This window comes from Colius striatus, chromosome 12 (assembly GCF_028858725.1).
Source record: "Colius striatus isolate bColStr4 chromosome 12, bColStr4.1.hap1, whole genome shotgun sequence".
Taxonomy (NCBI): Eukaryota; Metazoa; Chordata; class Aves; order Coliiformes; family Coliidae; genus Colius; species Colius striatus.
This window is the reverse complement of record NC_084770.1, coordinates 14507649-14651419: the sequence shown is the minus strand read 5'-3', so window position 1 is coordinate 14651419 and position 143771 is coordinate 14507649. Positions and strand designations below refer to the sequence as shown.

At 42.7% G+C, this 143771-nt stretch overlaps 4 protein-coding genes across 4 annotated transcripts; 2 read left to right on the top strand and 2 right to left on the bottom strand.

Moving 5' to 3' along the window:
• Positions 1-8743: 8743 nt before the first annotated feature.
• Positions 8744-9623, bottom strand: LOC133626475 (RING finger protein 223). Its single transcript, XM_062006048.1, has one exon. It carries the CDS (start codon positions 9578-9580, stop codon positions 8744-8746), a length of 837 nt encoding a protein of 278 aa, XP_061862032.1. The 5' UTR covers positions 9581-9623.
• A 16407-nt stretch (positions 9624-26030) lies between these two features.
• SGPP2 (sphingosine-1-phosphate phosphatase 2) lies at positions 26031-58986 on the top strand. The gene is made up of 5 exons (XM_062005855.1): positions 26031-26243; positions 36421-36579; positions 47591-47770; positions 50605-50694; positions 56871-58986. The coding sequence occupies exons 1-5, from the start codon at positions 26031-26033 to the stop codon at positions 57414-57416; spliced, it is 1188 nt and encodes a 395-aa protein (XP_061861839.1). The 3' UTR covers positions 57417-58986.
• A 4634-nt stretch (positions 58987-63620) lies between these two features.
• On the bottom strand, positions 63621-96758 carry FARSB (phenylalanyl-tRNA synthetase subunit beta). Its single transcript, XM_062005631.1, has 17 exons — positions 96657-96758; positions 95545-95600; positions 94249-94403; positions 93657-93729; positions 93067-93182; positions 92498-92648; positions 92111-92219; positions 89786-89856; positions 88403-88464; positions 88269-88320; positions 86756-86817; positions 86135-86342; positions 85642-85722; positions 82773-82865; positions 81288-81405; positions 74614-74766; positions 63621-63895 (listed from the first exon to the last, which is right to left on the bottom strand). The coding sequence occupies exons 1-17, from the start codon at positions 96712-96714 to the stop codon at positions 63744-63746; spliced, it is 1770 nt and encodes a 589-aa protein (XP_061861615.1). The 5' UTR covers positions 96715-96758; the 3' UTR covers positions 63621-63743.
• Positions 96759-97702: 944 nt separating this feature from the next.
• Positions 97703-118398, top strand: MOGAT1 (monoacylglycerol O-acyltransferase 1). The gene is made up of 6 exons (XM_010197358.2): positions 97703-97879; positions 106910-107088; positions 107504-107705; positions 110186-110360; positions 113752-113951; positions 117037-118398. The coding sequence occupies exons 1-6, from the start codon at positions 97786-97788 to the stop codon at positions 117189-117191; spliced, it is 1005 nt and encodes a 334-aa protein (XP_010195660.1). The 5' UTR covers positions 97703-97785; the 3' UTR covers positions 117192-118398.
• The last annotated feature ends 25373 nt before the right edge of the window (positions 118399-143771 follow it).

Genomic DNA, 143771 nt, shown 5'->3' with positions numbered 1-143771 from the left:
TCCTTCCAGCGGGCCACGGCGGCGGGGACGGGCCGGCCCTCACCTGCAACGACACGGGAGGAAAAGGCGCGTTACTCCTTTATTTACGTTTCTAAAGATTGCGGTCAAATTTCGGATTCATCTCGGAGAGATCATACCCCGTCAGGCTCCCCCGCGCCCACAGCAAGTCTCACCCGCGAGAGTGGAAATTCGCATCTCCCTTCCCCACCTCCCCTGTAGTTAACAGCCTCATTTCAAAAAGGAGCGTCTAATCCTCGTTAATTACTTGTAAAAACACCAGTGACGATTAATTCCAGCAGTATCACAGTGGGTTTCCACCGGGAGCTGCACTGCGGCGGAGGGGCTTCAGGGAGCCGAGGCTCGGATTGATCACATACATTTGCCTTCGGGACACGGGGTTGTCACAGCAGCGGGGAGAGACAAGGCACACGCGTGGCTCTGGATGACTCGCTCCGGGTCTGCCAACAGGTATGCGGGCAGCGGCAGACACCTAGCTCTTGATCAACGAGTATCTCCCGGGACATTCCTCCGTTCCTGCCCTCTTTCTAACACGATGGAGTGAGGAGAGAGCGGCCCTACTAGCACAGACATTGAATTCATCAGTCGATGTTTCGCCCGCAGCTGTATGATTTCACCATGTACTCTTTTAAAGATGAACTGGATTAAAATCTGGGAAAAGAGAAACCGAAAGAGAGAAAGACAGAAAAAGAGAGAAAGAATGAAATAGAGAGAAAGAGTGATCAAAATGCAAAGAAGAAAGAAAAAGAGCTAGCAAGCAGGAAGGAAGGGCAGCAAGAAAGCAAAAGAAACCAAACAAGAACACAAAAGAGAGGAGGAAAAAGGCAGAAAATAGAGACGAGCGCAGGCCAAGGCGGGCCGGCGCCGTGCTCCGTGTCTCTGCGGCCAAGGCTGCTTCCGACCGAGCCCCGGCCGCAGCGATGCCCCGCTGGGGCGGGCGGCACCGGAGAGGGGCCCGGCCGGGGCCGCGCAGGAGAGTGAACGGCGGCGGGAGGGCTTCGGCTCCATTCGCGGCTCCCTCGCGGCGGGTACCGCCGGGCCGCTCACCGCGGCCGCGATCGGGCTGGTGCCGCTGCCCTCGGCAGCCTCCTGCTCAGCCACACATCGCATGTTAAAAAGGATCCTGCTCCCCAGCCGCCGAGCACGGCTTATGTCGGTGCCAGGAACTTATTTTCAACGTCAGGTCACTGCTGGGTTAAGTAAAACATACCGTGAGCAAACACGGTGCCAGACTTGAGGGATTTTTGGCGCTTTCAACCACCAGCCCGTAGCTGCCTCCGGGACGAGCGGCTCCGGGGGAGGCCAGCTCCCCAGGCCAGGCCACATCCCAGCCGTTCCCTTCGCTGCGGCACCGGGACCTCCTGACGGCAGCGGCAGCACCGCTCCCCCGCGGCGGGGAGAGCCCGTGTCCGCGTCCAACGGGTCTGCCGTCGGCTTCCCACGGAAAAGAAAGAAATCACAGTGAGGGTTTTGGAAGAGCGGCAACATGACTCAATTACTCTCTGGAAGTACAGTCTCAGTGATCGTTACCAAAAAGAGATTCTTCCCTCCCCTTCAGAAAGCAAGCGGCATAACAACCAGACCGCTGCCTGACTTCCAGGCGATTGTGACACTGAAATACAGTGAGATCGAAATTCATTCCCAAAGAGACAAGTTTCCTACCTGACTAAAAGAAAGTGGGGTTTCTATTTTATCTTTAAGGTTTCATTTAACTTAATACAAAGTTTTCAATAATAACATATATTTTTTAAATGAAAGGATATTTTCCTATCCCCTAATAATAACCACCCAGCAGACAAGCCCTTGTAGAAATGAAGCTGTCGTTACTGCTCACCACGTTGTCTAAGTCATAAAAAGTTTAATTCTTCCCCCTTTAAAAGAAGGCACATTTTGATTTGTATCTCATGCATATTTCTCAAGTTCCAGTCATTAAAACACCCCAAACTCCAAGTGCTGCTATTGCTATTTGTTACTAATGAAAAGGTCACAAAATAATAACTGAAATGGATTTGTTAGGTTTTCTAAATGGATAAACAGCTTAGAGGTAGGATGGGGAAACGTTGCTAACATCTGGACCTGTAATGAGCCGAAGTCTAAGATTTAGATTCCCTGACAAACCACAGGCAGGTTTTGGGGAATAATAGTAATAATATTTGCTAATAATTCTAATACTATTCTGTTGCTTATTACTTACTACTGTTATAATAATAATATAATGCAAGTACTCCAAGACATTCCTCCTAAATTTCATAATCCAATGAGACAAATCAATCTCACGATATTCATTTACTGTAAAAATCTCCTTAAAGTAGCTAAAAAGTTTCTCAACTGAAACTATTTGTAAGAGACAACAATCACCTGGATCCAAAATCTCGTTGCCTGCATGACATATGAACAGTAAAGCCTGGGAGCAGCTCAGGGCCAGAGCTGCGAGGTTGGTTTCAGACCTGGGTGGATTTAGTAAGAGGAGACAGATGCCAAATGGAGGATCAGGATTGCTCCTTCCCTGTAATATAAGCTAAAGTATTTTATGCTGCATTGATTAAAGATCAACACTGTTTAATACGTCTAGCATGAATAGATGTATTCCCCACGGCATAAAATGCATTTTGTTAGTGGCATTTCTTCCAAATATCTCCATTTCTATGTATACCTGGCTGAAATGTAGAAGCAGGATAAGTCTCAGGCTTTAATAAAGGGGAGCCACCAAAACTGAGAAACATCAGAAATCACAGATGAAAGATGCATAGCTTTCTCACCCCATTTGTAACATGAAGGGAACATTTGTAAAGTTTGTGTGAAAACCTTGCACCAAAGGGCAACTGTTCGGGAACTGCCTGACTGGGTTTAAATGAGCAGAGGTTAACACAAAGTTTTCTAGCAATATAACACGCTAACAAAATTAACTAACTCCCAGAGAGATGAGGCAAATTGTCTAGGCTGGTAGAATGTGTTTGCTATAAAACACTCTTTGCCACAGGGCAAGGGACCATTAATCTCAGGAGGACTTAGGTGCATGGTCTGACAAAGTTAGAACAGTTCCCCCACACTTTTACTTTCAGTGAATATTAGGCACTTGATATCACATCCATAAACATTTCTTGCACCGTATTAATATCAAATGAACTGTTTATGCTTAAGCCTGTAGCTGACAGATGATTAATAACTATTCCTCTGAATGACGTTCACATTTGTATTTAAACATTGGCTTCTTCAGCAACTGCTAAATTTTCACTGGTACCTAAGAGCACCCTGGTACGGGAAGAGACCACAAGTGACCTGCAGCAGAACCTTCCCTCAGGAGTCACAAGTGTTCCCCAAAGTAAAGGCTTTGAGCCCCAGCTCCGAATACACAATAGTCCACCGTTCTCCAGAGGAATGTGCACACCTAAAATTCCCATTCAGTGGGGCTTTGCCTGTTTGCACAACCAGCAGCCTTAGCCAGTTGAAACAGTTGGTTCACTCCACTTGGATTGTTCACTGAAGCGGGACTTCAACTGAAAATCCACACAAAGCCTATACCACACCTGTATTCTTCAGCTGTGCTGTGTGCAGGCAACTCACTCCATCATTTGCAAAAACTATTTCATACAAAGTGTTACACACACTAAGCTACTCTGAAAGAAAACCTGAATCCCCGTGATGGTAATTTGAGCTACAAAGAAGAGCATTAAGGTAAGAGGCAACAGTATTTCCACAGACATCTGTGAGACATCTTAATAATGTATTTTACAGTGGAAGGAAAAAATAGTGGAAGTTTATTCTTTTCTGTTCTTTAAAGCACAAATACAGACAGAAACTTGCTTTTCAGGGAGAGATGGTCATTTGAGGTTCTCAGCCTCCCAATACTGTTATTGACTCTCACCTTCAAAATATGCTTCCAAAATGCTGTCTCAACAAAAATAGACTGGATCCAAAGTCATGCCACGAAATTCAGGTCCTTGCTCTATCTTGCAGGGATGTGGGACTTCTGGGGTTTGGTACCCACTGCTGATAGCTGTATTTTAATGATTTGTCTTTGTGGTACACTTCTAGTGATTGTAAACATGACAGTAACTGCCATGTTGCCTCTTGCAGGATAAAAGAATACAAAGTACCTCTGCATGCTGGCCTTTTAGCTAATGCAGCTAGATAACTGAGGTTTTTATTCTTTCCATGCATTTAAAAAATACTTGAATGTTTTCCTGTCAAATCTGCTGTTCAAAAGATGAATACCTGCCATTACATAAAGACTGCATCGTTATTTACTACTTGTGAGCTAGTGATGCAGAAAGGAATATGATTTCTTCCCTCCAGCTGCAGTGTTTACCAGGGACACTTTCAAAGCAGTGAGAAGAAATAAAAACTTACACACCCTGGCACTGAAGGTACATAGTATGTTTTAAAAACATAATGCTGCTTTAAAAAATGACTTCTTGAGCACACATTATTGAAGTGGGGCAACATGAAGGAAGTAAAGCTGTAACTTGGAAGTGATTGTCCTAATGCGTCCTCATACACTGTATGTGGTAGAAGCTCCCCACAAATAATGTATACAGGGACTCTGCCCTGGGGCTGCAGTCATCTCCAGCAAGCAGAACTTCTCTCAAGCAGAGATGGCATCCACTGGTCCCAGCCACGGTGGAAAAGAACAGCTTACAGTAGGTGACTACTGCGCTGGGTTCTGCCCTCCCATCTGCTATTTCCTTCCTCTCTTGGACTAATACCACTGATGTCTGGCAGCCTATTCCACATCACAAACTTAACACTCAATCTAACCTTCCAGTTTGGAGTGTAGTACGCTGCACTTGCGTAGAGGAACAGGAGATTACCACTATAAGAAGTTTAAGATCTTTTGGCATGACTGGAAACTGCAGATCTTTGAGTTCATGCAGCCTGTGATCCTGCAGGTCAAACAATTCCTGAGAAAGCTTCAGGCCATTGTTTACTTTCCTGGTGCTTCAATTTTATGGTTGTAGCTGTTTCTGCCTCAGACTGCATAACACAGAGAAATGCTGCACAGCAAAAACAAAGTGCAAGGGAAAAAAAAGCCAGCAGCTTGTATTTCCCATGCTTTTCCCCATGGTGCTGTGGTATACCCTGCCTCCTCTGCTTTCCCACAGCACCATTTTTTCTGTATGATGTGTGGATAGTGTAACTGAGGGACCCCCATTCAGCTGCCTATTGCTATGCATTTTCAGATAACTAGAAAACACAAGTGTTCCAACTGAAATAGTTACAATAATAACACACCACCAGCCACGTTTTTTTTCTTGTCTTTTACTTAACCTTTTTTTTTACTGAAACTTGAGCAAGTTTTGGCTTTAGACAAGCGATCTGCACACCCAAAGCTACTCAAAATACAAATATGATACTGGGATTCTACAGTAGCCAGAGATACACACAACACATGATTTTTTCTGACTGGTACTGTGATGTGGATCCAGACTAATGCTCCTGAAACCAGTGGTTTCCCCAGATTTGCGTAAGGAGAGAGGATTTGGCATACTGTCAGACTGTCCATTTTAATTTGGCTCTGAAATATTTTCAAATGTATGGGTAGGAACCTGATACGTAATACGATCGTTCCATTGTGATTAAGCCTGAAAATCCTGTTTAGGCCTGTGATCTTCAACTTTCTGTAACGTGCCAATCTCTAAACATTTTAAAGGTCACCCTCACGTAACAAATTTAAGCTTCTGATGATCGATTTGCTTTTCCTACTTACCTTTCCACAGATTCTTTAGAAGTAGTCAATGGATCCCAGTTGAAACCATTGGTTTAGTCAAAATGGCAAATACTGTTTACAGAGAAAAGGCAAGGATAAAACTAGGATGTGGAAAGAAAATGATGGACTACACACTTCTTCCCGTAATCAGTATTTCAGGGCATCGCTGCAAAACAACTTATGTTGCACCTGCAGCTCCTGTGAACGTACTGAAGGTGGTGTGAGCTCACGAGCTCTCCCAGAGTGTCAGCAGAGCGTCTCACAGCAGCCAGAAAGTAAAGGGAGAGCTCTGCAGCGAGCTCTGGCTGCCAGCATACAGAGCTAGCTTCGGCATGTCTGCAGGAAATGGAGCTACAGCAGTGTCCACTGCCCAGGCTCACCTCAGCTGTGAGCTACCAGAGCTTAGCTGTTGGAACAAAAGTGCTGACATGCATGCTGCATTTGCAGTAGAAGCACAAACAGGAAAATCATGTATCAGTGCATATGATGTACACACGTACATATCATATATATTTATTTTTCTTAGAAAACATTGCTGCTGTTTATGTCCATTAATTTACAGATATTTCTTCTTACTACAGTATCATTTATAATACTTTCACTTCTGTAGCACCTCCTCATCAAGGATCTCCAATTGCTTAAAAACTTCAATAAATAAAGCCTCACATCTTGCCTGTGAGGTAGGTCAATGCTATTATCAAACTTTACAGACACGTTAACTGAAGAACAGAGGTTAAGGCCAAAATTGTCAAATGTTTGTACCTGAAGTCAACCATCTAAATTCTCATTTAGATGCTTAAACAAAAGTCTCGTGATTTTCTTTGGTGCAGAACATCCACAACTACTGCTGAAGTCAACAGGAGCTAATGGTCAGGCCTGATTTTAGGAGGCATACACCTTTTGCACGGCTAGTGAGCAACTCCAAGTTTGAAAACACTGGTCTAAATAAACAAACCACAGTCAGAGCCATGGCTGATCCCAGTAATTTATCTCCTCAGGGCCTTTATAGTATGATACATGACTTTAAAAGGCTGGTGCGGATCTTTTTTAAACAGACCTAAGTGACACAAAAATCGGACACTGCTTCCACAATCTGTGTCCATCGTAAGACAGTCTCTATCAATACCACTTGGGTTTGGGGGTGTTTTTCGGTGTCAGGTTTAGGGTGGTTTTTTCAGATTCGTGATAGTCAAGACAATGCACCATACACATCACTTGTGCAGTCATAAAACACATCACACATCTTCACCTGCTGTCTTTATATCTCTAGATAGTGAATTCTTTTGCACTTGTGATAAATAGAAGTGGTCAAGTAACGGTCTACTAAGAAGATACTTGTCAGAATATCATGCAGACACCTTGCAAAACACACATACTAAAAGATCACTTTTAAAATTCTTAAATTGTTAAGCACAAAAATAATTACCTCATTCCATTACAGTACTGTGTAGAAACACGCAATAAGCAGCATTACCTTATTCCCAGTAGAATAGATTATAACAACTAATTAAGTTAAAAAGATTCAGGCACCAAATGAATTATCCTGCAACACACAACAGTATCTGTACAGAGTGCTCTCTTTCATATACTACAAAACCAGCTGCATGGCAAGGTTTTTCCAGTTCACGTTACTAGCATCTCGTCACCACGTAAAAGTCAATTCTGATATTCCAATCTCACAGAACAAATCCATTTTCTACTGGCCTTTATGGGAACTCATAACACAGAAGAGAAACTTGCTAAGTGGGAAACCCACCATCCTATTACAGCTACCTCAACCAAAGGTAAATGTTCAATACACAAACTATGCTACTGCATTCCACTTTTACAGCGATGCCAAAAGTCCATATGTTCACGTGGGCTTCTCTCACTGTGTAAAAACTGAAATCAATGGCCAGTGAAATATTACTCTCTACCACAGGAGTCTCTTGGCTCTATTTTAGAGCTCCACTAATTAAATCATCTTCCATAAATGGTTGTAAGTGTGCATTGTAGTGTTTCAATCTCCCACATTAAATGAGAATTTCAAAGAATTAAATAATAAAGCTTATTTTAAGCAACCAACAGAGGGCCCGATGGCCTTCTAATAAAATTATAACAAAACCATACTCAATACATCTTCGAGTAACTTTGGCTCAGTCTTTTAAAGATAACACATTTCAGTTACAGCTTCTTCTATATGTATTTCTTAACTTCATAAAGAGAAAACATAAAACGCATTGAACATCGTGATCCTGTTCTAACCACAGTAAATCTCTCCAATTATCTTCCAGGTGGGGGCAACAGTAAGCCAGTTTTCTTTAATCGAGATTGCGTCCTTCTGCATCAGTGAGCACAGAAACCAGGGTACATTCTAGACAGAGGTGGGGAGGAGTGTGTCCTCCAGCCTCGGAGCCGCAGCTCCCCAGGAAGATGTCCCTTTGAGACATCTTTGCTAGAGAGGCGTCCTGTCTTCTCTCCAGGGCGGCAGGACCCTCTGTGGCCCCTCACCTGGTTACCCTGCAAACCATCCCTGCCACCTCGGATTGCACCAGAGCCGCGGGGCTGGCCTGGCTGCAGGGCCTGCCGTGACGGGTCTAGGGCCTGTCACCGTGGTAAGGCTGTGGCCTGGGTCCTGTCACCATGTTGGGCCTAGGCCCTGCCGCCCCCGTCAAGCCCCCCGCCCGGTGCTGGCGGGCCTGTCACACCCGGGAGAGACGCTGCCTCGCCCGTATTCCCCCTCCCGCCGCCGCCCATCCGCCTCTCGGCTGCGTCAGAGCTAACACCCACTGAACGCGGAGTACCTGCAGGCAGGAGCGACGGCTGCCGGGCCGACCCGCCATCTCCCCTCACAGCGGCACATGGGATGGACGGGCCGCGCGGCCCCTCACATCCCGCTCCGCGCCTCCCGCCCAGCCCAGCTCGGCCCCTCAGCGCCCGCCGCCGCCGCCCGGCTCCGCTCCGCGTCTCCCGCCCTGCCCAGCCCAGCTCAGCCCCTCAGCGCCCGCCGCCGCCCGTCCCCGCTCCGCTCCGCCGGCGCTACGTGTCGCTCCTGCGGGCGGCCGCCGCCCGGCCCCGCGCGGTGCCGTTGGCAGTCGCCGCCGCCGCCGCCTCTGGCCGGTACTTGAGCCAGCAGATGAGCCATGTGACGACGACGGAGAAGAGGGCGAGGATGCTGGCCACCGACAGGCAGATGGGCCCCACCGGCGACGGCGAGGCCGAGGCGCCGGGCCCGGCGTCGCCGCCGTACTGGTTGACGAAGATGAGGCCGGTGAAGAGCAGCACCACCATGGAGAGGAAGGAGACGACGACGCACACGCAGCCGGCGCTCAGCGCCGCCCGCTTGCAGCTCTGGCAGCTCTCGTAGCCGCCGCCCGAGGAGCGCGGCCCAGACCGGCCGGCGTGGGCGGGAGGCGGCGGGGCGAGGGCGGCCGCCGCCTCCCGGGCACGGGGTGGGCGGCGGGGCGGCAGCGGAGGCAGGCTGTCCTGGGGCAGCGGGTCGCGGGCCCGCAGCTGCGGCGGGCAGGAGGCGGCCAGCTTGGTGTTGACGGGGAGGCCGTTGACGCGGTGGTCGGGCAGCGCCGTGCGGTGGCGGCAGAGCGGGCACGCCAGGGAGCCACCAGGAGAGCGGCTGGGCCCCGGCCCCGGCTCGGCGGCGGGAGGCTGCTGGGCGGCCCGCAGGTGCAGCTGGCTCAGGCACTCCTGGCAAAAGGTGTGCAGGCACTCCAGCAGCTTGGGCGCCCGCCGCTCCTGGTCGAAGTAGTTGTAGCAGATCTTGCACTCGTAGTCCTCATAGCTGGGGGCGGCAGCTGCCGCCGCCTCATCCTCCTGCTGCCCGCCCTGCCCTACGCCGCCCTTCTGCGCCGGCTGGGCCATAACATCTCGCCGCAGGGGGGACGGAGAGCCACGAAAAGGCGGGGAGTCCCGGCCCGCGCAGAGCCGCGCCGCGCCTGGGAGGCGGGCGGGGAGCGGGGGGAGCCGCGGCCCCGCCGCCTCCTGGCCGCGCCCGCGGGCTGCGGCGCGGCGCGGCCCGGCGGGAACGGGGGGGCGGGACGGAGGAGAGAAAGAGGGAGGGCCGGCAGACGCCCGCCCGCCGCTCTGCCGGGGGCTGCTGGCGGCTGCCGCGGGCGGGGGGGGCGGGATCGGCGCCGCCCGCCCCCGGGCCACCGGTGCCGGGCGACGGGGAGCGCGCCACGGACCGGGGGCGGCTGCAGCGGGGTCGTCGTCTTGGGCTGTCTCGCTTGGACCAGTCCCCCGCGCCCAGCACCCGTTGGAGAGACGTGCGGCTCCGGCGCAGCCGGGACGCTGCAGGGCTCAGCGGCGTGCCGCCTCTCCGCAATGGGGTGCGGCGGCCTCCAGCCCCGAGGCTCGAGGAATCATAGGTGGAAATGACGGGCAGCTATTTAGTCCTGAATTCCTGAGGTTTTTGTTTGTTTTTTTTAAAAACATTTCTGTTCACTTTAACAGTTCACGAGGATTCCCCAATGTGATTACGCATTAGGACCAGCTGTGACGCTTACAAAGGATGTTTTAGGCAGCGAACACTGCTAATCAAGGGTTAGCGTGGGAAGGCCCATAAACTGGCAGGTTAACATTTGTTTAATGCGTTGCAGCTCGCAGGCTAACCTGTGTTTTGCCTATCTTCGGGAAGAACTTCTCGTGCACTGCGATTTTCCTTCATTATGCACTGTGAAAATAAAAGATTTTATTGTTGAAGTGAGGTTGAGTGAGCTACTGATATTTACATCCTGTCATTCCTGTTAGATTGATAACTTTTGCCCTCTTTAGTGAAAATCCAAACAAAAAGTATTCATAGCTTCCAGTGTTGTATGTTGAACAATCTGATAGATGTCACTAAATGACATTCTGCTCTGTCATATCAGGGAAGTCCGAAGTAACTCCATTATCTTGGTGTAAAACAAGCCATGTTGTCATTCTGGAAATGCACTTGTGGGTTGGGATAGTTCAAGGCAGGTAAGGCCTGTGTTTCAGGGATACCACATAGTCCTGCTGTGTTGCTAAAGCTGCATCTTGGGAACGTAAGCTCTGCACGGAGAGATGGCTCAGCTCAAGACATCTCCTCATTAGTGGGACACGCACTTCACTGAAAATGCTAGGGGAAGCTTCCTCTTCTCAGTACTGGACTCTTCTGTCTATCTGTGCTAGCACTTTTTTTGTTCTTGAGCCTTGAACAGTCTTGACAAGCCAAAAACCAGAAGGAAACTATTGTTTAGAAAGACTTGTTGGAAAGATGAAAAGGCACATATTGCTAAATTGTGGTGGTAGATGTGAAGATTTTCCATGAGTCCTTGGGCAATAGAACTAGCAAAAGAGGAAACTTCCTTACAGTTTTTCAGCTTAGCATAAACCAAAACAATGGGATAAAGTCAAACTGAGAAAAGTAGGAACACTCTCTGTGCAGGGAGGCAGATCCTTTTTGTAATTTATCTTAGGAGATGATTTAGAGCCTGTTTAAAATGTAGGTTCAGTCTCTGAAAAGAAGAAATAAAATGACTTCTGCAGTCACTGTCCATAGTGACAGTTCCACACAAGCAGTCAAATATCACCCCTTTGTAAACACCCATACTGGTTAGCCACCTCACAGCTCACAACAGGGCATCCCTGAAGAATTTGGACTGTATTCATCTAACTTTTGTATCTGCCTTTTTTTTTTTTCCCTCTCATTTACCCAGATATTCCTAAATGTATGTTTCTAGTGGTTTGTGTTGTTTCCCAGTTATCCTCGTTTTCATATTTAATTAGTTCATTGTTAAAAGATATATGGCACATTATCCCAGGCACCACCCTTCCACTTAATATTATTGCCACTTTCACAACCCTAGAACTTCCAATTAGTTCTCAAAACACATGAAAGTCCTTAGATCAAGCAAATCTGCATTAATTTCTCAAGGAACATTTTGTGAAGCACTGTATCAAATGCTTTAATAAGGTCCAGATACATCAGCTGTGTTTCTAGTTCAAACTACGTTGCCCTTGTCTTTTGTGTTCTGAGTTTTCTTATCTGATGTGTATCTGCCTTGAGGTCAATTGAAACTCCACCCAATAAGAACGTAAAAGTCAGTACTGGGAAAGCTTCCTGTAATGCTGGCATGGAAGCTACGCAGGATAGATGGCAAAGTTGAGCATAACTGAAACGTAATAAGTAAAAATGTTGGATGTGAAATGAGAAAAACTGGTGTGTAATCACAGTTACTCCTGTGAACATGAGATTGGATAACTAGGTCCTGAACAAGCAAAGTTATCATAAGCCCTAGAGAGCATTATTTCATAGAACATGTAAGCCATGTGGTCTCTGTGCCTGGTGAGATGATGATTTTTCCTTTGAAAGGGTGCAACTCCTACTTACTTCTTTATGTATCTAGTGGGTTCTGTCCTTATCCTGTTGCTAGCACAGGAACTCATGTGGTGACACAGCAAATCACATCATGGAGATGATCCAACTAAAGTAATTGCTTTTCTGCTGGAACAACTCAGCAAAGCAGGTCACTGCCTAGGTGCACGAGGTCTGCAGCCAGTGCAAGGGAAAAATGCCAGTGACTCTGTGGTCAGGAGAGGAAATGAGGCTAGGACCACAGTGACAGTGATTCATATACTCCTACCTTACAATGGAGCAAAGCTATTAATGATTTCAGCCTTTTTGTCTTAACCAGCAGCCTGCCATGTATATAATGGGATATTACAGTTCAGAGCAAGGCATGAAACTGTGACCACCTGAAGAATAAACAGTATTCTTGTATCCTCCATGTAGGAGAATGTACAGCTGTAGCTCTTCAGGGGCTGGCAGATTCACCAGGAGGGAGGTGTGTCTGTGCAACACACACTCCTACTTCCCATGACGAGGTGCTGCCCTGGCTCCTTGCTCACTCGGACTGGCAGAGTGCCCGGCCTGGAGGTGAAGGTGGCTTCATGGCTGGGTTCCTCTGAAGACTCAATCCATCATTCTCCCCAAGCAGAGGACTTGGATCACGAGTAGTGGAAGACATCTTCATGTTGAATTTAAAGATTTCCTAGGCTGGGATTGAAAAGAAGAGAAATTTATTCAGATTTTTGGAAGAGTGACTGTATTTCTCAAGATCCAGTTTAGTCATTTTAATTACAATGAGTATTTGTTCTTTGCATTGTCAGCTTGTAGGGACTGTTCTTTAGTGGCAAAGATGTATTAGTTATTGTAAAGCAAAACATCTGAAATGCAACCGAGCTGATTCTGAGGCCTGACTTTTGGCTGAACCTCTATTGGAGACTTTGGATGTTATTCAGCAGAAGTGTGTTACAAATTCTGAGCAAAAGTGGCAAATCAACCCTTGGGAAATACACATTTTTCCATTTAAAGTAATCATCCTGTGGCTGGTGAGAATTGATTTTGTAGCATTTGAAATATTTGGGCTGTTTTACCCAGTGCCGTGTGCCAGTTTTATGGGGGCATAAAACCTGGTCTAAAAGGTGTAACAGTGAAAAATGAACTCACTGATGAGCCAAGCCCAGAGCCTTGTAGAAGAATCCTCCCATTTTTCACACGAGACTTGCTGTCATACATCCCTGCAGCAACAATGTCTTGTGTAGCTGATTCAGATTTCTGTGTTTCTGTCATAAGTTTAATGAAATTCAACGTCTTACTTTTTATTCACAGGTAGGAAGAAGGTTCTCTCTGATGTATGTGCAGGACAGGAATGGATCGGATGCCAACCCATTCACATCAAAAGTGTTAAAATCCTGAGGTTTATGCTTATGTTTTCTATACATTTCAGCAATGAAGCGGGTTGTTTAGGACTGATGCAAAGGTCATTGAAGTTAGACTGATAGAAAGGTCATTGAAGTTAGGCAGCTCTTCTGCTAAGTCGTTGTGGTTTAATATACTATCAGGAGGTCTGGGGGCAATATTTAATTTTTAAAATGCCATTTCTGTTTTATAAATATTTTATTAAAATATTAAAATAGTTCATTTTAATGACTTTTATGAGATTCTGCTTATTGTATGTCTTTCTAGAGTGCATGGAGTGACTAAGCCTAGAGTTCATTTGGGAAATATTTAGAAAAAGAGAACTCTCTTGCTTTTCATCATTCCACCTAAATTATTTACACAACTTTCCTTCTCCAACCCAATTTCCATTCACTTTTGAGACGTAGAAAAAGCTGTGCATTATTTTTATGCCCTATTATTGTACTGCAGAATGCTGCAGCATCATCTTCTGCTTTCTTCATGTTAACATTTATTTCATGTAATGTATTTGTGAATAATTTATAATTAAGGTGCTTTTGAACCTTTTCTGTCATGGAACTATCGTGAAAGCTATTGCATGCATGGTCTATTGCATTCAGTACAGAAAGGAATGTTAATTTTCAGTAATATTTGTGGCCCATTTCACAGAACTAGAAAAGGAGAGAACTACAATTATGAGCAGTTCTATGTCAGTTACAGCCATATATGAAACGTGTTGTTCCCTCAATGCGTGTAATAGGAAAGCTGCAGAGGCACCATATTTGACACTCTTCTCCCATGTTATTGTGTTGTAGCTGCTAAATATAGTCCTACTTCAGTTGCCTCAAGCAATGAGGAATGATGTGTGAAAGACAGTGCCTTCACTGACCAGAGGTGAATGCCTCTGCTGGTGAGGTCTCTGCTCTCTCTTTTCTTCTTGGTTAAGCTTTAAGCTCCTCTTTCTCACCCAGTGTTGATCGGCAGCCCCAAACACAGATTCATCTTCATTTGCATCTGTCTGATGTCCAATTATCAGTAATAAAAGGGCAAGGGATGTGGGCTTAAGGCTGTGGATGACTACATAATTTCTGGTGGGAATCATTTCTGCTTATTCCCATCCATTTATTTTCCATAATCCTGTGCTTTCAGCATATCCCAACCAAGTAACTGTATTACAAGCTTTGGTTAAGAAAAGATGAGGAACCATTTAAAATAATGAGGGTATGTTGCATGAGTGCAATATCCTTCTCAAATAGCCAAAGTTTAATGGCAATGAGGAGCATTATCATAGACTTACTATCCAGAGCAAACCCATCTCACAAATGTTATTTAAGCTGATGGCAGACGTGGGCTAATTCTACAGTTCAGGCAGAGGTGACTCTGGTACTGTCTGTGCAGACCTACATTTAATCTAACTAAATCAAGATCAACTGTTTGCACTTCAGAACTGTGCCCTTGGGTCCCTCAAGCTGTGTGGTACAGGGAAGCACAGCCAAAGCAGCCGCCTCTCTCTCATGTACAGCACCGTATTAACAGCTCCCTGAAGCAGGAACTGTGTTTCTGTGTTAGGGCAGATCTGCCCTGGGTGTTTGCAGGGGTTTAATTAATCTAATTCAAAGCAGTATTTAAATGGATGCAGCCATTTACATTGATTGCAGCTTTAGGAACAAATGGGTTTTTTTTAAAGTTTACCTTCCACCAAGCAAACTGTGCTCCTTCAGACCCTTTGCTGATGATACAATAGAGAAAAGAATCCAGGAATTGCATGGGTTTAACTGTGTTCTTTTCCAAAAAGGACCAAGCTGAAGAGAGAAAACCTCAGAGAGGTCCTTTGTTTGGGTCAGCGCTGTGTTTTCTGCACACCACAGCAATAGTGAAAACTGAATTTGACACTGGATGCTGATTTAGGTGTTGGTGTGGGGCTGGCAGAGCCTGTTTGGGTTGGCTTGGTGCAGCGTGCTGCTGCAGCAGCCTGCGCAAGCAGCCGGAGCTCTGCAGAGCAGGGCCTTTCGGGATGAGAGGCTGCTGTGTCTCATGTGGCACCTTGGGGCTTAATATCAAGCTAAGTGTTTTATGGCTATGCTGGCCACATTAAAGCAGCTTAGTGAAAATATAGTCAAAATTAATAATTGCTAATAACAGTGATTAGGGCAATTAGTGAATACATCATGGCTATTTGCTCTCAGGCAGTTATTTTTCTGCTACCTAAATTGTCCTTGCATTGTACTGAGGAAGAAAAGTTATGGAATCACTTTCAAAGATTATTTAGTGCTTTTGGAGCTCTGTTTAAAATACACAATCCACATTTCAGTTACAGCTTTTTCTATATATTTCTATTTAGAAAATGATATGCTTATTACAGCATATCGTTGGTAATGTTGAATTATCCCTGGAGTAAAGTCCTGATCCAGTGAAGAAAGCTGGTAAGAATTTTTTCATCAGCTTCAAAGGGAATTAATTTTTATCCTTGGTAAAGACAGAGACATTTTTTTTAAAGACAGCTTGGGATCAACTGCTGTTGCTTAGACCACAGTACTATGTTTATGTGCTTAAATCAGTTTTACTCAGAATGAGAAAAAGGTGAAAGGTTTGGGGACTTTTGCTTTCAAACTAGTGTGTATATTCAGGTATTAAAATAGGGATTTTTTTGTTTGTTTTGAGCTGAAGGGAGGATGTGGGAGTTTCTTGGGTTTTTTAGACAAATTTTGACATCTTCTCCCAAGACACAATGAATTTTAAAATCACTTAAAATGAAAAACTAAAAAAACTAAAAAACTAAAAGCTGCTGTATAGCAAGCTGAAGGCCAAGGGACTATTTCTGTCAATTTCTCTGGCCTGGAGGTTACTTTCAAATACTATTATATTCTGTTATAGGTTTGTTTCAACTTTTTGCTCAAGAAGTGCCTACATAGGGGAGAAGAAACTGTAAGCTTCACCTGGGTTAAGGGGACATAGAAGCTGGGTTGCCTCCAGAGTGGCAGGGCTGTGTGCCACCCTCACCATCTCTTGCTCTCTCCATTGCTTGGAAGCCTCTTCATTCCCTACCTGGATCTCTGCAGTCCCAGAGAGGTGCAGCCTCTGCCTTTAAGAGTTAGCAGTCAGAAAAGCAAATCAAGTGTCAGGGTAAATTGGAAACAAATGTATACTGGAACAGAAATCATCATTTTGCCACTGTATCAGTCACATACCGAGCACTGTGTGCGCTTCTGGTGCCTCTTCTCTAGGAAGGACAATGTTCAAGGAAGAGCTTCCTTATGTAGGAAACCGAATGGATCAGGACTCCACAACCTCCTGAAGAGGTGGCTTAGAGGGGATTCAATAACAGTCTAATTGACTCTGCTGAACAAGCCAAGCAACTCAGACACAGTGAATGGATCTCCAGCATTACAAGGGGATGGAGACTGCCAAAAGAGATGCTGCCAACTTCTAAACTCTCCCTGCCAAGGGTGACTGTAACTCTAGAAGGAAAGAGATATCTGATTTGTTACTTGGCATACTCCTGCTGTATAGTCTGTTCTGCTGGCCTACTCATTTTTATAGTATTGGAAAGGAAGAAGAGAAGCTTTTTCTAATGGGTTGATTAGATATTAAATGTTTTGGAACAAAACCAGCTAACAACTGGGATGTCTTTCTGATGGAGGTGAGAACCTAGAATGTTACATTTGGAGAGAAAACTCCAGTTAGCTAAAAATTCAGTTCTAGCTAAGAAAGAGATTACTTCATCCTAATTTGGAATTTAAATTGCTTTAATTGAAAAGTGTATGGTTCCTGAGTTTTATGAGTAAGAATAATTGAAAATAAATTAAATTGCCTTTTTTTTTCGGTTCACAATTGTTTTCCCCACAAAAATGTGGGCTGAATTTGTACTCCCACTAGTGAATGCCAATTTGGAAGAATTCCACTGGATTCATTGCAGTTGCCTCAGTTGTACCTTCCTTAGCCAGTACAGAATCAGGCCCTGTGTGCATAATTTTTGCACTTTTAGACCTGAGGGAATATAATTGTGAGCCAGGCAGAGGTCCCATTCCAGATCAAGTCTTTCATATGCAGATTATAAAATCAGTGAAAAACAAGCTTGGTTTGGCACTTACTTTAAAAGAGACCTTTAGAGGATTTTATCAGCAGCAGAAGAGGCAATTAATTGTTCATGCTAGAAATCATCATTTATCTCATTTTGGGAGATATGATCTATACTGACTGGCTTTTGTGTTTAGAGAAAAATACTGTATTTGGCAGAAATTTTCTTAGTGCCACTTCAGGTCTCTGGAAGCACCTCTATGTTCAAAAAACCTCATCCCATAATCTTAGAGAAATATCTTTACCTAATGTATTTAGATCAGTATTTTTGTTGATATTTATTTCTATAGTCTTTTCTCTTTGACTGAGGCTTTCAATAAGATTTCAGCAGCTCATCGAAAGTTTCTGTGTTAATTCTGCTAGAAGAATGGACGTTGAGTTATAGTCATAGTTTGGATTTGTAGATGCTAGTGCAGGAAGGCACCCAAGGAATGAAACTTCTCTCGACTCTTGCACTGCTAGAGACCTCATAAACACTAAGTTAAAGATGGTTTTCTCTTCAGCCATTACCAGGAAAGCTGCCAACCAGATGGATGATCCATGGTGGATGGTCAACGGTCACAGTTAAAAGATCTGTAGGTGCTGCTAGTGTCTTTCAAAAGAATGCATTTTCTCCAAATGAGGACAAACAGATAGAGATAACAGGATGTGTGTAGATGTCCGTGCCTGTGGATGTCCTCTCTAAAACAATCAATGGATGTCTCAGGTCTTGTTGACTTGCACAGTGTCTGCACAAGGGCCAGGGGTCAGGCTATAGCACTGTGAATGCTGCTGTAATATTCACCCTCTCAGTCAGAGGGTGTAGCAGCTCGTGGCAGGCATGACTGGTCACCTCTTGACTGACATCTGATATCCAACAATTTGATGCAGAGGAAATATTTTTTACTAAAATAGTTAAAAATGATTATTCAAGTAGCCCCATGGACGGTTGATAGATTTTGTGTTAAAGTGATATGACAAAGTATCTCTGTGTTTCTCCCAAAAAACACTGAAAATGTCTGCCATTTGGTGATATTTAAATACATCTCAACAGCAAAATGAGAGTGAGGCATGGTAGAAAATCTCTGCTATTATGAGTTAGAGGTAAATGATGAATTATGACTCCATTCTGAAGAAGTATGAAAGAGCTGCCCATCTCCTCAGTCTGCCTATGTCTGAATTCAGCAATGTCTTCAGAGAGGTGTGTAAATGCAGGGCAGCTCTACATTTCTGTATTCCTTATGGATACCTTTTCCTTCCTTCCTTCCTTCCTTCCTTCCTTCCTTCCTTCCTTCCTTCCTTCCTTCCTTCCTTCCCTCCCATGGTCTGAAGATGGTAACATGTTTAAGGCACTGCAAACTACTTCAGAAAGCAAGGGCAGGAGAGCCTGAGGCTCTGGAAATACACTGGTCACATCTGAAAGAAGTAGTAGTCTCAACTTCACTCATCCATGGATAAGAACAGCAGTACCTTTGCTTCATCAGTAGCTGAGTGTTAATTTCTAGAGTCAGGGAAAAATTCCCAGAATATAAAAGTTTCTTTCTTACTATCCTGTACAGTTCCTTTCATATCTTTCAGTGTTTGAAGTGGATGACTTGTATTATTCCCAATGAATCAAGGCAAATGCTATCAGACTTCTTAATGATTGTTTCTATCTACTACACCATAAAAAGTGTACATATGTATTGTTCTTGGTCTACTGCCAGTCAATCAAAGTTAAAACATTGACATATGGGTGTGGGATTTTTTGCTATCTTTAAAATAGGATCAATGACATTAAGGTTTGTCATGTAAATAGTAGAAATAAAGCAAAAAAACCCAAGAGCTATTTATGGTTTTAGGATGACATCTGTAATGTGGGTGGCAGTAGAATGAAAAGTAGACAATTTCAGAGCTCTTCATGGTTTAATGAATTGACTGAGCATACACTTTTTAGTGATTTCGAAAGTGTTAGATACCCAAAGTTTATGCATGCAAGCAAAACAAATCTAAAGAACTAAAGATAAAATAAATCTATGAACTGGCTGCACTAGCTTCAATCCATTTCATTTCCCCTTTTCCACTCCCACCCTTCCTTCTCTGGACTGTTAACTCCTGAGCAGACTTTTTGTGGAAACTCATAAATTACCTGGAAAAAAAACCCCATTACCATGTCAGCAGCTCCCAGAAAAAAGCCACTGTTGCCCTTCTCAGGGTGCTTTTTGTTGTCCGAGTTTATGCAGGAACTGAACAATCTTGATGGCCAGATTAACCTGCATGGGCACTGCCCGGCTCCATACCACAAGTAAACAGACTTTAGAGGAAAGAAAAATACCCTCAGTCTGTTGCATTCCTAACAAGTGTTCGACAGCAGTGACTCATGCTGTTGTAATGTAGTGATAAACATTTAGAAAATATCATGCTGCAGCTAGCTAGAACATAAGAGGTTCCAAAGAAACATAAGTAAAAAATTTTTCATTGTGAGGGTGAAGGAGCACTGGCACACGCTGCCCAGATGGGTTGTGGAGTCTCCTCTGGAGACATTCAAAACCCACCTGGCTGAGTTCCTGTGTGACCTGTTCTAGGTGGTCCTGCTCTTGCAGAGGGGTTGGACTGGATGATCTTCTGAGGTCCCTTCCAACCCTTAAGATTCTGTGATTCAGAAAAGACAGCAGGTTGTTTCATGCATGTAAAGGGACACTAAGCAGAAGATGAAGTTGCAGGATGGAGAGATATCTGACTTTCAAATCCATTCTCTGCTCTGAACAAGATGAAGAACCCTGGAAAAATGTGCAGTGCACAGAGTGCATTTGGAAGTGGTCTCTTCCAGGGCAAGGTAAAATGCTGTGCCCCAGCACTAGTATCAATTACTTCTCTTCCAAAAAGGTATGTGATTTAAGTCAGCAGCTCCTTTCCAACAGTTTTTGCCCAGTTTTTGGCACCTGAATGTGGGCTGCCCATTGGCAGCTGACCACTTAAAGACTGCGTTCAGACTTCCTTCTGAGCACATGGGCTCAGAGCAAAACAGAGCTTTCTAGAATAATAGCTTGCTTGAAAAACAAACACATTGTAAAAAGTAGAGTATTAAGCTGTATGCAACAATAATTACTCAAGAACTGTCTTAATGTTGTCTTGATGTCACTTTTTTAATGTGCTGATTAGGATTTATTCAAGAGAGCATGCCAGAGGATGTATCAGAATAAATCAAGCAATGAGAAAGGATGTTTGCTCAGCTGAGCCTTTCCATCTGTGCTCACATCTCAGTAGCAAAGCTGTACTATCAAACTGACCATTTCCAGGGGAGCTGGTTGTAACAGTCTAGGAGCTGGTCACCCTTAGCAAAGATCTTCCCAGATGCTTTTATGGGAGTGATTCATGGAGGCTGCTGAATTCCCTTGTCTTTGTGTCACCTCTTCAGTTCAGTTACTGACTGCTATAGGGAGAGATGCAGCAGACAGCAGCATGGGAACTGTCATAAGGAAAATACTAGGAACTCCTTCCATGGTTTAAAGTATATAATGGGAAAATTCAACCCAGAGAAAGGTAAGTTTTCCTTGGTTTAGGCCTGAACTGCTGTTGAGACAACCAGAGTTTTTTTCCAGAGGACTAGTATATGGCATTGGAAATAAAATCAGACAGGTCACCTCTTGTGATAATCAAGCTTTTAAAAATTCTTAGGGGTTAAGTTTGATATTAAAACACAGTGTTATTAATTTATCTTCTGCTGTTACTTCCAAAAACACTAAAACAGCCAAGGTATGATATAGCCTACAAATAACCAGAAATGTTGAGAACACCTCTAGAAATTTCACGGTAGATGTGCATGCAATTGAAGTGTCCAAGTGATATGGTGCAGAGTAATTATTTAAATGACATGCTAATCATTGCTGGAAATAAGCAATACCATTCCAAGCAATGCAAATCATAAGCAATTACATAGCATTATCTGGTTACTTACACTGCAAACAGAAAAGTTAATTATTCCTACCCAAGACAGCAGCTGCAGCTTCAGCACATTTTCTTGCAGTTTTTGGAGATGCTTTCATCTTTCCAAATTCTAAAATTCACTTTGTGCTTGTACTTATGTTCCCTGAAACTGAAAATATGGCCACATATATAATAAGGATTTTATAATGAAATGATGTGAGAATTATAAAAACATGGATCTGCAATTCCATTTTTTCCTGTGCATAAAGTTATGGGAGTTGATGAGCAGTTTGGACCCTAAAGGACTGATACATTCAGCACAGACTGTGTGCTGCAACTGTACATTTTTAAAGCCATCTGTGCAAAGACTATTGGCTACATGTCCTGTGCATTAAAAGCTGTGAAGGTATCACAGAAACATGTTCCAGTCTTGCTCTGTTGCTCAGTGTAACTAACAATCATGATATAACGATGATAGAAAAGATTTTCTCTTAGTCAGAAAAGGCACACAGAACATGCAGGCTCGAGATCCGTTACAGCTGTATGGACTCGTGTTATGCCAAATCAAGTTGGGTTTATATTGTTACAGAGATCAAATCTGGGAGAGATTCAATGGGAATTGTATGTATCCATGACTTTACATAGCAGACACAACTGTTCCTCCTGCTGCAGAGCAAAGCCTGGTGAAACTTTGGGATTATTTTTTTAATTGACCTTTGCTGCAAAAAAAAAATCTTCTGAGAAAATGTCTTCAAAATGAGTGTTATTTGAACTTTGATATGCATTGAATCAAAACAAAAGACTCTGACAGCACTGAGAAAACCATATTAGTCTCTCATGCATTGGTTTCTAAGGGCACTTTCTACAGAACTTTGCTGTCTCTTCACCATACTTCAAAATCTTTGGTTCTTCCAGCTAAGATGAGAAAGCTCCATTTTATCCCCTGTGAGGTTAGTGGGTGGTCAGTACAAAAGTCTAAGATATAAAACAGTGTGTTCAATAACATGTCAACTAAATGAAATGAAAATGCAAGAATCTTATAAAAGGAGTGCTTACAGCTTTTGCTATCAAAACATAGATTTTAAAAAAAATATGCAGTAAACAGTAAAATATGGAAATTGCCAAAAAACAGTGAAGGAAGATGAAAGAAAGAATTGGGCTCTATGTTGAGAAAATGACTGAGGATAACAAACACATACAGATGAAGCTGGGAAAGAAATTTTGTTCAAAACCTGTTTAGATACAATGTGCCACAATACTGATGAGTTGGTGGGATTTCTGTCTTCACTGCATGGTCAAAGGCTATCTGTGTCTAGCCACAAGCATCTTCAAACAGTGAAGAGGGATGGCAGAAAAACTACAATGCAAGTCTCAACCTCAGCCTCTGGCACAACCCCTATCACACTGTCAAGCTCTGTGGTCCCAGGTCCCAGCATGCTGGTGTTTGTAGCTCTACCCTGCTAAATCTTCATCAGCCCTCCAAGTATTAAAGATATTAGTAAGTCCTTTTTCCTGCTAGCAGAGATGTCTTACAATGCTGTGTCTCTGTCCCTACTCTACAGCAGTTACAGTAGAGGCTTCGGTCTATCAATGTTCATGTCATCTCAGTGGGTATTTGTTTGTAAAACTGCAGTTCTGGCATGTGTGTATATAACTAATACCCCTCACTGCCTCAAAGGGCTGTCAGCCAAAGTAACTTGAAGGATGATCTTCCACAGTGAAATGTGGTTGCTGTCTGTAGAGTAACAGTAAAAGTTATGCTCGTATTTGCTCCTCCAAACCTATTGCCTCAGCTTACGAGTCAAAACAAGACTTGTCTGGATGTCAGGATTGCAAACTCATGCTGGCATCTGAAAACTGAGTTGTGTTCTCCTAGCATCGTTATCCACCCCCAGTCATGGAATTTGTACTTCACGCTTAGCTCTGTTGATCCTGGAGGCAAAATTACTCACCGTCATGACAGTGACACTTGCTGTTGTTAAGGAAATGCCTTCAGCACCAGGCACTGTTTTCAGCTTTCTCAAAAGTTATCCTTTGTACTCCCATCCTTCACGCTTATCCTCAGCCCAGAGGTGATTTTCTTCCCTTGTGAAAACGTAGCTGAATGCTAAGCAGCTATTAGTGAAATATTTTGGCTGTAGATGAGGTAGTTGCACCAGTTAAAGCTTTAAAAACTTTTTTTTCCCCTTTTTCAGATTGACAGTTTTTCAGTAGCTTTCCTTAAACACTCTCAGAATTGTATTCATCCAGTCCTTTGCAGTGATGTTGCTTCTGCTGGTTTTACAGAAAACTGCCTTTCTAAATGTCAGAAAATCTGTATGAGCCACACAAAGGGTGGTACAGTTCCTGAATTTTGTATCTGTTTCATTTTGTTGTGGTTTTGGGTTTTTTTTAAAAGCAAATCTTTGAAGAAGTCAAATCCTGAGTATTTTTCTTGCCCACCAGAGGTAATGTGAGGAAGGTCTCAGGAAAAGGCAGTTGTTCTGTAAGAATAGAAGATGAATGATTCATACTCTTGCTTTGAGCAAGAATAAACAAGTTGTTCCATGAGCAGTGCAAATGATAACACAAGCTTCCTATAGATTTTTGTTCCACATTACCAGGCACTTTCTACTCTCCACTCCTCAAACCCTCTATCATTTTTGTGGCCCAAACACCTCCCACTGATGTGTTACAGTCCTTCCTATGATCCTCTATCCCATCCTGGAAGTATGTGTACTTTGCTCTTGCCTGTCCCCAAAACCATTCTGCTGCATCCTGCCTGCACCAGTTAGGTACCGAATAGGTGAGAGGTGGCATTGCCAGAAGCACGCTGTCCACTATTCCACTGCCGTTCCTCCCTAAAGCTGCAGGAGTGCAAGTCTGTGGAAACCTCTGCTCCAGTGATGAATGTGGGTTGAATTTGCCAGATGGTTCAAAAATTGGTTGAGGGGAGATGGTAAAGGGCAATTGATTAGCTTGATCATCATCAATGATCTTTTTGAATACTCTTTTTGTAATACAATGAAAGTAGCCATGAAGGAACTATGGATTGAACTCATCCCAAGTTAGTCTATGTAGAAGGAATTAAACAATATAAATGCAATCTTCAATTACAATTCCCCATCCATGGACGTTTCACATATCTGAGAAGCAGCAAAAAGAGCAGAAAAGCCTCCCAGGTACTTATGAGCGCACCTAATAAATTATAGAGCCATTAAAACCAAACCCAGAAGTAAACAACAAATAATTCCTGCAAGTAAACATATAACCCAGCTGGAAGGGGCAGCCTCCCTCCTCAGCCCACATGAACTGCTTCTGCCAACAAGTGAGCTGCAAGGCTGACGTCACAGCCACAGTGCGAGTGTGCACCAGCAATGAGGAAAGCGCTTGAGACGTGGTGTCCCCTGGAGATATGGTGGGGCAAACACTGAAAGGCAGAACATTACATTTTGAGAAGATAAAGGAAAAATGATTGCACAAAACAATGAGGTCTATGGAGTTTGTCCTAGAATCAGAACAGGAATGAAGACAATCCATCCCTATAGTTCCTCATGAAGGCCATGCTCTTGACAGCTGTGGAGCTGTCCTGGCCCAAGCTGTGGCTGAGGGCTGAGAGGATCCTGCCATGCTGGGTGAGCACCTCCACAGTCAGCCCAAGCAATGGCACAGGGCAAACAGACTTTCTCAAAAGCAAAGGACTGTGCCTTTAGTTTTCCAGGGCTCCAGAAAGAAAAACCCCATGTGATCCTGGATAATCTGAGGTATTTAAGAGGGGGAAAAAAAACCCCCAATTTTTCTATAAGCCTACACTGAGCAAATGGGGATTTTGCAAGCTTTGTACAAAATACACTGCTGGGTATAGAAATGGGCTGTTCTGAAAAGTAAATACACTGACAAAACTAAAGTTCCCAATATTTCAAAAGCAGGAGTCAGCAAGTGCAAGTCTTGTAGCCCTAGAGCTTGAAGGTTATCTTCCAAACGGTAACTTCTCTCTTTCTATGGGAAGCTCCGTAGCTGTATTTAAGGGAGAAAACGTTTAGAGATGTGTGCTCGTAGGTGTATGTGTACATGTGTATGTATACAGCATGTATGTGTGAACATTCAAGAGGGCTCCAGGATGGGACAAATGGGTCTGGAGCCAGCCCAGGGTACATTTTATATGCAAGAGGTGAGCTGCTGGGAGACAGCCTACGTAGCCCTTCCATGCAGAGAAGTGTTGGTGTGAGTGCTGACACAGGGAAAGGAAGAGGCCCTTCCCTGCAGCCGTGTTCTCCTGCCTTTGCGTGATGCCCATGTTTAAGTGTTTTCCAGGGAAATCTCCACCATCTCGGCAAGCTTTAGGGTGTTTCACCTTTAGGTTAAGGTCTGTGTTTGACCCGAGATGGACTAGATACACTTTTATTCCCCACTGGGGTAGGAAAACGGCAGAGACGAGAGGACGGTGCTGCGTTTCCCGCGTGCGGGACCAGGGGTATCCCGCGGCCCGGCCGGCAGGGGGCGCTCCCGGGCGAGGCCCCGCACCTGGCGGCCGGGGCGGCACCTGGCGGCCGGGGCGGGCCGGGGCGGGGCGGGGCGGGGCGGGGCGCGCGCATCTGCCGCGGCCCCTGCGCGGGCTGGGGCGGCTCGGGCCGTGCGCTGCGGAGCGCTGCGGAGGCAGCCGCCAGCATGGCCCGCCTGCTGCGCTCCCTGCGCAGCTCACAGCCCGTGGCCCGCTTCCAGCGCCGCTGCGGGCTCTTCCCCGCCGGCGACGAGGGCGGTGGCGACCCGGCGGAATGGGTCCGGGACAACGGGTCCTGCAACGCCGCGGGCGCGCCGTGCCGCTCGGCAGCCGCCGCCCGCGCGTCCCCCAACGGGGTGCGGAGCGGCCGCGGCGCGCAGGTGAGTGCGGCGGGGAGCGGCCGGGCCCGGCCGTGACTCAGCAGAGCCGGCCCCCGCGGCCGGGCGCGCCGGGACTCCCCGGGACGGTCTCCCCGCGTGCCGCCCGCCGGCGCGGGGGCGGGAGCAGCGATGGAGCGGCGGGGCCGCCGGTGCGGTGCTGTGCAGTAGCCGCCTCCATCCGGCACCGCCGGGGAGCCGTTCCGGGGATTCTCCGCCTACTCCCCCATCGCAGGTGCCCCCGAAATGAGCTGCTGGGTGCGGGATGGGGAGCAGGTATCTGCCTGCAGAGGGCTCCGGGCAGCTCCGCAGCCTCCCCCTGCACGCGCGTTTTCCCGCGGGTCTCTCCGCACCCGGGGTGCAGCTTTTGGGGTGTTCGCTGGATGTCTCCCGTGGGAGGGGGCTCGGCCCGGGGCCCGGCCGCGTCTGCTGTTGGCGGCTGCGGCTCTGCGGAGATGGGACGGGCGCTCTGCACTTCAAAGCAGGCGCTTAGTGGCAGGGTCTGTAATTCACTTGTGTATCTGAAGGGAACAGGGAAGGAAGGGCATGACGCAACCGATGTGTACAAGTTGGATGACCTGCTTTTTCTCTTACTGTAATGACTTGAATTCATTAGCAGATCACTTTGTGGTGCCTTTTGGAAAGGTGGTGTGATAATGGTCTTCCAGACTCTGCTTGCAAAATAAACAGCCATGACTGCCACAAATTTAACACTTCTCTTTATCCTTCCCTGTTCTACAATCGGTGTGTGAATTCCCACTTCAAGCACCTAAAGAAATTCATCATCTCCTGCTTGACTCATTCTCAATTACAAGATAAGGAAAACTGGGGTAGTCCTTCAGTTTTCTTCCAAGCTACAGCAAAGTCTGTTTTTGGTGAATTATGCAGACAATTTACTAAAAGATCTGCTTTCACTACGTGCCTCTGAGCAGTGAGGTACTTACTATAACAGTGTTGATACTGAAGTCCTGCCTAAGTTAATGCTCCATCAACTGAGCCGTTCACCTGGAACGATTGTTTTGGGTTTCACAAAATAAGGCATGACTGCCTGTATGTGAATGGTGAGTATGTCCTAGGTGAGACCTCATGAGACCTGGAGATAGAAGCAGAAGGGTTTGTTTCCATATGATTAGGACTCTTGCTTCTGGAACATGTGCAAGTTGGGTTCAAACCCAAAGAAAACAGAGATGGGTGTAATAGCTTGAAGGGTGTGTCAATAAAGGGCTAGAATCATGAAGACAGATTCACTCTGCTCTTGTGAAAATCCACCTTTAGGAAGAGGGTCTTCTGCAACCTGCCAGAAGATGCAAAAAGGGAATTCTGGTCTTCCTTATGTCAAAAAGCAGACTTACTGCTCTGCTAAGGGGATTTTGCCCTGATCTATCTGCAAATCACTGGGTTTACGAGCCTAATACACATAGAAAAGGCCTTGGCCATAAACTCTCGATGGACTGTGGTATTTTCTTGTTCTCAGCTGCAGATGTTTGCAGAAAGATGCTTAAGCGTTGCTACTGCATCTCAGTCCTGGTGACCTTGGGTGGCTCTGTGTTCAGCTTGAGCATCCCTTCCTGAAGCCTGGCAGTTCCAAAGTCTGTATTAGCAGCACAGAAGCTTTCTGTGAGGTAGTAACTGTCCTATTACTGTGTTGTTTGGTTTGTTTTTTTTTTTTTACTGCCACAATGCAATAGTCTTAAAGGTTTGCAGGTTCTCCTACGTGGGTGTTGGACAATCGGTAGGTTACATGTGTGAAAAAAAGAGTATGTTACATGTGTGAGTGAAAATGTGAATGGTTGGCCAGATGCTGGGGTGCTGTAGCTCCATCTCTGCAGGACATTCCCCCTTTCTTCTGTGCCAGGTCTCAGGCTCCTACATATGACGTGGGTTGGACCTTGTGTCAGGGTGGCTCAGCTGGAGGCACCTTGGGGAAAGGATGCTGAGGGCTAGCAGCTGGAGGTGGTTTTGGAGGGAATGGGCACACCTGATAGGGATAGATGCCATACTGGATGGAGAGAATGGAGGGACCCCTCAGAAGGCTAATAAGACAGGACAATTCATCTGGGAGGAGGCCTTTAATTACATGCATGCGTTTGTTGTCAGCAGTGTTGCTTATGATGCATCAGCATTGTCTTTTATGTATAACCTGCTGATTATATGTATTTTTTAAAAGAAAAAGAGTCATCAAGGCCTCACTACAATGGTCTGCAGCACAACGAGGAGCTGGATTTCTGAATCTTTGTAATTTAGTCCCATCTGCTCCACAGAAGCTGTCTTGAGATGACAAAGAGTGAAATGCTTAGGTGTGACAGTGAGGGCTACATGTGTTTCTTACATATGGAATCAGTTACCTAGCCCATGGTCCTGATGTTCCATTGGATACTAGATTAGTTAGAAACACTTCTTAATACCTCAAGTGAAAACTCAGGTATCTGGTGATGAGTAACTTCTCATAATTATCTTGTTTCTAGCTAATAGTTATTTGTTTTCTGTCCTGCTTTCTAACATCAGTTATTTCTGAAAATGCTTGAAAGTTATCTTTTCCTGATGCTCTGTATGAAGTCCTTGAGTTGCACACTTAAAAATACTGACTAACCTTCTGAAGACTTCTCCAGTGTTTCAGTGAGCAGCCATATATTTAAAACATCGAGCTTTGCTTATCTTCAATTTCCCAATGGACTCATTAAATTGGGAGCCTGAATTAAAGGAATAAAGAAAAAAAAATGTACTCAGTGTTCTGTTTTTCTCCACTCTTCCTCTTTGCAGATCCTTTATCATTTATTGAGATCTATCTTTCTGCCTTTGAAAGAGTACAGTTCATATTTATTCTGTAGTTATACCTTAACTGTAAGAACTGCTCTGAACTGGTGCAATGTTTACAAACCACCTGGTCATGTTTAGTGATTGTGTTATTCTTAACCCTCCTCACTTAAGGCATGAGCAATAACCAGGGTAACAGCAAGGTGATGGTGACAGAAACAGAAAAGGCAGGTAAAAGCTGCACATCTGTCTTGAATACATGACAATCCCCAAAAATGTAGTTGATTACTGGCAAGACACAGATGACAGCACTGCTTTTGCTGTGATGGGATGTCTTGTAATTTGATGTAGACTTGCTCTAGAGTTTGAGTCATGGTCTCTCTCTTCTGTGGTGTCCCCTTGCAATGGATTTTTGAATCAGAGTCTTGCTTTTCCTTTTTAAATCATATTACCAGTGTACTTGGGTTTTATGTTGTTTCCTATTCCATACAGCAGTAAGTTGGCAGTAGCTGAGGCAGGTTCAGCAGGTGAGAGAAATCCTTGTGAGAAAAGCCCACAAGCACCATAGAGAGAGCTGTCAGCAAGACATTCCTGCTCAAGTGCTAGTGCTTTGTCCTCCTAGAGAATACAGCTGAACTTTTGGAAGTCCCCCAGTTTGGAGCTGCAGCTGGAGAAACATGAGATCCAGTTTCTTGTTTCGATGGGCTGAGCACAAGGCTCACATTCCTCAGCATCGCTCCTGCTGTGCTGGTACCTGGTGTTCGGCTCTCCCCACCTGGTGTGGCTGCTGAGGGAGTTTGCCTGTCTTGGATGTGTCCAGTTTTTGTTTTAAGGTTCCCATGGAAGGCAACTGGTAAGGGACGTTGTTAGTCTGTTTCATCATATGATTTTGGCCAGCCCTATGAATGATGACACTTTGGAAGATGACAGTACAGTTGCATCCAAGATTCAAGTAGCGTATGGCAGCCCTCTGTAGATGTGTTAGTGCTGAGTTTGCTGCTGCTCAGCAAGGAGAGTAGGCAGCAAAGCTAGACACATGCATTTCTTACCAGTGTCTAATCATCTTCTAGATTGTGCTGCAAAAACACTTGATACTGACAAAAGTTTGTGAAACTTGGCTTGCTCATGGTAGTAGTCATCCCACATGGATGTGCAGTGGCTGCTGGTGAGGTGGGTGGCCATGCAGGGGATGGCTGAGGGGCCACGCTGGCAGCTCAACTCCTTACCCCAAGGGTTCGGTGCTTCGTGACTCAGTGCTTCCCTGCTCACAGCCTGAGTCATCTTTTTGGAGGCCACTAGACCTTGTAACAAGGAGCTGTCAGGATCCTAGGATTAATTCCAGTACTTGGAGGTGAGCCACTTGCTGTTTTATAATTCTGCTGAATGTCTTACGCTATTAGTTCAGATATCAACCAGAAGAATAAAAGCCCATCTGCTGTCATTTTTCTCCTTTGTGTCTCTGGAGAACAGAGGTAAGTTTAATGGGTGAGGAGCCAGAGAAAATCTGTTCTTCCTGGAAAATTCCTTTGAACAGACAGCTCTTTTACTTTCCCTACAGAGCATATACAGAAGAGAATATTTTTTTTTTGTCCTCTGGACAATGAGAGGTGACTAATGACTGCTATGGCAAGTAAGTCTGAGGTATTGATGTCTAAACCACGAGATTTGTAGGTAAAATGGCTATTCAAGTTCCTGCTTTATGCTGAACTCACATGAAGCTCTATAGTTAGCACTTGTAACTTATTTTTTCAAAGTAAATTGCTATTGATCTAGGTTTAGAGGTACATTAATGTTTTAATATAGAGTTACATTGCCAATGTATTATTCTGTTGGTTAATATTCATTTCTAGATGGAGAGAAAAAGTATGTTTAATCCCTTCTTTTGAAGACAACTGGCTATTGCAAATTGCTGTTAATAGAGGTCCCTGAGCCTGCTGGTACTGGTACAGAGGAAGCTGCGAGGTCATTCTGTGACAGCAGAACAGGTCATTGTTATCCCTTTTGTAGCTAGCTCGACTTGACTACTTACTTATGCTAACCAGTTTAATTAGGTGTATTGCTTTCAATGTTTCTCACTGCCATTTCCCTGTGCAAAGTACTGAGGTACTTTATAGAAGATGGTGTCAGGTGCCTCAGTGAATCTTTGCATGGGAAAGGGCTCAGAAACGTTAGCAGCGAGGAACCTGTTCCCTGATGAATAGAACGCAATAGACCAGGGCCTAGAACACAAAGTAGAGGACAGAAGAAGCAAAAGACTCTAAGAGGGATCTAGTGAGGAGAAGAGGGGGTGTACAGCCGGGTGGTTGTGATGCCAATGTCACCTGTATCTGCGAGGTGCCAGGGTGAACAGCAAGCTGGCACAGACTGAGCTATTGGTGTAGGAGATCCTGCCTTTGAAGTAGCAGGAGAGATCCCTGAAACAGCACTTGCTGGCAACATCAGATTACATGTTGGTCTCCTTATGTGCTTCCCCATCGGAAACTGAGCTGATGTTGGCAAGGCCTGTACTAATTGCAACTAATAATGAGGCAGCAAGTGAATTGAGAACATCTTGCCAACAGCTCTTGTCCCCAGGAGCTGGCTGGGTGTTGAGGTGTCGTCCAACACGCCTCGCTAGAGTCACAGCTGCAATTTGAGCATCGTGTCCCATCCTGTTGACAGTGGGCTCTGCCTTCTGGGAGCTCATCTGCCTGGGCCTCACATGTTTACAGTGATGCTTAACCTGAAACCTTATTCAGCGCTACCTTAGAAAACTCCTCCTTGACTTGAATCCTGGAACTATCTGCTGAGGAAACAGTCACTTCTCCTTCTGTGAGTGCCTGATGATAACATAAAAAACACTAATTTAGCCATCTGAAAATGGCATGGTGTTAATCTGCCCATTTATCTTCCAGAAGCCTTTCTGCTCTGTGCCTTTCGGAGTAGATCGCTACCATGGAACTGACCTTTGTTCAAAAGCAAGCTGACTGGATTCATTGTGCTGTTGGGTAGAAGTACACAAATAATCTAAGGTGTCAAATTTCCAGGCTATAGTTAATTTCTAAAACCAAATCTTAAGATGAGAACAAGCTCTTATTTTTTTTTCTTTTCTCTGAAAAGAACCATAACAGTGAAGTTGTGGCTCTCTACAGTCGTTTGCCCATTCTTACATGCTCCTGTTGGGTTAGGTTATGCATCTGTTCAAGAGCCTTCATTAGCTGGGAGCTCCTCAAACCTGTTGTGTTGGGAGAAAAGTGATTTGAGGGTCTTCCCAGTCCTCCTCCTCTGGAACTCTGGAGAGCAGCCTGGGTATGTAGCAGCCAGGCAGGTTCTTAGAATGCTCTGACTCGTGTTTTGTCAGGAAGTGAAAAACAAAAGGTGGTGGTGTGTGGCTGAGTGATGCTGTGCAGTTTGAACACTGGTGTGATGCATCCTTCTTCTATCCAGAAACACTTTTACTAATGTACAACCTTTGCAGATATAGAATAGTATTGAGCTGCAGAGGAACTGGATCTTCAAAATGAAGCTGGAATCTCTGTCCTCTGAATGTGTATAATTTACTTGTTCTAAACTCAAGTTTTTCCATCCCATTTCAGCTACCTAACAATTAAAATGATTTCCTCAGAAACAAAGGTGTTGCCTTTGTGGTGCACCTCACAAAATGGCAATCCAATTCTCACAAATTAAAATGCAATCAAACAAACCTGTTCTTCCACTGTAAAACAGGGAGGAAGGAAGCCTCTTCCCTCTGCCCTTCCCTCTCCTGCTTCTGTCTTGCATTTATTGCACAAATCAGCCAGCTCTTCCTGGAGCGTAGGAGGATGCTGAAGTGCATGGGGAGCTTACCCACTGCTTTTGTTGGGACAGTTGAAAGTCATGTCCACGCTGCCTAAGCTCTGCTTGGTGATGCAAGGCTGAGAGGGTGAAGGTGAGCTGCTTTCATAGTGCTCAACAAGATGGAGATGCACACAGCACTACTTATGCTGGTGTTGTGCAGCTTTCTTGGCAGGAAACTGCTGTTGACACACAGCAAGGATTAAAACCGAAAGTGTTAAGAACTGGGTGTCTGAGGAGTTACTCAGGCACTGGCAATGGCTGTGAAAAGGGAAACTTTCCATGAAGTGCATGCGAGGAAATAAAGACAAAGGTGTTACCCTCTGTGTCAGGGATGTGTTTATAGGTGTTTGCTCAAGAGTCTGAAGACATAGGTTCCTCTGAATTATATTGTTGGAAATGTAATTCTAATACCATGAGACCACTGTGTGAAGAACATGAGACAATCTTGCCTTTTTACTAGAAACTAGCAAAAGCTCCAAAGCATATGATCTGCTAGGCTTGGAGGTTGGACTGGGTGACCTTTATAGGTTTCTTCCAACTCAAACTGTTCTATGATTCTATGAATCAGATACCAACTCTCCAGACATCTGCTAACAAAGGAGTATATGTAGTTGAATGGCATATGAATTTGAGTGCCATGAAAAGCACTTTTTGAAAGCAATGAGTAGAGACGCCCTACGGGGATTTAAAGGAGTGGTATCTTCATACAGCTTTCTTCAGGTAAGTAGTTAATTTATGGCAACTCACACAATCATGTAACATTCATGAGTCTTGTTACTTGAGCAGTCAAGTTATTTTCAAAATACATACTGTACACTTGATGAGAAGGGTCATTTGTGTGAGATTCTCATTCTTCTGTGTCTGCAAATGTACTGGCTTATTGCACCTTGCTTCAGAAATGTTCTACAAATTCTGACTTTCTCTACAGCCTTATTTACTGCCCATGAAAACCTCTTTGATCAGAGTGAATAGTAACGGAGATGGATGGAAGGGCTGACTCACTCAGAGTGCTTCAGAGATTGTGGAAGGCATCAGCATGCTTCAGTATGTTAAGAATAACCAGAGTTATTTAAAAGTAGAAATTGAATAAACTTGTGAGAGTGTTAGAAGATGCTTAAACATCCACACAAATAATCATAGTGAATTTTGCCTGCACTGGGGGTTGGAATGAGAATAAAAAAGGAAGACACTTAGCAAAGCAGTCTTTGCACTGTTTCTGCAGGAAGGATATAAATAGCAAACGTGATCTAACTGCTGGGCTCCAGCACTGTGGCAACTGAATGTGGACCTCTCATGGGCTGGGGTGCAAGGTACATGGAGTGAACTATCCATCCTTGCACTGCTTTAGGATCACAGCGATTGAAAACATTGCTCTTTTTGTTACTGTACACTACCTAAAATGAAGTGGAGGGATTGTGTGATAGCTGGCATGCCTGACGTGTGGCTGCTGCTGTCATGTGTCAGCTGGGATCTGTTTGTCCTCTGCCTTCTTGCCTGGTGGGCTCTCCACAGCTGCTGATATAATGCTTAAAAAGCCCCAAACCAACTGTGAAGCCAAACGCCTCAAGCAAGTCAGGGGTGATTTCTGATGGAAAAGGAGAAAAAGAAAGGTTTTAAAAACAAGATGGAAGGACTTGGCCCTGCTTGCTGCCTGGAAATACTTAACTCTAGAGTTCTTAAACAGGAAAAGTTGAGGATTTTTTTCCCTCACAAAACAGATTACTGGAATTAAAAAGTTCTATCCCTCATCCCATGAGTTTCCAAGTATAAACCTTAGGCATACGTCTGGCTGCCTTTGATCTAAAGCACATAGGCACATAATTCCCAATACATGGGAGACTTTTAAATGGAGGCACTAGCAGTGCCAGCAGAAGGCTTTCTCTGGGGCCAGGCTAGGTGTGACCAAATAGGGTTTCAGGATCTGGGGAGCATCAGAGTTGCAAATTGCACTGGGGTTGCTTTCTAAGTGAGGAAAGAGACTCCACTGCTTTGACTGCTTGCCCTGTGTTCTGCCAGTCAGAGCATGCTGCTGCACTGGCTTAGAGGAATGCCAGCAAGTGCTCTTAGACCTTTAGCACTAATATATGGGGGAACACTCCTGTGACCCCAGCAAAAGTGTTGACTCATCATTTCTGTTTATTGATGTGCAAATCAACTCAAGTTGCAGGATTTTTCTCTGACAGGTGAATGGATGCAGCTTCTTTCCATTTTGCTTTTTGTTGGTTTCATGCAGTTTGCCTCACCTCTGTATTGAAGGCAGATAAAGGGACTGGAGCTTCTAATGGCTTTTACAGTGAGTCACAATGGCCTGTCTAGACTCCTTTAGAGAATTTGTGTATTTTCTCGGTAGCATTCAGGAGACTTTCTCTCTGGTAGATGAGTTACACAGTCAACTCCAAGCATAATTGTTTTCCTCTTAGAAGAGTTGTAGGAGCTTATGTCAAAGCTATCTTTTAACTTAGCGTGTCTATGCTGAAACCTTCATGACCTCGTCTCAGCTCTAATCTTTAGGAAGTTCTTTCATTTCTCATTTTACATCAGCAACTTCCATATTTTGTTTTCTCTTTTTTTGGAGATGGAGAGAGACTAGACTGGCTCTCTTGCTCCCAAATCAAAAATCCTCTTCGTCTATATAAATAACTGTCTCATTTTTTTTCCTGAAGTACACAGCTGTTTATATAAAACATGATCCCCTAGCATGTTGCTTTTGCTGACAGGGTGAGAGGTTTCTTAGTGATGTGCTGATGGCATCAACAGCAAACCTTTCCACAGGAGACCAAAGTCATGACCCTAACAGTAGAGGCTGTTGTGTGGCTTCCCAGTGCTGGTGGCCTTTAGAAGAGAGAAAACAAGCATGTGAGGTGGGGTGCATCTAGTGAAATCATCTAGCTGCCAAACCCAGAGAGAAGTGAAATCTATAGCTTAATAAAGTGAATAATCTCCTAAACAGTGTCACCTGATACTGTTTGCAATGTTTAAAGGGACAACCTGGTTGGTGTTACTTAAAGATATTTGAGTCAAAACTTGGTGGTGACAGGGGCAGCTCTTTGTCCATTCACAGCTTTGTTTTCCTCAGACAGGCTTGTGCAGCTGTGATTGCTGAGCCAACCCTCCCATGGGGACTGTGGTGTGCAGCTGCAGCATCTTCGCTGCAGCACAGGGGATGCTGTTGGCAAATGCCAAGGACTAGCAGGGTCAACTTTGCCTGCTGTAATGAGGCAAAGTTTAAATGAAATGGCTCAGTAATAGCCATTTACTTTTTTTTTCAGATCTCAAAACACATTTCCAGTGGAAGTAATGGTGGCTCTCTGTATCTACAGATGTGGAAACTTCAGAATTACCACATCAGTACCCTTTTATGAAATGAGGAAAGACTTGATCTGATCTCTTGAAAACCTTTGTCAGTGTGACCGCTACTCTTAATTAGTTTTAATTAGTTAAGCTACTATTATAGTCTTCATTTTAGTATAAGAATTGAACTTCATTTCTCAACACTTATTCCAACAAATTATTCGGTTTAAGGGCTTGGAACTGTAACAGATGAAGGATCTTAAATGCTTGCTGTAATTTGCTAATTCACTAAAACTCCCTAAAATCCTCTCATTTCCAGGGTTATGTGCAGAAGTATGTTGTGAAGAACTACTTCTACTACTACTTGTTCAAGTTTTCAGCTGCTTTGGGTGAAGAGATTTTTTATATCACTTTCCTTCCGTTTACCTACTGGAACATAGATCACTCTGCATCTAGAAGGATGATAATTATTTGGTCTGTAAGTATTTCTATGACTTATTTTAACACGTGGTTGTTAATTCTGTAACTTTAGCAAATGAATATTTCCGAAGAACCCTTCAAACAAACAGCCCCAAATTATCTGTGTAACTGGTGTGTTTGGGAAGCAGAGACACTGTGACAAAGAGAGGAGGCAAGAGATACTAGCTGACTCAGCATCTCTGTTACATCTTGGGCTGATTTATTTTTTCAGCCCAATAACTGATGAGCTGCTTTTCAATAAGGTTTTCACAGAACAGTTGGGAAAACACCTTCCTTTTTGATGTATCATGGTATTTTAAGGATCAATTTGCATCACTGTAGGAAATCTTAGCCCAATTTCTTCTGCATAACCTCTTTGTATAGTTCTAGCTTGGTTGAATGCTAGTATAAACCTAATAGGAAGGAGATAGGCAGGCTACAGTGGAATAAACAGAGTGCTACTGCAGTCAAGGGGCAAAAATAACCCAGATTCTTTGTTGAAGGAGAAGACTTCAAAGCATTGATTTGGGGTTTTTTGTTACTACAAGAGCCTTCTCAAAGTAATGGGCTTCAGCCTTCACAAATGTGATCTGGAGTATCCAGAATAACGTGTTTCCATTCTGGCACTGAAAGCCAGTAGATAACCAGGCACTTCAGTCTGGGACTGGCTGTTGTTTTATCACTGCCACTGCTCATCTTGGTATCGATCAGACTTTTGCTGCCCTAATAAGATTGATTTAGAGCAAAGAAGGGTGGTAGGGAGCATTTCTGGCAGATGGCAGACCCTGGAGGTTTAGCTGTCAATCTACACTGACTTAAGAAATCGAAGCTTGATGGAAACTTGGATGTGATATATACCTCTGCATCTTTATAGTGAGTCTTTTCCTTGGCTTAGTCATTTCTGGTTAATAATATTCTGTCTTTGTCCAAGTAATATGATGAGAAATAATGAAAATAATCAGAAGTTGGTCATACACTTCAAATGCCCTGGGTCTTGGACAGAAGGCATCAGTTGTTCTGTGCCAGTAACCCTAGCCAATACATTTTATAAAGAGAACATGAAAAATAACTTGCAGATGAAATTTAGAAGTAGGTGGACACTGTATAATTAGAGCTGGGTTTTGGCCAGGAATACGCCCACTGCCTCTGGAAACGTGCCACAGAAGGTGATAATTGGTAGTCACTGCCTTCTGGGTTTGCATATTGCTCAAAAAACGACTCTTTAGAGCTCCTTGCATGTCTTTCTGCAGACTTGCCTTGCCTTTACCTTGCAAGGACTCGATCTGAATCTGGCCAGATCTCATCTGGTTTAGAGTATGCAAGCATAGGATATTATGATTATGTGTATTATTTTTTCCAGTTACTGAGGAAGGTTTATGCTGAAAAGGGGAGAAGCTGTTTTAAATACACACACTTGTGGCAATCTGTAGTTTTAAAGACACTTTAATTGTATGTAATTGTCAAATGGCTCAAAATATCTATGCAGGCTATAGGCTAAAGTTATGGCAAGCTCAGCTGGATGAGTGACTTGCTGGTGAGTAGACTGAGAGCAGGAATCAGCATTCATGGTGCTGTCAGTGGCGTTGCTCTATCTTCAATGCCTCTGTCACCTACACAATGGCCAAACTGTCTCAGCTGCATGGGGAATGCCAAGGTGTTCTACGTGACAAAGTTGTGCTTTTCACTTCCTGAGAGGATGGTGCCACGGCGGTGAGCAGGAGTGCAGATCTGCTGGCTACCTGCAGTGCAGTTTTAAAGAAATGCTGCTGAATGGATGATGGTGTGGGGCAGAGAACAGCAGTGTTAGGTAAAAATCCAGGTAGCCCATTAGTCTGTGACACTGGGTTCCAGTGGAAGGCTGGGAGGAGCACAAAGGCCAGTGCAGCACACAGGCACAATCTGCACAAAGCTCTTATCCAGCTGAAAAAAGGGTAATATCGAGGAGACAGCCCTAAGGAGAAGGTAACAGCAGTTCCCTCTTGGCACTGTTTGGGATGAGGAGAGGTTGTTAGTGAAGCGCCTCAGCAGGGAGAGAAATGGTGGACCAGCAATGACTTTTTGGGGAGCCTAAGTACTTTGGGAACACAGTCTGGTAAAAGATGGTCAGTGGGGATGGCCATGATGAAGGGGGTTAGATCACCATCTGGGAGAAGTGGGACGTGGGAAAACAGAAGTGGTATTGAGCATGGTACTTTTTGTTGTGCTGTTGGGGACTTAAACCTGTGAGTTTCTGCTGCAAGTTGGAAATGACAGTCAGTGTCCCAGGGTGACTCAGGAGAGCTTCTTACCTTAAAAATTAAAGCAGTATTAATGCTGTTTACAAGGCCTTTCTGCTGTCTTCTCTGTAATATTTTATGCAGAGCCAGTCACCCACATTGGAGAGAGATAAATTTGAACTGGAGCAGAGCCAGGGCTGATTAGGGAACAGACTGTTTTCTGAGCAGGGACTGAAAGCTTAGATAAGTCCCTAACAAAATGAAGCTGGAGAGAGAATGGGACTGGCTGTAAACACCAGGGGAAGGAAGGAGCTTCTTAAAAGTACAGTCACAAGAAAAGATGTGCGTAAGGCAGTTGTAGATAGTCAAAATTGAAGCCAAAAGTGGTGAAATCACTCTGGAAGGGTGAAGGGCAGTAAGAAAAATTATGATGTGAGTTTTTCTCAGCGTCAGCAGAGAAGTAGACTTGGTGCCCTGGGATGTCTTCTCTGGTCCTGGGTCTCCAAAATTGTGTGCTTGTGCTTTTCTGTTTAGCTGGATGGTTCTGGAAAACTTTGACTTCAATTTCAACCAGATGATTTGGAAGCTTAAAGCAATATGTTGTGCTTTTACAGTGCATTTTCTTTGGGGATTGACAGCATATACATAGGCTTTACCTTTCCTTTAAAGATAGACAAGGGAAATAACTGTCTGAAACCTCTGAACAAGATGTTGGGTCAATGCTGAAGGATACTCTGGTCTCTTTGCTTCGCTTTTTCAGCAATTTGAAGTAAATGCTCTTGAATCTGCACAAATGAGGCTTTGATGCCTGTGACTCTTGCTGCTTCAACCAGGAAGTGCAGAGATGAAAAAAAACTTGACACGAGCCAGCCTCCAAATGTACTTTACATTTACTGCACATCTAGACTTGAGAGGTAAAAGGTCAGTTTGGCTTTTCTTCAATCCCTGCACCCCTTCAGGGTTGAAAGCTTTATTTTGGTGTGACGTTTCAGAGGTAAGGTAGAGATCTGGAAAAAACAGTTTCAGTTTCTGCTTGCTGTTCAGCATGCTTGGAAAATATTATTCCTGGTTATTTTTTTCAGGATATGTGGATGTAAAATGTGTCCACACCTCTTTTCATCCTGTAACACTTCAGTTTGTACGATATGAATAAGAGCTGACCAGCGTGAACTTTGTCAGGGCAAAGGCTGTGGGCATTTAGTCACTCAGGAGTGATGAGCTCTGGCTCTCAGGATAGCCAACAGAAATTTACCTGCTGTGATAATGCTACTGATGTTACTGCCTGGTGACTGAAACCCTGGATGCTGCTTGGAAAACTCATTTTGTTGGCAAACTTTGGACTTAACAATTCTTATGTGTTTGTGAGGTTTTTGTGCTTTTGCAACATTTTGCCAAAACAAGCTTGGAACAGCTGATAGACACAGTCACTTGAAAGTCAAGCTCTTTTAAGTGCCATATGTTAAATACACTGCATGAGAGCAGGTAAGACTGTGTTCAGACATGTAACTAACTACAATATTTAAGAATACAAAAATAAATGGTCTGTAAAAGAAAATGCTGTGTGCAAGATGATCAAGTGTTGATTGGAAGAGAATTTTGTACGTGGTGGTAGCCATACTCTGCCCTTGAAGAAAGAAGTGCCAGTGAGACTTTCACAACTGAGACCATCTGGGAATAGTTTCAGGTCAAATTTAAAATATATTTGGTATTTCACTAGAACTGTTAGGTGTAACAGTTTCGCAGTTTCAGGTGTTAGATGACAAACCAGATCAGTGTGATGACAGATTTTTCCTCCTACCAGGAGACTGGGCCCCAATTTCTCTTATTTAAACCGATCATAAGCTAGTGTTGACTTTACAGTTTTTGTCTGAAGGCTTATTTTAAAGACAGAGGGCCTGTCCTAGGATGGTGTTTAGCTGTACTTGTTGAGAGCACAAGGCTCTTTGATCTTGTTTTGGTTTTATGTTTCTGAAATCTGACTTTAGAGTGCCAAAATCCTCCCTCCTATGTTATACCTATTTTTAAGAAGGTATCTGTGCTGTCTCTTCTCTCCTCCTGTCCTCTGCTGCCCTGTGCCATGCTGGGCATACTGCATGGCTACTCACACTGTGGCGGGGACAACTCAGGTGTTGGAGTATCCCACCAGCTTAGTGCCACCTTGAATGTCCCAATGCACCTGACCAAATCCTTGGCAAACATATCAAGTTCCTGCACTGCTAACACAAGATGGGTGGATTTTCTGGAATGCAATCACCCCCAGGAGCTGGCAGACCCTCGAGCTCTCCCAGCCAGCTGCTCTCTCCTGTGGGTGTGTGTACCTCACTGAGCTGCCCAGCCTTGGGGCTGCCGATGGCATCTCTGCGTGTGGGGAGCAGCTGGGTGGCTCAGGGAGGTGATGGGGAGCAGGATGTGGTCGGGGGTGACTTAGAGCCCCGCAGGGTGGCCTCTCCTCTGCTCTGTGGGGCTTCCTCCCACCTGGGCTACTGCCAGGGTGAAAAGCAGAGGTGCTGCTCAGTGACTTTCATGGTGTTTTTTGCTGAAGCCAGACCTTAGTAGTTGGCATTGGCTTGGGGGTAGGAGGAGTATCTCCATGAGAACGTGCTCTTCCTTGTCTTGCTCCTCTTTGACTGTGAACCAAATGATGCTCCAGGGGCGCAGTCACAGCTGTTATGTGTTGCAGTGTTTATCTACTCACTTAAGCCTTAGTTGGGGGATGCTGAGAATAGAAGCTGTGAACAGTGCAGACTGGATGCGTGGTTTAATTTCTGTATGGTGAATCAAAGTCATGCCTGCCTTGACAACCACAAATACAGTCTTTGCTTCTGCTTGACTAATCTCCTGCAAATGCCAGTTTTAATATTAATAGTGTATCCTTATTTTTGCCCCCTCTTTCCAGTGTTCCCGATGAGCTCTGTCACTCCTATCAGCATACAGTGGTTATGATAAGCCTAAAAGCAACATCATTTTCAAACTGTAAATTTCCTTTCTGGGAAGAAGACAAATGCTATTGTAGGATGGGGTTTCTGGAGCCAGGTTATAGAGTTTCTACTTTTGAGCTAAAACAGCAGATTCAAAGTCGGTCTGCCACACTGTGAGTCTCAGGGAAAAAGTTGCCAGTGCTATTTGACCTCATGTTTTCTCTAGAATTGCATCTTGTCCTTTTGATAAATCAATTGTGCAGATAGGAGAGCTGCAAAATCAGAAGTTGAAAACAAATATGTTCCAGCTCACCTTTTGTTGGCCAAAATATTACAAAGTACAAAAAGAATTGCTCCTTCTGTCCTTCAGCTGCCTGTGGGATGGTCAGGTGCATCTGTCCCTATGGGGAGGTCGTGGTGGCAGAGGGGCAGTGGAGGACGTGTCCCATGCAGCACCCCTGCAGCACTGGGCCTGCTTCCTGCCTCCCAGGAGACTCAAGGGTCCAAGCAGCTGCCATGTAGATGTTACAAAGGGGAGATTGCACCCTGAGGCACCAGTCCCAGGCCTCTGCATACGGAGCTGGCTTGGCCATGGTTATCTGTCAGCCTTCACATGTGTCTGCTGTCACAGCGACTGCAAGAGTAGTGAGGGCCAATCACTGAACATGTTAGGCAACACCCATGGGTGAGCAAAACACTCTTAGGTTATTAAAGCAATGCCAGAGTTCTGTGAATGTCAAGGAACCAGGTCACTCTATGGGACCATGATGCTCCTGGAGAGGGGGACAGTCCCTCACTCCAGAAGGAGCTCCCTCAGCTGTTGGAACAAATGTGTTGGCATCTGGAGCTATGTGGCTGCTAACGCCTCAAGTTTGGTTTATCATTGTTCACTAAAGCAACAACTGTTAAAACACAAAGAGTTTTGTCGTGTTTTGCCCAGGTGAGTATGTATTTTTGGAGATGGGCTGTATATATATATATATATATATATATATATATGACTCAGACAAAGCCCTCAGAAGAAGGCTACAGAGGCTGTCATGCTGCTATAGCAACTGCTAATTGCATTTGTGTACTAAAATGTAATGCAGTTCACTTGAAGTGGCAACAAAGCTTTGCCTTTGCTTTGGCTGATGCCTTGGCTGTAAAGGATTGCTATTCTCCTCACACAGCCCAGGCCACCCCAGCAGTACTGGTAGGTGACAGAGTTTGAAGAAAGTCTTGTTTTTGAGTTGCTTACAGCATTACAGCAAAACCCTTTGAGAGGGGAACAAATAAGAGGTCTTTACCCAAGTATTTTGGGTTTTTTTCATGCTTCTTGTATTTGTGGTACGGATTTAATTCAGGAGACTTCAGAGGCACTTTCCTAGTGCTGGAGGACTGCTGATGTGTGCCAGAGAGCAGCCTTGTATAAGGGAATTCAGAAAATACAAAACAATGTCCAGGGGCTTGAGGTTAGAAAAGTGTGCTTACATGTCTGGCTTGCTGCCTTGGCCCATGTTTTCAGCCTGTGTGGTTGCCAGTGCAGGACCCTGGGAGGGATGTATGCTTGGCAGTGTGTGCCACATTGCACTCCCAGCACCGCTGCAGGTCCCAGCAGACTGGGACAACTTTGAACAGATTAGGGTAGCTGTTCCCTAGATGTCAAGCATGGCTCAGTAAGCCAGGCAGAATGATGCAGGTAATCTCTTCCTTTGCAGCACAGAGCAGGAGCCCTTGGGAAGAAGAGTCTGCTTTGCCCACTCCTGGGCTCTAGGATTCAGCTGTGTAATGAAGTGCCCGCTTTGTGCCTCACCAGTGCAGAGCAGTGTCAGGGATGCAGGGACTGTGCAGCCAGGAGCTCCTGGGATGGGAGGAGTGGTGGGGGATTTGGAAGGAGCGGCTGGGAAGATGTGATTTATTTCTCACATCTCCCGCTGGTGCTGCTGTGTCGCTGTCAATAAATGCTGCAAATATTAGGGAGCTGACATAACTTCCTAAGGGTCCCCACTGCAGCAGCTGTAGGTGAGCAGCTCCTCCTCGGTGTGTGTGCATGTGCATAGCTCAGTACAGAAGGGAAAGTGGCCTTGCCTTACATTATCGTGCACGCAGCTGTTGCCAGGGTCCCTTCCACCACACCTCTTCTCCTATGCCACAGCTTACCTCACTTTTTGGCATTATCAGTTTAGTGAGGACTCATGTTGTGGCATTTGTCACAGCCATAACTTGAAGGACTTGCAAATACAGAGGTATAGCAGAGTCCCTGAGCCTCCCCTAGCAGGGCCCTCTGTGGGAAAGCATGGTGGGAGTCTTGGGACAAGGGATCCCTCTATGGACCTGTCTGATACCCAAGAGCATTACTTTGCTTCTGCTCAGGTTTGGGCCTCATTTGTGGCTGTCCAGTGACCTGGGAAAGCTGTGGCACTGACTTGTGGTGCTTTTCTCTTTCCCATCCTTGAGCTCGTTTGCCAACACATCTTTGCAGCTTGGGTGTGAAACAGTTAAGTTTAATTTTGGAAAGTTTCAGCAGCCTGAGATACAGGGTAGCTAGAGCTGCTGCATCAGCTTTCAGAGTAAAGGGAATTAGCTATGCCTGGCCCTTTGTGAAGTCTCAACTAAATTCCCACGAATTTTTGTGTAGTTATCTTCTCCAGCTGTGTCCTACACAATCCATCATGGCTTTGACTTTGCTCCTTCAGTAATGGAAAAGTCTCCAGGTTCAGGCAAATTCACCATGCAGAGACAGAGGTACTTATTAATGTGCAAATTAAAATTACTGATGCTGAAGATGCCTGCAAACCATTTTCCACCAGAGCTGTAGAAAATGTGGTTGATCTATGTCACTCAGAGGGGAAGAGAGCCTCTGCTAGAAATAAACACGGGAGAGTGGCATTGAGAGCCATAGTGTAGCATTCTAGGTAGGAAAAAATGACATTAACATAAGGAAGAAGCAAACAGAACAGTAAAACGTGAAAAGATTATTTGCTTTGAGGTTTCTCTCCTTTGCAGTGTCCCCAAGACAGCAAATGATGTCTGCTCACTCAGTGTTTGAGAGCCTGTTGTTGCTGCTCCTTTCCAGCATTCAGCTTTGGGCTTGGAGATGCCTTGGGTAGAGAGGTACATGGCCATGCAGAGAATTTTGGAATGGGTTTTATTTAAATGTTAATTGAACAAGGCTTGAGCCTGGCCCATCCTTCCTACCTAAGTCTTCCTAGCCCATGTGAAGAAAGGGGAGCTGGTGGAGCCAAGCACTGCAGGCTGGAGGGGTCACCCTGCTTTAGACTTTGAAAGGTATGAACTTGCTGCTCATCAGCCCACAACAAGATGCTCCTGGGTCAGGCCTTAACTTGCCCTCCGCTGTTTGTCTCTGCAAAGCCATTGTAGATGCTGCTTGGTTCCCAGGGGGAGGCTGGAGAGCACCATGCAGTTACCCAGGCCTGGGGACCTAAGCGGTCCTCAGTATATGTTGGTCTGGCCTTGGGTTAACTTATGCCCATGCTAAATTTATTCCAGGGCCATCAAAGATTTTTGATGTTGCACAAAAAGATAGGTCAAGTCAAGTGTAGGTGAAAGTTAGCTCTGTGTTGATCTGTGCTTAGCTCTCCATCTCCCTTCTCGTTTCCAGTGCTTCAGTGGTTACACTTCATGATGGTTATTACAGGGGTTTTCTCATCAGATGGGCTAAAAAAAACCTGATAACAGGACAAATCTTTCAGACTGTTTGCTTTCTTTCCTTGCTTTTCTTTTCCTTCTTCGGAGAGCAGATCCAAAATGATAAGAGAAATAAGGTCAAGAAATAGTGAAATGTGATTTGAGAGAATATACCACTTAACCAAGGCAGAAAAATTGCCATCCTCAGATAAGTGCTGCAGTAGAGTGCAGTTCAGATATATCCTGCAATGAAATTTAATGCTGTGTGTTTCTGCAAAATACTTGTCAGAGGGTTCCCCCCTTGCCCACCCCAGATCTGGCAGGAGATGTGGCCCGCTTGCCTTGCTGTGGGCTGAGCTGCAGAGCCTGTGCAGAGAGGCAGGGGATGGCTGGCTCTTGTAATGATGCTCTTTTAATCTCTCATCTCCTTGGGGAAGCCTGGCAGTTCAGCTACCACACCCAAAACTGCTGCTTCTGCCAAATAATCCAGGATGTTGTGTGTGAAATCACGTGCACAGCACCCAGATAAGCTAAAGGCAAAGGTCTGGCCGTTTAGAGATCAGTGCTTGGTCTGAGCATACTGTGGACTCCACCTCTCATTACTGGATGTGTCTATACAATATGTGTTTTTAAAAAATGGGAGTCAGAATTGAGTCTGGAATGCCAGGAGGGAAAGATGTAGTGTGGATGCCTGGTATTTTTGCTTACCCATACCACTCCAGCACTCAGCCTGTTCTTCACCATCAGAGAAGCCCTAGCACAGCCTTCATTTTGAAGATGACTAATTTCCTTCTCTGTAATACTCTTGTGTACTAGTGCTAATAACACTTCTACAAATGGAAGTCATTATATTTATTACAGAGCACTGCTGATAAACTGACTCATCCTACCTTGCCTCTCACATGGTATCACAAATGGCAGCCTCAATGTTTTATGTTCTGTTGGAGAGAGCAATTTTGCTTTAAATCCTGGAATTTCATTCACTTCCAAAGATGTGCCAGCATCCATTTGGAAACTACTGGCATTAACCAAATAAATCCATGCAGTGGTTTCTTTAAACCACTTACTCCTTGAGCCTTTGTTTACTGTGAGCAGCCCTGGGCGAGGTATTTGCTGTCTGCCCTATGCCCTGTGTGTTGGGGCGAGGCTGGAACAGCAAGGTATGCTGCAACTGGTGCTGATAATCTGGCAGGAATGGGGTTCATATGATGAGAGGTTAGGGATGCATAGGCACCAGCAGTTACTTTTCCAGGCTCTGGTACTGGCTGTAAGCAGCATGTGCTTTGCTGTAGAGAGGGGGATGAAGGAACGTGATGTTTTGGTGTTTTCCCAGTCCTGATTTGTGAATCCTGACGTCTGTCTTTTAAAATGAAGCCATTTTTCAAATGACTGGTGGGAGACGGAGGGATGCAATGTGACAGCAGATGACTGCGTTGCTGTTCTGGCACATGGCTAACACCAGCATGGGAAGGATGTTATTTTAAGAGTCCTCCTTTGCTAGTGGAAGCGTGAGAAGCAGAACAGCGAGCCACCTCACACAGCAACTGAACTTTTGTGGCAGATGTCAGTTTGACTTTTGCGTTAAAAAGTAAAAAGGTTTGCTTTGTTTTTTGGAGCTTGCTTTGCACACCTCTGCCTGCGCTATCCAAAGGGAGGAGAGTGGCTATAGAAAGCAAAAACCTCCTCCAGGGACAGCCTGGGTGACTTTTGTTCATGTCCTTGCTCTGGGTGCTGAGAGCTGCTGGGCAGAACGTGTTGAGAAGCAGAGCAGAGGTTGACACAGCAGGTGCCCTGGGTTCTGCTGGATGGGCTGCACCTTTGCTTTGCTTCTTGCCCCTGCTTTCCATTGATACTGCTTTCAGTGACCTGAGAATGCAACATTTCCCCAAAAAATCCATGTTGAAGTGCTCAGCGCCCTTCAGTACCAGAGCCCTTCCTTAAACCTGCGGTGTCCCTGGCAGTGGGCGGAGGCAGGTTGCTGCTTGGCAGTGAGGCAGGACATCTGCTGCTTCATGTTGCTGGTCCCATGTTCTCTCTGCTGCCTCCCGGAGGATACCTGGATTTTTATTTACCCCCTATGCCTGTAAATGCTGCTTCCTTCACTGACTGGCGTAATGGAAACCCCTTTAATATCTGAAGGGATAAATTCTGCATTTGGGGTGATGGATTTTGCAGGAAAAAGCAAAGAGATGGAGGTGATTCCTCAGTGTGCTGAGTGGAGCTTGCCTCTGATGGCTGATAGCCCTGTGATCTTTCCTCTCCCCAGATAGTGATGTACATAGGCCAGGTCTCCAAGGACATCCTGAAGTGGCCTCGGCCCCTCTCTCCACCCGTTGTCAAGCTGGAAATGAGGACGAATGCAGAGTATGGGATGCCTTCCACCCACGCCATGGCAGCTACTGCCATCTCCTTCTCCTTTCTCATTGCAACCGTCAACCAGTACAAGGTAGGAGGTACAAAAAGAAGAAAAAAAAGAAAAGCATGTCATAGAATGGTAGGGGTTGGAAGGAACCTCTAGAGATCATCCAGTCCAACCTCCTTTCTAAAGCAGGTTCCCCTCGATCAGGTCACACAGGAATGTGTCCAGGCGGGTTTGGAAACCTCCAGAGGAGATTCCACGAGGAGACTCCACACCCTCCCTGGGCAGCCTGTGCCAGGGCTCCCTCACCTCAACACCAAAGAAGTTTTTCCTTGTGTTTAAGTGGAACTTTTTGTGCCCCAGGTTACGTCCATTACCCCCTGTCCTATCGCTAAGTGTTTCTGCTTCCAGCAAGCTGCAGAAAACTGGTAAATCCAAAGCTGTTGCCACTTCCAGAGGAGCTCTGTATTTGATTCCACAGACATGTATTTTTCCCAGTGATTACCTGTAGCTGGGTGATAACAGATGCAAAAAGAAGTGGAGCAGAAATCTCCTTTCTTGAGCTGCTCAGGGCTGTGGGTGAGCTGTGCTGACTGCCCTGCTGTGTTTCCATGTGGAGGGAACCATGGTGCTGTCATGGGAGATGCCCAGTGTCAGCGTCTGGTGCTCATCTCGTGCCCAGCAAAGCCAACGCTGCACATTGGGAAACGCCAGCTCCTAGGGAAATCCAAGGAGCTCTGTATTGGCTGTGTGATGCAGGAAAAGCATCCTTGGAAATCCCCTGGCTCTAACCTGTGTCAGACTAATAGCACACAATGTGATTTGAGAGCCTGTTTGTCACAGAAGTAACAGTAGTTTCGCTGTGCTGAAGTGTTGGGTTGCTTGGGGAGATCCCATAATTATTTTCCCTAAACCTTCAGCCTTTTATATGTCTAAAAGGTTTACTTCCCAGAGACTTGTTTCTTCATTATGATTGCTTTTGTTTCTTTTTATGAATCCAAATGTGTTTCCCATTCTCTAGCAATAACAACTTCTGGCTGCATCGTTCTTAATCATGTTTCTTGGTTGTCTCAAGTGCATTTCAAAGATAAACCCATGTAACTGTGAGGATTTGCAGTGTAGCCAGGGAGTCTGGCTGTGGCAGTGTCCCTGGGTGTCCTTCCTGCCGTGCCAGTGGGTGTGCAGGGACAAAAGGTGGCCACCCGTTTGATGAAAGGTGCTCTGTCCTGGGCTGTAACTTGTAACAACAGAGATCTCTGAATTAATTTAACTTCCAGACTCATCCCAGCTGTGAAGCATTTATCTTTGCTCCTGCCTACAATGCAGGGATGAGTGAGCAGGTCAGTGCTGCCTTAAAGCTGTGCTGTGAGCCTCCTGCTCCTGGGGAATTCAATAGTAACTGGTGGGAGCAGCTTGGCGGTGTGATGGGGATGGGGAGGAGGACCCATCAAATAGGGTATTTGTCAGCCCTGGAAGGGCAGATCCATCCCACGTGTCAAAGCTGCCCAAAAGATGTTACCAGCAGTGCTTTCTCCTCCTCCTCAATCAACAAGCTACCAGTGGGACACACAGCCCTTCACAGGCTGTCTTGTACTTCTTGGAAACTGCCATGAAACAATAAAGCTGCTGTAAAATAATTAAGTGATATAATTGCTTCTATTAAGAAGGAAAAATCTACCAGTACATTGTGCTGCTATATCCTCAAGCTGCCCTAGTCATCAAGTAGCAATCTGGACTAGCTCCCAGGCTGCCTGCTGAGGGGAGAATAAAGTGGGAGCAAATCCTCCAAAGGCTTAGAGAAGGCTTAGGGGAGTGAGGAAAAAGATAGTGGTTTAGGAACTGGGAGTGACATCTGCAGCCAAGCCTGAGCTCTCTGTTCCAGGGACCAGAGTATGCCGATGGAAAGGGTCACAAGTGAGTTGTTATGCTTAAAATTTCCACGGAAGCATTTTTGCAGTGACCTGTGGCCACCCTGGTCAGTCATCAGCCTGCTGGCAGGAGATGGAGGCTTTGTGTCGAGTCGGGTGAATTCGTTTGGTTTATTTATATTTGGGGTTTGGTTTATTTATTTGTTTTTCTCAGAAGAGTCTCCTTTAAGGACTGGAAGGAGCCCACCAGCCTGCTTGGTTTCAGGATCTGAATGAGTGGATTAAGGGCTGATATGTTAAGATTATTCTTTGCCATATGCAAGGGGTTTGGGGTTTTTTTCCTTTTTAAAAGTTGATTTATTTTCAACACTTCTTTCTGTGTTCATAGGCAACTCAGAAAGGGAATTTAGCAAAACCAGCTCCATAAGAAGACAATTAAACATTAAGTGTCCTAGGGAAGAGCGGTCCTGACTGCTGTGATAGCTAGGTTGTGGTTTCAGCCCAGACATTGATTTTCCCCTCCCAGCTGCCCGAGGACTATCGATCCCACTTCTGGCCAGGGTCTGCGGCTATCACCTTCCCCTCAGCTCATCTGAAGCTGCAGTTCAACCCTGGGCACAGGTTGAGCAGCACAACACACTGTGCCTTTTCACCTTAAGATCTTTAGCAGTAACTTGGATTCTGCAGGTAAATTTTGCAGGGAACACTGCAAATGCCATCTGTTTCCAAGACTTTCCCACACTAAGACTAGCCCTTTCCAAAAGTGGGCACCATGGTAATGAAACAGCTTTCCAGCAGGGTGTCTCTCCAGCAAGGTGGCACATTGGCCAGTGTGAGGCCTCTGTCTCAGGTTGACAGTGAAAGTACAGCTCAGGGGCTGCTTCCCAGTGCCAAATCCTTACATCAGTCTGCCTGTTTGGATGCTTTATTCTGCAGGGGGTTTGGACTAGATGATCTCTAAAGGTCCCTTCCAACCCTACCACTCTATGATTCTATGACATTGAAGTGGATAATGATGTAATGGGTGTATTTATTCTTTTTCCCTTTTGACAGTATCCATTCGAGCTAGGCCTAGTGGCAGCGTTCGTGTTTTCAGCGCTGGTGTGTCTCAGCAGGCTCTACACAGGGATGCACACAGTGCTGGTAAGGATGCCCTGCGCCATGCTGCCTGTGCCTCCGGCTCTGCTTATCTCCAGCCATCCCCATCTCCTGCTCTCCAAGCCATGTATGACCTGCTTTGGCCGTGCCACTGCAGGAACGTAGGAAACATGCCACTCAGTTTCAGGCTGTGCATTCAAAGACAGCTGTGGGGAAACCCTCGGGCTCTTGCCCTTGGAGTTATCCCATTAGGGAAGGTGATGTGCATGGGTTGAGCAGCCGGGTGAGGTCGGGGTGGCATCAGACTCTAACTTCTGTTTTGAAATTTTAATTGCAAGGAATGCACTTGGGCAACTGATGCTGCTCCTTAGCTAAGCCTTTTGTGTAATAGTATCACTGTTGTCAGTGAGAAATATTCCTGGCTGGTTTAGCCTGGGAGTGTCAGGGAAGGAATAGCAGGTTGGTGAGTCACGCTGGCGACCAGAGAGTGGAGGAGGGGGTAAAATGTGGCAAGTGAGCTGCCCTTGGGAAGACTGGGGCACAGCATATCTCCCTGTTACCTTACAGGAATGTGGCACTTGTAGAGAAGCTTCTCATTTTCAGCTGGAAGGAAATTGATTTGTAAAGGACTGAGCTGCACAAAACTTTATCTAAAAATAATCATAAAATACCTATGGCTTTTCATGACCTATTTGTTGGGCACAGTTGTTTAAAGATGTCAGTGCTGCTTTAAGAACAGATTTCCATGTAACTTTGATTATGCAGTAGCTGGTTCCCTCCTGACGAGAAGAATGATTGTTGATGTGTTATATACAGTGGTCAGCGGGGTGGCCCAGCTTCCCAAGTGTGCCTAAAAACTCCTGGCTACTTCCCCATTGGAGTCTGATACACATTGTTGGTTGCATATGCACAAATAAGTGCATTTTTAAACTAAGTTTATGTTTATGATAAGGAGACTTGATGAGGACAAGAAAGGGAGCCCCTATGAGATAAAGGTTATCAATGAAATAAAACTTGACTTTCCCTTCCAGGCCTAGTGGATCAAAACACTTATCTAAAATTGAAGCCAGAGATGCCCTTTCTTGGCTAGTGATCTTAAGTCATTCGGTACAAATTCTTTGTATGCTTCCCTTGCTGGTCCATCTTAAGGAAAGTCTCCTCTAAATTTAGATGTATTTTAGAGTAAAGAAGAAAAAGTCCTTTGTGCCTTTGACGTGATAAAAAAGGGCTTTAAAATAAAATATTTAAACCCCCTTCTTAGTTGAAGTGTGAGTAATGCTGCCTTTCACTGGGACTCCTCATCCTGTGCTTGCCATGGTGGGCATAGAGCTGGGGATGTGCCTGATGATCACAGCTGCCCAAATGCAGCTCCTCCCTCTGTGGCATCATCCCACCTGCAATGACAGGTTCTTTTGGGGAAGAACTGTAGCTCAGATCCATTTTCCACACTGAGGGATGGCTCCCTCCTGAGCTGCTCCAGAGGCCATGGGGCTGAGCCACAGCAGCTGCTCAGCCAAGCCACCAGCTGAAACAGCCTCATCTAAGGGATTTTTAACTGAGGTCTTAATAGACAATGAGTACTGACAGGATATAATTATGAATTAAGTGATCATAATATTTCAGTAAAGCAAATGAATGGGTAACATATACCCACCAACTTAGTGTGACCAAATTTTTCCTATTTAAGGAACCAGAGGAGGAGTGGAGAGGTGGTTGCACCATGCTTGCAACAGCCATAGCTGAAGCTCTGGTATGGAGGCTCATCTTCTGTACTCTCAGCTCAACAAATCAGTCTGTACTTCAGCACTGCTGCTTTTGAATCGGGAGCAGCCTTAAAAAGCAGAGTCATGTCAGTAGATGTTACCATTAAAGACCCTCTGGAGAGGCAGGAAGCTGATATGAGAGCTATCTAGAGCATTATAGCAGCTTCAGAATGAATACTATGCTGAGGGAAAAGGGAATGAATCCCAGTTACCTGGGCTGTCACCAGGAGAGTATTACACAGCTGGAGAATGGAGGTGGAGGAAAGGCACATGCACTGCTGAGAGACAGTTAGGTGACAACAGCCCACCTTCACCACCCTGAGAATAGCCCATGCCTGTGGGGAAGTAGGGGAAAGGCAGGCTTCTTCCCTTGAAATCTGAAAGGATGGAGTCTGAAGAGCTGGGAAGGAGGGAATCTGAAGTTATCTGCAAACAGCAAAGCAAAAACGTGCACACATTCTGAAGCAGCAAATCTGCAACTTTTCAGGGGTTATTTTCAAGGAACAAAAAGCAATTGGGGACAATAGGACTGGGTTGGGGGGGTTCTGTTGTTTGGTTTTTCCTCCTGGAGAACTAGGCTTTAGAAAATATCCCTTTACTTTCCATCTTAAAACTTTGGCCCAATTTTTGATCCCTCCCTTCCCTCACCTGTGAGGTGAACAAATTTTCCAGTCTCCCCACTGCTGGGGCACTGCTGAGTCGTCTCATGTTGGAGCGATGGTGTTCGTCACACAGTGTTCCAAAAAGATGTGAGCCAGAGCATTGCAAATCCTATTGGGAAGAGTTCTGCTCCTTCACTGTGATGTCTCTCAGGTTTTGTTAACACCACCATTAATCCTGAAGCTATCTTAAATATCTCAAACCTGATAAACAAACCACCTCTGGGTGTTCAGAAAAGAGCAGCTCTGCCTGTGTGTACCAGAATGAAAGGGAGTCACTGCTGACAGCTGTGGCTGGGGATGTCCCATGCTCTCCAGCAGCATCTGGTGAGGAGCCTCCAAAATGAGAAGCCCATATATTGGTTGATAGGAGGGGAAAAAGCAGAATAAACCACAACTTTTTTGATAAGTACAAAACATTTTGTACATGTATCCTCCATGTATGTATATTTATTTGTGAATTACGATAAAGCAAACAACGTATCGGCATCATTTGACGTGTTATGGCAGTGCAGTCCTTATGGAGTGGAACACATTAGGAGTGGAAAGCAAGTAGAGCCTCACACTATGAAGGGAAGCATGAAGGGAATTCAGGCAATATGTGACCTTATACAAGACAGGATAAGCAAAGTGCCATTTTGGCTTTGATTAGCAAGGTCAGGGCAGATGCCGGAGTGCTGCTGTTTTTGGGAGGCTGCTTGGATGTTCTGGGCACGTTTTGGGAGCATTTGTAATTCCGACCGTAGTTTAAATGGGAAGAGCATAGAAATCTCTTGCCTTCAGGAAGCTTCTGCAATCCTAAACCAAATTGTGCCCTAAGACCTTGTGAAACAAAACAACCATCCCAGTGCAAGAGCAGCAGCAGTGCCAGTACCCGTGGATGGTGCCAATGTGGCCATGCTCCCTCGGTGATGGGCAGAAGGCATTTTGAGGTGCCCCAGTCCTGCTTCCCAGACATCAATTGCAACTCTTGTTGTTTTTTCTTTACATACCTGTAGCACAGGAAAATAACTTGAGCAACTTGCAGTGTTAGAAACCTGATACTGGGCTGTTCTTCAGATAACAAAGCAAAATGCCAACTCTCTAATTAAAATCAATAGGAGCAAGGCGTCGCTTGTGTGGAACCTGGGCAGATGCTGGAGGCAGGGGGTGCTGTGTGCCAGTGGGGAGACTTTTTTTAGAGAGTTGGAGCATGGAGAAGACTCTTTAGTGCTGAGGGTGCTGGAGCATCTCAGCAGGGAAACAGGAGGTTTTAAGCTTTTCCAGTAGTGCTGCACCTTGAGCAAAATTGTTGCCTGCCCTCATTTAAAAATTCCTTTCTAATTGTGGGCTTGGTGAGAGGCTGCTCTGTTTACACAGGCAGATGCAAGAGTGTGCTTCCTGGGAATGCTAACAGCAGCTCCATCACCAGCAAAAGCTCAGGTCCCTCTCCTGGGTGCACAGGAGGAGACTCCAGAAAAGCAGTTTTTCTCATAGAAATAAGAGCCATCCCGCCTCTACCCATCTTCTCCTTAGTCTAACAGACAGGGGAAGGACATCACTAATTCTGCACTGCCAAATGGCTTCATAAAGTGTTGATCTTAAACTCAGCCACCACTTCTGGGTGTTCAGAAAATCAAAGCTCTGCCTGTGTGTACCAGAACCAAGGAGAGTCACTGCTGACAGCCCTGGCTGGGGATGTCCCACACTTTCCAGCAGTGTCTAGTAAGGAGCCTCCAAAATGAGAAGCTCATATATTGGTGAGTAGGAGGGAAAAAGCCAGAATAAACCATAGGTCTCCAAACTTTTTTGATCAGTACACAAAATTTTGCATGTGCACCTTCCCTACATGTATATTTATTTACCAGTTATATGCATGTACTACTGTACTGATATGTACATTGTAAAGCAAACACAAAAATATCAGTTAGGATTAAATAAGCACTACTTAAAAAATATCTATGTTATTTTTTTATACTTAAGTGGTGCAAAAAGTATTTTCTTCCCAAAGCCCAATGAGTTGTGTTGCACACTCACTCTGGAGACCACTGATATAAGCCACTGGTTGGGACCAGAGCTGGTTATCTGCTTGAAAACTACAGGAGTCATGTTACTGTACTGGGGCTGAACAGGGAGATAATAAACTTCAGAAAACTTTAATCAGGTCTGTAAATGGAAGCTGTCTGTGCCCTGGTCTGGAGTTGCAGAGCCAGATGGGTAAATCTGAACAAAGCTTTTGTTAGGGGGACGTTAATGTTTAGTTAAGTCGTCTTTAATTGGAATAGAAAGCACAAAAATAGCTTTTGAGTTTCATTCTATGGTCACATGTGGAGGGGCTACTGAGTTGTCAGGAGTTTTTCTTTTAATACAAGGTGGACAAAGAGTGGGGTGGAAGGGGAGGTGCACAGTGGTGGTGGGATTTCAGAGCGTCACTGCTGAGAGCAACACCCAGCTTTTTCATGTTGATGCAGTTAGTGTTGGGCCAAAACACACCTTTGTGTGTGAAGTTATCATCTAAAAATTGGTGTCAAATGATGGGTTATTGTGAAATATTGACACCTAATGATGTTTCACGGATGTTTCACGTATATGTTTCATCTGTGAACAACTTTGTGTATGTCTGTGGATATCCTCACGTTGTGGGTGAGGGAATAAATGTAAGTGGAAATTTGTATTAGTAATATGCAAAATGGCTCTAGGGGCTGCTTAAAACCGAAGGTGCTGTCAGTCTATTGCCCAGAAGTTGTAAACAGCTGAAGTTCAGCCATTCTGGATTAATGCATTTACTAGAAAGTCATTAAATATTTCTGTTGTGAAAAAGTCGCCTCACTCCTGCCTAACTACAAGTGAGGGTCTCATAAATAATTCCTTCTAGACTGTGACCAGGGGTAGCAGTCAACTGTCATGACTCAATGAAAAAGATACAGAATCGACAAGAGGGCGTTTCTGTCTGTGGTTAGTCCTTGCAGTGCATTTCATGGTCAAACTGCTGCCTCCTGAGTGATGCTGGGGGAGCAGCACAGGCAAAGCATGTGATAGTGTGTTTGGTCTGGCTGCTGGCACACAGACATCATTTGTAAGGGGTTACCTCTTGTCTCCTTTCCCAGCCTTGCAGTTCGCAGCAATCAAGTTCTCAAAACACCTGATTTGCCTCTGTTAATAAATTAGGTTTTAACCTCCGTGCTCGCCTTGGGCGCTTTACTGCAAGCTGGGTTTCAGAGGCTTGGGCAACAAGTTTCTTGTTGCTGAATTCCTGCCTCTCAGCGGGGCTGACAGGTGTCATGGCACAGGCACCCTGGGCCACAGCTCTGCGTGGCTCTTCCCTGGGGGCTGTGTTCTAGGGCTGGGTGCTCATCTCTGATAAAGACAGCATCTTCCTATTTATGCAAAGCATGCAAGGAGTAATCCTACTGATGTGATGAAATTACTTGTAGGATTATTGGAGGGGAAGGGTTTGTGTGAAGGCAGCTTACCTGTGGTATCTTCCCTGAGATGGAGCTGTGTGTGTGCCTTTTCCATTGAGGTCATAGGTGGAGAGTGCCCTTAAAACACGATAGCAGAATTACACTCGTTCAGGGGAAAAATAGGGGTGAATAGATGCATTCACATGGACAAGGGCTAAGGTTGGGCTCACAGATTGTTGTGTTTTGTTAGCACAGGCTTTGGGTTGTGACTGTGTGTGGATGGTGCCGTTGCTGTGGATTCAAGCCATTCCTCCACTGCTGTGCACCCACGAGTGCAGATTGGTCTTTTATCATCAGCTGAGAACATTTGTTTTACCTTCCAGGTCTCTCAAAGCTTTTAAACAATTTCTTTGCAGGACGTGATCGGTGGAGCGCTGATTTCGGCCGTGCTGCTCGTGCTCTTGTATCCTGCGTGGGACACGATAGATAACTTGCTGTTGACCAGTCCCTTCTGTCCGCTGTTTTCCATAGTCGTCCCTCTTGTCCTATGTTACAACTACCCCAAACTAGACTACTACAGCCCTACCAGAGGAGACACCACCACTATCTTAGGAGCAGGAGCTGGCGCAACGGTGGGATTTTGGTTAAATAACCGGTACGCTGCGCCAGCCTCCACCAGCAAATATTTTCAGCTTGGATTTCCTCAGCTGACCAGTCAAATAGTGGCGGTCATGCTAGCCAGGTTCCTCGTAGGGATCTTTGTCATCCTACTGACACGCCAGCTCATGAAGAGCGTGGTCCTTGGGCTGCTGGGCTATCGGTACAAGTTCCCCCTGGGTGACCTGGAAGCCCGGAGACGGCTGGAAGTGGAAGTGCCGTATAAGTTTATAACGTACTCCTCAGTCGGCCTCAGCGCCACGGTGCTGGTGCCAGTGCTGCACGAGCTCCTAGGCCTCATGTGAGCGCAGTGCCTGCTGTGCAGGGGAGTGGATTGGCAGCACCATTGCCGACATGGGATGTGTTGACTGAGGCTGGTAACTTGACCAAAAAAGTGTTTTGTGCCTTGTTGCACTGGTGTGCTGGGTTGGCCCTGGCTGGAGGCCAGGGGCCCACCAAAGCTGCTCTATCTCTCCCCTCCTCAACTGGACAGAGGAGAGAAAATTGAACGAAAGGTTTGTGGGTTGATGTAAGGACAGAGAGAGATCACTCACCAATTACTGACATGGGCAAAACAGACTCAATTTGGGGTAAAAATAATTTATTACCAATCAAATCAGAGTCGGATAATGAGAAATAAACCCAAATCTTAAAAGCACCTCCCCCCATCCCTCCCTTCTACCCAAGCTTAACTTCACTCCTGATTTTCTCTACCTCCTCCTTGCCCAGAAGTACAGGGAATGGGGGTTATGGTCAGTTCATCACAGGTTGTCTCTGCTGCTCCTTACTCCTCAAGAGGACTCCTCACACTCTTCCCTTGCTCAGGTGTAGGGTCTGTCCCACAGGAGATGGTCTTCATGGACTTCTCTAACATGAATCCTTCCCATGGGTTGCAGCTCTTCACGAACTGCTCCAGCGTGGGTTCCTTCCATGAGGTTACAGGCTTCTTCAGGCATCCTTGTGCTCTGGTGTGGGGACTACAGCGTGTGGCAATGATAAGATGCCATCATTTTCTGGAGCTGCACGGTGTTACAGTTGGTCTTCCATGCATCTTGTAATTCTGTGTATATGCTTGTAGAATAGCAGTTGAAGAGTGGTCACAGGGGGGTCAGCACCATAAAGCAGGCTTCTTATTTAAAAAAACCCCACATATATCAGCTGTTGGACCAAGGAGCTGTTGAGAAATACAGCAATGAACGTGGTCTGCTTGGCTAGAAAAATGACACATGCTCTGATTGTGGAGCTTCAAGCATGGCCCCTGTGCCTTTCCTGGCAGAATGTCCTGTGCAAGCCAGCTTTGGAACCATGTACACTCGCTGTCTTGGCTGCAGGAGAAAGTAACCTGAAGAATATAAAGGAGGTGCTTTGCCATCAGCTGACTGCTTGGATAAATATAATCACCTTTGAAAAACCTGGCTGGGAGTTGTGTTTGAGGAGTGGGAGGCATTCACTTGAAAGTAGTCTCCAAAAGAAATGGAGGCAGACATTTTAACCCTTTCTAGATTTGCCCAGGCTGTGGATAAACCATTTTAAGTCAGGCTGTGTGAACTTCACATGTGCACGCAAACAGCTTCCATGCGTCTTTCAGCAGGGCACCTCCTGTTAGGAGTGCTTTATGGTGTACAGCTGCCTGGCAGAGCTGGAGCCCTGTGAAAGTGTCACATCACAGTGGATGGGACAACCAAAACTGGGAAAAAACTTGACAGCAAGCTGAGTGTTGAAGCTGTGGGGTGGAATGAGTCCCAAGAAAGGCATGGTTTGACAGGGACATTCATGCAGGTTTATGTGCAGAGGTTCTGTTCTGAATCACAGCTATTTTATGCTATGAAGACTTTTTAATTTATACAGAAATGCTTGGATTTATAAAGTATGCACACAGGTATTTTTATCTTTTATAGTATTCACCTGCATGTGATTCATGCAATACATGCAAACTGTATTTGATTCAGGTTTTAAAATATACCTATTTTTCAAAATGTGGTGTTTCTCTGTTCATTTTTTGTACTCTTGTTACTTGTAAATGATTCATCTAAAGGGAATGAGTCACAGTTTAAAAAGCATCCCAAATGCAACCACCCACTTCTTTTCCCAAGCTGTCCTGCTTGTACCCCCTCCTCTCCTGCTCAGTCTACCTGTGAGCTTTGGCTCCTCTGGGCTCAGCAGCAACATCCTGCTTTTTTAAAATATGAAGAAGAAAAGAGTGCTAATCTAGTCACAACTGTTTGTTATATCCTTTGCAAATGGAAATGCATGAGCTGCTGTGTCAGTAGTGAGGAGGAACACTTGGGCACTGGGAATCTCCTTCTGCAACATCTACTTCTAATAGAGTTAACAGTTAATTGGAAGACAAATTTGATGTAAAATTAATATATGCAATTGTGACATCCCATAAGCTGCAGAATCTTTAGTGTTCATTGAGGAGCCTAGGCAGGGTTTTATTGTCATGGATATGTATTTGAAATCAGGTAGGGCCATGTCCTCCCCTCAGCATCGTGTCCTGCCTGGAAGTGGTGTGCCCACAGACCCTCAAGTGCCCACAGCTGACTGTGGTGAGCCCTGATTGTTGCAGCATCCCCGAGCCACTGGGACCAGATAAGGCTTTCAGCTGGGCTCTGTGCTAAGGCTCTGCTTGTGTGATCCTCACAGGACTGCAGCCATTTCTGCAGGGTCAGGCTTGCAGAGGGAAGTCCTTTGGCAAGGTAAGACACATCACCTTTTCTGTACTGCATGAGCCTGAAGCATCAGATAGGAGATAAGTTGCATATACAGAGCATCAGCTGACTTCTCAGTACTGTCCTGTATGTCCTGACCCAGTGCTGCAGTTCTCCATCCCATGGCTGCCGTCAGCTTGAGGGGTGGTGCCGAGACAGTCTTTTTCTGAATTCCCTCTGTTATGCTGTCAAGAGGGATGCAGCAGACATCTCACCCTTAACTTAGTCCCCTCTGTCCTGTCTCGAGGCTGCCTCCTCCTGACGTGCTTGCTTTGCAAACTGCCCCCTGGGGGTGTGGTGCTGATCCAGGTGCCCTCGTGTTGTGAGGCATCTCTGGGCTCTGGTCCCCTGACACAGAACCAGCTGCTCTGACTCCAGCCAAGTGTTACTGCACCCCTTGCCAGGGATTAAAAACCAACGCAGCAAGCACTCAATTTGCCTGGTTTAATTTTCCAACAATGACTTTGTCACGACCTCAGTCTCCTAATCCAGGTTTCTATACAAAACTGCAGGTAATCTTACACCTTGCTTTTCTGGGTACAGGTGATTTAATTTAGAGGTTGGAAGGCCAGGAAACAGTCTCAATATTAACTGTATTAACTCATACTAAATGGTCTCAGTATTAACCCTTGCAATGCATGCTGCAGGGAGAAATGAGGGGCCGTGGGCACATCTCTGAGCAGCGTGGGAGCCCAGCCCAGCAGCAGCTGGGACGTTGCACATCTGCTAAGGCACGCGTGGAGCTCCTGGCCCTCGGGAGCGTGTGGCTCCACGGCCTCGGTGTAGGACTGTGCCAGGTTGGCTGTGGAACTACTTGTCCTACTGGCCTGTGGCCACAACTTGCCCTCCCCTGCCAGGCTCGGTTTCAAGGTTGTTGGGCGGTCAGAGGTGTCGTATGTGCCCGGGGCCATGATCCCTGTGGCACCTCCTTCCTTTTGCTCACCCTATTCCAGACTCACCTGCCAACCCGAGAATGATTTAAATTGCAAGCAAGCGTTCAGCCAGCGTGGGTATGGAAACAGTCCCAAGGGCTGCCTTGGCACAAACACCCTCGTCCAATAGCAGCAGCAACCTGCAAGTGCAGAGACCTGTGGCTGGGAGCTGCAGCCAGGCTGTCTTGGGCCTTCTGCTGTTTGGAAAAACATCTTTGCAGCACCAAAGCAAAGACAAACCCAGAAGTCAGTATTTGTGTGCAGCTGAATGGAACCCATCAGTCACCCCAAAAGATGTTAACGTGGGCTCTGACCTCTCTGCCACCGGCTCTCCTGCCATTGGTGCTTGTTTCCTTATCCTGAGTGGTGACCCAGTACCCCCAGCCAGCAGGAACAGGCTAAAAGTAATTCATAACTGGAGACCACTGGTGAAAAATCCAACTTCCAAATATTCCTTAAAAAATATATATCAAAGCTTAAAAGATTTTTAAACATTCCTTGAAAGTGTCCCCCCCACCCCCCCATCAGCAGTCAACGTTTCTCTTGCCAGAGACCACAGCTACAGCAAAGGGCAAAAGCAAAACTCCAATGGTCAAGGTATCTCATGCACAAAACTGTGTCAGACACCTTGATATGGAATGCTGCTATGAGCAAGCTGTAAATATCAGATAATTGGTTTGGGGCTACAAAAGACAACCCTCTGCAATAAATACGCTGGGCTTCTACCAGGTGTCTCACTCATCAGGATTCACAGCTAATCCCGAGCACAGCACTACAGCAAAGCTTGGATTGCAAAGCTCCAGCTGCCTCTGCAAGGCTGTTGGCACCACAGCAAGCTGGGAGAGCGGTCGCTGGCTCTACAGAGGCTTTTGAATATTTATCTCAATCCTCTACTTCTAGCAAGTAATGCCCCTTCCCTGGGCCAGAGCTCATGTCCTGCTCGGGAAGCACTGAGCTACCGACACATGGGCAAGTGGTACGGAAAGAGAGCAAGCAATCCCCAGACGCCTCGCAACACATACCACTGCAACTCAAGCCCTTAGTCCCAGCCTAATCTGGTCTTTACACTCCACGGACAGTAAATTCACGGGAGAATTGGGACACCCAAAGAGTCAGAAAATCTTGCGTAGAGAAATATATTTAGTGCATGCAAATATGCCTGTACTCTGCTGAAATGCAAATCTGCCTCATTGTCGTCCTAATCCCCATGCATGACACACTAATAAACAGGGGGGGGTTAATACTTACCATATGTGTTACAGATTGCTTCCCACACTGGGAGCTTGCTTGGTTACAGTTGTGTAGGCATCACGGAGAGATATATCCTGCAAAGGACAAGCTGGCTAATCCCTTGGGAGGCTTTAAAATGTGAGCTGCAGTTTTCTCACTCTCCGTGGGCACTGGAGCCAGCCGTGCAACGTTTGACAAGAGCGAGACTCTCATTTCATGTCTGTCGTGCAGAGAGAATTAAAATCTACACTTCCATCTGAGGGGAACCCTAGGCTTTCCAGATGGGTAACTGTAGTGCATTTTTCATACTGGATTAACACTTGCCCCAAAAAGCCTTGTCTGTTGCCCTCCCACCTGTTGAGATTACTGATGGGGCTACCACTGAACAGCCGTGGTGGGTCCAGTGGTAGGAGTCTGTGCAGACGTGCTGCAACTATGAGCTTACCTCACCCTTCCCATTGCACATCTCCCTTCTTGAGGTGACAGCCATTGTAACACTCTTCTCCAGCATCACCCAGATGTCCACTCCTGGACAGTCCTCTCCTGGGATCAGAGGCTGTCTGGCCCTCGCAACAGAAGTGAGCCACAGCGTATTGGCCTAATGCAAAAGGCTGGCTGTTGTTTGCCTGCAACATTAGCAATGGTTATAATATTGCAGATGAAGGACAGCCAGTTTCATTAGCAAGCCAGTAAAGAGCCTGCTTCAGAGTCCTCAGCTGGCCACCCACTCGGTGACATCACACCAGCAAGGCCATATTGGCCATCACTGTGCTGGATGGAGAGAGGCACAACGCACCAGGCTGTCATAACCACTGCCAGAATGCCACTCAGAAGGAAAATCTGACATGTGAGAGGTTCTTGCATATTGTCAGGGGCAAAACTGCAAGAGAAGTAAAAACCCTCTGAAAGCTGCGTGGTCCCTGCAGTGCAGCTGGGGCCCAGAAAGGCCCCGGTGGGGCCGTGCGAGGGCCGCAGGACCACGCGAACAAACAGGCAGACAAACGCCAGCCTCAGTCAGGCAAAGGCTTTGATATTTTTGAGCTCCTCATGCACAAGCCCACTGGCATATGCTCTTAAATGCATTTCCCCAATTTGGTTTGGAGCTTCAAAAACCATGAAAAAAATCCAATTCCACCCCCTCCCTGAATTTAGAATGATAAAAGATCGACAGTTATGTCTGGAGTAGAGAAGCAGATATTACACACATCTTGCTTACAAAATAGCTCTGGTTTTCATGAAACAAGTTTATTTTCCTCCCCCAGCCACTGACGAGCACATGACAACCGTACAGAATAAAAGCTCAACTCCTTAGTTCTGCTCACATTCACTCAGCATTTGCTCTAATCAATTATCTTATTTCATGCAATAAGAAAAGAATGAGATTCCTGTTATGCAGCCATAATCAGTTACAGTATGAAACTGTGTCTGTGGAACATTTCTGATTTTGAAAACCAATCATGTGCTCTGCCATTACATTTCTCTTGTAAAACACTGGGCTCTTACCCAACTCGTTTCTTCCACCCTCCCCCCTCTTAAAAACATCGAGGGCATGGTCTAGGCCGAGATGGCACATTCTTACCCTTCAGAAGCCAGCCAAACTGCATGCTAAGGAACATATTTACCCAGGGAGCCAGGCTCTGTTTTCTTAGTTTATTGGAATATAAAAGCATGTTCCATAAAAGCCCTGCCGAGGAAGACAAAAGAGCAGACGGTGCTGCATGTGCCCGTGGGTGGCTGGAGGAGGATAAAAGTCCCATCTTCACACGAAGGGCCCAATATTGATCTCCAGGGCAGAGCACGGCATGGTGAGCTCAAACTTGGTGATAACATCAGGGTGTAGGACTCCGAGTTTCCCAATGCTCTGACCTTTGGCAAAGATCTCGGCACAGCGACCAGGAAAGAAAGCGGAGCCTGTAAAGAAAGTGAGAGCAAAATCAATACTTCTGCGGGCCAAAGGAGTCAATAAGCATTTAACATGGAGAACAAAGCTCTCAGTATTAAACCATCCTCTGTGTTGAGATGCTAAGAAGGGGCTCTCACTTTCTGGCATTAATAGTTGTCATGATGGGTAGGGAATGAGGAAACACTTTGAGTTAAAAATAAAAGGCGAAGCCCAAAGTGTGGGCATGTTTCACACTGCAGTTGTTTTGACTAAGTTACTCCTGTAACAGAAATTAGCACAGACAAGCCAGAGGGCTACTGGAATGAAGAACTTTTGCAGGCTTTAGGCTATTGAACACCTGAACGTTTCTCACCTTACTCTGTTTAAGGAAATAAAGCTGGCTGTTGTCTAAGGGGTAAGGAGGCGCGTCACGCTTGATTGCATGTCACATAATTAGAAACAACCTACATTCCTCATCTGGAGAAGAGCTTTTAAGCAGTTTCATATACCCTGTAAAACTGTGGAACAATGGATAAATCAAAGGAAGTCAAAGATCATCTTCCACTTTCCTCAAACCAAGCCCCAGATTTGTTATTTGGGAGACCCAAAAAAAAAGAAAAGAAGTTAAAAAAAAGTCATTGACTTGTGCAAAGAGAACTTGGAGGAGCCGTTCAGACCTTGTCATGGGAAACCTTTCCTACCTGGGAACTCAGCACTGCACGTTGGCTATACCAGCACTACATTCAAGTTTGTCTATAACAGCTGTGCTCGTGTTTCTTCTGTCTCTGTCCTGAGGTGAGTGGCATTTTGACTTGACCACCCTTCCAAGGACAAAAGAGAACCAAACTGGGAAGCTGCTCCTTCTGAAGCCACCTCGTCCCTAACATGGCACCCAGCCCTTCAACATCCTGAAAAAGGGTTCCAAGAGTTTCTGAATGGCAACTCACTCTTTGGTTGCTCAAAATGCTACTTAAAGTTCAGGGTTAGCCCGGAAATTACAAGGAGCTATTTGAAAAAGCCAGTAAAGGGCCAAATTAACCTCAAACCTCGGGAACATTTTCATGACACTCTGGTCACTAGTGGTCAAGCCCAATGATATGTTCTTTGTTAGCTCCCCAATGGAATTAGTTCATTTAAGAAGTGTCTCCTACAAGGTTTGAAGGCATCATTTGCAGCTACAAGAACAGCAATTAGGTGTTTTTCTTGTGCAACTTGCCAAGTGCAGATGAACTGAAACATGTGCTTCAATTTTGGCAGTGAAATCTGGCAGCAGTAGTACCTGATCACAGTAACATCACCTAAAGGCTGTTTTAAAACATATTCAGAACCAGCATCTTTTAAATCATCCAGTTCCATTCTCAAATGTGAGCTCAAACCAACTACTTCCACTCGACGTACAAGTGACATTCTGTAGCCCCTGGATGTTACTGGCACGTGGCTCCAGCCAAACAGACACTTGTCACTGCCACGCTGCACGATTCAAAACCAGGGTTAAAATGAAACTTGACAAAACATATTTAGAAGAGAAACAAACGCCACACATATAGATCACTCTGCAGATTGTGGGTGAAAACATAACCTAAAAATACTCTTATAGTTTGTGGCTAAGGCTTTCCTGTTTGTGAATAAAGCTGGTATTGTACCAAGGATGTCAGCAGCACAAAGTGATGTTGTTTTAGAAACTTGACTGTAAGCTTCAACTGGCACAAAAGCAAGAACCAAACAGAAGTGAATAATGTTGGCAGGGTATCTCACTATGAAATTCCACAAAAAAATAGCTCTGACAATATGGTCAGTTAAAAATCTTGGAGTCTGACTCGTCTGTTCCTCTGAGCTGCCTTGTGTGTAGCCTTGGGAAAGTCACTTTATCTTCTTGCACATCTAGACCCAATTATATCATGAGACTTAACTGGTTTTAAACTTCTCATAAACATCTGGATAGGGTCACAAATATTACTGCACTCAGTCAATCTAGCAAAGGCTGTTTCCAAGCCCTGTGAGGCTTCCCATTGCGCGAAACAATGTTATGTTTTCAGACACAAGAAGTGCTCTGCTATCTGGGTATCACCACTTGCTGATCTCCCAGTCAGAAGTTAGGCAGAAGACAGGCAGTGGGAGGACTTGCAGGCTTCCTGACCCTCACACCCACCACTACTGACCTTCCCTAAAGAGGTAACTTCAGAAGTTTCCCTGCATCTAACAACACATTTGTGATACATTTTGAAAACTGATGGCAATTCATGACATGGTATTGGAAACCATGAGGTGGCTTTAATGATTATGATACAAAGTGAAGCGTTATGTTAGCTAGACTGATCAAACACACCCCTTCTCACCATGAACTCCACAACACAAGTGACCCGAATCAGTGCATCACCACTGCCAGAAGGGAGGGGGTGCCTCTCCACCTGGACAGGGGAGGAGTGGAGTAAGCTGGTCATTTGGCTAAAACCTTTACCATGAAACCACACATTCAGTGTGCTCTGATTATGCTGCTTCAGGCTATGAGTTAGGCATTTAGCCCTATTTTCTGTCTCCTATGCAGCAACCAGTGCTGGACCATGATGTTATTTTACTTTGTGCTTCCTTGCAGTGAAGAGATAAATACATAATTAATATCAAAGGAGAACATTCAGCTCCACAATGTGCAGGAGGCAGGACCTTCAGATTGCCTCTCCATCTCTAGTTAAGCTAGCCCTGAAATGCTGGTTACTTCATAGTGCAGTCACTGGAAGATAATCATGTGACTAGAAGAGATCAGAAAATAAACAAATAAAAAAGAAAGAACCTGTTAAATGCTTTAGTGTTGCCATCTGTCCAGCTAACACTTGGCTCTTGCACCAAAGAAACATGAGCTGAGGAATAGGTTTACAGGGAGTTTATGAACTCTGGTTAATAATGAAACTATTATTATGATAATTGGCTGCAACACAGAATGCTTCAAAGTATGTTCCTGCCTGCCAAAAGGGCTTCCAGACTTTATCCCACAGATGGGGGATCGAAGGTCTTCCTCATCTTAGTGACTTTTGCTTTGACTACAGATGTGGTAAGGGAAGGAGGTTGGCTCACACATGACTGGGTGTTGTCAGTCCATGTTATCTCTGCCAAGGCACCAGTATTTGGAGCAAGTGTAAATTTCAGATCAAAAAGCTCAGACATTGAAAAGGAAGCACATAAATAAATTTTAAAACTCCAAAGAAGCAGGAAAAATCTGAGCAGGTAGGTAGGGAAAAAAGAATGGAGCCTTTTGCAGCTGGGGGGAGTGCTTTGACTGAGGGACCAACCACGACTAGAAAAGGAGACCTGAGGCTGAAGGACCTTGCTGTGTTAAAGACAAGCCATGGGTTGCAGGAAGACATGAGCAACCCACAGAGCTGAACAGCAAACCAGAGGGTTGATGAAAATAATCAGGACACAAAGGTAAGGAATTCTTTGTGTGTCTGATTTGTGTGCTTCTTGTGTCATCAAGTAAATAGCAGTGATGGTTTTGATTGCTAGCAAAGTTTGTGTTATTGACTGGACTATTATGTCAGCTCTTCAAGTAAAGTTTAAAACTTTAGAGCCAAGGCTGTACGAAAGACATGTGCTTATGCTATTTGCACATATAAGGAATCAGCAACAAATGCACACCTGGTATCTTGTTTGAGTTAATCACATTGTAAGCTCAAGCCCAGTACTGCTAAGCTTCAACAAAGCCTTGATGCTGAAAGGAGTCCAGAGGGTGCATCCCCAGAAAAGTTAGCAGCAGTGACCTGCAGCTTTCGAGTAGGAGCTCAAAGCAGACAGTAGAGTTTGCCCTGCTTCTGTATATAATATCATCAAGACTGGTATAGGTGTAAAGGCCATGGTCTCTCTGAAGCAAGCTTTTGCTAGTCAAGCAGTCACCAAAGTGTCCCAGGAGGCATCCTTAGCAGTAGCTGTGCTAGGAAGGGGCTGCATGTGCTGCAATTGCAGAGAAAAGCTGCTGTTGTAGGTCTAGTTGGTTGTACTATCAACTACAGAGAGCCAAAATTCTCTTAAAAACTACTATACTATCCATTTGAAGGCCAGCAGATTTATCACTCTTGATCTAGTTAAATCTTTTCTGCTCTGCACATAAGTAGTGTTTCATAAACTTCACCTTGAAATCTACTCAGATTGTGTTGGCCTTGCTAGCAGAGACCTACACAATGCTAGAGGAAGCCAGAAGGTCTGGCAATGGAAATGCACCTCTTAATATGTCAAAACTATAATTGGTAGTTATGAGAAGGGGTGGGGTGAAATACAATATGTGCTCCTAAAGAAGAGATACCAAAGCCAGCCATGTCTTAGGCTGACATATTACACACAAGAGAAAGACAAAAACTACTTCTCGTGGCTGCAAGTAAGGATTTAATTTCCAGTGTTCAGTGATGTAGAAGTAATACAGTTAATTAAAGCTTCTGTAGCATGTCCTAAAAAATCTGTAATTGCCTCCCTGTATTCAGGCAGCAGGGCCACTTCGATTGCTTTGGGGTAATTCTTTGGCCAATAATCCAATAGAGCATGTAGTCTTTAGCACATTTTCTGGCTAATTGACCCTCAAAGAGCTCTGAGTTCCCTGCGCTCTTTGTTGTCAAACACCTTGCACAGTTTCTTCTCTCTGCCTTACTCTTCCCCCCTTTTCAAAAAGAAAGAGATTAAAGTAGTATTATAGGCCTACAGTTGCACTAAGCCTTCAATCCCACTCGTTTGTTCCTATAATTTGAAGGAACGTCGGAAGCTGAAGCTTAAGAAGGTAATAGAGCACAGCTCATCTGGCCTCCAAAGGCTTTCATCTTAATTCTCTGTCCCCTTAGACACTCCAGCTGCCCTTTTGCTACCTCATCCTGACTCGCCTCGTGAAGTATTTTACCTCTGCTACGTTGGATGGAATTTAGTCCTGTTGAGGCTAGAGGTTGTTTTTCCTTTTAGGATCAGGTTCTTCACATTTTTGATTAATACCTTCTTTTGGCTGATACACTCAATGCAAAGTCACAGGACACTATCAGTCACTATTTTAAAAGGCAACTACCTTTTCTTGCCCCCACACCCAGTGCAGCCAGGCTCCTCATGCGAAACAACAGCAACCTCAAAATCATATGTTGTCATGGGATGATTTATCTTCATCCAATTTTTAAAATCACAGCTATCTCAAATCTTGCCTGGGTTTTGGAACACACTGACTGATGAATGGCTCCTTAAAGTTGTATATAGCAGCTTTTCCCTCATATACTCAGAGAAAAACAACCCCTCTTTAAATATCTAAAGGAATAATCTGTCTGTGCAAACATCAGGATCTATCAGAAACTAGGCAACAATAAACCATATTCTTTATGGCAGGGGGTATAACGCACTTTGCATATGCACAGTAAGGCAGCAGATTTTAGCTTTTGGGCTCTGCTTTCATTCAAGCATTAGAGAGTAATGAAAGCTAGCACTAAGTCAATCTGCAAATCTACTTGATTATGTCATATATAGTTTGCATGTTGTTTGTTCATGGCCAACACCAAGCCATTCTTCCCTCCCAATGACTTGCTGAGACAAAGAACAGCCACCTGATGTTACGCTTTCCCAGCTACCACATTTCATGCCTTTCAGAAAATGACTTGACAAAATAGCATGCAATAGCACATAATTAAATGATGAATCTCAGCAGTCACTGGAACTGCTCATCAGTTTGGGCAAGATTCCTGTAGCAAAGCAAGGCCTTCTGGCTGAAGCATGTGGCCGCACCAGTAGGAACAGAAAGGTTTGAACTGGCTGAGCAGGATTATGGTGCAAATATCCTGCCTGCTGCTGGTAACTTATGGTAACAATACTTGGAATTCTGTAGTACTATAAAAAAAATGCTACTGTAGTGCCAGTATTCCAAGGTGGATCATCTAGATTGATCTCAGGTGAGAAATACATTACTTGGGAATTGGCAAATGTGAAATTTAGAGGACTGAATACAGTCAATTAACAGCTGATACTTTTTATTGAAAACAGATGTTGTCAAACAAATTTGAATACAGTACTTCAAATTACAAGTTTGGTAGATAAATACAAGGATGCAATAGTATCTATAAAGTATCTAGTTTTGAATGCCAATTGCATGTTTCAAGAGTAGACTGCTGTCTCCAATGATATTTGGAGGCTTCACAGTAAAGTTGGCACATTTCCTTTAGTTATCTGTGAGTAAATACACAATTATTGACATTCATGAACAATGCAATGGCTGACAAGACGGGCAATTGAAAGGCCAGGATTGCCATTAACAGCAGCTGAGCTACTTGAGCAATTGAGTTCCTTAAAATAAACTAGGTATTAATAATGCCAAATTCAACACTGTTAGTAAACATCTGTGTATATTAGTCTCTTAAAGCAAACTCATCACCAGAGATAGATGCCAGGGTTCAATTCTAGACATGTCTTGTGAATTGAGTTTACAGTCTATATCCTCTTTTATTGTACAGTTATTATTATTATAAAAGCAAATGTTTATTGATTTCTTAGTTATGGAGATAACTATTACACCTCTAATTTCACAGCTAAACCTTACTAAATGAGGACACATTGCTATGATTTACTGTGGAATGACAATTTTCTACACTACCACACCTTTCCTTTAATTAAATAAGGGCAATAAAAAGAAGGGAGTGCATTTATTTAGTTATTTAAAAGACAACTCTGAATTACTGAAGGAAGCAAGACTTCGTTATGCATTTATTAAGTACACATTGATGCTGAACACAAACGGGCTGATTTCCCAGCTTTACTAAGCTGTTGATTACCCTAAAAGAACAAATGTCACGAACAGCTACTTAAATAATCCAAGAGTTAGTTGACATTCCCAAGAATTAATAATATACAAAAAAGTAGCTCACGTTACAGCTCCCACTCTTCAGGGATTGGTTGTTTTTACGTGAATGAATGCTGTTTCATCAAATATCAGCTTTGTCAAAGAAAGCAGCAGGGCAGAGAGTGAGGCACAGATTTAACATTAACATTTTCTGTGAACCTGTCAAATTGCTTCATTTTCATAACATACACATATTATTTTCCCTTTTCAAACAGCTTGTGCCCAATTAACTTCCATCTGCAAAGTACAGAGACTCTACAAAACTAGGGTTTCTTTCCTTAAATACGAGCCAGTCAGTTTAAATGTTACAATGCCAGTGAGGATAATTACACCCTTCACTTCACGCTAAACCTTTGAAGACTGATATCAAATCCACTGCTCTTCTTTACTGAGCCCTTTTTTAGTCTTTTTAGCCTAAGACTTTACTATGGATGCAGATCTCATGATTTATGTCACCTCTTGTGATTGTGGTTCTGATTTCTGGAAGAGAATAGTTATCTCAGATGGTCATCTTTTGCTTCTGAATGACCAAGATGTTGCAGAAGACATTACCTGTCCCTGCAGAGATTAAAACTTGAAATTAAGAATACCTTCCAATATAAGTATCAGATTGCCTCTGCTTTGCAGTTCAAGGGAACTGAAACCAAACTAATAAAATAACAGTATTCAATTACCTGACAATGTACAACCAAATTTCTTGGCTCTAGCTGCTAATATTTTTTTATTGTTTAAAAAGATTGATTTTATTTTCTCTCCTAATCATACACACCCTTATGTATCTTCAAATTTTATTAGTGCTTTGCAAGTAGATCAAATTTTAAGAGTTGTATGCAAAAAAACATATTACTGACCACATGCAGATTTGAGGATTGATGCAATAATCATACTCTTTCCAATAAATTTTTTATTATTGATGTCTATGCTATAAACAAAGAAAAAACCAAAATGCTTTCCCAGGTCAGTAACTGTAGGATTCACTCATGTGTCAAGAAGTCCATTCTGTTTGTTTTAAAAACAATGGGTAGCATTTCAGAGTTTTGTCTCTAAAACTTTGTAATTCTGTACATTTAATGGCAATGAGGGGAAAAAAAAGGTTCCATTAATAACTTTAAATATCTGAGAAGCACCAAGTGCCAAATGTATGTTGAAATCCTTCAATTCAGTCACTCAAACCCTTCTCTTCCTTAAGGCTGCTTTAAACAGCTCGTCTCCATTTATTACCTAGCTCAGATTACACCAAAGTGTAGTGCAAAGGCCAGGGGAACATCACAATTTCACCCATATTTTCTAGCATCTGTACTTTTTTCACAGGTGTTGCTATAATGGTAAAAAGGCTCTGACCTTAAGGTCAAATCAGAGGGCATTTAGGTGTTGGTAGAACAGAAGGAGCTTAAATAACCATGATTTGCACATATGGAGCAAACAGACCTATAGTACAGGCATTTCATTTTTCAAAGAGACAAAAAAAGACAAACATGTGCCCATTACATCTCTATCTGTTCTTGGTTGCTCATTAAAACTACATTTTTTTCCCTCTGGATTGTTTTCCAATAATCACTGGAATTATTTCAATCAGTTAGACTGGAATTAAATCAGTTAAAGGAATAAAACCAGCTGGATAAACCCCTACCTTTATGCTGTGTTGCTTACTAATCTCAAGTTTTGTTTAAGATCACACACAGAAAAAGCATCTAGGCTGTCTCTAAATCAGTCCTAGGATAAACCAATTGGCATAGGCAATTAAAAATGCACTCCATAAAGATGCATCTAAAAATCCATGCCATGTGTAATGTCCTGATTTAAAGCCTCTAAAATAACTTGCACTGGCCTTCTGAATTCTTTCAGTATCCTGCAGCCTCTTAAAATGTTACAAGATATCTTTCACTTCACTCGGCAATTGACCTTACTCTGTCATCTGCTGCCATTTTTCTCTTTCTCATGTACTTCACTTACAGATTGAGAAGCAAATAAAAAAAATACCCCAACAACAAAACAATAGACTGCCCCCTTCCCCCCCCCAACCAAATCCCCAAAACTACTTCAGTTTCCAAGCATCTCTGCAGTGTAACGGTGCAGTGGCACTGCATTCACCGTGGCACCAGAGTATCAGCTATCTGTGCTGGTACCAAGGGTAAATTCCAACGTCAGGAGAACTGCAAGGAATCAACATGCCAGCCCAGGGGATCTTCTGAATTGCTGGTGAAAAAGAAAGCAGCAGGCACTTTTTTGTGTGTGTGAATGTCTAGCCAAAAGCCACAAACTGCTTGTAATATATTGCATATGACAGGGCATAATCCGTCCTTTACGCTAAATGCATTGTGGAGTAATGTCTTGGGAATGCAGGGATTTTGAATGGGCATTACACTCTCACAGCATCAGGAGTAGTAAACAGTACTAGTATCTAGAAATAACTTCTTCACTGTGTTGGGATTATTTTCTGAGGTCTTTTTTCCAGCTTCTTGAAGCCAGCCATATATCACTGAAGTGCTACAGTACAGAATATAAACCACTTGCAAGTATTTTTTAGTACTACAGCAAATTCTTGATATATTTGTTAAAAAATGAACTACAGAAGAGCTTTGAAAAGGAATCTTAGCAGTTTGGTTTAACCTTAATGACAGCTGAGTACCCAAGACCCAGAGACTCTGCTAAGCACCTTCCAAATACAAAGCTTTGCTATTACCTGCTCTATGCCAAGTAGAATAGGAATAATTTGTACAGTGGTTTAAATATTCCTCTGGTCAAACTTTGAATCCTATTAACAATATTCTAACAAACCCCTTGAAAGCCTACCTAAGGAACACTGAGAAAATAGTCTAAAAACAGAAGAAAAATAAAAAGCAATATATATGGGCATGAATGTGCATTAAAATGCTGGGAGATCGGTTGGTTGGAGTGCAATGTTTGGCATCTTGGCAGCACACTGGAAGACATCTAACCATTTTTCATTATAGTTCTATGAATAGGCAAACTTGGTCAGGCTGTCAGAGTGTCAGAGCCACTTGTTCCAGTAAGTGCAGAATGGAGGCACTTCTTCCAGCTGAGTCAATCTGAGACAGTGTCTCATCTCTGAACACCAATACATGACGTGTAAGTAGAATCAGAGCTGCTATTCCTGCAGTCTTGTGTTTTCTGTACTGTATTTACTACACCATTATTTCAGGTAGCAGAATAGATTAGATCCTGATGCTTGCTCTCTGGCATCAACCTCTGCTTTCCCAATGAAGTAATGGGGTCAGCCTGCTTCCTTTCTCTTAAATGCACATACATAGATGAGATTTTGCACTTAAGGGTGTTATTTTTAATTCATGTGCAGCTCACCCTATACGGAGAAGGAAGAGGGCTGTTATGTAACTACTTGTCTAAGCAGCAAGTTCAGTTTCAAAGACAGAAGGTCTTTGAATAAAAGGTATTATATGTCTATATGACTCTAAATAAAAGGTGCATATGAATAAAACCTATAGCTAAAGTTATAAGCTAAAAGACCAGGTGTAAGAAGTTATCTTTTCCAGGCACTGCTAGCCAAAGAGAATAAGGTGGGTATCATATTCATCAATTCAGTGAATTCCTACCTACCTTTGCAATCAGCAGAGTTAATTGATGATACACAGTCCCTGAAGCTCATGGCGTATGATTTACTATAATTCTCCTTAAAAAGCTGTCAAGTTGCAATTTAAATAGAGCTACTGCGAGTGGCTGACAGACAGACAGTGATCCCATTTTACAATCACTGAAGGCACTTAATGCCTTTTCATTATCATTTCATCATGCTGCACTGTAATAGCATATATAATATTGATTTTTAGTGCCTACTGCTGAGAACAACCAAAAATTCACCTCAGATTCTAGGGAACATCTGAGCTCAAGAGCAACCTCTGCTGTACACTGCAGCTCTGTCTTCCTTACCTTCAGTTGCCTTGATCGTGTAGCCATTCTCTTTGTTTGGTGGTACTTCAAGGAGCTGCATGACCCTGTCCAGCAAACCATGGATAATCTCAAATCCTGGGCTTTTGTTGTAATAAACTGCACAGAAATGCCTGTAGTTTCTTGCACCTACATCTGAAGAAGAAGGAAACAATTGTATTATCTGGGAAACTTTTAATCACACTTTCAACCATGCCTTTTGCATCAGTTTTCTTTTACTTATACTGAGGGACCTGTGGCTGAAAGGAGAAATGGATATATAAAATGGCTTCTCTGATACTTCTGTCATATGATCTGAGGAAATAATGGCATTTTTTTAACCCACTGGACTCTCTCTCTCAGAAATATAAAGAAAAAATTCAAGTATCCTATGCCTTGGATGGGAAACAAGGTTGTTACACATAAGTGTCTTCTTGTTAAATGTTACATTAAAAACAGACTAGTCAAAATAGAAATACTCAGTGAACACCAAAAAACTTGTGATGCTGCTGGGAAAGCAAAATATTTACAGAACTGCAGAATAACTACCAGTACAAAACAAGTAGCTCACAACTTGAAATTAGTACTAATGTTAGCATGGTGACCTATGAAAAGATCCAAATTCACAAAAGCTTCCAACTCCCAGCTGATGCTCTTCATGATCATCTTGGATGTTTCCACAGCCAACTATGAAAAATGTGCTATGCTGCACAAACTCAAGGCTGTGACATCAGTGTCTCCCATTTTGGACAGTTCTTTTAGTCTTAATCCTGCCTTGTCCCTGCTCTAAGTTTTTTTACATAATTGGTTTCATCAAAATATGTTTTTCTTTTGTAAACTTTCAAAACTAGTATATAGTAGTATGTTGTTGTAGCCTTGGGCCACACCACTGCAATACACACTCTCTAGGACTACTGTGGCCTACTTCAAAGCTGTATTCAGTGTGGGTTTCAAGGTTTTCACTTTTTGAGAGAAATCATCTAGGAATGGAGTAACAAGTCTATTGTTCACAATACTGATTAATGCAGAGACCTTGTCTTTAGGTTTTACCTTCTCAAGGTTTAAGTTCAAGTCAACAAGGTTGGTGTATCCAAGGGCAATTTGCTGAAACCAGGGAAGGACTCTGTATGTGACCATCTTATTTTGGATATTGATATGGTTTGAAAGCATTTTAAGTATATTCATTGCATTGTAGTTCTGAAGGAAATCCCCCAATCATCCTGTAAAGCAACCCTGTGGCATATAAACCAGACTCCTTTCAGCTGCAATTCAATCAAGATGGGTGTTGCAGAAGGGCACCCGAATAGCTCCAACTGGTCAAAGGCATCTGGCACACAGTCAGACTGGAGCTAGACAAATGAACAGCTTACATGCATGTAGCACAGACTGAGTCATTAGCTTGTCTTCTGTCCTGTACTGCTTTGTAATATGGACATACAGTGCAACTTGTTACACCCAGATTTTCATGCATAGGTTTCTTCCCTTTCTTGAGAGTCCTCTGGCTCCTGTAGACTCCTAGTTAGTCATGGCTAGATGGACTTTATCATCTTTCTTTTTCGCTTAATGGTGATTAGATACAGGGAGGAAATGTATTTACTGACAGCAAGTGCACTCCCTTTAAAAAAACCCAAACACAACCCCCCAAATTCTTCTTTCTGTAAATACCTGTAATATTTGAGGGGGAAAATGGAACAAGAACTTCAGTAGTGAAAGAATCAATGAATGCATGAATAAAAAGAGCAAGTCTGGTCTGCAGGTTAAGGTGGGACAGCACCATATCACACAGTTGCACATGTGGGATTTCCTATTTCTTTCCAGAAATTACTCAAAAGAAAGGCATATGAAATCCAGTATTGTCAGGGTCAATTATGCTCTTCACACAGTACGCTTATGTTCAACTGAACCTGTCAGGACCTCTGGTCATGAAACATCTCAGCTGGTCTTAGTGTTCCCAGGGAAAAAGTCACTGCATACTGCTCACAGAAAGAGGGTGGCTAAAGATCCCTATATGGTTAGTACCTTCCTGGCAGTTACAGCTGCGCCTATGGTCTGAATTGTACTTCCACACAGTGCTGGACAAATCATAACTGAGTGCCTCAGACCTTAAGAGATGGTTCTTTTCTACAGGTATCAATTGTTTGCTACTGTTGTACTCAATACAACAAATAAAGGATATCAAAATTAACAGGAGCAAAGCTCAAAATGAGAAAGAGCGAGTTCTTCAGGAAGAATAAAGTAGTGAAACACTTCTTCCCCACAGATCTTGTGGATGCTAGAAGTGTACACAGCTCTGAGATGGCTGAGGAAGTTCATAGATAAATCTATTACTTCTTATTATAGACAAAGGACATTTGTGTTGGGAAGTCCCTGAGCTACTTGTGGCCAGAGAACAGGGGAGCACTCTCAAAGTATTATATATGCATACCTGCATATACCGTAATAATGCTTTTCCCTTGACAATCCTTTTTAGTTAGTGTTACCACCATGTTACTGGGCTAAAGGTGCTTTTGGTCTGACCTGCCATAGCTGATCTTTGTGCTTGATGTGCAGTGAACTTAAACAGAAACATAGCACTCATTGAGTGTTCCCTGAACTGTTAATATCTACCCCATAAAAAAACAGAGATCACTCTTAAATTAATTTTACATCTTATTTGTTCCAATTAACCCTTTAGTAACAAAAAACCCCTGTCAAAGAGTAAACAGGAAAATATTTACTAAGTGACTACAAACACAGGGATTAAAAAGGACTGCAAAATACAGAAGGTGCAGCCTACACAAAAGAGGAAAGGACAGACTTTTTGAGCCAGAAGTCATTCAAAACTTCTAGGGCTGCAACTTGGCAATACAGCTGCAAGTCCTCTCATCAGTTGTTGAAAGCTGAACTTACTGTGTCAGTAAGTCTGCATTTTGTCACTCGGGATCTTTTTGCTGTCACTATAGTAATTTGTACTGTGAAATAATGTTAGAGAATCCAATCCTGAAGTTAAAAGGTCAACACAAGGAAGTAAAAGCTAAAGAGGAAATAAATGCAACATCTGATGTCTAGTCTGAGAAGGCTGGCTGTTCAGTCCCATCACATGTATCTCTCCCGGCTCTGCTAAGATATGAATCAGCAATACAGTCATGAATGGTGGATAATTTATTTTCACGTTATATTGAGAAACAGAAAAGAAGAAAGTGTTATTTTCCCTTCCCTAAAACAGCCCATTCTTTGAGCTAGACATTCAGTAGAATAATTTCCTTCTTTTTTCCTGTGAGTCATTATGCCAGCAGAATTTGTGACAATGATCTGAATTTTAATTTCATTATTATTCAGATAGTCAGTTGTGTCCTCACATCACTGTTCTTAACTTCAGCCTCAGAAATAAACACACACAACAATTTTTATACCTCATTTTTTTCAGCTGTATGAATACTTGGTAAAGATGCATTTTCAAGCATTCAAAAAAGCTGTGTTATGAAACTTCTTTATGGAGTTTAAGAACACAAGATGTTCATTCACTACAGGCCATAGAAAGGAAAAAGGAACGCATAAGGAACTGTAGGCTAAAGCTGGCGGATGTTAGAAATGCTTCAGTTCCTTATAACTCACTTAAGAGATCTCTTGTGTCATGCCATGAAACATTTACATTTTTCAAATGAGCCTGCCAAACATGTCAACCTAAATTTTATATATATACACATATATATATATTTCTGAGGCTTCAAAGCACTTCCTGAGGATGCTGCTGAAAAACAATCCAAAGGATGGGCAGCTGGTTAGGAGTATGTGAGCCAAAAGAGTGCAGAGAAAGATAAAGCTGTGTTGTAAGCTGCCCCCTTCCAAATTAGAAATGCTTCAGAAAAATGACTTGGTGATCTGAAAGGGGGCACCTGCTCATTTAAAGTTGTGTCTCAGCTTCACAAAAATCCCAAACTATTTTCTGCACATGACTAACACCTTCAGACAGTTTGGAAAAATGCTTCAAAATGTGGCAGCAGCTGTACTCACAGATGATGTAAATTGTGCTAAATGTGTGCTACCATAAAGTTGCCAGATTCTCCAGATCACTGGTCAGAAATTATTTTCCAAGGGATTAATTTCTTTCGTCGTGGTAAGGGATAGAAAGGATATTCCCTGCTAGGGCTGGTGGTGAAAAGTGATGATTTATAAACTGAACTAGTCTAACTATCCTACCAGAAGTGACTGTCTGGTGTTACAAGTTAACCACATAAATGCTGTGTAACATGCTCAAAATCAGCATATTTCCTCCTGCCTTGAGAAGAAACATTTCTGCTCAGATTTGGTTCAATTCAGTTGTATTAAATCTGGCACACATTTTGCTAATTTAGTACATCAAACCTTTCTGGCAGATACATCTGAAGAGAAGTATGTTCAGTTCACCTTGGTAAGCGTGAGTTCTGTGTAAGAAGGTATTTTATTAAAAACCAGTGTGTTTAAACCAGCTAGGTTCATTCACACATGAATGACTACAAGATGCCATTTCAAATACAGTTGATGTTAGTACTCTTTTGACCCATACTTTTTAAATTATTAATTGGAAATTCTGCATGCCAAAATCATGAAATAATAAAATTAAATTAGTCAGTCTGACATAAGCATTGTGCAGGAAATCTCATACCATATGTGAGGACAACCCCATGCTTTTTAATGCTTGCAAAGTTACCAGTTATTTCTTTCTCCGTTCCCCTTTCAAGCTGTTTATTAGTTGAAGTTTAATTTTGGAAGTAAATTTGGAAAAGGTAGTAGTTATTCTGAACACAACATTCAAACCAATTTCTGACACTATTCACAGTACCCAAGTGCTCAACTCATGACAGGGCTGTCCAAGAGCATAGGGTACAAAGCTGTTGCCCCGGTAGAATGTCTTTATCTTTCATCTGTTGCAACGATTCCCAACAAAATGAAGTACACTGCAAAATCAGTCTTGATCAAAATGTTTAGCAATCATTCACATAAATGAAAACTTTCAAGAGCTACAATTAACACACATGAAATAAAAGTAACAATTTAACTTGCAAATTGTATAAAGGCAGAATAAATGCACTCCTCTAGCCACGATAAATAGCCCCACTCTTGGTTCTGAAGAATGCTGATGCTATTCTGCCATCTGTACCACGTTTTTTGCATTCTAGATAACTGCATGCCCCAAAAAGAATAAGCTGCACCACCAAACTGTCTGTATTTAATAAAAAAAAAAAGTCTACATGGTTTACTAAAACTGCTTATTTTGCTTGGCAAGGCTTTTTTTTTTTTGTTCTTTAAAAAAAAGAAATAATCTACAAATTAAATTCATCACCAAAGCAATTTACTTGCCATTTTGTTTATGCCTTACATAAATCTTTGTTTTGTGGATCCCTGATATCTTAAACACAGCCACTAAAATCTGAAACCAGATAACAAAACAGCAAAACCATTTCTGCTGCTGAGTTTTAAGTAATGTCAGCCTTTTTAACTGAGAGACAAAACTTCATTCCTAGTTGTAACTCAGTGTACACATACTTCTTCCCAAAACTTGTAGCTTGTACACTCCCTTTCTCCTAATGTGCCATACAGAAAGAAACTAACTGGTAAATTTTAGACAAATTTTAACATTTAAAAATCTGGTTTTTATGGTTCATTTTACTTCAATGCATTTATTTTTCCAAATAAATAAGAGAATTTGAAGCTTTGATGCTGTTCAGTGAAATCAGTGCAAAGAGGCCCCAAAACACATGAGGGATTTCACAGAAGCTTTTGAGAAGTGAACAAGCTGCTTTGGCTGGTTCATGTAAAGCAATTAAGGTTACAGAACGGAAGGCAGCCATGCTTCCTTAGCATAGTTGGATGAAGTGGAAAGATAAGGAAAATCTTTTTAAACATGAGAGGGGAAATTTTATACTGCTGAGCTTTTTATTTCTTTATACATTTTTATATGCAGACTTCTTCCATTCTTTACCCTGTATCTGTGCTACCAATCTAATTCTGCATGTTGGTTACCATTTTTCCAGCAATCCTATTTAAAGATGATGGAAAAGAGATTCATTTTGGGCACACTAACCCTAAAGTTTTCCTCCGAATTACAGCTCCAAAGTGGAATCTCTCTGCAAATACAACCTGCTAGTCCCAGACATACCACTTTTTTTGAGACATACCACTTGGTGTAATGGTGCACATCTTTGAAACTGGAGCAATTTAAGCAGGCTGTAGTACTTTAATAGCAGCATGCCTTCGATATTTACTACTTTCCAAGGTTTATGCCACTTGAAAACATTACTAGCAGGAAGTTTCTCTCACGAGTTACAGCTACGATAAGAACACAAAGGAGCACTAGATTGAGAGGAAGGAAAAATGGGTGCATCAATGTAAGCAATTTAGAGCAGGTTCTTTTTTTGATGCAAAATTGTCCTGCACTTATCTTTGCAGCCTTTCAATATTCTTGACAGATTTTAAGGACTATGTAGACGCCTGAAAATATCTGCAATGTACCTACTTGCACTTTTGAGAGAGCATTTAAAATGGAATCACATCTCTAGCCTCTCTAAAATCTAGCCTGTGATGCCAATCTCTTAACTCTTGCACTGTGCACATAAATAAAAAATCCCAATGTAGTATGTAATAACTATTACATTTTAAAAGAAATACAGATTTAATTAATATTTCCATTATCAAGAGTTTGAGGAACCTTCTCTTACCTGTATTGGGATCTTTCACTACAATGTCAGAAATCTCAAAGAGTTTGAGAGGCAAGGGCATCTTTCGGTTAGCAGCAATCGTTTTCAGTAGCCCAGGAAGAAGGGTTGTACGTGCCACCTGCAGGACAAACATGGATGCTACAAGTGCTTCCAAAATAGCTAATGTTTTCTTCCTTTTTTATTTGTTTTGATCACTTCTAATAAGAGTTTAAAAGTAGTCAGGTCCAAATATAGCACTTATGTTTAAGCATCTTTGCTTTAGAATTATTAAACTTGAAAATGTACGTTCTCTGAATATTCTTTACACTGCAGTTTCTGAAAGAGCATATATGTGAGCTTAAAAAATAGGTCTAATTTCACAGACTGCAAAGGCCTGCAGTCGTTGAAGAACAGGAACCTGGAATTGTACCTGGCTAGAGGGGCTGCCACTTTTTCTGTTTTTGTTGTACATTCTATATTGCTCAGTTGTAATCACCATGTCAAATGAGAAATATGAACACGTGAAAATAGTCTAAACATATTACAACAGTGTCTTGCATGGCTGCGTTTTTTGTGGTATCAAATAGAACAGAAAATACATGAGGGTACCTAAAAATTCTGTTCTTGAATCTCAGAAGCAGCAGAAGGTTGGTTTTAGTATTAGAGATTAAGATCTACAAAGCTATTTAGACACTCAGAGAAATCAGACTTACTGAAGATCCTGAAGGAAAAAAGAACACAAATCACAAAACATTAATACTCAAAGACAGCTGAAATTTCTCTAAACCTTTTTAAAGAGAGTTTACCTTTGTATTTATTAGCTTAGAAACAAAAAAGCCTCTAAATTTCCCTTCCCTGTAAACTAAAGAAAGCATCTTCTTTTTTGTTTTTTTGTTTTTTTTTTTAAAAAGGCTCTCTAAAATAAACACAAAAACTATGGGAACACTTCTCAGTATTTTAAGCATTGTTGAGAAGACTGTACTTGAGCTCTTGCTCTGCTCTAGCAAAGATCAAGTCATCTAGAGATGCATATTATAAAATACTTAAAGGACAACACAGCTATTTTTTTCTTTGGAATAGTAATAACCATTAACAGTGTTTTAAAAACCACTTTCAAGCCAGAGCTCAGGAAGTTTACAAATTGACAGGTCTAACAGTTCCACTTATATTGAATGTTTTTTGTAAATGTGGGAGTTGATGAATCATCTGGGATTTTCTGTAACAAGATGGCTCAATTTTGCAACATCCTGTCACACAGAGTATGGTGGTTTCTTTAATTTATTGAAAACCTAATAGTATTTCACACCAAATAAGGTATTTCTCAGTGAAAGAGTAACAAAAGATGACTCCTAGCAAGTTCAGCTCACAAATATGCATATCCTCTTTAATGCAGGAAAAGTAGCTCTGTACTTTATACATTTTATTTCCTGTTGGCTCCTTTCTCTCCTCTTTAAATATGGAACGTGTGACAATGTTGCTCTCACAATTTGACCTGGATTCTCTCACCTGAAATTCTGCAGTTTTGGGGTTTGCTATGCACACTGCTTTTGTTGTAGAGATATTGGTGCCAAGTTTATCTGCAATGTCTTCTTGGGAACACTGAGAGTAAGACACAAAAAACAAATCAAGGTCAAGTAGTTAAACAGACAGTAAGCCAATGATGAAATTTGATATCAAGAATGAACAATAAAATTGTAGCACTTACTTTGAGGCCCCACAATATTTGTTCTCATGTGCAACGCCCACTCACATAAAAAATTACACCCCAGTCTAGAGACTAAGAGGCAAACTGGTTTATCTACAAATGCTAGTTACTAACCAAAATACATTAAAGAAAATGCTTCTGCCATGGATTGCTGTCATGTGTTTTAAAACCAGAGGCTCAGATTCTGCCCTCTGACTTGCAGTGGGGAAAGTATTTTATTCTGAAAATAGCACTTGTAAAGTGACTGGCATCTGAGCTTTCTCACAAAGAGCACAATCCCTAGGGAGCTACTTAAAGAAAATATTGTCTATGAATAACAGGGCATATGGCCAAGCCTTCAATTTTTCAGAACTGCATAGGATTCTCATAGTTCATTGTTGTGGTTTTAAATTTTTTGAGTATTTTTTTTGGTCCTTATCCTTAGGGTGTATTCTTAAGCTAGTCAGTAAAGCAACACACATGTACTTTACCAGGCTCAGACAATGTCTGCACACATAAAGCAACAGATGCTACTGATAAGATCCATGCTACGGATTTCCAGAATTTACAGCTTTATTAATGTATTAAAGAAACCAATAGCAGACTAGGCATGTAATTGATGATTTGTTAGTATAGTGCAGTCTCCCAGGAGTGTTCCCTTTGCACGGGCAGCTCTCTGAAAACTTGGTTGATAGACCAAGTGTGAAGAAAATGAGCAGATGATACCCTCTGAAAAAGTGGATTATTGAATTAAAGGAAAAAAATTAATGCTGATCTTAGGAGGAGGAAATTGTGTTAAACAGTTTTCAGATGTGTATCTAAACTACATTATGTTAGGGTGATTTAACTAAATGCATTTTTGCTAAATTGGAGATTCTCACAGAAAGTAATGTTACTGTTTACAAGTGTAATTTGGGACTCAAACCAAGAAACAGGCTGTATGCACAAATACATAAGCTGTGTCTGTCATGTAACACTGGGCTACAGAATGTTGTAGCATAAATGTTATTTGTCATAGTACTAGGCCTCACATTGGTGTTTTAAGAAAGTGTTGGTAACACAGCAGACTGTGGGTTTCATTATGCCACAGCAGAAATGAAAATATGTTAAGTGGTAACATGATACACTGTCCGATCTTACAGAATTCTGCTGCTGTAGTTCATAAACATCCTCAGCTGCAGTGATGTAATATATATTTGTAAGCACACTACCTATTCAATAATTAAAATATATATTTATTAATGAATAAGGAAAATCTATACAAGCTTGACCATGTTATTATTCCCCCAACGTGGTACTACCACAAGTAGTTCCAATATCTTTGTCAAATGCTAGCACTAAGTAACACTAGTTACTGTCTTGGTTACTTAAATGAGTTAATAACAAAATATTAAAACTTAAATATACTTCTCAGACTTTAGAATTAGTCCAAATTTTGCTTTTGAAGCCCCATGAAATCTGAAGGTATTAAAATTTTATTCAATCAATCTGGATTACCAACTTTGGTTGGAATACCTCATTTTTCAATTGTTTTAGGAGCCTGTGACTAAAAAAATCTTTGAGAAAGTTACCAGAAAATAACCTGTGATTAGGTAACTATCTCTTAAAAGGTTGTGTACTTTCAGGGATGTATACTTCTGGCCATCTAGTAAGTTTTAAGATCAGAAAAAGGTTAAGAAATTCCACAGAGCTTTTACTAGAATATAGCCCCCACATGCTAAAATGTCCATGAGGCAAAGGCTTTGAGCAGAGCTTGCAACAGATAGGATTTTCTAAAACGTATAGTGCATTTTCAATAGCTGACTATGCCAATTCATACCATATATATTTGGAGGGCATGGGGGATATACTTTTTTTATTTACAGTAGATCACGTCCTTTGATCCAGTTCACAATAACAGCAAAGGATTATGAACAAAGATGGTGTTTCCTACTGAGCATTTTATTTTAACAAAATTGCTGCAAAATTTAAGTATTAGAAATTATGCCAGCTGTTAGTACTGGAGTGGCATATGGTGCTGCAGAGTCCTAATTCTTGTTAAAAGACTACTGATGTGGCTGTAACAAATAATATGAATACCTGCAACCAGTGGTAACAATGACTATGTTTTTATTTGTTCTTCCAAGTGAAAAAAAACAATGAACCACCTCTACAAAAATCTGCAGAATTTGTGTCCCCTTAGCATGCATTATAAGTTTTTAAATGTTAAGTCTTAAAATAAACTCTTTGCTGTCTGAACTATGTATAAGCCTGATATCTAATTCAAGGAATGATGGGCAAGTGACTACTAAAAAGAGTCAAATAGAAACAGGGTTATCTTCAAACTGTAGTAACATCCACCAGAAAGTACTACATTTTTATGTTTGTTTTCCAGGTTATCAGGCTAGGATGAATTTCACATCTGGTGATCAAAGTCTTGAGGGACACTTGCTGTCTTACAATTTCATCCTATCAAGTTAAACTAAGACCAGTACTTCAGCAGCTGTTTCCTCTGCTGTACTTAAAACTACATCTACTCACAAAATACTGTACTACAATTCCAAAGTGCTAGCAAACAATCACCTGCCAAAACAGTAATAGGTAATATTGGTATATTTATACAACAGCATATCCTGAGACTGTCCTCTGCAGTTTTGGCTGCATTGCTGATCCAATGTGCAAAAAAAAGAAAAAGAAAAAAGAAATCAATACCAGAGCAAAAGTGAGTGCTTCAGTGAATCCAGCAGCTGCCAAGTCCAGCCTCAGAAGTTCTGTGAGCTTATTGAGAGGGAGCTAAAATGAAACAACAAAGTTTTTAACTTCCACCTAAAACCCTTTTTTCTCTTCTTTCCCGAGGTGATTCTGCCCGTTACATTTATGGTGATTTCATTAGGGAGGTACTTGTGTTTAAAATTTTTGAAAGCCAGCTGCCTTTAGGCTTGCCTGAGGAAATGAATCTCCCAATTAGAGATTTAATATGGGCTCCTTACTTAAACCCTGTCTCTTTTCAAATACCAGCAACCACTGCTCTTGGACTTATTCAGATCAGTGGGGCATCTGTTTTGTATCCTATCCATGGTAAATACTTCTCTCGGCAAAGCATGTCAAAATATTTAATTCCTAGGTTCTGTTTTCCCCAAAGCCCTTCTGGCATGTACTAGTCATTTACTGACAACAGAGAGTTTATTTGAAGGGGCAATCTTACTTGATTAGCTATGGTGTATGTTTTCGGAATAGTCATCTGAATGTTGTTATAACCGTAAGCTATTGCCGCATCTTCGATGATATCACATGCGTGGATAACGTCAGCTCTCGTAGGAGGGATTTCGATCTCTATGTTGTTCCCATTCTCTATGGCGTGTGACTTCAAACACATCCTAGTCAGCAGCTTTGCAAGGCTTGATGGAGTTTCACTGAAACAAAACAAGAGAGGAGTAATTTGTAGATCTTTCACTGTATCCACTGGCTTTTTAAAGTAATCAATGTTTCTGCTGCATTGCCTTATATCCCAAAGAATCTCCAAGTGCTTTATGGACTGCACATAGACTTAGCACTAGATCAGAACCAGCTCACATTCTGACTCTCGAGACAATCATTTTTCTTTACTTCATTACAGATGTGTGAGTCCACAAGGAATCACGCATTTTCCTTGAAAATGGGAAGAAGTTGATCTAATGACCCAAAATAACCCCTGAATTTTTAGAAATAATATTAAAAAAATTAAAATCGCACAGTGTAAACATGTTTAAAGCAGTGCAATAATGAATGTTTTCTAGTAACTTTTTCACAATTGATTAAACCTAAGTTTTCATTTGCAATAACATACTTGATTCCGATTTTCTTGTTAATGAGTTCAGGTTTCACCTTCTCTTTTCGGTAAGCCAGCTCCTAAAAAGAAAGACAAAGCTTTTCAGCATACACAATGTCTGCCATTTCTCCCTAAGAGGATTCAGTTTTGACATTTTACTAATCTAGCTTCTTCTAATTGCAATACTAAAATGACATCCACAGGAGACAAGTGTGCAATATTATGCTAAGCTTCTTGACAACATATTCTCAGTTAAGCTAGAAGGTTGAATGCAGCGTGAAATGCCTGTTATTGCAACTCTGGTAATTTCTGATCTATGTAAGTAACAGTTGCTGAAAGTTTCTGGCCACCAGTTCATCCTGTCAAAACCGTAACTCAAGTGAATGGTCATGTATGAGATCTCATGGTCATTAAATGACTTCTAGGAGGAAAAGGAAATAAAACGTTCTGTATCGGCACAAAAAATATCGGTATTCTACTTTAAAGGTTTGCAGTGTATTTAAGAGAGTTATCTTGTATGGATTTACTTAGCTGTTTTTAAATTTCCAGATATAGAAATCCTTAAAAAAATTAGCATCTAAAACTTCTGGCATTTTTTTGCTCTATTTTATCTAGAGAAGCTGCTTGGGTTACTGCAGAGATTTCTGTTTTGTTGGCTATCTCTTCAGGATTCTAGGTCTTTCCTCTATTGCTTAAAGCTGGTATTGCTGAAATACACAGATAAAATACCACTAGAAAAACTCAACCAGATTTTATCAACTTGACCAGATCTGTTTGTCTTCAGTTACTTTCAGGGAACATGAGAAATTGCTTAATAAAGAAACCTAATAAAGAAATAAGTAGGAATTACTGGAAAGAGGTTTGCCTGAGATGCTGAAATGTGGGCAAACTTGCACTTGAAGTCAACATCTTTATATAGTTGGGAGAAATTAAATGAAAAGTGAAAGACTGAAAAATCCAGTGTTGTGAGGTTCTTTTAACTGAAGGGCATTAAAGCTTCCAGATCTGATAAGTTATGTTATGCTGAGGCTGATTTGAGTCGTCCACTGGTTTAAACCTGAAGGACCTCTTCCTGCACTCATTTTTCCTGATTTGGAACATGCAGGTTTTAAAGGCTTTAGACACAGATTATGACCTTTGATTGCAATCTTTACTTGTTCCTGAAAAAGTCTGTGTCACATGAACTCTAAACCAGAACAGTGGTTACCACTCGTAACTTTAAACCCTACCCTTCTCTTTGGAGTATCAGGCTACGTCAGTGAGACTGTATTTTTAGCCTTATCATAAATTAGTCGAGCTTCAGAATGAGTTTCCTAGATCAGGGGAAGCTGGAGTTACTTTTTGTGGAGCTAGAGAAGATCCTGACTCACTAATATACAGACAGTGCCAAGCTGAGCTTTTACACTGTACCTCAGAACCAGTATTTACTGCCTCTGGAAAAAAAAGAGAAGACAATGTCACTCTTAGCAGACTTTGAATAAATAAAATCCTTTTCCCCAAGGATACTGAGATACCATTTCACCGTGCTTACCGGATAGATGTGGGTCTTCCCGTTAGGATAAACTACTTCTGCTGCTTCAACACTGAGACAGAAAAACAGGAGTGAGAATGTTTCCAACACGGGGCCCAAATGTAATGTCTCTCTGACTGGAGATGTATACTCACCTGAATGGCTTCTCACAATATTCACTAAACATCGTGACTATAATATCAAGAACAATTTTTGCCTACAAAATAAAGATAATCACATTGAAATCTGCCATCTACTTGTGTTGAAGTAGACAAAATATCTTAACAAAAAAATGAGGAAAAAAAAATCTTATCTTGCACTCCATTCTATTTAATGACAACCAAAATCCTACCAGGCTAAAACACTAGATTGGATTTTAAGAAATGTTTTCTTCAGCTGCAGACATTTATGCAAAAACCTGATTTTTTTTCTTTTTGCTTTGAAGGTTCTGAAGCATTTGTATGATTTTGCTCAACTCTTTTCTGAAGATACACAGGTTTTATCACCAGTTGGAACTTGGTCTTCCCATCTTTCAGTCTAATTGTTCATTTCACTGAAGTTCAAGGGAGAATATAGAGGCTCAAGGACCATGCATTGTTTAAAAATACATTATCAAATAGTCTCATCTGCAAAATCTCTTGTTTTACAGTTAATATTTTAAGAGATTAGTATAACAGTACACAATCACAAGATTCAGATCAACTTCTCAATGTTCAAGGGTTGGTGTTTTGACGCCCCATAGTATACAATTTCCTTCATGTAAACAGCACTACTTTTATTTTTACTATCAAAGCAAGTAGAAGGAAGAAGCAGTTAGTTTATTAGTTTCCTCAAAAGTCACTCCCCAATGTGCAAATTTATTTGTGTTGTTAACATATCATTGTGTAGTAGGGTAAGTGAAAGGGTTTTTGGCTCTAAGGGTCAGGATACACAGTTTAGGGAAACTATCAATGAATGCACCACCTATATTCAAGAACAGGCCACTTGAACTGCTAGGCTTTCATGCTTCAGCTTTGAGTTTCAGAATTTGCATATGGAAAGACTTCAATTTGACAATTACTTGCACAGAATCCCTGCTTGAAAAAGATAACTAAGAAGAAAAAGTGTTGTCTTCCTTCACTCAGCCCAAATTTTAAGTAGGAGACAAAATGATTCTTTACAAAGAGTATTCTGGCAACATAGGCAGCCTTAGTGAATTTTACTCTTTTCAGAGCCTTTCATATTTAGAAGTGCTCAACAACAAAAAAGCCTCTAATTTACTTAGATTACTTTCTCATACAAACTGAACACTTTGTGTCAATGTAAAGACACAGTTAAAACCAAAATCCAGTGAAAATACATCAATGTCTATAAAGCAAGCCTAAAACTGTGTTGAAGGACTTCTACAGAGTCCTACAACTTATCCTGCCCTTTTGAAATGGGAGGCTGGCTCCATAAAGTAAATGTCTGGCTATTGTAGGTCTTTGTATTGGAGCCCCACCACACAAAGGAAAAACAGTGATGATACAGTATATCAAAAGCAGGAAAGATTAATTTACCTTTGTTATATCTGTGCCTGTACATTCAATAAACACATTTCTGGTGTTTAGGCTTATTTTTGTATGATCTCCTAAAACATGTGAAGACAAAGACATGTTAAGAAATGTTGTGACTTTTATTGCAATGATTCAGAAAGATCGTCATCTTCCTCAGCTTAAAAAGCCACTGCCTGCTGCACCAACACTCACAATTCTTACCAGAATAGCAGCTCTTTTGGTTTTTGAATTTATGAATCAAAAAGAGGAAAAAGGCAGAACAGACTCACTGATAGGGTAGTGCTTGCCATGGAAAGACACACAGACCCACAGGTCTGTCTCACAGTATCAGGCTGATGAAGCAAACCAGCAGGACAGGGGCCACCTGCTGGCTATAAACTGTATAAACTGCTGCTGCACTTCCTCTTGCCTGGCTTTAGTAACACATGTACACTTGGTGACATGAGTAAGAACGCAATCTTGTATGGGAATGAATTAAATGATGAATGTCCATAGCTACTTCTGTGAGTAACCAAGATCTCTGGACACTGCTGCTACACTGTGGGTTTGTCTACATTAGTGATTCAGTTCCTTTTAGACATGAATTTGCTTTGTGTCTGTAGTGCCAGCCATGAAGTGTGCACTGAAGCACACTGATGCCCTCCAAACTGATTTCATATGGAAGAAGCAAGGTAGAACACAAACTTAAAGTGTCACTTGTAAATTGGATGCAAAGTCTCTGCAGTAGTTGGATTCCTTCAGAAGTGGAGGTCTGTAAGTAAGCCACAAGTAACCTAAACCACCTATACAGATACACATGCCTCATATTGCCTGTTTAGGTGTAGATGTGCAGTGGTGCATACCTTAAACTAATTTCATTGCTGGTAGCCATGCAGGATGGACATACACAGCCCTTGAAGTGTGTGGGATCGTGCCAAATCCAACTTCTTTGTCCTTCTTGCTTTTCATTGCAGCATTCACTAATGCAGATGCACCCCACAGGAGGCAAAGGGAAGCACAAACTTGGATGCACATGGGCATCCTTGCTGCCTTTGCTTAACTCTGAGTAAGTCATCCCGCTTCTGTGTTTTAGTTTTCTACCTGAGAAACTAGGTCACAGCTAGACTGAAAGTCAGGTGACTGAAATCTTAAGACAAAGGGATCTTGCATTCCCTTCCCTTTGATGCTGTGCTGGACCTCTTTACAGATGGAACATGTTCAGCATTTCTGGACTCACTTCAAAGCAAATAAAACCTCTTACTTAAATGCTTGTAGATAATAAAAAACCCACCAATACAGATGTTTACATTTCATTATCTGTTTAAAAAGTACCTTTAACCCTGAGGCTTCTCTGTTCTTTAAAGTAGAGGCAGGTATTCAATTTAGCTCTGCCTTTTTGACTGATAAAATGTAAACAATATGCAATGCTTAATACACAGAACACAGTTGGAATGAGAAGTGGCTGATACCAACTTCAATTCAGAACAGTTGTTCCTAACAGTCTCTGCCACAGAGTTTGATCTGCCTTTTAAGAAGATTTGGGTTAACCATTTAAGATATGGATAAGGTCAATTAGGAAAAATACATCCAAAGAGATTATCACTGCAGATTTTATCAGACGGTGCAGGGAAAGTTATTGATTCTTGACTTAAATATATAGTTAGATTGAAATATCTTTGTTAAAGGAGTAATTCTTGCCATTGGCTTCAGTAAAGATGGTTCTCAAAAATCAGCCAGTTTCTTTTGCATTCAGAGGAAACTCACATTTAGAAACACTGCAAAAAAAGTCTAGAACAACTCCTTCTTTTTAAGCCATTAGTCTCCTGAAATCACGTGTGTGACAGCAAAAGGATCCACAAGAACTGGTTCACACTGCTGATAAACACACTGGGCGTAAGACCTAGGTGAAAAGTGACCACATAAAATGCAGTACAGAGCAGATTTATGGCTATCACTCTACAAAATAGTTTCTTCCACACTTCTTTTAGCTAAATGTCTGGTATGTGTTTATGTATGCAAAAAAAATGCTTTCCTAACAAAGGTTCTGTCACAAGGAACCTTTTTGGAGTTCTAAAAGGATATGAGAAGGTAAATGCTGAAGATAGAAGCGGGACTTTTACATCCTCTTGATGAGGAGGAGAAAAAAAACACTAGCAGCCTAGGGAGGGAGCAAAAAAATGGCTGCATTTAAACTGAAAGGAGGAAAGAGGAGTGTAAGAAAGTCTAAATGAAACAACTTTAAAAAAACAGAAAAATTCTTATTTACATACACATCAATGTTTCTGTTAGACAATCTGATTCACACACAAAATAGCAGGGACAGTATAAACTAGTCATAAGTAACCCTACCATTGATGATTGGTGGCATGGACAGAACGACGCCGTTGCTGTCGTAAATGACAGGATAAAGTGGCTTGTTTTCAATCAGGTGTAAATAGTGCCGAAGGTGGCTGTCAGTCTGCAGAAACAAAGCACAACTTCAATTTCACGTTAGCTCACTGGTGAACTTCTGTAGTGCCACAATCCTTTGCTGAGAGACTAAGGGGAATTTTGAAACAGAGAAGAATTGGGCACTTCTCATGAATAAGCAAAATGTAGAATGTTCATTGGCTGAAGCTACAGGAGATAACTGTTTTATTTGTAAGAACAAGTCTTAATAACAAGGACATAAGAGATGTAAAGCCTTGGAAATTTTATCTCCCTGCATTTAGTATATGTCTGAAAAATTTCACTTACCCTGTACAGATCCATGATTTGTGAAGCAGTGTACTCCTGGGATTGATTCAAGGGCTTGAATTTAATTTCAGAAGGTGCTTTAGCTGTAAAAGTAAATGGACCAGAGATGGTGTCCAAGTCATGGGTACCTATTGCTACTAAAGCTCTTCTCCTAGAAAGAAAGAAGGAAAAAGACTTATGTTACTAGTGGTATTTGGAGTTCCTCTGACATAGTATCTCATGATGCTCTACACTCCTAAAACTTACTGAAAACGCAGAAGGGCAATTCTGAGAAGCCTAGAATTTATTTTCACGAGTAACATTTTAAGGAATGTTCACAATGGTCACAGGCAAATCTAATGGGGCTGTTACAAAACACATTTCTCAATTGTTGTGGAAGCTGTAACAGCTATTTATGCTGAAAAATATTGAGAGCAGGCAGAAACAGTCAAGGAAATGAGAAGGATCAAGACAGCAATTTTAAGAGGTGTTCCTTAGCATAAATATAATGCCTCTCTGCAATAGAGATATGCAGTCTTAACACATCATAAAGTTATGCACTATACATTACTTGAAATTTAAGCACTAACCTGCAAATATTTTGGTGTAGTTTCTCTTGAAGGTCAATGAAACTATCGTAACGTTCCTTGGTAAAAGTTATATTACGAAGGACTGCAGCTACAGCATGAGGACGGACTTTGGCAGTCTGCAAATTAAAACAGCAACACGTTATAAAGTACACAGAAGGTACAAAACTAAAAGTGATTAACTGTGCACTTTTCTTTATAAAGTCCTCTTTTATAAAGCAGAAATCAAAAGGAAAATTCATAGAAAGCAATCAGAATCCCAAAGGAGAAAAAAACCCCAAACAAAGTCACCTCAAGTCTGGTAGAGATGAGGATGTTTCCAGTTTACCACCTAGTGGTCCAGAATCTGGTCAATGAAATGTGAGCATCTGAAAATTTTATTTGGTCTACTACTATGTTCACCTAAAATAATTTGTCTTTTGTTCCTCCCCTTTCCCTGAAAGTAAATCACAATGAGATATTAAAATTTCTTTAGCTCTTGTTCTGCAAATCCAATTTCCGATCTTGCTGTTCTTATCAAATTGGTACTGCCATCCAGCTTGCTGGTTCAGAAACTCTCAATGAATTTACAAAGGTGCAGTAAACACTTTTACCTCTTTGGTGATAATCAGCTTCTGACCTTCACCCTGAGCTGGTATTATCTTTTCATACCTCGGGAGATTTATCCTAGAATAAAACCAGAAACAAATCTGTAACTAAAACAAAGCAAGTTCCCCAAATGCAGGAAACTTTAGAAATGTAGCAACAATTATATGTAGGAAACTTTCTTAGTGACATCTCTTGGCATGTAGATTAGGTAACTGCTTAAAACTTGTTTTCTATGGATGGTGAACAGATTACTGAACTAGAAAGTAAGGACTGAAAAAGATAAAATTCATAACAGGGAAGTGAAATAAATTATTTGTTTTGGTATTTATTGCAGAGGATCACATAAAAGTTCCTCTGCAGGAGGTGTTTACAGAGGATAAGCCTTAAATGGAACAGCAGTTGAAAAATTGAACAGATTCAAAACCCAGTACCACTCTAGTCTTCTCTTTAAAAAATATGGAATAGATCCTGTCCAGAGGAACATCTGACAAATCTGATCTACACGTGAGATTTTACTCAATATCCAACCAAGTGGGAGGTTTGTTTCTGACCAGAACACACAGCAAACCACATAAAAACCTCACAACTCTGCATTACCTTTCTTTAAAGACCTGCAGTCCTCGGACCAACCCTTCAAGGCAAAGAAGATCGTAACGGTTGGCAGGAACATCGATTTTATAGAGAATGGTATCAGATGCACCCTTTGCCTTTTCTGCACCTTTTTCTTTACTTATAATGTCTTTCTCAGATGTCTGAAATTAAGAAAAAAAAAGGGGTTTAACCTGGAATATCTTAACATTGACAGGGGTATGGTAGTGAGATAATAAGAAAAATTGTATTACTTAGAAGTTTAACAGTATCATTTGGATTTATACAGCAAATGGACACACCAAATACCTGAAATTACACTAAATCTCAGTCTTTCTGAGATTCTGAGACTGAAATGCAGTACACTGAAAGAAAAATTCACTATTAGGATTTGAATTTTAAAGAAAGCTTATAGAAGCAAGAGTGTCCAGGCTAGCAGATCCCAGTGGAGAACTCAGATGGGTTTTTTTGGGCAATAGATCAGTAAATGTCATATCAAGCCTATTCTGAAATAAAGCATAACATGCGATGTTCAGATGTCTTTTAATAAACATCATTAAAGAGCAATTAATTAAAACTAAGAAGCAAAACCAAAACAGGTCTCCTTGAACAAGATTTACATGGATACAATTAACAAGTCTATCCAATTCTTGCAAGTACAGAATCTAAATCAAAACTTTAAATATGAATTAGCTACAATTTAAGTATTTGGCCTGGACATTGTTACCTTTAGTGGGTATTGCACAGAAGAATACCCACGCCACAAAGCCAAACAGATCTCATAGAATATGTTTGATGTGGGGTCTGTGGACAGATTTATGTTGCTAAATAATAGGAGGCCAGAGACTAAAGACCAAATGACACAGACTGCTGACTTCCCTAAGTACAACAATATGCCACCTTGGGGTCTCTTGCTTCCAAGACAACAGTTTTTATACATTTTGTTTTGTTTTTTTCTCCAGATTGAAAACACCTCTCTCTGTTAAAACAGTATTTTATAACAAGAACCTATAGGTCTGTTACATATTCTGCCCTTTGGTATGTAAATATATGAGGATGTTTCTGGATGAAAAGCCTGCTGCAGTACTGCTGAAAGACTGTATAGGTCATGAGAACCTTCAAGCCTCATCCACATTGCTTTTTGAGGACACCTGGGTGTGGTGTCCCCCAAACCTTGCCTAGACATTTTCTTGGTATGTGCTGGAGGGCATTGGCTGGTACTGTAGCAGGGAATATGCTGGGAATAACGTAGTATAAATGGTTACCAAGTGTAAATGCTGTCAGTACACTACAAAGGCTACTTACAATTTCATCAAGCTCCAAACCAAACTCAAAGCAAAGGTCATTAAATTCTTCATCGGCTGTGAAAAAATAAGTGAATTTTGATTAATAAAGACACCTCTATTTGTTTTGGTGTTTGTTTTGAATGTTTTAAAACAAGGTAACAAATGCTATTTTGAAAGAAAAAAATTGCTTATATTTGCAACTGAGTAGCAGTTTCTGCAGTACATATTGCATTGATTGTCATGTTACTGTTACAGGAAGGGCTTCTGAGCTTCAGTACCAGCTCCTCAGCCAAGTCTATCAGGGTAACTCTGACCTGAACAGATAACAAAGCAAGAAGAGAGTAACTGAGCAGCTTCTGCTAACAGCTACTTCTTTAATCAGTCATCTTGTTACACAGAAGTTGCATTGACAGCATTATGACATGTGCGTAGTACAGCCTGATCTGAAAATGGAGATTTGTGTCTTAAGAGCTTCCCAGCTCCACTGTGGGCTAGATAAACTGCTGCATGTCCCTAAACTCTCCTTCAACCAAACAGTTCTGAAGTCACATCTCTACGGAGCCGAGGAAGGAGGACTGATTAAAACGACAGTAGTAATCGCTTGCTTTGCCAGCTCCCACCTCTTCCCTTCCTTTTTGATTTGAGCAGTTCCTAAAATACAGAGTGAAACTCCAAACTGAAACTGTGCATTGGAAATGTATGTTTCTGATTTTCCGAGTGATTTGAACTCAAACACCACGTATCTGGGCACAAGGGTGAAGAGTCCAAAGAAAATACACGGCTTTGACACGGTGTGGCCTTCTGCGGAGCAGGCGGCTGCGGACCAAGCACCGCTGAGACAAACACCACCGCTGATCTGAGGGTCAGCTCAGCACCATGCACGCAGGACATGCGACTAGCGAAGAGGTGGGACTGCCCCACTGCCACCGCCCGTCAAGGGTTTGTCCAGGCTGGGCCACGGTCGCCTCCTGACGTACAACCCGAGGATCTCCGGGACGCTCCGGCCGCCGCCTTCGCTGCCGGCCGGTACCCCGCGGGGGACAGGCACGGGCCGCCCCGACCAGCCGCCTGGGAGGTGGCGTGAGGCAAGCGGCGGCCCCGCGCAGCCCCAGGCCCTCCCGCGCCACTCACTGTAGCTCCGGCCCAGCGCCTGGAACAGCACGTCCCGCTTCACGCTGACAGTCGGCATGGCGGCACCCGGCCAGGCCGCCCGCACCGCGCCTGCGCCGCGGCTCGACAGGTCCCTACCGCCGCCAGGACCCCTCGGCGTCGCGCCTCCCGCCGAGTTGCCTGAAGGCCGCCCGCTTTTCCTCCGCCCCGCGCCCCCCGAGCCGCCCGGCGTGACAGTGCGGAGGGAGCCCGGCCAGGCGCCTCTGGAGTGGGTCCGCCCTTCTGCTACCCCCAGGGAGGAGGCGGGAAGCGCGGCGAGCACCGGCAGCGCGGCGGACAGCTACGGCGATGACAGCCTGGAGCCCCCGCGCGTGAGGCGGCGGGTGCGAGCGGCGGGGCGGGAGCTGCCAGGCGGGCAGCGGGTGCTGCGGGGCCGCGCTGTGGCAGCCCTGGGAGCGGCGGGATTGGCATACTGGATGCTTTTTCCGAACGGTTCCGAACGTCAGTGACGCGCCGGGCTCGGTGCCGGTGCTCGGTGGTTGAATGAGGACTGAAAGCGTTAAGCCTCGGCGCCGCAGCGTGTTTAAGCTGTTGGTGTAGTCCCGTCAGCTGACTGTAAGCGCCTTATGCGCCGGGACACGCCGCGGGATGAGGAGCGGGCAGGGATGGCGCCGGCCGCTCCGCGGAGCAGAAGTCACGGCCCGTTCCGGGCTCCTGTGCCGGAACGGTCTCCGCTGCACAACCCGAGTGCCCGGGCTTGAGGGTCGTAGCTCGCACTAATAAAGCGGTGGGCACCTTTGCCCCCGTTGCCTGCTGTCGTTTACTAGGAGAGGGGACAGGTGCGGCGCTTGGCGGCTGAGGGCCGGCATCATCCATGCCCGCGTTCCGAGCGGCCAGTCTCGCAGCCGAGCCCCTGCTCTGCCCGTCCCTCGGTGAGGGTCAGGCTCCGGCTCCCCGCGGTAGGGGCGGGGCGCGGGGGAGGAAGGTGCCGCCCCGTCCCCGCCTACTGGGGCCGCGCCAGGGCCCCGCTGCCGCGGCCGTGGGCAGCGCCGGCGGCGGGAGGGGGCGCGACCCGCGCTGCTGCCGCGGCTGCCGGCGGTGCGGCGGCCGGTGCGCCTGTCCTTCCCCGCGCTGCTCTCCCACCGTCAGCATGAAGGTCGAGTTTGCCCCTATCAACATCCCCTTAAGGAGGAGGATCCAGACAGTCGCCGTGCTACAGTGGATCTTCTCTTTCCTCCTGCTGGGTAACAGCCTCCCTTCTTCTTGCCCTTGCCCTAGAGAAAAGGGAAAGAATCGGCTTTTTCCTTAACCAGCGTCACCTGTAGACATCGGTCGGTGTCACCTTGCGGTTCCACGTGGGAGGAGAGGCAGCCGGGCTGCCAGCAACTCCCCGGCTGTCCTCGAGTGGGAAAGAGCATCGCAGTGGGCTCTCCCCGAGCTGACAAGACCCTCTTCTGGGCTTGGGCCTCCTGTTCCCCGAAATCTCTGGATGGCATTTTCTCTTTTTTGAGGGTTTTCTGTCTTCTATGGGTTCAAATGTGATCTTAAAAAGTTAGTGACCACTAGGTTTTTTAATTGAACTTTTTATTGGACATAAAGGCTGGTACATGGCTAGTGCTGTCTTCACTACCGATTTTGTAAAATAACTTTATATACTGTAGTTCAATAAAATTATCATTTAACCAGGTGATGAAAATTAGTGAGGATAGACAGTGAACTGCCTCAAATGCAGCCACTTCCATAAACTTATGCAAAATGTTCCTAACTATTTGACTTGGTAAACTTTTTCCGCAGATTTCTCTAAGTGAATTTTCTTAATATCTTGATAAATTCTGATCACTAAACACCTATTCACAGCAGCAAATCTTAATCATTAGTTAGCTTGAACTTGATAAAATGAGTCAGTTGTCAAGGTAAGCTAAGCCTTAGCTCTGGGGCCAGATCCTGTAATTTGCCTGTAATTTGGGATGCAGTTATTGAATAGTCTGTGTGGAACAAAACTCTTCTGAGGTACAGAGCAACCAACTACCTGTGTGTTACTGGAAGTGGTGGAACACTTTATGATCATCTATGCTTTAGGACTTAAAAGGAGGAAAGGAATGTGCACAATTGTTCCTTGTATATCTTGCAAATATGATATAATTCAGATGGTGGGCTGATGTCTTTCAGGTGAGGTGGGTTTTTTTTTAGTTAGGTTGTTAGCCTGGTCTTAAAGGTTTTGGATATGTGGGGAAAGCACATAGGGTGTAAAACACCCAGGTTTATCCTTAACACTTGGCTGTTTGTTACTTCTGAATTATATGTGGTTGGACTACAAACAGTTCATGTTTGTGGCTGTATTGTAAATAGCCTCTGCTGCTAATTTTCTGTTATTGAATTAGATCTTGGCATATACTATTATTCCAGTCTAATGATAATGCAGTAGAAGTTCAATGACAGTGGAAGGAAACAGTTTTTTGTCCTAGCTTGGTTGCTACCAGTGCTGCTGCAGAAAATCATGTCCTTCTCTGCTTACTAGAAGTAGCGCGCTGTGGAAAATCCACTCTTTCTGCAGTTTAGTGGGAGAAGTAGGCAGCTGTCTTCTGCAGCTGGTGCTGCCTGGGAATAAATGTCAAGGAAAATCAACAAAGACGCAGTGTTACGGCTGCTTATGTTGAATGTAGTGAGTGCACGTGGTCATGAAAAACTTCTGTTTGAAGAACGCTTGAATTTTGGTGGACAAATGAGTTCTAATATTAATCATTTGCTTGTACATTCGTGAGGGTGTTTATCTGTAGAGCTATCCAAGGTGACCTTTTAATTTTGTAGGCATACCCTTTCGGTCATAGGGCAGTCAGAGTCATCTGGCCAAAAAGTTTTACTTAGCTCCTGAAAAAAAAAGACGACTGAATCCTAAATGACTTAAAGAGGTAAAAAATGGGTTGGTTTCTGATATTCTGAGTTGCTATTGTATCTGGATTTTCCAGACTTCTTTTTTTTTGTCTGCTGAGCAGACAATATGGAGTCTGTAAGCTCTTGAATTCAAAAGTGATGCTTCCAAATTCCTCAGGGGATGCCCCAGTGCAAGTGAAATACTGTGTGAATTCATCACAGGATAGGTTGTAGGGGTAGATGACTGGTTGATACGTGGATGGAATTAGTTTATACCAAGAAAAATCTTCTTCAGATTCACTCTTTCTTATGTAAAAATATCTGCATGTGAAAATATGAAGAGATAATACCATATGATTCATATTATAGATACAAGGATTCTGAGTAGAGCAGTGAATATTTAGGCTACTGGCTTAGTTTCTAAAGTTGTCCACCTAGGTATGTGGAAAGGTGCCATAGCTTAATAAAATGGACTGATAGGATTTACAGGTAAAGTAAGATAACTGTGAAAACTAGTGCCCTGAAAGACAAAAGCTGAACCGGATAATACTATCTTTTAAATCTGGGAAAACACGATTTCACACACAGGATAAGCCCTCAGGGAAATGTGAATCTGTTGCAACTTGGAATTCATAATCTGACTTGGATAGAAGACTCTGAGGATCAAGCATCAGTTTTATCTTCCTGGCTGAGACCATTAAGAATAGCTGAACTTAGTATAAAAAGCACATTAAGTTGGTCTTTGCCCCTTGCTCTTCAGTCTCGCTTTGTCATAGTGTTGTGTGGTTTTCTGAGATTGGGGAACTAACAATTGGAAATGCACTTCTGCTTGTGTGACTAAAAGCTACTCAGGAGTTGATCTGAAATACGTACATGCAATAGACATTGAAGACTGAATCTTATCACCACCTATCACCAAAGAGCGAATTAGTCAATGAGAATTGCACAAACAAGAAACTTCTTCCTTGTACAGCTTTACTGCCTTGGTTTGAGTCTGCACTACAGATACGTTGCTTCTGCTGTAGAGCTTAGGCAGAATAAATGTGCTTCTGCCTCAGAAAAGCTGTACAGATGTGCACAGAATTTCATTACATACAAAAGTAACCTCTTTAAAATTCTGGGTGGAAGTTTCTGTGCCTCCCTGTTTCGCTGCAAGCTGCCAAAGTTCACCCTCAAACAGAAAAGACAAGTGTTCATTGTAGCTGTGATTCTTCTTTTCGTTATCCAAGGGCATGACACCAGAAGCAAAAATAAGTTCTGAAATACTATGAGCTGTATCTAAGAGCTGCTAGATTAGACAAGAGAAATGCCCATCTAACAGTCCCCCACCGTATGCCAGCTGAAACTGCCATGTGGTTTGCTATTTTATGCACTCTGAAGTGCAGCAGGCTGAAATAGTTCAGGTAAAGTTGCATGAAAAATTGTTTTAAAAGGGCTTCCTTCTTTTTGAGGAAGAGTGGTCTCAGTCTGGAGTCTCAAAAACTAAAGCTATGAGAATGGGAAAGGCTACAATGATGCTCTTTCTCGCTGTATTAAACAGAAATCCAAGACAGCTTCAGGTTGAAGCATAATTTCAATGTTAGTGTGTTGTTGCTGAAACAACAAATACACCAAGTCTTGCTATTTCAGAGTACCTGTTTTGGAAGAAAAAGCTGAAACAGACGATTTTGATTGATGTAATTACTCTTATTAGAGGTTCATAGGTGTGGCCAGGGATGACAGTCTCACGACGGGCCTGGCCCTCACTTAACCTTGTGCAGGACCAGCATCATGCCCTTCTTTGAAGCTGTGCGCTGATACCTACTTGTGGTCTCTCTGTGGCATTGTTCAGCCCAACCCCAGGTAGAAAGTCACTCAGAGAAATGAAATCTCAAGCCTGTAAGTGCTGCTGGGCTGAGCGAAGAGGTTACAGCACTCTATTTTTGTAGGTTTGAGAGTACATAGAGGCAAAATAATTTTTGCTTATCAGTGAGTGCAACGGGTGTTCCTGGTGTTTAGTATGAAATCTTTGGTTTTAAACTTGAACATGTTTTTCTTAAGAGCTTTGACTGAATTGATTTTACTGCAGCTAATAACATCCTTCTGTTAGGAAGAAGTGTAGGTTTTGGGGTTGCTGGTGAGCAGCAATGTACCATTGGTATGTAAGTGTGCTGCAGGGTGAGCTGTGTGCTTCAGTGTGCACACTGTGAGTAAGGTTCAGTTGGTATCAGGAGTTGATCAGTACCTAGACAGGAGGAAGATCAAAGGGTTCATTTAAAAGTAAAACAGTTTAAACAAAGACAAATCAATGGAGATTTTGTTTAAGTGAGATGCTTTACAGGTGCTTTAGCCTTTTGTTGTTCTTCTTCCCTAATGTATGCAAATCAAATTACAGCATTTTAGAGAAAATAAAGCTGGAAGGTGAATCGGTGAGCTGCTCTGCTCTCCTTCCAGCTCCTGGCATGTGATATGAAAAGAGATAGTGGAATTTGAGCACGTAGAAAATCAAAGGCAGGACTAGGTAACTGGGGTTGGTCCAGACAATGAGGTGGAAGTGAGAGAGTTTAACCCTATGACTAGGATACTGGGATTTTGTTTTGAGACAAGGTGGTGGTCGGGGAGAATGATGGCTCACTTTATAGGTCTAGCAATGGCCTAGCAGCAAGATTTTCTCCTTACCAGGGACCTAGGAAATGACTGTTGTGCATCTGCCCCAGTGTTTATTTGCAAAATACTTAATAATACAAAATCAGTACATAATAAAAGGTAAACTTCAATATCCATGAAGCCACAAAATAATATGCTAAAGGCATTGGTGTGTATTAAAGTACATCCTGTTCCTCTGTGATTAAACTTCTATGCATGTGGGTTGAAGTGTTCTGTTAATTGAAGGTGCCTGGAGACAGTCTTGTGTTGTGGATCTGGCTTCCCCAAAATAATAGAAACAGTGAAACGTTTGCCAGGGAGTAAGATATTACTGCTGGAATAATAAGTGACTTAAGTGTTGAGAAAGCAGGTGACAGTGTAATGTGCTAAAGCAAAAAATAGCCTTTTCCCCAAACATGCCATGGTGTTTTGTTATCTGGTACTGATTTAATTCATCAGCTTTAGCTGACTAAAATGGTCTCATCCTTCCTCAAAGCCTGTTTTTAAAAGCTCTCTTCTGAAACTAAGAAAACCCAGTTAAGCTCGATGAGCCTTTCCTAGCAAACTGGCTGGTATTGCTGCTTGTTTTTGTTGGTCTGGATTCACCTGTCCCGGAAGCTTATTGCAGGCCCATGGGCAGGAACTGATGTCTGAACACAGAGAATAACAGGATACTTAGTGATGCTTGACTGACTAGTATTTCTAGGAATGCTACCTGCATCTTAGGGAGGGAGTTTAACCACGTGTCCATGTGTATCTCAAGAATAAGAAGAGAAAAATGTGCTACATCAGGCCAGAGGCCCTGGCTAGGCAACCTGGGTGTGAACATAACTGAGAGTGATGTCTTAGGAGAAAAAAACAAGCAGGAACTGTATTGACTAAATTTGGCATATTGTCTCAGGTTTTGGTAATTAGTAACTCAGAGTGGTCTGGACACAGTAAATCCCCATCTACAAGTCAATAGTGCCTAATGCTCCCTATCTGAGATTTATCAGTATTTGCCAGTGGGAGGTCTGCTTGCTTGGAAACTAGAAGCAAATTCCAGAGTAAACAAGCCTTTAAACCAGACTCCAAAGCTTGGAATTTGAGGGTTTGTGTTTGTCCTAGTGTTGAAATACAGCTCTCTTGAGGTAGGAATGCTCAAATATGCTTGTGACTGGGGCTCCCAGTTGTGACTAATAATCTGACAGAGGACCTCCACTATGGGAGACTGATATAACTTGCTGACATTAAGCAAATGCTGCCCTCCTTACCACCTCAGTCCTGGAGATGACTATCAAATTCCTGTGGATTTCAATAATTTTCCAGTGCAGTTAGTTTAAACGTCCCAGTTTGGTTTTTGCTGAACAGTCTGTGTCTGCCATAGGTAAAAAGTGGCAAGTTCCTGTGCTTCTGGTGGAAAACCGTGAATTGGTAGAACTGTATTGCCTGCTGTGGTGACAGAATCACACGGACTAGTGAGCTCTAAACAGGAGAGTACTAACATTTTAATTCTATTTTTTAGAAAAGAGACTTTCTATGCTATGCAGAACAGCTCTCTGCAGAGGCATGAACTTGCTTACTGTTGCATGGGCAGGTCGCTTCCTTGTAGGCATTGCCTGTTGTCTCTCATCTTCCTGGACTGTTGGAGTCCATTTTCTGTATTTCTTATTTAATTTAAATTTCTATCCCTTTCTTTATAGTTTATAAATAATTGAGAAATCATTTCCAGAAACTAAAGCTGCTTTTTAATTATTTTCTTTGCATTTCTCCTCGTGGAAGGAGTCCCAAGCAGGGCAAAAAAAAATTAGTGCCAAAATCAACTTATATGTGGTACTTTGAGAGATAATAGAGAGGAGCAAATGTCTGTCAGGGATGAAAACATCGCTGTGCAATTATCCTTGTGTGTTCCCTCCAATATTTTGTCCCTCAGGTACCCAGCTTGAAAGCATTACTGCTCTGAAGACTAAAGGTGAGGAAAAAACTGTTCTATTTTAGATACATCAATGTGGCTGTTGAAGAATATGCTACGTTTCATTTTTATTCCACTGGGGACAGAGATAATGAGCTTTTCTCCTTGCTTTGTGTATTGATATGTATATGTACTCATAAAGCCCAGAAAAGTTCCCTATTAAAAATACCATCTCACCCTGTTTTCACTAGAAAGCCGGTGGGATAAAGGTGTCCTTTGTGGTTTACTCTGAAGGTCTCCAGCTCATTTAAGACATAGGAGCAGTTTGCTGAAGGCATGTGGGAGGCAACAGGAACTGTTGAGTTGTTGGGACCTGTCAGAGTTGTTGAGCGGTCTGGAGGTCTCGGTGCGAGCTGCTCTGCCTGGCTCTGTGAGATACTCTGGAGAGCCTGTAGTGCTGGTTGGGTTGAGATGAGCATCCTGGGCACCTAGGATACACCCGCACTGCCCAGACGTGGCCTGTGACCGCTCTGAAAGTATACTCCACAGGCTTTGCTTCCAGTGGACAATCCTTAGATTTGGTGGCTCTCACAGTAGATAGATATTGTTGAAACATTTTTGACTTCTTAGTAGCTGTAAATGCATTTCCTGAGATGACCTGTATTTTCCCACCCTATGTGCTGGTATCCTACTTCCTATCTCTGTGATATTTAACTATTTTATGAAGTTGGTGCCCACAGCTGCAAACTTAGAGCCTACTTAATAAGCAAAGTTCCAACAGCCTTGGGCAGGATGGCTGTCAGTGCTGCTAGCTAACACTATATATAATATTTTTCATCCAGTTCCTGCAGCTGATCATCCATATGTTTTAAATGGGGAAATGGGGGAAAGGTGATGTAAAGTTTCATCAGCGTTGACTGGCAAAATGGATGTTGAGTCCCATGGCAGATTTTTTTTTCTCTTAATCAGTTGTTTTCCTTCCTTTTTTTCTCTGCTGTTCCAATATACCACAGAGATATATTCAAAGCTTTAATTCAGGTTCAAGCAAAAAAAAATATGCTTGCAGCATACATTGGAAATACATCTAAGGAGGCAATCATGCAGTAAAGTACTGAATTTGAAGTTATTCACCTTTTGCCTGGAAGCTGTTGATGAACTTAGGTAAAGCGTTTGCCATTTGTTTACTCACTATCTTCTCTGAAGGAGAAAACACTGTTTTTGTGTTTATAGGCTTGTTGGGTTTGAGTCATCAGTGTTTAACTCATCTTGTGGTAAAAGGAATTTGCTTTGCATGTCTTGTTGCAAATGTGGTAATAAATCATCTTTGTCTTATGAGATGCTGAACATCCCTTAGGAAGTGCTGACAGCATACTTCTCTACCCATACCTTATATGCATGCTAGAACGTGTTCTAGCTATAAAGCCAAGCAGTGAACTTGTTGACCTTGTGTATGCTTGTCTGCTTAGTATTAAGTATTGCTATCTGGTACTTACTGCTGCTGATTTAATTAGCTCTCTCAGTTAGGATGCTTTGATCCAAAGCACCTTTTAACCATTTGGTTAGGAAACTGATAGTAAAAGCCACGTGATTCTGCACTGAGACAAAAGTCCTTCTGAAAGGAAGGGTAGGAGATAGAAATGTGGGCACCATTTTTAGTATAACAACTTACTGATTCATGGCAATTACAAAAAACCTTCATACTTACTCAAACTTAGCCCATGAACCTCGTCATCCTGTCCAGATTAACATTCCTAGAAATTTTTATAGTTTCAGGATCTCTTCTTCAAAAAACAGGTAAAGATTTTTCCTCAAGATATTTTTGTGCCCTTTTTTGAACTGTTGCTGGTGTGGGATTCCCAGTGGCTTCTCCCTCCAGAGCAGAGGAATTGAGTATCCTCTTTCACCTATTGGTACTTGTCCTGCGTTAATTATGTTCCTTGGAACTCGTTGCAGCTTTTGGGAATTTTCCCCATTGACTTTGGAGGTCTGTGAGCCTCAGTTATCTGTGGTGTTTTTCTAGAGCTCTTACTGAGGTGCTTCTCTCTGCAAGACCAAGGTTGCCTGTTCAAGCGGAAGCAATGAGCTTCTGTACTGGTAGTACTGAAGAATGGAGTAACCTTCAAAAGAGTAGATTTGATCCTACTTCTGGTTTTGTTTATGGTTGTTCTTGTCTCTCTTCCTCAAAGCAAATGCAATTCCTTATTTTTCTGTTCACTCCCTGCCAGAAATGGGAGAGTTGATCCCTTTCTTTCCTACTCAATCTGAGCAGCAGTAGTTCTGTGTTACCCCGTGGCAATATATCCATTTCTACTCTGAAGATGCAGTCAAACTAGGCACAAAGGCAAGTTGCCAGAAGTTCAGAACAAATTATTTAAGTATTTTATGAAAAAGTATTCAGATTGGAGGGAACACAAGAGTGCCCGTAGGCCAAGTTAAGCCCTGAATTTCAGCAGCCTGAAACCTGCTTGGTACAGGGAATCCGTGGTGACTTTTCAACGCTCAGGTAATCTCTATGCTGAATGAAGCTGATCTTAACTACGATGAGTGGTTGGTCCACCTGTTTATTCCAAAGTTTTCAGTTCTGGTAATATTTACATTGTGTAAGCCAAATGATTGCCTGATGTACTTTGTTATTTTTTTACTCCACTCATGTATTTAGCTCAATATTTTTTCCTGGTGTAACTCCTTTTAGGACGTTACAGGATATTGCCCTCGTGAAAACCAGTTGTGGGACACACAAAGTACTACAGCGGACACACAATGTGGAATAAGCTGACTTCAGTTGGGTGGCATCTATAATAAAAATATCAGGGGTTGGAATTCAAAGTCTTAAAAGGAGACGGGCGTGATTAATACTTGCTATGGCTTCCTTTTTTGTCTCTTGTAGCAGAGTTTTGCTGGGGATTCTTTGTGATCCTGATCCTGGGCAACTTCTGGTTCCTTGCTGTTCTGTACCTGCTGTGGCTCTACTTTGACTGGGAAACGCCATGCACAGGAGGCAGACGGTCCCAGTGGGTCAGAAGCTGGACTGTTTGGAAGCACTTTAGGGAATACTTTCCCATTCACGTGAGTAAAAGGAAAAGAGACAGCTTGCATAGCTATGAACATAGACAAACATCTCAGAGTCATCTTTCGTAAAATGCTGGTATGGAGTCCAGGGTGAACCTAATTTCTTTTTAAAACATGGGAAGTCTTGAGATTTAGTGACAGAAAGGGTTGAGGATGATTTTCTGCTTGGACTGTTGGGTCACAAGATTGTGCCGCAGCACAGTAAATTCTAGACATGGTATCTTGAGAGACATCTATTTAAACTTTGTTCAGCTGTAAAATGGGACAGTACTTCAGAGTGTTCAGAAGGAAATTAATTGTCATTGATTCTGTGTCCTGTCAATGTACAACCTTCATACTTGTTGCTTTTGAGAATCCTTCTGAGGTAAGTTATAATATTTACATTATGTCTTTCACTGTCTCTGTTTTTCAGCTTGTAAAAACTTCAGATTTGAGCCCAAAACACAACTACTTACTTGGCTTTCACCCTCATGGGGTCCTTGTAGCTGGAGCCTTTGGAAACTTTTGCACTGGTACAGGTTTCAAAAACTTATTTCCTGGGCTAACCCCATATCTTCATATCATGCCCATGTGGTTTGGCTGTCCCTTCTTCAGAGAATACATCATGAGTGCTGGTAGGTAAAAGCAGAATGTTTCAGATGTTGCTTTGTATTATAACTTCACTTTGTAGAGTCTACTCCTGTACCTATAAATGGTAAGTAATTTCACTTAGCAGAATCAGCATTGGTGCTAAATTAAACTTCTCTTTTATGATGAACAGTTGTTGCAAAACAATTGTAAAGGTTTTATTAATTGTTTTGTTAGACTCTATCATTGAGCTGCTTTTTTCTTTCTGAAAAAAAATTGCTGTTTTTCCCTTGAACTATGAGATGGTAGTACGGAGTTTTAGGTGCTTACAAGAAGAGAAGGGCAGATGAATTTATAGCATTATTTAGTCGTTGTGTAGACACTTGTAAAATAAATTGAGGATAGTGTCTTACCTGAAAGGCTATTCATTACAAAATAGCTTCTTAGTTGGAAGTTAATTACCTGCTTCTGAGGTCCATGTCTGTGTGGAGATGTAAACTGTAAAGACAGGAACCTTTTTTCTTTGTTCTAAACAATGGTTGTCATAAAGTGATGATATTACTGGTGCTGCAGTAATAAAAGATAAAAATAACAAGCAGAGCTTCGGGAACATAAGAATATGTAATGAAATCAGGCCTAATGTTCCCCTACAGTGGTTTAATACAGGAGTTATTTTACTTAAATCCATTTACTAGAGCATTTGAGTAAGCAGAGTTTCGTATACAAGGCTAAATTTGGGAGACAGACATCGAGCCCTTATTCCTGACTGCAACACAGTGCTATAATTTCAGATAAGCTATGCAATTGTTCCATTTGTAGAAACATGCCTAGGGTGGTGTTCAGATTCATATCAGAATTGCATATTCATATATGCTTCAACATACCAGAGAATGCCCTTCCACACAAATGTTATTTCTGAGAGGATTCTTTCAGCTTTGTGAAGTTAAGGGATTGGCAGTGGAGGAAGATGACAATTTTAAATGTTGCCGAACCTGCAAGTCAGCTTTACATGTTTTTGACATCTTGACCCATAGGAGTAAATATTTACCTGATAGATGTGAAATATCTTGAGTAAAAAGCATGCTAAAGAATTGTCAGCATTATAGCTCATTTTTCACAGGTAGGTAGCTGATAAACCAGAGGAGACCTTTGGTATAATACAGGTTACCAGTCAAATGACAAAATGTTTGCACAACTTTCATGTACTGCAGGCCATGCTCCTTCATCTTCCAGCCTCTTGTAGCTGTCTCTGAAGCCTTTGAGGCTGCAAACACTGAGATGCTGTGTGAGTGAATGGGAGCAGTGCCCTGCACACAGGCTGATATTTCTGCTTCAGCAGGGAGATGAAACTGTCCTGGGAAAGTCAGTGGCTCCTGCATTCTCCTCCAGAGAAGATGCATGCTGATGGGTGAATGAGCATACTCAAAGTACTAGCAAGTCTCAGGCCAGTTGCATTTTTTAAGAGTAATAGTGACTGTGAAGACATATGTGGCAAATGGAAGTAGCTTTTTAGTGTGGTCTGAACTTGTCCAGCATCAAGCTATTTCTCTTTGTGATCAGCTCTTAAAACTGCATCACAATAATCTTGCTTTTAGAACCCCCCCAAAAAACCCCAACCAAACCCAACAAACCAACCCACCACCACCACAAATTAGGCTTGATCTCTAGATTGTGATTTGGACTATGTTAATTCAACACAATGTAACTAAATGTGGCTTCTGGGTAAACGGTACCACTATGAGCCTTGGAAGTAAAACTTAGGTCACAAAGGAGTCAGGGTCAGATGCATAGCTGTTAGAAAGGGGATTTTCCAAAGTGTCAAGTTCAGAGCAAGGTCTGAGTTGACATTACAGGCTTGTACAACAGCATGCCTTTGATTAGAAGGATTAGGAGTACCAGGAGAACCTTCATATGTTCTGCTATTTTAGCTTAGGTAGACTGATGAGTCCCAAGTCCTGGTTATCAGAGAATGTGTTGATGCAGTCATTTCGAATGGTGCAAGTGAGTCTTTTCCAATTCTTCTGATGCTGTCATGCCATTGTGTTAGGTGGAGCTGATGCTTTAGAGTTCTGAAAAGGACAAATGGGATCAGCTTGGCACTGTAGATCCATGTGTGAGTTCACAAGTCCTGTCTTCATTCTGTTAAACCCTCTGTGCCCGTGTTTATATGCACCTGCTGAATGGCTTTAGCTGCTGCCTCTCAACAGCATCTGCTGCCGTTAAACTTTTCTGTTCTTGGGCACAGAATCTCTCTGAAGAGGCATTAAATTTGCAGAAGAGCACACTGTTCCTTGAAGATATCAAAACTCCTGTAATAGGCAACAACATTTAGCTAAACATTGTGAAATCAAAGACCTTACCTAAGACTAAATCTGTTTCAGTGAGGAGGGTGAACCCAAGTCTTTGAACCCTGTCCTATCTTGTAATCGTTCGGAAACATAATTACAAATTTAAAAGTATTACTTAAATTCCACTGTACTTGTACATGACGATCCAGTGGTCACTCTTAAAATGTTTGCTCTTGAAGGAATGGTGTCTGCATCCAAGGAGAGTGTCTCATATGTGCTGAATAACAAGGGAGGCGGCCACGCATCCATCATTGTGATCGGAGGAGCAGAGGAATCTCTGAATGCACATCCTGGAAGTTTAACTTTGACCATCCTCAAGAGGAAGGGCTTTATTAAAATGGCCTTGAAACATGGGTAGGTTTCCCATCTGGGCTGCTGCAGTAAACATGGTTTGAATATAGATTGATTCTTAAATATAGTTCAGATGAAATATAATAAACTTCTAGAGCTAGAATTTGAAAGAGTTACTTGTCTAAGAATGTGCAGATGTCTGGCACAGGAGCCAGTCTGTCTACCTAGAACCAATCAGAGGCTGTTGAAAACTCCCTTGGACTTTCGTAATTTATAAGCAGTAGGTGTTATTACCATATCTTAAGAAGAATTATGAAACAATATTAGTAAACTTGGGCTGTTACTGCTGAATGGAGCAGACATTCTATTTTCTGTTCTGTAAATTGAAGTGATATTAAGGTAGATTTTTTTTTTTATTATTATTTTAAGCAAAAAAAAAAAGAGAAGGCTAAGCTCTGTTTTATTTAATCACTGAAAATTGTGGTCTAGGAATATTTGTTTCACCTTTATTCTGAAGTCTTTCTTTTGAAGGTTACTATTTGCAAAAGTAAGTTTCTGGGAATTTTTGATGAAAATCTCATTAAAAACTAGCTGAATTTTTACTCTCATTGTGTAATTAATCAGAGATGGTATTAATATCTTTTCAGTGATTTACACAGTATAAGCTGCTGTGTTTATGTGAACTGATCCAGATATCTTGTATCCTAGAAATATTGGAACCAATGACTTGTTTTTGCTAAGTTTTCTGAACAGGTCTCAGGATTATGAATTGACATGCAAAGCAACGAGGAATAAAAAATTAGTCTTGAGAAATCTGTAACAGATTTTTAAGCTATTATATGGAAAATACATAGTGTCTGAGAAGAGCTCTCTGTTTCCACACAGGATGCCAAGGTCCATTTTTTCTAGAAACTGTTCTGTGTCAAAATTCCCAGAGGGTTTTATATACATATCACTAGGAGTCTCATAAAGGACCCGTTCTCCAGTATAAAGTAACATTTTAATTTAATTCATACCTAGAAACAATACTTGTGTATTTAAGTTAGGACTTTAGTGCCTAAATGAGTCTTTATTCAATTTCTGCTCAACTTTGGATTAATTCAGTGGGATCCTAAATACAGTCAGCATCTTTTATTTTTTTAGCCATGAAGCTTAGAAGAATATTTAGGTGCTCTTTTTTGGTTTTTTTCTTAAAGTAAATGTCTGATCTGTCAGATCACAAAGGTTGGTGTTTGTCTTTCATCTAAAGTCATTTGGATTGAGAAACTAGATTCGCCTCATGGCCTTGATTTCAAAAGCAACCCAAACATACAACCGGAAGATCAGGACACTTACAAAACACAGGAATGGCTGCTTCTTACCTTCTGAAGTCCTTTGTTTCAAGTGATGATTCCTCTCTTTCTTAGAGGCTTAGTTATCTAGAGCTCTCCTCTAGGGTAGTAAAGTCTGTTGCCACCTGAGTGACTTGGAACCTACGCCACACACATGGTCACCTTAACCAGCAGGCTACAGTCATTCTGAGCCTGAGCACTGACAAGAAAAACCGCTTTTACTTGAAGTATAGGAATCTTGTCTTCATTTCTGTACAGTAAGGCTGTGGGACAGTGCCTCTTAACAGTCAGAGCTTTTTCAGTACTGTGGGCAGTCTTGATCTCTTCTGGTTTTAACATTTTGTTTCTAACAATTAACAAAATGTGAAACAAGCTTCTAGCTAATGCAGAAATTAAAGGGCAAGGGAGGTTTGTATGATGTGGATAAGAAGAATCACCTGCCATCAGTGCCTGCACATGTTTCTAATGCTTGTGATCTCCAGCATCAAATACTAAGAGAGGAAGAGGCAATGCAGAGGCCTGTGTTCTCTGGCCCTGGCTCCAGTATTGCCAGCACAGAGAAGCTGTGGTTCCTCAGCTAGGAAGTCCTCAAATGTGGTTTGAATACGTCAACAAAAATCTTCACTTCTGCAAAGACATTTTGGTTCAAGGTAGTACAGATATCTGGTATGAAGTGAAGAAATCCTAAAGATAAGAAACAAATAATGAATCAGCTGACTTATCATTAGTTTCACAATTTTAAGTTACTTATTTCTCTCTGTCAACCTCCTACATAGCATCTTGCAAAAGCCTTCACCAGGTTAAAACAAATCCCACAGTGTCAGGGTTCTGTTGCACCACAACATGTTCCTGTTTGTCTTAGTGTTGTAGTATAAAGTGGGGTATTTACACAACCACAGTATGTAAGCAGGCTTTCTGATATTTCCTTTATAGGTATTTCCTTTGAGATATGCTCTATTTAAGGACCTTTGAGCTGACACAAGTCAGAATAGTGAGTGTAAATGATGGTCTTTGAGGGTCCTCAGGCTTGAGAAGCTGTAGAAGCAGTTATTTTTTTTCCAAACAGGTGGGTTTTCATTGTCCACAGTACTTTCCAGCCAGCCATGTCCTCAATGCATCCTCCTCAGGCTTTCAGAGCTCTGCAATAATTCATCCTGACAATATTATAGCAATGTTGCTATTTTAGAGTGAGGTTTTTCTCAAAGTTAGTCTGGGCTGAATGGAGGTAAGATATAGAAGCTAAGACTTAAGCAAGTAAAACATCTCTGTATCCTTCAGAGACTGCTGAAGATAACTCTTCTTTTTTCTTTAAACTCTGTAGAGTATTGTTTAATGAAACTAAGCACTAATGAAAAAGCACATTGCAGTCAAGGTTTTAAATACAGCAATGTTTTTGCCTGTTGGAGATGACTGCACTGATTCCATTCGCCTGCATAGTTCGTCCAGAAGCTAATGAGTGCCCTTCCCCCCAAGCCAATTCATGAACTGAATGAGAATTCATTAGGCTGAGCAGGAGCCAAAGTGAGATAGTGTAACTTCTGTGGGTAAGATTTGACCTCTGGTAATAATGGACTAAGGCTGGTGTCTTTGAAGAAGTCTGGAGGAAGCAGGATTTCACTGTGCATTGACCAGCAGAGGGATTTGGCATTGCACTCCTGGCTGGAACGGTGTCTGGTTTGTATCACAGTTTTTGTGCTGAAATCATTGCTCCGGTCAAAAGGCAGAGGAAGGCCAAGATCTGGTTTTGATGCCACCCAGCTGGAAGCATTACAAGGTTAGCAGTGAGGCTTCTTTTCTTGCCAAGGGAGAAAATGCAGTGGGACAAGGGCGGACTTGCTGAAAGTGTGGTGGATAAGATTGTAATCGTACTTATGATATATACAATTAGTCACTTTTGTGATCATAAACACTCTTAAAAAGTTATGACAGGTAGCAACCAGTTAAATACTGCCCAAAAGCTAGTTAAATGATAACTACTTATTTTTTTAAACCCAAAACCTCCAAAGCAGCCTAGAGCTGCTGAAGCTTTCTGTGCCAGTTATTGTGAACTGTTTCCACACTGCTGATGTGACCTGCAGTGCAAATACTGATGTGGGATTCTCAGTGTTTTCATTGTTTTACAGGGCTCATCTGGTTCCAGTGTTTTCCTTCGGTGAAAATGAACTGTTTAAGCAAGTTGCAAACCCTAAAGGTTCATGGCTCAGAAATCTACAGGAGAAGTTGCAGAAGATAATGGGCTTTGCTTTACCGCTATTTCATGCTAGAGGAGTGTTTCAGTACAGTTTTGGCATTATACCTTACAGGCAACCTATTCACACTGTTGGTAAGTTCCCTCTGTCTTTTCTACAGCTTTTGCAAATGTTTAAAAATGTATAACTGTGCTACTAATAACTGTTTAAGTTTATAAATCTGTTGTAACAGAAGGAATTGATTGTGTGTCTAAAGCAAGTATTTGTTTAAAAGAAAGATGTTTTTTTACTTCATTCCCATCCTTTCTTAATTAAAAGAGGAAATTCTTTTCTCCCTTTCTATCCCAGACCAAATCTTATTCTTCATTTGCAGTTATTCACAGGCTTCCTCAGCAGTCTTTCAGGAAGCCCAAGGGGTTGTCCAGTCTGTAGCACAGGGCTGCCACAGCTCTGCAGCTGTTGCTGCAGATTCTGGATGTTGCCATTATTCTGTAAGATGTCCAGCACCTTCATTTCTGAGCCACCTTCATTTCATAACCACTGCAGTGGTGCTCCAGAGCAAGGCTTCTGGAAGCAGCTGGTGCAGTCCTGACCTGGTGCTCATGGGGACAGGGGAGAGATGGAGGAGAGGGCCTTTATGGCAGCTTTGACACAGCTTGTTTGTGAGAGGTTTTATTTCTCTTTTTTTTTTTTTTCTCTTGTGGAAAGATCCATTCATGTTGAATTGAGAGCATGCCATGTTAACAGGAAGTTTGGAAGTGAAGTTTTTCTCCCTCATTCCTGGTCGTCTACTGTCACTTCAGTGTAGAACTGAAGGGATAGTAGAACTTTTAAGACACTTTAGAAGACAGTGTAGAACTTTTGATTCTTATTGACTTTAACTAGTGCTATTGACAACCACACCTTTAAAAATGTGGTGGGCATCATGAGAAGCAAATATCTGTCTGTCTCTGTGTTTTGCATAAATCATTTTTAGACAGGTTCTGAGCTGAGAGAACTAATAAAGCCTATTTCTACAGAAAAGGGAATCAAGCTTTTCTGGTATTCCATAAGGGACATTTAAAAAGGTAGTCCCTGTGATGAAGGAATTATTTGATTCTAGTATGGATCAAATAAAAATGTTTAAGACAAAAATGTGTATTAAATTTCATGCAGCTCTGTATCTTCTTAGTGCATATAGTAAAATGTTTTAGAAAATATTTAACTTGTAAAGCACAGGCAGGCTAAAAATGTCTCATGTTTTAAAGCTAAAAAAACTTCCAAGCCTTCTCATGAGAGCAAAGTATTTTCTGCAGTTTTTCCTTGAGCTGATGACATTGAGACTGATCTGGTCCTTAAAACATCTCTTACTTTGAGGCAAATCTTCATCCTTGTAATATTTACTGCAAGGACAGAGGTGGTCCATGGCGTAGGAGTGCTTCAAATTAGCAAGACCAGAGTCTTGCAACAGAATTTGTTGTAAGATCTCAGGAAATCCCTTACCTTTAGTATGTCTATTTCGTCACGTTTGAAAACTGTCACCATGCCCCTGCATTCTCGGAGGGGGCGTTGGTGTGGCCCAACGTGGCTCTGAGAGTGTCTCAGCTCCAGTAAGGTGTGGCGACGGCGTGCTGAGCTCCACCCGAGCTGGTTACCTGTGTTGACAACCTGACCAGGGATCGGGGTGTCTCCTTCTGGTTCAGAAACCATGGGTTCTAAAACAAGGAGATTCAATTCAGTAGAGTCAAAGTCCCTGATAGCTGAGTGTTTTGGGCTTGGCAGATGAGGTACTTTCGTTTTTCCTGGAAGTTGTTACTTCTTTTCAGAAATAGAGTCAACTCCAAAACATCAAATTAAGCAGGTCACTTAAGGCTACACTGAAAATTAGAGATCACAGAATCACAGAATGGTAGGGGTTAGAAGGGACCTTTAGAGATCATCTAGTCTGACCCCTCTGCTAAAGCAGGTCCACTTAGATCAGCACTTGAAGATGAATGTAGTTTCCAGTTCCACAAGAAACTTTGACTCTTAGGAGAAAAGACTGCTGCAGAAGGGCTTGGAGGTTGTTTGGTGTCTCGTGCTTCTGGAAATCCAGAGTTGAGTATATATTGATTTCACATCCCCTAAGGTGTTGCTCAATCCAGGGCTGGGTTCCTACCTTTAAAGTTTGAATTTGAGCACCACATAGGGCCTGGGAGCTCTTGGCAGCCAAAGCTGCAGCAGGAACTTGCAGAATCAGCCCCTTTGTGGTTCTGGTTAGACTTTGCTTCCCTTTAGTCAACACCATCCAATTTGAAGTGGCAACATCTGTTGAAAGGGATTTTCAGATGCCTTTTTAAAATGTCCTGGAGGGTGCTTTTAATCCTCTGCTTTTCTACAGGCTTCCTCTGTAATCTTGGACAGTGCTATTAAGTTCTCAGTGCCTCCAGTGCAAGAACAGCTGTCAAAATCTGTAGTGATTGAACAACACAAGGAAGACTGAGACCATGAGAAGCTTCTCTTAGCATATTGCAGGCTTTTTTTAGCTGCAGTTTTGGGAAGGAGGCAGCTGCTCCTTGGATTTCTGTGGAATTACCTCCCATGTTTCCCTTGCTCTTGCTCCAACACTGCAGGTATCAGGCTTTGTTCAGTGCCTGCCTGGAGATATTTAGGTTGGGATTATATTTGTGGGCAATGGATGGTTCAGAGATACCTTACAGGATCTCAGGGTGTTATGTGCCACCTCTTCCTAGGCTGAGGTGGCCAACAACATTTCTGGCACTGCTGCAGCGATGCCCATTCTAAATAAACGGGAAGATACCTTCATGGTTGAGGGCAACACTGACCTCTTAGGCATGTCCCTCACAGTGAATACCTTTAGTATTCAGATCAGAAAAGACAATGAGAAGGTACTTTTTGTTTTGAACTTGTGGAATACTACCCCAATGGCAAAGTAGCACAGAGCCCATGGGACTGCTCCTTCAAGATAGAGTTTAACCTCATTCTTATTTGCTTTTTTGTTTGCTGCCAAAATGAAGTGATGAGGGTTTCAAATTAGTTTTATCTGAACTTCTATTTGAGCAAAAGGAAGGAACCAGACCCAAGGCTCAGGTTTGTGAAATGCAGGATCAGGCCTGAAGGCAAAAGAATTGATTCTGCCACTTCACTGGGAGCTGCAGTGGAGCTGTTACAGGAGGGAAACCATTTTACTTAAACAGAGATATCAATAAAGCTAATGCTGCTGTTGTGTTTGATTTGCAGTGGGAAGCCCCATTCCTGTAAAACAGAAGTTGAACCCCACCTCTGAAGAGATTGAACAGCTACACGCATTGTATCTACAGAAACTAAGGAAATTATTTGAAGAGCATAAAAAAGATTATGGGATACCTGAGCATAAATCTCTTATATTTGAGTAGCAAGTGACAATTTGTAATTCCAAATCTCACGGAAAGAAACAGTATGTACTGAAATATGTATTTCTTGCAATCTGTATTTTGCAATCTGTAATTATCCTTGTGTAAGGAATAATTTAAAGGAGGGATATATTAGATGATTTATTGATTTTTATCTTACTTGTGGGGGAAAAAATTTCTTAGGGTGTAAGCCAGTGCTGTTTTGAGTTGTCCTTTTAGGTTCTTCCATACCAGAAATGCAAGTGAGAGACTTCACACACAAGTTCTTACTGTTGTGGTGGGTAACCATAGCTTGCGCAGAGGCATGATCTCAGCATGAGATCATGAGCAGGAAAAGCATAAACCCAAGAAGTCTTTGACTTGCCAGCATGTGTCAAACATTGCATCACGTTGTTATCTGAATATCAGAAAACCCTGCTGCTCTTCTATAGAAGTGAAGGAATGTTTTCAACAGATGGCTATTCTAAGCCATTTATATGTGAATCCAAGAATAAATAAATAGGAGCTTTCTGCCCTGAATCAGATATTGGCAAAAGTGATCTGTCCAAGTTATGGAGCAGAACAAACCCTCTCTTAGGAGGTGAATAGTGCGTTCAGTTTTCTGTGTGCACATACATGCTGGGTGGTGGGATGCACTGAATGATGAGACTTTTTTGGACAAGCTGTACTTTGTATTGTCAGTTTGGAAGATGAAGCAGCTTTGTTTGGTAATTCCAGCCTCAGAGGAGATGGCAGGCACAGGACAGGAGAAGTGTATTAAGGAAGCTAGTGGGAGAATCATGTGAATTTTATGTCTTGTGCCTATTAAAAATGATCACATGCCGAACAACTCCACAAAAGGAAGGGGAGCCTGGTTCTAGTTCTGAAACTTCACCAAGGAAAGCAAACTAGAAACATGCCTTTTTCTTCTCCACTGATAGGTAGATGTAGGGAAGTATGTGGAAGGTTGTGGTGTAGTGTGACAGCTGTGCAGCTGTAATTGCCAAGGCAGCGTGAGCACAGCTGTAGGGTACAGCAGGTTAAGAGGATGCTTTGTATACAATCAGGTCTCTAAATTCTAGAGAAGGTTTATCTTAAGTGTGAATTTAAGAAAATAAAAGGAATCTTAGCCAAACTCTTTTTCAGTTAAGATGTCTGGGTCTTGGAGTTGATGGTGTGTGAAGAGAATTACAGTATATTATTGATTTTTTTATGAGAAAGCACTTGTATTTGTAAATGCTTTCTGTCTGCACATGCACTTTGCAGATCTGAAGTACTTGATTTACTTTAAATGGTTTTGGTGCCTGAATATTACAGGACATGCACATGCATAGGCTTATCAGGCAGCCTGGGGCATCTGCACTTGGGTCAGTTCCACACTGGGGTGCTCCAGGAGTAGCAGCACTGGCTTGATAAAGGCACTGGACACATTGTGTGCTGAAGTATCTGTAGAAGAAATGCATTTGGGACGTTGGGAAAAAAATTAAAACTCTGGAAAGAAAAGATCTTCGCAAGGTGAAGGTCTTTAAAGAAGAGTGCAAATACCTCAACTGCTACATGAACTCCTAATTAACCAAAGCCCTAAAGCTGAATAAATATTTGCCAGACAAAGCAGACGGATGTTGATCTGATGCGCTCCAAAAATCTCTCCTGCGACCAGTTGGTTTCATTAGGAGAGCTTGTTCCTTCTAGTGCCTCTCTGTCATTCAGATGTGACTGATACTGAGCCAGTCAATCCTGCTCTTGCTTTTTGGAAGATTACAGATGTCGTTCAGGGAGCCAGGGCTGGAATTTGTGATACCTAAAAAAGTGACCCTCTCTTCCCTGATAGACTGCTGTCAATGTGCCCACAATTCACCTCTACTTGAGCTTTCTTGGCACCATGTGTGCTTGCCTGCCCTCCCTTTATAGGCATGATGATCACTGTTTTCTCTCTGTCCATCTTTCCCTTGGTTAAGATCTCTTAAGGTTAAGATCTCTTAAGAACTACATGTGTATATAAAATATTGAGTGGTAGCTTATTGTTCAGTAGAAATAGGTTTTAGGAGCAGGACTTGAAAAGAGGGAGCACTGTGACCGTGCATGTTTAACAAGAGCTTAACATCAGGATTGTTTCAGCACTTGGAAGGGCATATCTCAAAGGAGGTCTAACACAGCAGGAGAGGTCTCTAGGGTCCTGAGAACTGTAGTAAGTGATAAGCCCTGAGCTGTCTTTTTTTTTTTTCTTAGCCAGCTGTGTGAAATTTCCTTTGCATTCGTGGGGGTTTTTTGCTGCCTGCCCTGATGAGTAGAACTGATTATTCATGAAAAAAGAATTTGGAGTCTGTCAGACTATTCTTTCCAAGATCACCTGCTCTAATGAGATATTTCCTCTCATTTTCAGTCCACTCCTTTCCCATTACTGTAATAATATAGAAGCTCAGGATGTAAATTTAAAAGCATTAGCCTTGGGTTGAGAATGGGAAATAACAATGGATTGCTGTAGATCAAATTAGCCAAAACTTATAGGAAATATGCAGATACTGATTTGGGGGCAATGTCTGGTCTAGAGGGTACCTTACAAGTAGGCTTACCTCTGAATTCCATGTGAAAATTACTGGTGGGCTCTGAATACCATCCATAACTGACACAGTTAGAACAAGCAGGGATTGTGTTACACTGACTACTGACATTTTCATTGCTTTGTAACACAGGAATATGGAGAAAATAAGAAAACAAGATCTCCAAGCTATTTAAATATAGGTTGCTGCTCAAGAACTGCAGCATAATCCTTTCAAATTACCTTTTATAAACAAATTGTCTAGCATACCTAGGACTACTTTAAAATAGAATACGAGTCTATATAACTAGTAAGCATGATGCCATCTGAAGTATCTACCTCTATGTTAGAGTGTGTTTTTGTAAAAGAGCCCTGAAATATTGATCTCAAAGGCCAGAGCCCTGGCAGGTGTAGAGCCCACAGACACCAGTCCTACCACTGCTGCAGCCATGGCAAGGCTTCCCCTCTTTGTTAAGGCATCAATGCAGTCTTCAGTTGCGGTTCTTGCAAGAGCAATCAGCTGCTTGGAATGGTGACACCTCCTCCTCTAGCTTTGATTAGAAGGATCAGGTAGTGCTTGGATTTCTGGTGGGATGCCCACACTTACTGGGACCTGCTTTGTGGGGTGTTTTCTCTTTGTGCCTTTCGGTGACACGGGTAATCCCAGGGAGGACAGTCCTCCAGCAACAAGGTTGGTACTATGCCTCTATGCCGTGGGACACTGCCTCCCCGATGTGCTCGTGCCTGCCTGTTCCCCTTGTGAGTGAACATCTCTCTGAAAAATTTTGTTTACAGAAAGTCAATCCTCAATAATTTTTACTTTGTGAACTAGAAAATTTTACACTTTGTAACTTTTTACGGTACCTGTAAAATATGAATGTTAGTTGTTTCAATGGTAGCTGTGGCAAGGAGGTGTGAGATAATAAAGGTTCCTGCCAAAGTGTGCTGGTGTTGACTGGAATTCAAATATGTGTCACTGCTGTTGGGTAAGGGCTTCATCCCTCAGACCTTTGGAGCCTGGCTGAACTCGAGGTCATATTAGACTAGCTATAAAGCCAGGGTCATAACCTGCTGAAATCAGAGGGACAGGAAAGATGGATGGATTGCTTGCTTCAGTCTCCTGAGAGACTGCCTGAAGCCAGGTTCCTGCTGGCAGTCCTGGATGGTCTGAGGAAGGAGTGATCACTGGCAGGGAAGGTTCAGGCTGCAGCAGCTGACAAACAGGCACATGGTGCCGAGGAGGCATAGCAGGGAAGTTAGGGCATGGGACGGGGCGGGGGGGGAGGGGGGGGTGACTCCTCTGGGGAATTGGTGAAATAACAGCTTTTGAAGTCAAATTCAACTTAAAGATGAGTTTGAATTTTAAGTGAAACTTGCACTGAGGGGTCAAACTCGTAGTATCTATATCCTAGAAAGAAGAACAAACCCAGTAGAAGCTCTGGATAACTCTTGGAACTAAATAGCTTATTGGAGTAAAAAATGTTGTATTTGGCTATTGAGAAGAGGAAAACCAACCGCCTTAAAACAGTGATGGATTTCAGGCTTTTTCCAAGTGTGGCAGTGTTTTACAGCTGCACTGATAAGTATGAATGCCCAAGCTTGGGAAAGACTCATTGTGTTTTGTTACTGTTTTAATATGTTCTTTATGGAGCATTCCAACCTTTTATCTCAGTATACTCTAAAGGGGAAAAATGGATGAAAAGCGATTGCTGTGGATTGCTTTGAAGTGATCTCATGATACCTGCATGTGTGTGAGTGGGAGGTGTGTCACAGTTAATCAATGGATCAGCATCACATCCTGTTTTTGTTGAATTACTAAAAAGAAGCAAGTTATACAAATAAAGCAAGAAATGGAGAAAAACAAGGAATGGAGAGCAACTGAATCTTTGTGCTTCTTGAAGTGCTGCAGTAACACTAATCCTGATGGTGACTGCTTGTGATAGGTAAGTGATGTTACCTCCAAACCTAAGTAGTTGACTCTGAAGGGAATTGGGTGGCCTGAAGGTTAGAGACGATGTTTCTGCTGATGTTTCCCAAGGTTGGCTGTGAGCATCGCTTGGCTTTCAACAGTGGCCTAATCTTTTTGTTCTGCAGGCAGCAAGCAGTATTTAAATACAGAGAATAGATTTGTTGACTGGAACACTGACATTCTCCCTATTTGTAGAGCAAAGAGTGTCCTGTAGAGACATGAATTACAGTATTTTCCTGGGGAAATTGTTTAAGACTAGTTCTTAGACATAATAGTATGGACATATATGTGCTTTAAAGTGCATTAAAGTAAAAGTCCACATTAAAACAGAACCTGAAGGTTTTGTCATTAAAATTTGTGCTATTTCTCAAACTTTCTTTGCTGCATATGTACAATTAACTTTTCTATTTAAAACAAGCATTTTTTTTCATGTTTTTTTACTCCTGCCCACTTGAGGTCGTTTTAAACAGTGACACTAAAACAGAGCAGCCTGCGTACTCTGCACCGGGGCAGCTCTTGCAGAAGGTGAGGCAGGCTGAGCTGGGCCATGCCCATTTGCTTGCGCAGAGCATCACTTATCAGCGGTGCTTACATGTGACCTTGGTTCACCTCTGAAAAACATGTTTCAGGTGAGGATGTTAGTCACTGCCCCAGGGGCTTGATCCAGAGGGGACACCAGTGGCCACAGTGTTGGTAGCCAGACTGGCTTTGTCTACTTTGCCTGGCACGTGGTGAAGCTGACCCTGCTACCTGGCCAGGTAAGTGCAGTGTGCTGTGCCTGACGCACCGGATGCTTGTGGTTGGGTACATGACAGCCCAAGGCTGTACCGTTTGACCGTGGCTTTTTTGGTAAGTCACCGAGCACAGGCTTTTTCAGTAGTTTCAAGAAAAGCAGGAAACCCGTGGCAGCGTGGGCAGGAGCTGCCCGGGGCTCTGCGAAGGCCTCGCCGGTTCCTGCGTGTCTGCGCGGGGCGGGCACCAGAGCGACTGCTGCCGCGCACCGACCGGGCCGCGCGCCGCCCCCTCCCCGCGCCGCCAGGTGGCGCCGTCACGCCGCGGCCGGGGCGGGACAGGGAGCGAGTGGGGATCCCTCGGCCTGTGGGGCACAGGGGGGCTAGGGGTCCCTCTGCCTGTGGGGCACAGAGGGGATGGGGATCCCTTTGGCCTGTGCCCTGCTCTGGGGCAATCCTCTCAGCCTGTGCCTCATGCCAAGGGTCTGGAGGATGCCCTCAGTCTGTGCCTCACTCCAGAGGTCGAGGGATCCCTTCAGCCTGTGCCCTGCTCCGGCGTGGGAGGGATCCTCTCTGCTTTGTGCCGTGCTCTGGGGATCCTATCAGCTGATGTCCCACATCTAACCCACAGATTTTATAGATGGGTAAACGTTTCAGGCAGTTCGCTATTGATGCACATCCCTTCTGAGGCACCGAGAAACTCACTGGAGGCAGTTACTTCGGCAGGAACACAGGCTTTATCTGGCCTGGCAGAGGGCTCTGCTTCCTGGCTGCCTTTTGCACACATGTAGCTTTAGAAATGTGTGCAAGGCCGGTTTTCAGCAGCACTCACTGCAAAAAGCTCCAAGTGAGGCCCACATGAAGTACGACTCCTCAGAATGTGGCAAAATGAAGGCCTCAAAGTTGGGTTTTGTGTGTACAGCTGTATGGTTGCTTTGTGATTTTACCAACCTGAATGAACAATTTTTCAAACCAGTGCTGAAATTTGTTTTTAACCTGATCACTAGAGTCACAAGTAAGTCTTCTGAGGTGCCAAGAAGAGCAAATGACCAGTCAGGGACAGGAAAGGATTTTTGTGAATTTCTATCTCTGGATATCAAGATTTAGGCAGGTACTCATTCATGCTTCTAAAGCGATCAACATGGTGCCCAGGAATGGTTCCCTGTCATGCCTTGTGTGTGTCCTGCTGTGCGCAGCTGCAGAGTGACTCCCTGCTCTCCTTGCATCTGGAGCAGGTAGGATGAGAGGGAACAACGGGGCAGGCAGTTTGCTCTGCTGGTCCTGCTTGGGGGGCTATGGGCAGCTGCTTGCTCAAGCTTTGTAAGAGTTAAGTGCATTGACTGCTTCTGGAGTGCTTGGGATTTTGCATGTCTGTGTTCCTGTGTTGAGGAAGGTGCTTCTTCTTGAATGCCTTCATTCCCTGCTACTATCTCATCTTCCATCTTTTCTTTTTTCCTTCTGGTTCAGTGTTGTGCCTGAAAAATCTATCTCTATATATGACTTTGTAGCTTGACATTCTATTCCCAAGGCTTGCAGGAGGAGGGAAGGCAGGCAAAGAAAAGGTAGCACTGTTGTTGCACTGGAAGCTATTTGAACAGGCATTGGGACTCACAGCCAAAGCAGGCAGAGTGCAATGTTAAAAACTCCTAGACACTTGTTTGTCTTTTAATCTCACGTCTCTCTTGGTTGCAAAATCTCACTTTTTAGAGTATAAAATACTTGGATTTCTAATAAAAAGTATTGATAAGATTTATAATTGGGGTTTAAATTTTTTCCATTGTACTGCATCTGTAAGTCACATGGAATAAGAAAGGCTTTTAGATGAGTGCAAATTTAGTATCCCATGCCTTGACTCTCAGCCAGTGGTAAGCAGCCTTATCTCTGCCATTATTACCTCCTTCAAACAAGGTCTTGTGAGCTGTGAACTAGTGAGAGAAAAGTCTGTAATTTGACCATAAAACTTGCTCAGGTGGAAAATATTTGTTTAACTGTCATGTAATGCATGAGTGGAGGAAATGAGCATTATGACTGTACCAGTGATATCATATGAAGTGCTGTAGTCCTGGCTACCATTTACAAGTCAAGATAACTGGTATTATTTACTTCTCCAGAACAGGAAAAGAGTCGTTGGAAATACTGAAATATTACACACCATTAATTTCTGGAATGAGCCATCTGAACACGTTGTATTTTCACTCTTTTGGGGAATAAGCAGGCCCTATATAAACACACAATGCTGCCAAAGGATGTTTTACTCGAGTAATGATTGTAAGTTAATCCGATTATGCTGCACTCAAGTTGTGAAAAGTGAAGTTCCTGGAAACTTCCACCTTTGCACCTTCTCCTGCCTGTAAAGGTGACAGGCTTCAAGCTGAATGGCTTTATTTGGCCTGTCAGTATTCATTTTGATGGAAAAAATGTATTCCTTTTTTTAAGCTTGATATGATAATAATGGCTAGTGGCTTGACTTCACTATGGCTTGTGCCTTGACATAAGGATATTTATTTTGTCAGTGATGTGGATGAGGAGACTGAGTGTACCCTGAGTAAATTTGCAGATGACACCAAGCTGGGTGGGTGTGTAGACCTGCTTGAAGGCAGGAAGGCTTTTCCGAGGGACCTGGACAGGCTGGAGTGATGGGCCAAGGCCAATTGTATGAGGTTCAACAAGGCCGAGTACTGGGTCCTGCACTTAGGCCTCAACAACCCCAGGCAACACTACAGGCTTGGGACAGAGTGGCTGCAAAGCCATCTGGTGGAAATGGGCTGTCAATTGACAGTGGCTGAACACAAGCCAGCAGTGTGCCCAGGTGGCCTAGAAGGCAAATGATATCTTGACTTGTATGAGAAACAGTGTGGCCAGCATGATCAGGGATGTGATATGCCCCTGCACTCAGAGCTGGTGAGGCCACACCTCGAATAGTGTGTTCAGTTTTGGGCCTCTTGCTACACGAAAGACACTGAGGTGTTGGAGTGTGTTCAGAGATGGGCACTGGAGCTAGGGAAGGGTCTGGAACACAAGTCTGAATGAGTATCTGAGGGTGGTATTTAGCCTGGAGAAGAGAAGGCTGAGGGGAAACATGATCACTCTCTACAATACCTCAAAGGAGGTTGTAGTGAAGTGGAGGTTGGTTTCTTCTTCCAAGTTACAAATGATAGAACAAGAGGAAATGGCCTCAAGTTTCACCAGGGGGGGTTTAAATGGGAGAGTAGGAAAAACTTTTTCCCTGAGAGGGTTGTCAGACACCGTCCCAGGCTGCCCAGGGAGGTGGTGGAGTCCCCATCCCTGGAGATATTGAAAAGCCATGTAGCTGAGGTGCTGAGGGACATAGTTTAGTGGTGGGCTTGGCAGTGTGAGGTGAGTGGTTGGACTCAGTGATCTTAAAGGCCTTTCCAACCAAACAGTTCTATGATTCTGTGATATCTTTCATGGAACTCTTTTTCTGAAACATGTAAGTTTTTCATCTGAACTTGCAGAAGTGGGGAAAGAGGTCAAAGATGGCAATGTTCTCTTGAAATGAGGAGTGTGATACTTTCTTTAAACCTGCATATTCGTCATATGTAGCTTTTGCAACTGCCTCCTACATCCTGACAGCAACCAGGGCAATGGTGAGATAGATTTCTCTTCTCAGCACTGGTCAGCATTTCCTCACTTGAAGCAACTCTAGTGCTCCTGGAGAGAGCAGTTTCCCTGCACGGCTGTTACATCAACTGCTCCTCCAGCAGTAGCTGACAGCACTAATCTGCATTAGGTGGGATTAAATGGGCACAGTAATTAACTTGCATAAGCGCTTTAGCAACTTTTGGCCTTTGAGTTGCAGTGTGTCCTGCATATTGCACTGCAGAGCCTCTGTAAGGTGGGGATAGCACGATGGGAAGTTGAGGACACAAAAACAAAGCTGAAATTTCATCTGCAAATAGTGAGAGGAAAGTGTACACAGCTGAGCCAAAATAGTTGTTGATGCTTTTGTTATCCACAGCTCTCACTGAATCCAAACAACTGTGGAAGAAATGGCTCCATTTCCAGTTCTGTGTTAGGTGTCACTCCGAGCTGAGAAGTGTAGGAATTTGCTCAATTCAATTTTACCATGTTTGCACATCACAAATCTTACCTTTATTTCTTACAGTTATGCTTGGGGGATTCAGTCCAATGTGCATCCCTAAGCTGAGCTAAAGTGGTAATCTAGACATGTCAGTAATTCCCCCCAGCCACTATCCTCAGGTCCGGGATTCTGCTCAGTGACCAAGCATCTGTAGCCTTTAAGGCATCCACCCTGAGAAGCACTACAAAAATAAGTCCAAAGCAACTTGTCTTTTCACTGGTGTATGGCAACTCCTCAATATGCAGCTAATTCAGATCTGAATCAGACAAACAGCAGGGAAGGCTGAAATACATTTGCCTGTTGCATTTTCTCTTTCTTTGCAAACATATGGTGCCAGGGGAAAGGTCTTAAAGTCAGGAGAAAAACTTGAGAAGATTTCAGTCCTGCAGTAGATAGTGTGTTATCCTGGGTCTTGTGTGTGAAGCTTGTTTCAGTTTTATATGAGGTGAAAGTAAGGAGTCACCAGCAAGTCAGCTGAAATTTGTAGGGCTGAAGGAAAAAGGCTGCTCCAGTCTGCCTTGTGGGCCACGTGGGTTTCTTGTCTGTTTGACTTTCAGACTCAGGGGTCCCCTTACAAGGCTCACAGGAATATGTTCCCAAGATCTTTTTGCATTCAGGAAGTGTTGTCTTCAGAGACTGGACATTTCAGAGCAAAACATTTGGAAGTTTTCACGTCTCCCAGATGGTCTCATACCATTCCAGATGTCTCAGGAACTGCTGAGAAAGTGCATACTTCTGAAGTAAATAAAAACCTTAGGTATGATGGACTTCAGCACTATGCCATAAAACCTATGGGAACGAAGTGCTTTAGGGAGTACTAATTCAGTCTTAAAAACTCTAGTGACCTTGGGAGAAGTTACTCACACCAATGGATAATCAACTCAAAAGGATCCCACTTAAAGGTACTGACAGTGCAACAACTTCTCTCATGCATTTAAAACCAAAATAAAATGGGAAAATCGATCTTCTTCTAGCTTCTCAGTCCTTTTAATCAGATAGAAGTAGAGCTGCTCCAGTAGTTTCAAGGTGGTCCAGATATCAGGACAGTGGGTTCACAACGGGATGGCCGTTTAAAAAGTTCCACTTAAATATAAGAAAAAACTATTTTACTGTTCAGGTGAGGGAGCCCTGGCACAGGCTGCCCAGAGGGGTTGTGGAGGCTCCTTCCTTGGAGGTCTTCAAGACCCACCTGGACGTGTTCCTATGCAACCTGATCTAGGTGAATCTGCTTCTGCAGGGGGGTTGGACTAGATGATCTCTGGAGGTCCCTTCCAACCCTACCATTCTATGATTATTCATTATTTGATTGCCTTGGGATTGGACCAGGCCTTCTTCCTCCGTGCCTCAGTTTACCTCTTTGACCTTAGCACCATTCCTGCTTCCCAGGCACCTACTGTTGCAAACTGCTAAAGGTGTCCTGGATACTGGAGCCTGCTGGCACTCACTGGTGGGTACAGCCGTGCCACAGGCTGCTCCCCTGTGTCCACTAGGCTTCCCTCTTCTAATAACCAATCTGTACAAACACTGGTGTAAAAAGTAGAAGAGAAAAAGGTATTTTAGTGGCCTGATCCCAGTGAATGTGGAATTTCCTCACTGCAAAGTGAGTAGCCCTACCGAAAGGATCTTGAGAAGCTCATTCATCTTTCACTGAAGAATACCACTCATGGGTGTGAAAAGCTCTGATTTTTATCCCAGCCTGGGAATGCTATCAGTGGAGGTAAAACTACTAAGTGATATTTTTACCAGCTTGAGTCTTCTTTCTTTAAGCACTGAAGTTTCCCTCCAGAGAACTGACAGTTCCTAGATTTCTCCTTTAGACAATTTTTATTTTAAAAGCTGGTATAAACTCCATAATTGATCTTTAGGAAATGGGAAAATGAAACAGGTACGTTACTTATAGTGAAACCATTAGTAAAATAACAAAGTATGTAAGAAAATGATCCACACTTGAAAGAAGAAAACCAAAAGTATGAACATAACAATGCTAAATGGCTTTGAAGTTCAACTAGTTGTTTTATGAACTGGAATCCTAAACCCCATGTCTTGTTTCTACAAGAATCTCTTCACCTGATTTTGTATGAAAATAGCCTGAAACTCTAAACCTTTGTGAAAAATGTTGCTGATTTGGATACCTGCATGGAAATCCCCAGTTTTAAAACTGTGTATTACACTCTTTGTTTACAGTACTTACTGTAAACAAGTAGTACTTGTTTACACTACAGGCATTGCTACCAATTTTGCTAACATCGTATATGACTGAAAAGTACTGGAAGGGTATTCTAATATTTCTTAACTATATTGTTCTGTCTGCTGTGTAGAATTTCACAGTGCAAGATGAGAAGAGCACAGAATGGCTCTTTCCATGTAAAATTGCTCATCACATGCCATTGCACATTTTGCACAGTTGCATCAAAAAAATCTGATTCTGCTTCCAATGAAGATTTGCATTGCAGGGTCCTTGTGACACTCTCTGATATAAATGCAACTTTTTTGCTTAGGGCAAGGTGGTGTTTTTAAAAGAGCATAATTTCAACTGTGTCTGAGATTTAAGATGCTCCTCAAAGGTGAGGCTGTTGGGCATGATGTTTTCAGCTCCATTCATAATCCCTGTTCAGCTTGATGCCGCTTCTGAGCCCATCTTCACAACGGCAGGGCTGCTCTGCCCCATGATGCTTGAGAAGCAGCCAGGCACAGCCTTCTCAGCTTGGCCTATCAACAAAGACATCTAGATTGCACTTGCCATGATGGTGTCCCACAGGAGTCAGCTGCTGCTCACAGTCAATGGGTGATGTGGGAATGGGGCTGAACCAGGCACTGACATCAGTGATCTCAGAGGGTTACTGATTGGTTTTACTTAATCTGTGAGAAGGCAAAACCAGCTGTCATCAGAGACTGCAGATGAACAGCTGCAGTTTTAATCACTTTCATTAAGAAATATATATGAAAATGAATTGGAGTCTAACGTACAGCCATCCTCAGCCATGGTTCCTGGGCAGCACCACAGCCAGCTGCTAGCTTCTTCCCTCTCCAGCCCTGACTGCAGAGGGAGGTTTAATTCCTTCTCTGTTTTAAGCTGTAGCTTCAATTGCACATGAAAACTGAACTCTTGGCCACTGACCAGAGTTGTAACCTGGCTGCCAGAACTTATTAAAGAACCACTGGCCGACTCTCTGTAGTATTTAATCTTTCCTCTGATCACAGACGGTACAGAGGTAGGTTTTTAATACATCAAGACTGACGTTTGATGTAATGCCAACACTGCTACAGCTTTTCATTATTACTTGGGATAACTTTCAATTGAATTTTCAACAGAAAAATAGCTTTCCATTGTGTATTTGTGTGTTCACTGGCAATACATTTGAATTTATCAGGTATTGAAATAAGTGGCATTGTTTAAAAAGCACACTAACATGACTTCTCTATAGCACAGTTAGCTAGATCTTAATTAAGATTAGATCTTAAGTTAGCTAGATTTTAATAATTTCTAAACATTTTAAATGAAAATAATGGAACATAATGTCCATGTCCTGTTAATATTTGAAAAGGACTTTGCAGCCACTGCTGAGTTTTGGTTGGGACTCGCAGCAAAGGAGCAACAATGAATATGAGACTTAAAAAGTTAATTAATGAGTAAATAAACAGTTCCACATACATGTGTGTGCATGTATGTAATAAAATAACAGCTTTTAGAAATTTTGAATGATGGCTTTTCTTTTCATGAGCTTTCTTAGTTCTCTTTTAAAGCACCTGAAGTCTAACTCCCTGCAATCCAAGGGTTGCCATTGCTCCAATTAATACTGAGGGGAAGGGTTTTATGTTTTAAATGTGCATTACTTCCATAAGCACTCATAATCAGTCCTAGGCTTGCTCCACTTCTTTATATGAAGTGCATATCTGGATTCTCAAAAGTACTGTGGCTAGTACAGCAGTATTGATGAAACTAAACAAAATCTTTCAAAATGTGTATATACACAGGATTCACCTGATTTCTCTTCTGGTCAAATTCTTCAAAAGTTTCCTGATTCAAACAAATCTTTGCAACTAAAGAAACAGGAACAAAGGACTAGAGAGGAGTCTGGGCTGGAGTCTTCTGATTTTAAATTTAAAGAGTGCAAATCTGGAATCTGACTTCAGGGCTGAAGCCTACCTGTAGTTGAACATGGTGACCCAATACGGTGTTTTCATCTGCCTTCAGATCATTCCCCTCCAGTAAAAAAGCAAGTGAATGAGGACTGCACAAATTCAGCAAAGCTAAATTGCAGCCTTAATTATATGCAATGACAGTCATAGGCTGTGATGGCAGGTTGCTGGTATTCTCGCTGCTCACCTATTGCTCATGCCTCTCCCCCAAGCAGGAAGCTCCATTTTGTTTATTTCCTAAAGTGAATCATTTGAGAAATCTGGCTGAGAAGACAGACATACGCTGAGTGAGCTGGAGGGAGTTACCCCAGGCTGAGAGGGGGCTCTAGCTGAGCCCCCTTGCCAGAGGAGATGCTCAGTGGAGCTGCAGCCTTCGTATATGGACCAGTAAAGCTGCGAGGAAGCTGAGGAGCAGCACGATAGATGTCAGAAAGACGTGAGAGTCGCATCTGGATCTGCACCTGCCTGAACTCCACAGGTATTTGGATGCAGGGTGAAGTCTTCACTCAACTAGTGTTAATACAGATGCTCTTGTGGAGTAAGATGATTTACCCCTTGTTTTTCTACTCAGTGGTGAGAAAAGGAGGGCCTGTGATTCTGTGGCCTAGCTTTTCACTCTTTGGAACTGGCTGTCACCATCCAGTGGTGTTTCTAATATAAATGCCTGTTGGGGGCCCTGGTTGGTGCCAGAGAGATGTTTGCTGAGCTGGGCCTGGCAGAAATAAGGATGCTGGGATCTGGTTGTTATTTAAATATGTTTGGTTTTTTTTTTTTTAAAATAGACTGTACAGATGACCTAGTGATTGATTTAAAAAAACCCCTCACAAAGTAGCTTTACAGAAAAAAACCTCAGAGATGTGTTTAGAGCATTTTTGTTTTGTTTTCCTCATTGCAAGCCTCTTCATATTTCTAAGACCTTGTCTGCAACAGGCTTTTAGCCTCTTCTGGGATTATAGCAGAGTACCTGATGCAAACCTCTGGTGCACATGTGCTGCCACTGAATACACGAGAGCTGGAGCAGCAAATACCTACTGACAATGAAGGGTATGAACAACAAGGAGGGAAATAAGTGTGCACAGGGCAGGGTGTGAAGAGTTGGGTGACAGTTTTTGCTGGTGTGTTTGTTTATCTTTGCTCTGGGGATGAGCTAGAGAGAAGGCAAATAACTACCACCAGAAAGCAAGGTGGTGCCAGGCAGGTGGTAAAAGGAGGCAGGGATGGCAGTAATTAGCGCACAGGATTGTGTCTGAAATGAGGCTGCTGTGCCTCTGTGGCTGGTATCCAGCTATGCAAACAGGCACACAGGGCACATCAGCCTCCCAGGTATTTACCCACGTACCTATGGCCAGGCTCTGAATTCTTCAACAGGAACCAACACCCACCAAAGTCAACAGGAGTCAAGCAAGAAGGATGTAATTTTGCTTTTTATTTACCAAGTATTGCATTTAATTGAACCTGCTGCAGGGGAGAAAGGCTGATCTTAAGCTGATAATTCCTTGTTTAGATGTGACTTAAAATAACTGGCTTTGGGGAGCAGCAGTGCCTCCACTGATCCCTGTGAGAACTGTCCTGCTGCCAACACTGGCTGCAGGTCCCAGAATTACCAATGAGAGTAACATCAAAGGCCCACTGTCCTGTCTTTTATGTCACTCATTCAATGGCTGAATGAAAACCAACAGCCAGAGCTGTTCTGAGCAGCCAAGAGCTGGAGAACCAGACTCGGTGCCACCTCCGTGCCCTGACTCATTTGAGCATAAGCAGTCAGGTTGGCTGAGCCAAGGGCAGGGCAGGCACCCGTGGAGAGGTGGTCATTAAACCTGCCACCCAGAAGGACTCTTACCACAATTAGTGACCACGATGTGGGATACAGATGGATGAATTTGCCATTGTTTTTTAAATATATCCGAATTTCTGAAGATAACCACTTGTTTGTCAGTTCAGGACATCCATAACTAGCTCTTGCTGTCATATTTTCAAATTCTAGTTTATGATGAAAAAATAAAAGCATGTAGGAGGAGGTGTCACTAAAAGCAAGTGATGAATCCTGGCACTGTCAGCATTTTGCATGACGTGAACACATGTCCATGCGCTTAGGAGCTAGTAATCTATATCCTTGTTACTCATCATCATGTGTCTAGCCATAACTATGTTTTGAGTTACATGGCAGCAGAGGTACTCATATTGTTTTCGAAGTATGGGAAGGCCTTTTCCTTGTGGCTGGAGTCTCCCATGCTAATTTGCCAGCCTACAAACTTTGATCCTAGTCTACTGCAACTGCTGTAAGATCAAGGGCTGTGTTCCATGTACAACAACAAGTGATGAAGAAAAAGGGCAAAGGTGATGGAGAGCAGGGGTTACAGTAACCGAGTCGGACCATGTGAGTTATGTCCTGGGAACAGCCTGCTCCAGATAAGGTTCTACATGATCACTACAGTTCCTGCAGGAAGGGAAAACTCTGAATTTTCAGGGGACCCAAAAGTTTAGTTTAACAGGAGGATTACCTGTGTGTTGGCCTTTCCTTCCCTGACATCAGTTGTGTTGTGCTCTTTTAAAAAAGCACGTTGAAATATAACACCTTCTTGTAATGGCAGTGGCAGTTCTTCTGGCTGCATTTCCAACTGGGCACAGCTGGACTGCTCCACAGCTGGCACTTCACGTATGACTTTGTTGGGACTTGTGTTTGCCAATTCTCATGATATCAGAGCAGATATATATATTTCCTAAACCAAGATTCAGGTTCTGTAGGCAATGTGTGTCTCTCAAAAGCCTCATTGTAAGCCTAAATTTAAAAAATAATCAAAACCTTTACTTGTGCCACAGAAAATCTAAAAAATGTTAACAGTCCATCTAAGACAGCAGTATCCTTTGCATTCTGGATTCTGAGTCTGTCGAGATCTTGTGTTTATAAAAGTGCTGATACCTTATTTTCTGGTTTGTTTGTTTGTTTTTCAGATGAAGAGTAGTTTTTCTTTTGTACTTGACTGATAAATTAAATGTAAGAAACCCACAGGTTCCCCCAAGGCTGACTGTGAGGGCTAGAAGTGCTTTGGGAGTGGTGCTTTTCAGCAGGATGGGAGATCATTTGCTGCCTTAGAATTAAGAGCGTGGCTATTTAGTATTCCTCCAAGAAAAAGATATTACTAAATACAATACCAAACTATTACCTAGGTGTGATGGAGTGTAATCTGTTTCACATTGCACAATTGTTTGTCTAATTGCAGAATAGTACTAATGAATTTCTAAAATCAAAGTGCAAATTGGATTTTTTACTCACTTAAAAAGTAACTGCTCTTTTCATGCTGTAATGACAATGATGTTGATTGTTACCTTCAGTACTGTGTATTAAGGATGAGATAGATGGAGTAATAAAAACATACAAAGGGCTTCATGAAATGGTGTTGCAAACTGTTAAAGATAGAAACAAAGACAGATCAGTTAAGCATCTTTTATTTCCGGGAATGTTGTCCTTTGAGATATTCTGAGGAAACTGAATATTGTCACAAAATCTGGTATCCCTTGCAAAAGAAAAATAAGGAGGTAATAATAAGGGAATTTAAAAATAATTTAAACTACAAGTTACTTAATATTAGTTCTCAGTGGTTTGTATTCTGCTTTCTTTGCCTTGGCAAGAACAAAGCAAATGACACCTAATTACAGGTCATCTATCTGATCATATCCTGAAGGCATCCAGGGTCTCACACATTGATTAGATGTTCCACAATATCAGTAACTACATTCATTATTCACTGTTACAGTTACAGCACTGTTAATTACAGTATCACCAGAGCAGTCTCATTGTCTATTACACACTTAGGATCTTGAAAAAACAGTGCCCTAATTCATTCTAAGAATACCAGAATAAACCAGCCTTATAGTTTGCAGACATTTCTAACACATCAATGTGCTATGAAACTAATTGCTCCTATTACTTTACCATGAGAGATGAAATAGGACATTAAGTGCAGAATGATTTCATATTGATCAAGATTTTAATCTTAAGATTAATCTTTAAGGTCCAAGATTTTACATCCAGATATATTTTCAAGAAACTTTCAAGAAAGACTTCTATTTAGTCCTCCAGAAAACATAATTTCTGCTTGTTTACATAAGCAGCAATTATTGGCAAACCCTCCCTTGGTAAACAGCAATACCTGTCTGCAAACAAAAATAATGTTGTTGCCTATGTTAATATTCTATTCTGGAAGAAAAGAGAGCTGACTCAGTACATATGATTGAGCTCTTGGAACTGTCTTCTAGGAGCAAAACAGGTTACGTGAGAACATGACCTTGGTGAGTTGTGCTAATGACTACAATTTAAAATTCCAGGCTTTTGTCTCAACTAGAAAAACAGATGAGACAGAATACCTTTAAAAACAACCCAAAAAACACTAAACAAAGTGCAGACTTGATTTAACAATTTTACAGTGAGTAAGTAGATGATCACTAGCTAAAATATGTTGTTTTCCCAAGCTGGCATAAGCATGAAAGCTTAATGTATTAAAAAGATGGATTTTTATTTGTTTGTAGGAGGTCTCTGTGAATGCCTGCACTAAGGTCCTGTTGGCTGACAGCTCTCTGCACAGGAAAGCAATGGTCCTTGTCCACTGAGTACTAAACCTAGTGGCCTAGTAACTTCTCTGGCTACAAAAGACCAGCCCCAAATGTGTTTTGTGAGTGATTTGTTGTTTGAGGGGATAAATTCATGTTTGTTGTCTTCATGCCAAAGGTAATGGTTATTTGGACTGGTGTTCTTAGCATGGGTTGTCTCCAGAAAGGTCTAGCATACAGCATTCAGGAGGAAACAGTGCTCGTGTTTAAGTGGGACTGTCCTTTCAGGACTTAAGACTTCTTTGAATTATGGTCTTCTCCTGTGACTGTAATAGAATTTTGGTCTTCCAAGGGAAAGATTTAGGGAAAGAATCCCTGCATATGCAAAGTATTTGTTGCTTCTAATTTTTATAAATTTTTGCATATATTCTACTTTCATTTCTTAGAACTGCTTATGTCTTTGGAATATCAGGGGAGAAAAGAGGTCCAGAATGCAGTGTTTTGAAGGACATACATACAGTCTGTTAGCTGATGAGGCAAACATTTGCAGTGATACGTAGATCATGGTGTGCAGATATCCTGTGTATGTTGGCAAGCAAGTGTGGTTGCAGTCTTGCTCACACTTGAACTGTCTTCCTTAATCTGTCTAATCCTTAGACCTTTCCTGTGTCAGATGAGGATGAATGCTCCATGTGCTCCCAGATATCACTGGCCTATTTTCCCTAAACCCAGACCACCCTATATCTGAACCGAGTGTTGTATCACTTCAGTCATTGAAGAGATCACACTGTCTTCAGTTATTTATGCCTATATAGATATACTTTAGAATAATGCCAAGATGTAGGAGGATTATAAAATCATGCTTTCATTATCACACCTTCAGCTATGAATTCTTGAATGAGACCTTTCTCTTCAATCCTCCTGCCTTTATTTTCTGCATAATTTCTTTTTATTCTCTATGAATTTTGTGAGTTTCCTTGTTACTCTTGAGTGCTCAGGTCTATATGCTTTATAACGTTTTCTAATATGATTTTATAGTATAGAATGGAATATTAGTGTATGTAAGTATGTTAATATTTGACTTAGAATTTGTCTTTGCTTTTTAACCAACGATCCCTTTCTTTAGTATTGCAGTTAGATAACCTTAAAATGTATTGAATTTTACAATTACTTGTACTGAATTATTGAATGTTGCAATTACTTAGTATATAATTACTTATGAAGCATATCAGACCTAGCTGCTGGAGATGTTCTATTTTACTATCTGCTGTTTCTGGTACTAGATTTTCAACAAATAAGTAATTACTAGGAAGCAATGACTTATCATTACTGAGGAGTAACTTGGAAGAGCAAAGGTTTGTGATGAGATCAGTATACACTATAAATGTATAATTGAGTAGATCAGGCATTCTGCTCAGCATTGTCCAGAACAGCCCATAGACATGTAAGGGCCTAAATAATCCCTGTTTTTACACATGAACAAATGTCAGAAATGAGGCTTTATATTTAATTTTTTCCCCCCTCCCATCTCCTACCAGCATGTCTCAGGTCAACTAATTGGCTGCTACATAGCTGGGGTGTCTCCAAAGTGCTCTACAGAAATGTAATGGACAAACTGGGCTAAAAACACCAAACCGTTGCCTTGCATGTGTCGAGAGCAGACAGCCTGGCAGTGATCACAGCCTGCAAAATTGGGTGCCGCTGCTGTGGCCCCAACTGTTTGAAAGATTCCCTAGTTGAGCTTAGTGAATCAGTGGGATGAGGATGACTTCCTTCCCATATCTCTGCAAGGAGAAAGGAGTTGTTTCCTCCCATACAAAGCACACTGACAGCCGATCTCTTGAAGTTTCACAGTTTTGCCAGTGTTGCTGTACTGCATCACAAAGGAAATCCAAGTGCGCTCAGTGAACTTTTAGTTCTGTGGTCTAAATTTCATGGATATTAAAATGATTCAATTGTTATGCCAAAGTGAAACCAGATGTAGGTGTTGGGATTCAAACAACCCTGGATTCAAAATCAATTCCACGTATGAATGCACAAAGTAGTTTGAATAACCAGTCTCTGAATGTGTCTGTGAATCACAAAAAAACTTGGTTTTTTTTACACATCAGATGTGGGACTAATTGCAATAACTTTCTTTTTCCAGATGTATAGTATAGTTTTGGCTTATACAAACTGCCTGTTTGTATACAGAATTCACCTTTGTTTAGATAGGAGTAACTAGTATATAGTTAAGAGATTTATCTTCTGATGAACCTGCATGGCATGCATCCATTGCTTGAATGATTTCACAGCTTGCTTCATAGTTTAGGCAAGACTCTAATACCTTTCACTACTACTTTTACAATTCTGTATTATTTTCCAGGGTAACCAAGGTCAGGGTGGGTTAATTCAGTACTGTTACACTTAGTTGCAACTTTGTGTCTGAAATTTGGTCTGCTCGGAAGCATCTTTGTTGCTTATCTCCACCTAGTATCCCAGAGAAGACAAATGCATTCATTCACCCTCTTTCTGCTTCTCGGCTTGGAACCTTTCCTGCCAGTCAGCACTCTGAGTTAAATGTTGGAAGTAATGTTATACAAATATGACAGGGTAATAGTGATTCACTTAATGAGATTGTTAAACAGTCCTGAACCTTCTCAAAGACAGAAAAGTGCATTGCAAATGTCAGGTAGAAGTTCTACCATGAATACAGTTTGCACAGGAGACGGGACGAATGGGGGATGTTTTCCCAGAATGTTTCTTGGGTACATTTGGGCACCTAATTAAGTCACATTGTTTCTCAAACTGCCAAATACTTGTTAGTTTACCTTAATTGTATCAAATAACCCCAAACATCTGACTTGCAAGTGCCTGAATTTAAGCTTCTGTTTTGGAAACCTTTGGCCGTGTTTTTTGCCTGGTTGAAGTCCTACACTGTAAAATTATTTTGTTTTATGAAAACATTGAACAGCAGATGACTAAACAAAACCTATTTAAAAAAGCAAACTTAAGAGAAGCCTTTGCAGTCTTCCCCTCCTACAGCAGGAAAGCGCTTTTGGATTGTTTTAGCCACTCACTGTCACATTACAGGATTTATAGATACTGGCTCTATCTGTAACAGTACTTCTTTACTGTGTTTATTTGTACAGAATTGCAGAAGTGACTTTTTTCCTTCTTCTGAAATATCAAGCGTATACAGTGAAATCCAGACAAACCAGGTGAGTCTTATTATGGCGGCATGAAAAGCAGAAGGGCTCTGTGGTTGGTGCTGCATTAATGAAGAAGCAATCTTATATCTGTGCCATGCCGAGGAGAGCTAAGGCTGGTAGGGGTGTCAGTGCGCTGGGCTGCAGGATGCCCAAAGCATCTGTGCCCAGGAAGTGAGGCTTGAACACACAGCAAAGGCGCCAGGGAGTCTGGCCTGGGCAGTGTGGAGGGCTCAGATGCAGACTTGGACTTGGATGCAGATGTTTTCATGGTACATTTGATGATTAAATTGTACTGTGAGTGGTCACTCACGACATTGCTGTCTTTGAAGCCCATAGGGATCACCTTTATTCTCCAGGCCTGAGCCACTGTTCATTGTTTGACACTTTAGATTCCCCTTGGCTGCCTTTGACGCTCTCAGCTCCACTCTAATGTTTCCTTGGCCTAGAAGATGACTGATGGCTTTTGAGCAACAAAGTTCAAGAGCAGAAATAAATTCTGGTTTTAATCCTGCCTCTGATTTTCCATGAGAGACACAATTCCTCATGGTGTGGCGATCTCGAGGTGCACCTTGCAGCTTTTCTTACAGATCCTAACCTGTTCACATGCTTTGCCCTAGTTGGAAATTTCAGCTTTGGGAGGTTATCATCCTATTTATACCTGAAAGGCATTCTGATTTATCACAGTAGACTGGCAACATATCTGTGGCATGAGCAAGGGATTTAATGAAGTACTCAAGCATTAACAAAGCTGAACAGTGTCAAGTGGTGATAAATTTTACAGTGTACTCTTGATCACCTTAATATTAATGTCATCAATCTCTCTTTATGAGAAGTGGCTCTGGGCATGACCATAATACCAAATGTTCTACTAAATAATTAATCATTTGAGGCACGTTGCCAGAGTTTTCTGCTTCCCAGTTTCATCTTAGCAACTTACTCATTTGTTCCTTTATTTGGAAACAAAAAGCTTCACAGATAAAAATGAGTCAAATGTACTGATATGTACGTGGAGACTATTTAGCAATGAAAACTCACGCTGCTTGCTTTAGAAATGTTTTTCCATCTTTTAAAACAACACCCCAAAATTAACAGTTCTGGGAAGAAGCACTATGAGAACACAAGCTGTTTCTGCTGCCAGCACCCGCATCCCAGCTGGCTCTCCCTGCCCCTTCAGTGTTAGCTCAGCTCTCTCTACACTGTCAGAGGGCATTCAAAATGCCACACTACCAGGATATCTTTAGAAATAGAGTATTATAATGTCAGTTTGATTTTTTAATTAAAAATGTTCATCGATATGGGTCCCTTTGTGAACGGGTTATTGTTTGCTTAGAACTTATTTTTCTTTAGCTACAAACATTTTAAAAAGTTATATTCTTTTTAGTTAAAATCCATTTAATTTAGAGTAATACTGTATTCATTTGTAGTGTTCAATTACTTAATGAGTCATGGAGGAAGCTCGGCAACTATACAGTCATTTATTTTTCACAAGTTTGGAGGCTACAATGAAATATACTCTGTCCAGACCACAAGCTTTGTCCTATCCAAGCCCTTCTTTAATTGTCTCTGTTGTTTCACATAAGAAGTCAATTTGGTTTTAGTTTAACCATATGTACTTCTTGAAGCACTTAATTTTGTTTGTGTCCCTCCAGGGATTTTTAGCTAAAAGCTCTCACATCTGTTATATCTGTGACACTGTTTTTCTTTCTCCCTCTAACTTCTTCCTGAGTATCAGTAGGCAGCAGACTGCTCATCAAAGATTAATGCCAACCTTCCACACATATTTACCCATTCATAGACTCTCCTCTTTCACTGTGGCTCGTGGTTTTGTTATTATTAATTCCCCCTGGATATTAGTTAGAATTGGCCAAATATAACATTGGCTTCCTGCTCTTTCCTGATGAGTCAGTTGACTGTACTTCCAAATCAGTATTTTCAGAAGATCACTTGCAATCTTTCCTCCTATTTACTACTTGCTATTCATTCTCCATTGCTGAGCAAAACATATGGCAGTGTTGTTTTTTTTTTTTCCCCTTGACTGGATGCCTGAAACTTTTTAAAAGGGAAAGTGAGAATAATTAATGAGTTTTCCCTTCTGGATATGAAAACAAAAACCCCAATGAAACAACCCAAGCGTTTGTGAATACATGAACGTGGTTGCAAGGAGCCATGAATGTTTTTGCAGATATTCCGTCTGTGCCTTCTGAATGCTCTAGGGCGATACAAGAACTTCTTTCCTGCCTTTAATTGTGCTATTTTGCCTTTTTATTGAAAATATAAATCAGCTACTATTTTGTCACTTTCTATCATTGCACATAGCTTGTTTGGGAAAGGTGATGGTCTCCCATGGTCACAAATATATGTGTCTTGTGCAGTTTAAATTTCCCATTATAAACACAAGTTAGTGATCACTTTATAGTGACCATTGTGCCTACCATCAATCTGCAAACTATCTGGTTTCCTTGCTCAGCACAGACTCATAGAAGAAAAATATTGCAGTGTAAATGACACATTATACCATTATCTTCCAAAGCTCTGCTCTGTTAAAAATTACACTGGAGCAAAAAAATGTGGGAAAATCCCTGATACCATTAAAACCTTTGCCTATGCTATATGTTAAACATCAGGAATTGATAAAGAAGCTCAAGAAAATACCAAATACATGTAGGAATCTGTTTAAATCAGTGTTGGTATTTGTGTATATATATGTATATATTTTCAAACCTTAGGTGTCTCCAAATTTGAAGTTGCTTAATCAGTGTGAGATGCAGATAATCTTTCACCTCTGATACTGAGATGAACTAGGAGCCAGAGGGATTAGCAGGGAGCAGCCTATCCAGCATTGGGTACCATCTCCAGCAGCCACCAGCACCAAACAGTACAGGAGAAAATTTACGTGTCATTATAGACTAATGGTTTGGACATAGTTTATTCTTTTAAATCATAACTCATTAGAAATTGATCTAAACACTAATAAATCAAAGCTTCAAAGCCTGATGGGATTTACTACTTGGTTCTCAGTATTTTTCTTGCATTTTAATGGCTTACTCCTGTCAAAAACAGCTTAAGATATGGAATGAACTAGATAGCTTTTTGGGACATAACAAATGCTCTGTGATGAAAGTCTGACTCGTGGTCTAGCATGCAGGAAGCTCCTGGTGGGCTTGTATGGTTGGCATTTGCAGGGCAATGAAAGTACTTCAGCTGCTTTGGTGTCTGTAAGGCACTTTCACGCTCCTTAGTCACAGGCATGGGATATGAGTTTGGATAATGTACCTCTCACTCCAGGCAAAGTCAGTAAGAACTGGGGGACACCAATACCAAAGGCCTTACAGTTTTTCAACTATCACCTTGCTGGAGTGGTATGTCATCAAGAACTCCTCATTTACCCTAAAGACTATTAGAAATACAGCCAAAGCTGAGTCTATTTGAAATGAATATAGCTAATTACACAGCTATAGTAATATATTTATCAAAAATATATTCAGGCAAACTTAAAGAATGCACAATGATGCAGCCTCTAATAATGGTACAGCTCAAACACACAGTTTACAACAAATCCATATTTGGAGTTAAAGTTTCTTTGGAATCTCCTGCTCATAAAACATTAGATAGTCTTCAGATCTAGCAGCTCTATAGGGTCACGTTTAATTTAAAGTTGTGGATTTCATGCATTGCTTCAAGTGAATCTTTTGCCAAGGTATTTTACTGCTTAGTCGCTGGTGATTACCGGAGAGCAAGGAACAGGGAGTTCAACATGAGCTCAGATGCTGGGCAGATGAGCTCTGTACTGTCCAGTGCTTTATCTCCCATCTTCCTTTATGTAAAATCACTTTTGTAGTTTTATCCTGAACCTTCCTTGCCTTGAATACAACATGAAAGATTGCATGATACAAATCTGAGACGCCTTTCCTTGTGCCAATATTCACATTGTATTTATTGTTTACTCTGTCTCTACCAACTTAAGTGAATCCTTTACAGAAAGCCACCCAAATTCCCTCCCGTTGCAGTATGCCCACGCTTTCCAACTTTGAAAAATGAGTTTCTTCTCCATTCAAGCCAGCTTATCTCTTTTCACTTTTTCCAGTGAGTGTGAAAGTGTTTTAAATATAACTTCTCCATACTTCTACCCTTATTTCAGTTAGCATCACTTTTGCTTGGATAACTCACAACCTTTATAGCTCAGATAACTCCTGTGGATAATGTTTTTCTGCTTTTTAGAACCGTCCGTGGCCATCTCTTCTCTTCCAGCTTTGTTTTTTTTTCAGGTAGCTGAGGTGACTGACTTAATCTTTGGATTAGAAGTACATACCCTGTTAATTTGCTTTTAGTAAGAATCACTTGAGGACTCTGCAGATAACCATAGATGTAAAAAGTGGTTCTTCCACTGATATGTGGTATCCGTGAAGGGAAAGGAGGAAGGTCTTTTTGTGGGACATACACCACGTAAGGTGGTCAGCTACATAGTTTATAGAAGGAACTTGCTGTCTGATGATCTGTAGTTACAGTTGTGTTCAAAGTACTGCCCCCCACCATTTCAGTCCTACCCCTCACCTTCCCTCTCTGGTGCAGTTCAGATCACTGGGCAGTTTTGCCTTAAGGGACAAGAGCACTTGACCTGCAAGGAACAGAGGAAAATAAACCCAACCCTTCCAGCCATGGTGGCTGCCCCCACTGCAGACACAACCTACTCTAATGAAATTTTCCTTCTGGGCTTTGAAACTTGCTTCCCATTTCTTGTTATTTTGCTTATCTTTGGCAGGTGCTCATTTACTTTGTCTTTCAGTATTGTATTACACCGATTAAATTAAAAGCTTTAATTCTGAAGGAACATTTGCAGGCTCTGGACAAGTCAATAGTGATAAAAGAGGTCCTCAAGAATTGCAAAATAGGAACCTGGCCTTGGGCAGTAGTAACCAAAGCTTGCTTCAAGTGACAACATTGATGACAGCGACTGCCACTACTGACACTGTCATTTAAAACCTTAGTGGCAATCTCAGACTCTGAGGTTCTTGCAGCACTTTAAAGCAATAACCCAAGCAGCTCGGTGGGCAGCTCACAGGAGCAGGGCTCTGCCTGTGTCCCCGTCCCAAACCCGGGCTGTCCGTCTGGACTGCTGCGGACGCTGTGCTTCCAACTACCTCTCAGAAGGAGCTCTGAATGTCCAGCCCTCGACAGAGGTTACAATGTCCAGCCCTCGACAGAGGTTACTTTGATCCGGATACTGTCAGGGAAAAAAAATTCTTAACGTGCACCAGGACTCCTGCCCAAACTAGGCTTCTTAGGGGATGAGAGACAGGCCCGTTCAGGAGGAGGGGGCGGTAATCCGTAAGCGCAGGTCGCCAGCGCGGCCGCCCCGCTCCCCAGCGCGGAGCCAGGCGCAGGCG

Bases quoted from the DNA above. Each gene is read 5' to 3' on its own strand.
- SGPP2 (XM_062005855.1), top strand. From the start codon at position 26,031: ATGGCCCGCCTGCTGCGCTCCCTGCGCAGCTCACAGCCCGTGGCCCGC. The intron at 47,771-50,604 runs GTAGGAGGTACA...CCCTTTTGACAG, and splicing joins CAACCGTCAACCAGTACAAG to TATCCATTCGAGCTAGGCCT. The intron at 50,695-56,870 runs GTAAGGATGCCC...ATTTCTTTGCAG, and splicing joins CAGGGATGCACACAGTGCTG to GACGTGATCGGTGGAGCGCT.
- FARSB (XM_062005631.1), bottom strand. From the start codon at position 96,714: ATGCCGACTGTCAGCGTGAAGCGGGACGTGCTGTTCCAGGCGCTGGGC. The intron at 93,183-93,656 runs GTAAAAGTGTTT...TTTAATTTGCAG, and splicing joins AGCTGATTATCACCAAAGAG to ACTGCCAAAGTCCGTCCTCA. The intron at 88,321-88,402 runs GTGAGTATACAT...TTTCTGTCTCAG, and splicing joins TATTGTGAGAAGCCATTCAG to TGTTGAAGCAGCAGAAGTAG.
- MOGAT1 (XM_010197358.2), top strand. From the start codon at position 97,786: ATGAAGGTCGAGTTTGCCCCTATCAACATCCCCTTAAGGAGGAGGATC. The intron at 107,089-107,503 runs GTGAGTAAAAGG...TCTGTTTTTCAG, and splicing joins GGGAATACTTTCCCATTCAC to CTTGTAAAAACTTCAGATTT. The intron at 110,361-113,751 runs GTAGGTTTCCCA...ATTGTTTTACAG, and splicing joins AAAATGGCCTTGAAACATGG to GGCTCATCTGGTTCCAGTGT.
- LOC133626475 (XM_062006048.1), bottom strand. From the start codon at position 9,580: ATGGCCCAGCCGGCGCAGAAGGGCGGCGTAGGGCAGGGCGGGCAGCAG.